The sequence below is a fragment of the Gymnoscopelus microlampas genome (genome assembly GCF_963454915.1).
Source record: "Gymnoscopelus microlampas genome assembly, chromosome: 4".
In the NCBI taxonomy this organism is placed as follows: domain Eukaryota; kingdom Metazoa; phylum Chordata; class Actinopteri; order Myctophiformes; family Myctophidae; genus Gymnoscopelus; species Gymnoscopelus microlampas.
This window is the reverse complement of record NC_139941.1, coordinates 45,282,299-45,415,321: the sequence shown is the minus strand read 5'-3', so window position 1 is coordinate 45,415,321 and position 133,023 is coordinate 45,282,299. Positions and strand designations below refer to the sequence as shown.

Genomic DNA, 133,023 nt, shown 5'->3' with positions numbered 1-133,023 from the left:
GGCAGGGCACAGGACCCAAAGATGTTCCACCGACCCTTGAAGGCTCGCTGAAAGAAGTAGCCTAGGCAGTGGTGGAAAGTAACAAGTATACATTTACTCAAGTACTGCACTTATAAGTACAATTTTGAGGTTTTTTTTTACTTTATATTTACCTTATAGAGTATTTCCAATTTGCAATACTTTTACTTGTACTTCACTACATCTCAGAGGCAAATATTATATTTTTACTCCACTACAATTATTTGAAAACTTTAGTTACTTTGAATTTTGATTATTATTACAAAACATACATTACCTACTTCAGCCCCATACATTTGAAAATAGCCGATCTCCAAGCTATTTTCAAAAGCTTTTTATACAGTTGAAAACTTGAAATTGGACATTCTGCATAATGAGTACTTTTACTTTTGGTAGGCCTACTTTAAGTACATTTTGATGCCAATACTTCTGTACTCTTACTCAAGTACATTTTGAATTCCAGACTTTTACTTGTAACAGGGTATTTCTATATTGCAGTATTGATACTTTTACTTAAGTAAAACATTTTAATGCTTTTTCCACCACTGAAAGTTAAAGTAGGCCTAGGCTATTGAATAACACGTTCCTAATTGATGTGTGCATAGAAGTGATTAGCCTATTTCTAAATCTAAAGTCTTCCCTGAATTAAAAAATAATAATAATCCAAAGAGAATATATGGCATTGTTTTTAGTTTGAACACACCTTCCTCTTGTTTTCTCCCCCTTTATAACCCCCCCTCCCCCCACCCCTTACCCCCGCTCCTCTCTGTTTCATCTCTCTCTTGCCCCCCCCCCCCCCCCCCCCCCCCCTCTCTGTGTGGCTAATAGGTCGTTCTTGTAGACATTGTATTTAAAACGTGTATACTTACGATGCCATTGACTCCTTTCCTTTGAGGGTTAATTGGTCTATCACTTCCACTTCATGTAATGGATTCCAAAACAATTCAGGTGAACAAAAGTCCCAGTCAGTGTCATCAATAGATACTAATATGCAATCAACATCAGAAGTGACCAGTCCAGGCAGGACACTCTTAATTCCTCTGCAGCTTTCAAGCCATTCATTCCCATGCTTATAAGTCAGGTTTTGGGATCCAAATAGGCTGTATTCAGTGATCATGTTTATACAATATAATAGAATAGAATAGAACATAAAGATTAGAAGGAGGGACAATTTAACATAAGTACATTTACTCAAGTATTGTACTTAAGTCCAATTTTGAGGTATTTTTTACTTTCTTCAGTATGTACAATTTTCTAAACTTTTACTTCTACTCCACTATACCTCAGAGGCAATTATTGTACTTTTTACTCCATTACAATTATTTGACAGCTTTAGTTACTGGTTATTGCAGATTTAGATTATTATCACAAAACATACATTAACCACTTGAGCCCTATATTTCGGCCAGTTGAAAATAGCCGATCTACAAGCTCACAATGCGTCGCGATGCAGCTTGTAGATCTGCTATTTTCAAAAGATTTGTATACATTTTGAACTTGTGAAATGGGACATTCTGCACAATGACTTTTGGTACTTATATATATTTTGATGCCAATACCTTTGTACTTTTACTCAAGTACATTTTGAATACTGGAATTTTACTTGGGACAGAGCATTTCTACATTGCAGTATTGATACTTTTACTTAAGTAAAACATGTGAGTACTTCTTCCATCACTGGAAACTCTTAATTTCTTATAACCATGTTCTTATTAGGGGACATGGTTTGGGCCCATGCAAAACAATGTAACATGAGCCCCACTCACATTCTCTTGCCCCACCACCACCCCCGTACCCCAATGTGCCCCCACCCTCCACCCCCCCCCCCACGTCAAAGGCAGTAAAAGTTGTAAAATACAGCAGTTAAGCATCCCTGACATGTTGACCTGCTTCTGCCTGGGGGTGACAAGAGCTTGTAGCAACTGACACAGACACAGTAGCAATTGATTCCACTTGTTAATGTCACTTCTTAAACGCTGTCAATCACACTGCTGTCCATCAATCAAGTTGCCACTTTAGCCACGCCAAAGTCTTTCTGACATGAAAATGTTACGTTGGTAAAAAAAAGAAGAAACTAATTATGAAGCTATTATACGTGTATGGAGAGAACTAACTCATGATTGCACAGTATGTATGCATGGCCAAGTGCCTTGTGTGTGTGTGTGTGTGTGTGTGTGTGTGTGTGTGTGTGTGTGTGTGTGTGTGCGCGTGCATGCGTGTGCATTTGTGTGTGTGTGTGTGCGTGCGTGCGTGCATGCGTGCGTGCGTGCGTGCGTGTGTGTGTGTGCGTGTGCGTGCGTGCATGTGTGCGCGCGTGCGTGTGTGTGTGTGTTTATTTGCATAAGCCTGTGAGATGTCCACATAGCAGAACGAAAATAACCCCTTCTCAGTATATGTGCCACAGCGATGGACACCCACCCCATCACCTGGAAAACCTATTTGCTGCCCGAAGAATGTGCGACAAGCCGGTTGATATATGATCCAATGTAGTCTGCTTGTACAATTAAAAATAAAATCTGAAGGAATTTCCCGTCGGTACACAGAGGTTTATATGTCTCATCTCCCATAGGGTCGAATTCACGGCATGCTTACATCGTGGTCAGCGTATGATCCACTGGGCGAATAAATAAATGGCAATGAGTAGCTGCTGCATGGTGGGGCAACGAGAACATGAGATTTACATCCTTTGAGAAAGATTTGACAGCTCCTATACAGAATTATTTGTGTAATAAACCGACATTTTCAGTGGGGAATACATATATATATATATATATATGTATATACTGTACATATATATAAATATGACTGACCTTTTCAGTGATACATTTCTTTTAGTTTCCTCCTAAAAGATATGATACTTTGGAATGAAGCCCCTCATTTCTTGCTTTGATGAGCCGTGTGTTTCACAGGGGGCCCGCCAGTCATAAGTTACATACTGCTAAACGTAGAAACATGGCAATGGATGATGTTTAGCTCTTATGACTAGACTCCAATTATAGGAGCTAACTAGAAGAAATGTTCTGGGTGGGGAGGTCCAGGGAGGGTGTACTGCCTGAGTCTGAAGGGACAGTGGACTTTTGCAGTAGCTGCTCTCATCGCTGTGGAATTCACACAGATCTCTGGCACGCCGCGTTTCCATGTCAGCAATATGTATTTGGAAATGGGGGTACACAAAGAAAAAACAAACAAGCACGAGATCTGGAGATGTGAAAATGCTGTGAAAAAGCCGATCTACAAGCTCACAACTCGTCGCAAAGTGACACGTTGTGAGCTTGTAGATCTGCTATTTTCAAAGGATTGTAAAACATTTTATGTATTTGAAAACTTGTGCAATGGGACCTACTGCATAATGATGAGTACTTTTACTTTTGGTACTGTAAGTACATTTTGATGCCAATACTTTGTAGTAAATTAGTATATTTTGAATACTAAGTAAGTACATTTTGAATACCGAACTTGTACTTGTAGATTTCTACAATAGGATATTGGCACTTTTACTTAAGTACAAAATGTGAGTACTTTCTTCCATCACTGGTGTCATGTGCATGCATGCATGCATTCACTCTCACACACACGCACGCACGCACGCACGCACGCACGCACGCACGCACGCACGCACGCACGCACGCACGCACGCACGCACGCACGCACGCACGCACGCACGCACGCACACACACACACACACACACACACACACACACACACACACACACACACACGCACACACACACTGCAGTTTACAAAGTGACGGTGAGATCTAAGGCCTTGCAACCCGATCCTATTTATTCATGTCTCCGCGGGCTTTACTGCATGGTTCTAACGCTGTGATGGAAATAACCAGACGTTCATAGATAAAACAGACACCTCTGACCATTACGGAAAAGGTGAAGATTTTACACAGAAAAAACATAAACGCCTTCTGTCAAAGGCAACAGGGAAGCAGTAATTATGATGGTAAAGTAACAAGAGAAACCGGGGACCCTGGCCAAGAGTAAAGTCTTCCTTTTCTAGGTGGTCATGAGACCAGAGTGGAAAAGCAAGTCAATGGTGTACAGTGGTTTTGAAACCTTTTAATTTCAAGGATCCTAATATCTCTGAGAATGGACACAATAATGGTTCCTTTTGTACTGTTACAGACCTATAAGGGTCAATTAGAGGGTCCTTTGACTCCGCTTTGAGAACCACTGTTGTAGTAGATCTGTTAACAACAGATGAGCCCATAGCGTCCCTTTTCTGGTTGTGAGCCTGTAAATCTGCTATTTTCGTCAAAGAGATTTGGTGTGAAAAGGAAAAAAGGAGGGGACCAAGTATAGAACCCTGGGGGATCCCGGGTCAAGGGTTTAAGTGAAAACGTAGTGTACATTATTGTAACTAAACACACTCCTTGTTTAACGAGACAGTTCAAGTTTATTTCAAACCTGCTGACATTCACTGGACAATATTCTCTATTGTTGGCCAGCAGGTTTGATAATATATAAAAATGACAGTGGGTCTACAAATAAACAAAGATATGTCTAACAGGAATGAACACGTTCTTCTTACACCACAAAATATGATTACTGTTACTGTTAATTTCACTCAGAGAGTGCAAAGATTGACCCCTGGGTCCGATTTGTAGTTTTGTTTTTCTATTTGTAGATGTCCAAACGTAAAATGCTCAAATACATTTTCAACACCTTTTCAAGCTTATATGAGAACCTCCAAGGCTACTGTACCTCCAGCAACAAGTGAAAGCAGGGCTGGTGGTCTCCAAACAGCTCCCACCACATCGTAAACATCTCCACCGTAAAGAGCAACTGGTCACTCTTTTCTGACCCTGCAAAAATAGAGGTAAGGGTTCAGAAAGTGGGTGGTCCCCCTATATGAATGTAAAAAAAAAAGTAGAAAAAAAGGCTGGCATGGTTTTCAAGAGGATGAGCTCAGACAATTTGCCCATTCCTCGCCATCAGTGTGCCTGCCCGGCAGTAGTGGGGCATCCTCCGTGAGCCTCTCATGCCACCCATCCCACGATTAGGTCAGTCTGTGTTCATTTAACTCGGGAGCGCAAATGGAACCAAATGGACCCGTAAGGGTCTCCCTCAGAGGTAAATTGACGCCCACGATTTTACAGAGTAGGCCGTAAGCTCAAAAACTATGTTCATAGCATGAGTGCTGCTGCGTACAATTGTTTGGCGAACAGTGTCCCTGTATGAAGACGACACTCACTTGTTGTTTATGAATAGCTTGGTGCCAAAATAGATTGGTAGATAGGAGAATCTACCATTTAGAAAAAAGAGACTCTGAATGGTGAATCTGAGGGGATACATTTTCCTTTTTAGGTGTCTGGGAACTGAGCTCGTCATATAATCAGTTCTAAAAATGTACAATTCTATACTTATTACAAAGGCTAGTGACCCTTAGGTGTACCCTAGCCATTTGCAAGCTGACCATTTGAGCTGGCCAAATTTGACACAGCTGACACAGGCAACAGAGGCAATAAATTTGAACTAGTTCCCCCCCTTTATCCTTGATGAGTTTTGACCTACAACCCTTCAAACACACATGCACGCACGCACGTACGCGCGCACGCGCACACACACACACACACACACACACACACACACACGCGCACGCACGCACACACGCACGCACGCACACACCCACCCACACACACACACACACACACACACACACACACACACACACACATACGCACGCACGCACGCAAACATACACATACACATACACATATACATACTGTATGTGTGTATGTGTGTGTGTGTGTTTGTGTAAACAATAGCAAATATCTGAGTCAAATAAGACATGCAAGGACGCATGCACATGCAAGGACGTGTGTGTGTGTGTGTGTGTGTGTGTGTGTGTGTGTGTGTGTGTGTGTGTGTGTGTGTGTGTGTGTGTGGGGGGGGGGGGGGGGTCATCAAAATAGAGTGAAAGAAAGAGAAAGGCAAGAATCAAATGATATGTGATTATGGTCGGATAGAGAAGTAACACGGTCAATGATAACAATAGGCCAAATCTGTAAAGTGTGCAAAACTTTGCTCAAGCGTATCCCCTTCAAAAGGTGACATGTAAAAAAAAGAAACCCAGCTGAACATGTAAACTTACAATGAGTGAATTAAGGTGAATAAACTCAGAGGTGTCAAGGGGCTGGAAAGATGACAGACAGACAGACATTGTCAGAGAGACTAGACTGTGTAAATCCCCGCGTCCCGGGACTCTGGTGATGTTGGACAGGTGAAACCCGAGTTGTTGATCCACCATTAACACCCGGCAGTTGCAGACAGGCTCTGACTGCTTCATTGGACGAGGCCGAGAAGCTGGTAACATGTCAGACTTCAAAACTAATAAAGTGAGTCACACAACAGCCACTCACATAAAGAGGGAGGAGGGGCACATGAGGGGGGACAGACTGGGCGAAAGCGACAGGGGAACAGAGAGGGAGAGAGGCATACAGACAGAAAAGAAACGAAACAAACAAACACACAAACAAGCAAGAAAAGACAGCAACAAAGAAATGAACAAACAAACAAATAAGGAAACGTCATGGAACTAGCCGGGGGCGCTGACCAGCTAGCTCTATACCAGCCAGAGGGGCAGACAGTGTCTGCCCAAGGCAGCACAGCATCTGTGTTATTTTTAAGGAGCAAAATGTCACCGAGCAATGAACATGCTCAAGGAACATATGTAACAGGGTTAGAGACAAGGTCACGCTGGAGCCCATATCACTTTCTGGGGGAAGCCACCGTTGGTAAATGTGTTTGACACAGATGTAACATGCTTTCAAGGTCCAAAGTTGAGGACGAAGCCATGCTCATGCAGGCTTAAAGGACAACTTTAGTTTTTTACAACCAAGGTTTATATTTTAGCTTGTAATTAAAGTAAATAAAATATGAGTGTAATTTTAATTTACTGCTTTCTATAGTTTTAGCAATTTTCGTGATATTTTTTTACAGTGGGCGGGGGCATTCTGTCCGGTGGCTAAATATGTATTTTTTTTACACAATAACCCGGTCTTTTCTTTATTATTACTTACAGTAGCTCTTCTAGCCCCCAATAACTCACATCTGGCCATCAAAGACCACAGGACCTTTTTTATTGTGTAAAAAAGGCATATTTAGCCACCGGACAGAATGCCCCCGCCCACTGTAAAAAATATCACGAAAATTGCCAAAACTATAGAAAGCAGTAAATGAAAAAAAAATGACACTCATCTTTTATGTACTTTAATTACAAGCTAAAATATAAACCTTGGTTGTAAAAAAACAAAGTTGTCCTTTAAGCTTAAATTATACTCCATCGCCACGACGGTGTCAGTTCTTGTCAGCAAGCACCACCGTTGTACTACACAGACAGTTAGGTTTTAATTGTGTGCTGCTCACAAGAATGTTATGAATGAATGCTAATGTGTGTTTCTAAAGCTGCTAATTCAGACTGAAGACTGGTCTTTGAACATTTTGAAACGTGACAAAATTACTTCAGTGACACATCCATCAACACCTGGCGTGTGCCTAGGTATTGTTGAATGTTTACTGCACAACACTGAAAGACCAGTGGTATCTATAGAGAACACCTAATACCATTCAACATCTTCACAGAAACCCTCAGGGGGAACATCTTAAACATCGACTTGGGAGAGCCTGGAGCAAAACAAAGGGGGAAAAAAGCATGCAAACAATGTGACCTCTGGACACCAGCATCAGGAAAAATAGCCATTTATTAGAAATTAGTTGTGGATCCAGAAACATGTGACCTTGTGCTCCCTGAGGACACATTAGGCCATTATATTTGACTGGTTTGCGATTTCAAGGACTCATTGATGTCCATTTTCAAGATTTATTCTGTCATCAGTTGACGGTAAGTCTACAGACATATGTTACTGATGTCACCGGGCCTTGTAGTCAAAACATGCAAGGACCCCGAGGAATTCCTCAGCGGGTATCCTTGCAAAAGTAAAATTGACTTTTGTAGCTGAAGAAAATTAATTATCTTTGGAGGAGATAAGTCTTGTCGAGATAATTGTGAGAGTGGTCAACAGTGAGAATTAATCTGCCACAATCTATACATCTAACAGTTACCACAGCTGTGATGAAGCATGCAAACCATATTAGTATTGGGCTTATATTCACATCCCTGTATGTAAACTTGCCGATACTTTCAGAGCAGCCGGTTGCCACTGAGCATGGGGCCATGCGCTGTTCTAACATGTGCTATCATGGATCCCTGTGGATACAGCTTTAACCACTTTAAAGGCCTTTTCACACAGGGAGTGACACTGCGCCTGCGTTCTCGCTTAGATCTTAAGGGACCAAGTACTGCGCTCCTCATCATGTGTAATAGAGTGATTCTATAATAGAGTGATTCTACGTGTCACGTATAAAAAAAAGTGACACTTATAAGAAAAAACATTTCACAATTCAACTTGACACAAGCGGTCGTGTGCATGAGATGAGCACAAATGTGTTTTTTTCACGGGATCGTGCCTGCTTGTCACTACGCCTCCCAGATCAGGTCAGATTGACCACGCCTCCCTACCTGAATGTTCGCCTCTCATTGAAAATTATAGGTGTATCAGTGGCACAACCCATGAAACCTTGAATTCATGGAGTGTTTTTTGTTTTTGGGTCCTGTTGACTGGGTCATTGGTTAATAGGACACTCGTTAGGAGACTCTGCCGGTCATCAAATTATTGGCAGGAATGCGACAAAAACAAAACAAATCTCTACGAATTTAAGGCTTCATGGGGTGTGTAATTGATAGAAAATAAGAAATGTTTTGGGTGAACTATTCCTTTAACCCTAGCATCCTAATTTAAATGTTAAAAAACAAAATGTTGCAACAATAAATAAGACAAGGGCCTTTTACGTCTCGCCCCCCAATAGCAGTGTTGCCAGATTTTGTGAGAGACCGAAAAAGCCATGTGTCAATTATGACTAATTACTGAAATGATTGATTATGATTGCTCTATGAAAAAGAAGAGGTGCATTGAATATAATCTGAAGCAATAAAGTAGGCCCGCCTATTCTTCCCCTCGTTATCCAATTTTGATTACTTATTTTTCTACATCCGTTGTCACACTTTAGGGCAGGGTTCTTCAACAGGGGGTCCGGGACCCCTAGGGGGTTACCAAAGGGGGGCCGCCAAATCTTTGTGTGACAGAATTTCTTTTTTTTACATTAACCACTTAAACCCTAGCAAACCCTTAAATCCCTAACGTTAGCCAAAAATAGCAGATCTTGTGCTGCGAGGCGTTGTGATCTTGTAGATCGGCTATTTTTGGCAAAGAGGTTTGGTGTAGGGGGGAAAAGAGCACACCAAGTACAAGTATTCGAGGGTTTAAGTGGAAAAGTGGAAAACGCATTAACATGAATCCAACACAACGCCACACATTGACAGTGCTGTCAAACAAATCTATGAAGCTATCTATGAAATCTACGAAAAGGTCTAATCTGCAACACAATTTTATACAATATGTAGTGGGGGTCCCTGCTCCATCTTTCGCTTAGCTAAGGGGTCATTGGCCTGACCCCTGCTTTAGGGCATCGATCCGTGCATTCCTTACAGTTTCAATTTCTACTGTTCACTGTTCAACACTCTTCAGCTCAGCTCAAAAATATCTATGAGCGCTTGCAAGTGTAGGTGAATTTGCTGAGGTTCTCTGCTTTGCATTTTGTGTTATGTTGCTCATTCCCTACATCTCCTGGTCGCCTTGGATGTTCTGGCATGAGCGGTGGGGTGGCCCCCAGTAAGCGAATGGTATGGTGGGCCCCCCAAGCCCCAGCTGGTGTGTGTGGAGGAGTGGTGTGGAGGGCTTGATCTAGGGGGCTGGAGCAGCTGTCTGCTCTCTCTCCACCCCTTTCCTGTTCTGATCTCTGCTCTGCAGTTCACACCTGATCACCAACGACTGCACTTCACACAGGAATTTTCCATTTTCTATTTTCTGTCACCCGGGGCCCACACCCCCACCAGCGGGAAGAAGACAAGTGGTGCCCTGCAACGCGGTGGCTAGCGAATGCAGACACCCAAACCAGGCCCTGTAACACAACAACACTCGCCTGGTATTTTCAGTCTCACTTCCATGACTCAGTTGGCAGTGGAGGGTTATTCTTTCGTTGTTGTGACTAACACCCCGGGGGGAGACATAAGCAATGCCGTCGCTCTCTGACGACAGACTTATCCCTGTTATTTCAAACCCATATTGATAACAACTATAATTTCAGGCTGAGGGGATTTCAGGTGAAAGCTGCCAGTTATGATTATTGACACCAAATCTATGGGTCACTTCTTGAGCTTACCCGGATTATGATGCAAAAATTGTTGGATGAACTGGGTCAGTTAGGCATGCCCTCTTACCTGGCGGTAACCTTCGAGAGGTCTGTGGTTGACCCATGCCAATCTCTCTTCACATCTGGCCTCTCCTTTACCCCTCGTCCCCCCTCTCCAAAGGCAATCTTGGACCACATCTCTCTGAGATCAGGCTCATGATGCCTTTCTGCCTGCTGTTATACCACAAGGTGCTGTGAACGACTGCCTGCCTATAACCTCTCACAATACCATCAGTCACGTATTTCACAGACATAATGACACAGTCAAACAAGCCCTGGTGACACTTTGGCCTTTAAGAGAGGCAGCGGCGGCTATCAAACAGCGGTGGGGGTGGTAGCGGTAACTCGTGGCAGAAAGGCAATCAGGTCAAACATAGCTGCTGCTGAGAGACTTTTTAACAAACAGGTTCACTGCAAAGCACAGAGCAAAACATAGGGCAGGGTTTCCCAAGCAAGAGGTTGCGAGTACGAATAAATATTCATTCAAAAAGTAAAATCTGAAATTGATAAAGGTTTTTTTAAGACATTTTCAAACATGTAAATAAAAATAGCGGCTCTACAAGCTCACAATGCGTCACATTTAACACATTATTTTCAAGTGGTTAATTCCTAAAGTATTTTTCTATGTTTGGGTCACGGGAAGATTAAAAAAATTCTCCTTTGGGTCTCGAGCTGAAAAGGTTTGGGAACCCCTGACATAGTGCAAAAATACAGATGGAAAAATGAGGAAAACATCCATACACTTAACACTGCATGCACACACAGAATGTATGTGTGCATGCTTGTGTGCGTGCGTGCATGCGTGCGTGCGTGTATGCACATGTGCCCATGCAGGTGACTGTGCACACATTACTGTATATGTGATGCATGTTTCAACTGTGGGTGAGGGTCGGGAGCGGGTGTTTCCTGTTGTTCTGTTGTGAAAGTTATAGGCTATACATTTTGCCACCAGAAACAGCAGCAGTTTCAAATATTTCCTTGGAAACTAGCTTTAACTCATCATCTTTATTAACAAATTAAAAAAAACAGCCACATGGAAAAGTAAAGGAAATTAGATTACACTTGATTAGACAACAGGAACCCAGGAGAGCAAAAAAAAGGGGGGGGTCAACAGCGTACCGTGCCACTGACAATGGCACACAAAGTAATGGAAGTAATTGGGCTTACCTTCTTCTTCTGATGCAGGAGTATAGGAACAGTGTTGCCAGGTCTGCTTAATATAAGCGACTTTGGGCCTGTTTTTCTGCAAAGTTGCTTGTAAATATTGGTAGTTGCGGGTTGTGTTTTTTTGGGCTAGTTTCTAAAGTGGAGTTGCTTATTTTGGGCTTGTTGTGTAATGTTGTTTAAACTAGTGGTTCTCAAACATTTTCATGTTAAAGAACCCCAAATGAATATGTATTTGTCAGCATGACCCCGATCAGATATATATGATATTTTGTGCCAGGGACCCCCATACAAGATCTGTGTGTTTCAATAATATTCCACATTTGTAACTTTTGTAGATCTGCTATTTTCTAATAACCTATGTATACATGGGTTTAAAGTTCCCATGTGGCCTATTCTTTTGGGCTTGTTTTCATAGACCAGGTTGCTTATTTCTCTCGTAAAATCTGGCAACACTGTGCAGGAGTAGGGGGGGGGGGGGGTAGATGGAGGAGGAGGAGGAGGTGGCATGGTGGTGAGGTGGGTCACAGGGTCACAGAGGGAGCAGCGTAACAGGACACTTTCAAAGACAGCACTTAAACTCTTAAAAGAAAAAAAACAAGTGCGGCTCCTCTTTCTGCTCACCTGCACGGCCCTAGTGCTGAGCCTCGTCTCTCTCTCCCACCCAGCAAGTCACTACAGGACCTGTTGCAGGAGCCAGCAACTACACAGAGGAGAGGAGATTTTACCCAACGCCAAAAAAAGACTATAGTTTCAGCAGTGGTTCTCAACCTTTTCAGGGCACGACCCCCCAAATATCATATTTGAACTGCATGGGGACCCCCCACCCTGACAGTCTTGGAATTGTAGGAGTTGAGGCATTACATTTACATAGTTTGACTCAGTTCCCAGTCCCACAGATAAATATTGTGAAAATAGCCGATCTACAAGCTCACAAGGCCTCACTTTGCGAGGCGTTGTGAGCTTTCAAAAATGTTGCCTCTTTCTTATATAATTTGACAATTTGGCTAATGTTTGACCAGTTTTTATAGTATAGTTGTTGACTACTTTTGATGCAGTAATCTTTTTTTTATTTCATTTATTTTCTTTTTCTTTCTTTTTTTAGGTATTAAAAAGGTTCTTACATTGTCACTTTACTGTCCTCTGGGGACCCCCCACAAATCACTTGGGGACCCACAGGTTGAGAACCACTGCAATATCCTATACTTTATATTGATCTGAAACTAGTCAACACATATAATCTATTTCTGTTCGACAAATATCTAGAATCTATAATATATTTGTTGAACAGAAAAGTAATTGCCCTGGCTTCAATGATAACTGATCAGCATTTAGAAAATGGATTATACCTTTTGAATTGTGGCTTTTAAGTACTAAACCCTATATACTTCGTCATACGACAAATAGCTATTTTTGAAAACGTTTTTTTAATTGGAAATGTTTGAGAAATTATGGATGCCAGGTACAAGGTTCAATGTTCAATCTTTATTGTTACATCTTGTGACAGGTTCATAAGAGTAAATACTTTTTTTGTTCGATATTAATTCATTGTTATACAATGTCTGTCTACAAACAAAATAGCAACAACAGTACACCAGTGTTCTTTGCTACATACAGTATACCAAAGTTGTCAGTAGGGAAATGTGACACATAATAACTGTTAGCTCAAGCTCACTGAGAGGACACATTTTCTATACACTTACTATTACTATTGATAGGTACAGTAGTGTACTAACTATGTTAATGTGGTTAACAGTTAATACCATCAAGACAGCAACAGGAGGATGTTTCATTTTGGAATGAAGCAATTCAAATATAGATGGAGGCTAATAGGCTATGTCATCAATGAAGGAGGGGTGCTACTCTGCAAGTCTGCATCACAAACACAGGACCATGCAAACGTCTATCTAATGCCATCAATGAAAAATCCATCAAAGGGATGCAAACAAAATAGATATGGTGCTTGGAAGGCTGTAACTCCCCAGCTAAACTCGCATCACCAGGCTTTTCCACACAGTAATCAAGTAGCTTTTATCTTAAGGGTGCCAGGATAGAAGTGTTTGATCTTGTTTGGATAAGAGGAAAACAAACAGAGATAGAGCTAATAATACACATATACTGCAGGTAGTAAATGGGGTGGTAACAATGGAGCTCCATGTGTGCATTAGCATGCTACTAAGTAGCAATTTGGTTATCTCTTTTTAAATTACACACTAATTGGGTTCCGTTGTTTTTGTGTGTGAAAGTGTCACCTACAGGGGTGCTTGATTATCACTTAGCAAGATACAGTATCATGTGTGATGAGGCTCGAGTAGAGCTAACAGTAATGACAATCAAGGCAAAATGTTGGGGATGTGTTGGAGTCACCCTTAAATTAAAACAAATATATCAATAATGCTAGAAGGTATAGCCATATATCGATATTGATAATACAAATGAAAGCAATGCATATCCATATTTTTATATACAGTATGAGAGGTGTTTAATAAATATCTGAGTATACACGTGGCTACTGAATTTGAATAGTATGCAGAATGAATAAGTGATGTTATGTTTATCAATAATAAAGTGAATCTGAACAAACTATTTACATAAAGAAACACAGTTAATTTTATTCATCTGTTAAGATGACTGTCTTACCTCACTTTTATTCATGCAAAAGTCACCGTGACATTTTGTTCTTTAGTTGTTTAAGTTGCCTAATAGCGTTTGTGCAGGGAGGAGGGCAGGAGTGGCAGCTTCCAGCAAGGTGCTTAAGTTCAGATGGGACATATCAACAGATGGAGCGCTAGTCAACAGAGGAGAGGAGATAAAGCCTGAGATTTGAGAATGGATACGGTTACATGTGACTTCTGATAGCTCGCAACATTCCAGAGAAAATGTCTTTCTCTCTCACTTCACCACTTCACCCCCCCCTACCCGTCGCCCCGTCACCCCCCCCCCCCCCCCCCCCCCCCCATTCCCTCTCTCTGTTTTGCTCCTACTCTCTATACTTTTCTCCCTCTGTTTCCCTCAATCTCGCTTTCTTTCTTTTCTATTCCTCCCTGCCTTCTACGCTCCTTGTGTCGTTTTTTCTCCCTTCATGCCTTTCTCTCTCTCTCTCAAGCTGTCAGGGTGAGTCCATGGTGGGTGGGTGGGGGGGTGGGGGTTGTGGAGGGATCCCTGCCTGTCCATCACAGCCCCCCCATAGCTCCCAGTGTACGCATGCAGTCACACTCCAATTAAAACAGAAGCTTCTCAGAGAGAGGCACCCTCCCTGGGCTGACTGCCTGCTTCAAGGCTGCATGGGCGGCTGCTTGTTCGCCTGATTGACTGGCTGGGCTGACTAGCTGACTGGTCGGGTCGGGTGGCTGGTTGGTTGATTAAAGGAGCTGTTTGACTGACTGGCTAGCAATCTTTTGATCTGGCGCAGTGGTTTTCAACCCTTTTCATGCCAAGGACCCCTAAAATGATACACATTTGGCCGCGGACCCCCATCTGAAAATGTTTGGTGCCAGGGACCCCCAGAAGAGAAGATTTGAGTAAAAATGTTCTCTTTAGAAACATATATATTTAAAGACATGCGCACATTTTCAAGATGTTTCAAAAAATAGCAGATCTACAAGCTCATAGCGCGGCACCGAGTGCCGCGCTATGAGCTTGTATATCTGCTATTTTTCTATAGCCAAAGCTAAGTGGTTACAATGATTGTGACGCTATTTTAACTAATTTCACTGGGGACCTCCTGGTACCCCCACAAGGACCACTGGTGGTCCCCGGACCACTGGTTGAAAACCACTGGTCTGGCGTACTGGCTTTCTGGTTGGCTGGCTTGTTGGCTGGCCTGCGGACTGACTGACCCCATGGCTAGTTCAGTGGTTCTCAACCTTTTCAGGCTGTGACCCCCCCAAAATGATCATAATCGAATTGGGGATCCCCCACCCTGACAAGCACTTGGAATGTAGTAGTTTAGGCATTACATTTAGTTTGACTCGGTTCCACAGATAAATATTGTGAAAATAGTGGATCTACAAGCTCACAACCCTTCATGAGAGTATGTAGATCGGCCGTTTTATTATTTTTTAATCTCTTTACAATTTGGCCAAAGTTTGACATGTTTTTATTTGTATACTTTTGATGCAGTAATTGTCTTTTTTTTAAGGTCTTAAAATTCCTTAAATTGTCACTTCACTGTCATCTGGGGACCGCCCCCAAAATCATGTGAACCCACAGGTTGAGAACCACTGGGCTAGTTGACTGACATTTTGGATACCTGGCTCGGTGGCAGGTTTAGATGGCTGGCCGACTGACGAGCTGGTTGCTTGGCTGAAAGGTGTACTAATAGCAGCACTAGCATGGTAATGTTTATCTGCACACTATAGCTATCACTCTGACAAATTCTCACCCCAAAGAAAATTTATGAGAGGTGTGATCAATCCATCATAGCTGTTTGTTCAAAACAGAGCAATGACTTTTATCTGGGTGCTAATCAGTGGGCATGAGGACTGTCAGAAACAGTGTTTTCCAGTTACATAATGACTGTGATAGATGAGCGCCAACATCAAGTGCACATTCACGTCAATGCTGTGAATCTCAGAGAGCATATCACACACTGCCAAAACATGCACATGTCTGTATTAACAGGGGGTGTTTACACAGGCCTGCTATACAGCCATGAGAGGTGAGTAATGTGGTTGTAACTCATGGATCCCTCTGCTGCTTCCAGGCAGCACAGTAGCTGGGATTGTGCCACACAGTCAAAAGCTCAGGGATCATTTATCCATTTGTGTGTACAAATTGTTGCTATCGGGCAGGGGTCATCGTCATGTTGGCTTGTGGTGGACATTTTTGTCAAAATTCCATTTTTGCCACGGACATACAAAAGGAGCGGACAATAATATTACCAGAAACACATAAAGAGATAGCCCTGAATGATCATAACAGGTCTGTAACTCTGAGAGTGTACAAATGGAACCAAATGGACCCTTTTTTATTGTATAGGAGATGGGGAGATCCCTGTTCCAAACGCTCTATAATTAGTATTGTAATGTACTGTAGAACTTAATCGAGTAGTTCACCCAAGAAATTACGTATATTCTATCAATTACACACCCCATGAAGCCTTGAATTCATTAGTTAGTTTTTGTTGCATTCCTAAGCCAATAATTTGATGACCGGTGGAGTCTCCGGTAGGAGACTCAATTGAGTCTCCTTGAGTCATCAAATTATTGGCTCAGGAATGCGACAAAAACAAAAACACCTCCAAGAATTCAAGGCTCCATGGGGTGTGTAATTGATAGAAAATAAGTATTTTTTTGGGGTGAGCTACTCCTTTAAATTCATAATAATCTTTTAATACAAAAACATATCATTTTTGCGCACAAACCCTTTAACACTGAGGATTTTATTGTGCACCTGTAGACCAGCAGCAAGTCTGAGTCAGAGTGCCAGCTGCGCCAGTGTGGGAAGATTAGGCATCTTTAAATGATTTAAGACGCTTGTCTTTTCTGTTCCAAAATGCTCTCAATTGAGAGCATTCGGGAACACAAGAACATTATACTTGACAGAAACACACCTTGAACGTTGCTGGTCTGTCATTAACACACTTGATACACACTCTCTTTTGGAAAAGTCACGTATGTCTTGTCAAGTCGTTTGATCTGGAGTCTGAGAAAAATACAGGACTGTGCTGGAATACACGTGTGTATTCGTGCGTGCACACACACACGCACGCACGCACACACACACACACACACACACACACACACACACACACACACACACACACACACACACACACACACACACACACACACACACACACACACACACACCTACCCTTTTAAACGCATTCCAACAAAGGAGGAAGCTGCCGATGAATGACATCCTGTGAGGTACTGTATCCGTCGGGGCCGACCCACCCACCGCAGATTCTGACTGCCTCAATACACAAGTGCACCTGAACCGTGAAAGGAAGGTGAAAATTAAGTCTACTTTAGGGGTGGTGGTGGTGGTGGCGGGGGTGGGGGGACGACATAAAAAAAAAGCCTTATCCCCCCGGCTGGAACGATCTCAGCCCCCCTCCCCTAGCTGACCTGAATGGGCATGGCCTTGCTTTTATATGACAAAGACTTGTTAGAAACAATTATAGTCCGGAGCACTCAGTGTTTGATTTGCTCGGTCTAATTGACAGTTCAGACTGTGTGAGGGAGGGGAAGGCCAGCTATGGGAGTCCAACACTGCAAAAATCCTGAGCACCTATTTTAACTCTGCAGAGTGTTATTACCACAGGTCCGTTTTTTTTACACCCTCAGAGTTAAATCAGCACTTGAAATTTGACGGTGTGCAAAAGGGCCCTGGGGGTGAACGCTGTGGCCAGACAGACAATAGCCGCCTTTATTTCACATTCAGCTTCTACAAAGTAGGTGTGTTCAAAAGATTTAATCCCGTATTCAGACCTGACAAGAAAAGTCATTCACATTGAAAGGTGGGCAACAACAGTGGTTCAGGTATGCCCACCCTTTCCCTCTCTCCACTCCGTCTTCCCATCTCGCCGCGTCTTCCCTTCGTGTCACAAGAAAAGAAAGAAGGGGGAAAAAAAACAATTACCTAAATTATAGTGGGGTGTTTTTTTTCCATCTTATTCCATTTCCAGAACAAGGTAAAGGTGTGTGTGTGTGTGTGTGTGTGTGTGTGTGTGTGTGTGTGTGTGTGTGTGTGTGTGTGTGTGTGTGTGTGTGCGTGCGTGCGTGCGTGCGTGCGTGCGTGCGTGCGTGCGTGCGTGCGTGCGTGCGTGTGTGTGTGTGGTGGTGGTGGGGGGTTTTAGCAGGGGGAACCTGATCCTTGTCGGGATCACCTCAGAATCCTTCTGTGGCGCTCCTCTCAAAGGCCTGCCTTTTCACCGGGCCCAAATTGACCTGAAGGATATATTAACCACGCCTGACTCTAGTTATGTGTGAGTGACGAGCGGCTGACACAAATAACAGTAGGCTATGTAAAAAAAAAGGATGGCACTGTGCAACCGGATTAAAGGTGCCTTCTACACGCCTGCTTCGAGCTTCATACTTTCACCTCCTAAACATGGCTGGGATTTCACCCTTTTTTCTGATCCCCACCATGCACCACCACCACCACCACCACCACCACCTCCTCTCCTCGTCTCCATTTCAAGAAGTCCGTCTTCACATACCAAGTGCCCCCCCACCACCCCAACCCCACAGTCTAAAGTATCACCTGCTTTCTGCTCCTTTAATCACTTCAATAGGCATTCCTTCATGCAATTTACAACGGTCTCTCCTGTACAGGTAAAAAGGGTGAAAGAATTTCTTAACAAAAGTGGAGAGCAATCCGTGCAAGCCGCGGCTGACATCACGTCCAACATAGAGGGAGCACTGAGAGAGAACGTGCATAAGAGACAAAACCCTCACTATAAATTCCATCCTGAAATAGATGGATTAGCAGACTTTAGTCGTGAACCATGGAAGTCAAAGTGATTCACATGGTTTCGACGTCGCTGGAGGCTTGACATTTGATGGCTGTGTTTTGCACCGCCGACTGCATCTCAGAGTCTTTCAGGAGACTTCAGAGGCGCGTAGCGGGGGCTTGCTGTACTTAACGTGCATAAAATAAGCATTCCTGCACACGCCAGCATTACTAAATCCTAATTTGGCTGATGCGTCGGACGGCTGTCGTGGAATGTTTGACAATGTTAGGGATTTGGTGAACTGCTTCAGACTCCAAAAGCTAGATATTGTAGCAAAAAAAAATCTTCAGCAGACATTGTAGAACAGTGGTTCTCAAACTTTTTCATGTCAAGGACCCCCAAATTGACACTTATTAGCCCGCGGGACCCCCATTTCAAAAGATATGCCAGGGACCCCCATAAGAGAAGATTTTTTACGGCTCTAGCAGTGCTTCTCAACCATTTTAATTTCAAGGACCCCCAGTTTGACAGGCATTAGGGCTACAGACCCCCATTTAATGGCATTTCTATCACTTGGACCGCAATTTCTATTGGAAAATCTCTGTTAATTTAACTCTGAGAGTGTAGAAGCAATGGTGTTGAAGGTTCCAAATAGCAAACGGGACACAATGCTCAATGAAAAAGTGCCCTTTCTACACCTTCTGTTTCTTGTGGTGGCCATAATACGAATCACTCATCCAAATCCTATTAAAATTGCGCTGCAATTGAATTAATGTGATGTGAATCGTGGCCTTTTAAATCAGTATAGTGGTGGTCTAATTTTTCCTCATCTCCTGTTTTCCGGCAGGGCCACCACATGTAGTACCCCCGCCGGAGCCGGTGCCACTTTCACATTCATAAGGGAAAATCTTCACCCTGACATTCTCCATCACCCCCACTGGATGGAGAAGGTCACTTCAAAGCAGGGACTGATGAGTCGCAGGGGCAATGGAGGCCTGGGGCCCGACAAATGCACAAGTTGTAAAAGTTAACAAGGTGTGAATGCCCTCTGGGTGCCCTGAGCCACCAGTGTGCACAAGTAGCAGCCCGGGGGTTGTCTTTAGGGTCTGTGCTTCTGTGCAATAACACTTACTAAAACTCATTTAATCTAATCATGTAATCTATCTATAAAAAAAAAACAGCAACACACACGTCTGCTAATGGAGTGTTTTCATTTGATTATCATGCAGTTACAATTCTTATTTCAATCTTTTAAACAGGTATTTGTATTTATAGATCTGCCACCTTTCTAGATCATTGGTTCTCAAAGTGGGGTACGGGGACCCCCAGGGGTACTTGAGGCGGTTCCAGGGGGTCCCCAGCTAAATGATGGATAGGAACCAAATGGACCCTTATGGTTCTGTAACTCTGAGAGTGTACAAATGGACCCTAACGGGTCCATTTGGTTCCATTTGTACCCTCTCAGAGTTAAATTAACATTGATTTTATAATATAAATTCGGGTCCCAGAGGTATAAATGCCATTAAATGGGGGTCCGTAGCCTAAAACATGTCAAACTGGGGGTCCTTGACATTAAAATGGTTGAGAATCACTGCTAGAAAGCCGTATAAACCTTCTCTTATGGGGGTCCCTGGCTTATCTTTTCAAATGGGGGTCCGCGGGCTAATAAGTGTCAATTTGGGGGTCCTTGACATGAAAAAGTTTGAGAACCACTGTTCTAGATAATGTCACCTGTTTCCTAGAGATTCTTACCGGAAGCATTCAAAAACAAATCAAATGTTTAACCCAAGAGATATATTTTTCAACAATTAAACAAAAAGTAAGACTAAACGTAAGATCAAATGACTTGTTAGTATGGACCTTTTAGGAGAGGGAGAGGGAGCTTTTGATCAGAGAGGAAACATCAGGTGGTTAGTTGGTCGGTCCGCAAGGATTGGACAGTCCTGATTTATCTGTGCATTTCAGAATTATGTTGCTGACCTCTTCACCTCTCTGCCATTTGTGTTGCCCCCCCCCCCCCCCCCCCCCCCCAGATGCTCTGTTCGGGCAATCAAAGACCCTGTGCATCTCTCACCCCTCACCCAGCAAACCAACTCCAGTGTACCCCCCCAAGTTGTTGTAGTGTCATCCACAGTTCAGCACAAACTGTGGGTCTATCTATGCCTCACACATACACACACACACACATGCACACACGCACGCACGCACACACACACACACATATGTGCGCACGTGCACGCGCGCGCACACACACACACACACACACACACACACACACACACACACACACACACACACACACACACACACACACACACACACACACACAATTGATGTCGTACCCAACCCAATTTATGGTGATATGATTTATTGAATAGATGAATTATTTTAAGATGTTCAGATGTATATATTACACTGCAGTGCATATATTGCATTGTAGTGTGTACAGCATTTGTGATTCTGTAGCTAAAATTAAGTCCCTATTCAATCGTATTGAGACGCAAAAAGTGAGTGAAATGTCAATTGTCAATAAAAAAACAACACAAAGCATTCATTATTAAAATTGCACAGCACCCCGGTAATTAGCTGCCATGTTTCTATTGAAGTCTATTTAGAGTCTCTATTCAAATGTTGAACAGTAACTTTTCTAAACAACACTTACACAAAGAAAAAGTGTCGCTTCCTTTTGCTTTGCTTTGAAGAATCGTCCGTACGTCAGGCCTCGCCCACTATGACACTTTTCATCCCACGGAATGTGGGTTCTCCAGCACTCATAACCCATAAACTCATTACTTCCTGCATGTCATTCTATTCAGTATAACTTCCTTGTGGTACACTGGACAAATGAATTGTGGGTCACCCCATTACACTTCCCTGTACAGCTGCTACACTATTGTATGTCACGCTATACTCAAATGAACATGGCTATGGAACGTGTTACCTCTATGTAATATGCAGGGTTTACAAAGTTAGCCAAATGGACCGTTACAGGTCCATTTGGTTATGGTGGTTGCACACTCCCGGAGTTACAAAGGAATACATTCATTTAGTTTACGTCCACTGTTGCTGGTATGTGAGTGAGGCCCTGTTGGCTTTGTACCATGTATAAAATTAGTCTATATTAACATTTATTATATATATATTTATTATATCTCTGCAACAAAGTCATCTAGACACATTCCTGTGCATTAACTGTCACTGAAAGTGATTCTGTGTTTGAGTGAAGCTATTCCGATCATTTTGTAATCACAAACGTCCTTGAATGTTCTTGGAAATAAACCAACGAGGAATTCAGCCAACCTCGGTTTACAGGTACCTGTTTGATGAAAGAGGAGCTGTCACGATGAGTGTAATTGAAGCATAACGTGGACCAGTGGAACATGCCGTGTGAGTTGACATTGTGTAGCAGAGTGAGTCGCCCTGCCTGAAGACCAGAAGCTCTGTCTCCATCAGCCTGGGATGCAGGGACACCAGTTACAGGGTTCGAAATCCTGTTTTTTACGACTGGAATCTGAAATGGAAAACAGAATAAACCTCAGGTCAAGGAGGCTGGCAGTGGGCTAATTCAAATACCCTGACTGCCTGGTGAGGTGCACTCAACTGTGTCCCCGACTATACCAGGAAGCTGTTTAAGTCAGAAATTGGTTACCCCCAATTTATTGAGATTGAACTCGATTTACTATAGTAAATCGCAAAATAATTCACTGTCTTTTTAAACCTGTGATAAATGGTAAATGGTGCATTTATATAGCGCTTCTATCCGAAGCGCTTTACATTGATTGTGCCATTAACCCATTCAGACACACATTCATACACCGATGGCGGAGGAAACCATGCAAGGCACCAACCTGCTCATCGGGAGCAATTAGGGGTTCAGCGTCTTGCTCAAGGACACTTCGACACTAACTCTAGGGGAGCGCCCCAGCCCGGGATCGAACTGGGAACCCTGCGGTTTTCCAGTTCACTCTACCCGGCCACTCTACCCATGAGCCACTGCCGCCCCATAAATGTTACTGTGATCATATTGAAAGCTAAATAAACATAAACATGTGAAAAACGGGCCACTCCCACACATTTTGGAAGCCAATCGTAGCCAATCAGGATGGAATATGAAACATCGGACAGATACGTCTTGATCACATGACTGGAGTTAATGTGTACCGATTTACATGAAGTTTGGACAAAATCTGTAGGAGTAATAGAAAAAAAAGGTTTTGCAAAACTCTGCCTCCTGGTGGCGCTATAACAGGCCAATGTGAAACATTTGGGGAAGAGGTCTTCCTTGGCCTCCAGGGAGTGTGGGTGAAAATGTTCATGCCGATCGGTCCAATGATGCCGGAGATAGTTGTTCACAGACACACACACACACACACACACACACACAGACGGACCGACCGACCGACACATGGACAGATCATGGACTGGGGCGAAGACATCTCCGCTCTGGCCTTCAGCCTGGCGGAGACAATGAAGTGCAAAATAAATATTAAATAGGAAGATAGGCTAAATTGAATAAAGAAGAATGCCACAATTACAGTATGTTATTGGCATCAAAATGCTATTTTAGCATCATGATAAAACACAGAAGTTGTTCTAGCACCCTCTATTGTTGAAAGGGTATGAAAACTCTAAAGGATAAAGAGCAGATGGTACTCAACCCACATTGTCTTTTCTGTGCATGAATTTAGCACAAAAAAGGGCCATATATAAATAACAGATTGTGTTGTATATTACATTATTTGTAAGAGTATCAGACTAGTATACTGTGTTACTCAGCAATATCTTACAACAAATGCACAAAATCTCTGTACATATTGCATTAATATGTACCCCATAAGCACCGGGTAGTCTGCATGTGGGATTCTATGTAACACTTCACTCACTTCCAACTACACTCCAGGTTGCAACCTGCAGCTGCTGCTGCAAATAAGAGTGTGTTCTCGCTCAGTGAATCAGTGTGGTTAAACTAGGGTTACTTCAGTTTGCACTCAGCTGACATTCAGAACGTGGAGTATAGCGCCCTCAGCTGGTTCAAAGATGTTAAATATAGTAAGTTTCAGACACTTTAAATCAGTGGTTCCCAAACGTTTTAGCTCGACACCCAAAAGAGTTTTGAGCTTGTAGATCAGCTATTTTCACTACGTATTAAAGGTTTTTAGCCTATAACCCTTTTCTAATTCATGGTATTTCTTAGATTTCATTCATTCTTTCATTCATTTATGAAATTCTATTGAAAAATGTTTGAATTTGCATTTCATTTGTGAAGTATTGAGAATTTTGGGGGGGAATCTTTTTGTAAATGTTTTGAAATAGTAATAATTAAAAACAAAATGTGGGAAACCAAAAAAATAAAGGCATATTTTACTGTAGGCTACTAGCGACCCATACAAATGCATCCGCGACTCACAAATGGGTCCTGACCCACTGTTTATGAAACAGTGCTTTAAATGGCCTCACAGTGACAGTGATGCAACTTGTTGCAGTTGATCCCCACAAAACTGCATCCAAGAGGTAGAGCTGTCCTTGTCTCATGTATGTTGGAACATGATATGAGTCACTGTATGACCGAGTAGACTAATAATCCAGTCACCCAAAATTTGAGAGAACCTGACATGGCATGCTATGCTTTTTATTTGTGTTTTTTCTAATAATTTGGTCATTAAGGTCCACTGAATGAGGAGGCCTAGCCATTCATTTTTGTAATTCAATTCAACAGTAAAATATATTCAAAATCTGACCAATCAAGACTACTACGCAATGCTGTGTGACCACATTATGATACATTCAGTCATGCTTTATCTACACTACGATCTACGCTACTAGATGCTCTGTCAGAAAAGGATGTGGAGAAGGCATCTTTTGCATGTGCTGATGCAACCGAACAACTGAAAAAGCTGTTACGTTTGATGGCTGAGTTTGATGAAGTATGTACTTAATTTACCACAACGATCTGGCTACTGCACATGGTCATTATGTCTGAAGCAGTTCATCCACGCTGGGCATGCAGGTCTGTGGGAGGAACACAGCTGAGGTAGAGAATATGTTACCATAACTTGTAATGCTACAACCTGTCTGCCCTACTAGCTGGAATCAATGAGAAGCCTACCTACACTGGCTCCAAACATTCATGGAGAATTCAAGGGTGAGAAGTTGACTGTACATCAAACTGAAGGTCGTTGCAATGGTATCTGGACAGACATACACATGAGAAAATCTACAACATCTGATGCCAAGAGCCAAAACTCTTCACTGGCATCAGTCAGCAACAGGCCTGGAATTTCATCTTTTTAGGGGCAAGGCCACTTGGCCTTTGCCCTTGTAAATTTAAGGGCACCAAGGCCAAATGCAAGAACACCATCAAATAAAACAGTGATATTAAGTCCACTGACACAATACATTCAATTTAAGGGTTAAGAAAGAATTTGTATTAAATATGAAGTATACCTATCAGTGAAATATTTTTTTTTTGTACAAACTCCTGAAAAGGAGTTCAGAAGTTCGTACTCAGAGTCACTGGACTGGTTTGAAGATGGGGATGAGAACTGAGGAGGAGTTAAGAATTCAGAATCTTGACAGTGAAATAGATAACTGTAATTCTGTACTCTGTCCGGTGACCTTATGTCCTGTAACTGTTGGCCCAACAGCTAGTGTATGATTAGTGCATGTGAGTTTATGTTCTCTTTGTCACATACTCTGTCTGAGTTGTCTTTACACCTGGCAGAGGACCTTGATGTAGCTATTTTTGGTCATCCTTTTTGTCAATCTACGCTCTTGCAAGGGCCTAGTTCAGTTGCATATGTCCTTCTCTGACCACAAACGGTTCATGTCCTGAACGGTTCATGTCTGTGAAGACTACAGCAAAGAGACAACAAGAGACAACTGTTAAATCAGCTGGGGGGCAGTGTGGATGGGGCACCAAGGCCGCTGTGGCAGATAATGTTTTGAAGGGCAGAAGGCCAAACTGTGGGGCAACGGCGTCTATGGCCTTCATGGCCTCCCTGCCCTGGTCAGCAGCCAGCAGCCATGGAGAAATACTTGCGAGCTCTTCCAGTTCTGACAGCAGCAAGAAAATGACAGTTAGACTATAGAGCACCGAAGTTTGACGTCACTGCCACTAGAAGGTGCTGTTTCACGGGTTTGTGGCTTTATTTTTTGTGTTGAAATCCCCATTTGGGAATCTTAGATCACGTCATATAAGAACTGTGTTCCAAACATAAGCACACCACCCTGGCGTTTTTGTCAGGGGGGGTGGCTCTGCATCGTTTATGATATTCATTCATATTTGATACAGCCTGTTTCTGGCGAAAATTGAATTAATTCTGCCTTAAAAGTCTTAAGAACTACTACTTCCGGGTCTGATATCACTGTCCCTACAGCAGCCGCATTCATGGGAAATGTAGTCTTTGGGTTGTTTGACTTGTTTCTAGTGTTTATATTGTGTTACTCTTTGGGTAAATGTGTACATTTACACCTTCAGTCGATGCTTCATATCCATATGAGTAAAATCGCCAGGATGGTGTGTTTATTTTTGGAACACACTTCTTATATGAAGCGATCTAAGATTCCACAATGAGGATATCAACACAAAAAGTAAAGCCACGAACCTGCGGAAAAGCGCCCTCTACTGGCAGTGATATCAGGACTTCGGCGCTCTATAGCCCCAATAAAACTGCCACATTTGAAGCAAAGCCAAAAAAAGTCACTTTCCATGGCACTCAATTCTAAGAGGGTCTATGAGGAAGAGAAGGCGGAGGTCTTCAGTCATGAATGGACAAGTTTCCCATGCAGCCTCCCTGTTTGAGCCAGATCCATCCCTGACCCTTGACCAAGGTTATGCCATGCGTAAGGGAATAAGAGAAGAATCCTGACTATTCGGCTGCAATCAAAACATCCCTTAACAGCTGCATCGAGGGATGTGTGGACTGCCACCACTCGACAAGCCTGTTGCAATGGTAATAGATGCCATGGTATTCATCCAGCATCACCAATATCTTGCTAGCAGCACCTTCCATGAACTGCAAGTAAAGTACCTAAAGCAACTCCTTCGTAGTAAGTAGCAGCGAGATGCAGTACAATCCACATGACAGGAATGCCGAATGGTGGCAGTCTGTCCAATTCCTTCCATGAGCTGGGATGTCTTGAGCTAAATACTGTTGTCAGCCTTCATGCCTTATTCCCCTACGCATGCATGCCATAGCCTTGGTCAAGGGATGGATCTGGCTCAAAGAGAGAGAGGCTGGGCAACTTGTCCACTCATGACTGAAGACCTCCACCCTCTCTATGGATGTTGGTAGCCACTGTAGGCTTCTACCTTGTTATGGTAACATCGTTTCTACTTCAGCTGTGTTCCTCGCACAGGCCTGCACAGGCCTGCACGCCCAGCGTGGATTAACTGCTTCAGAATTAATCACTATGTCACTATGTTCAGCCAAAACATTGTGGTAAATGAAGTACATACTTCATCAAACTTAGCCATTAAACAAAATGGCTCTTTCAGTTGGTCAGTTGCATCAACACATGCAAAAGATGCTTTTCTGACAGAGCATCTAGTTGCTGGACATTAATGGTAAGCACAGATATGCACTCCAGGTCCTTCTCTTCAGTGATCAACCATCTGGCAAATGATTCCAAGTGTAGGGCAAACCTGACTGAATGTATCATCATGTAGTCACACAGCATTGCGTTTGCTGAAAAGGATGACACATTGGCTGATGTCATAACCCATGGCAAAGATAATCTTACTATTGAAGTAAAGATTAAAATAATAATAGAGTTTATGGTACAAAGAATAACTATAAATAATTTGGAAAGGTGTATTTCTTAACTTGGTGTTGTTCACACATGTGTTCTGTGTATCTGGGATGCATTGCATTTATTGACAGCCTACATAACTCACTGAGGATTCTAAGAAAAAAAACCTTGTTCACATCACACAGTCAAAAACAACATTGAACAAAAATTGCCATCATTTTTCATTCAGTGGGCCTTAATGACTGAATTAATAGAAAAAACACAAATAAAAAGGATAGCATGTCAAATTTTTGTTATTGTTTCTCATAATATATGTATTTTATATGTTATCAGGGCGTCCTTGAAAAAGAGAGCTTGCTCTCAAAGGGCTTCCCTGAATAAATAAAGGAAAAAGAAAGAAAGAATGCCAGGTTAAACCCATTTTCTTGAGCTTTTGGGCCTGTCACACTCTTGTCTCTGTGTTGATGTATTTGGGGCAAATTGTCCTTGACTGTCAGATTCATGTTGGTGTGTCCACTGCAACAACAGCAATAAAGGCTTGACGGCAGGGATTATGTTTTTGCTCCGTTGCTCCGTCCGTCCGTCTGTGAGCAGTTAATCTCGGCCACCACTGGACCGATGTGCGTGAAACTTTGCAAGCACCAGTAAGCAAAGGAAGAAACTCTACAGCAATATTTTCTAATCGGCCTCATGGTGGCGCTATAACGGGCCAAGTTGTACCATCTGATGTACAAACTATATTTAACCCTGCAGCTTCCTCGTGTCATGGTGGCTGCACCTCAGGACTGACACAGTTGGGCCACTCCTGCAAACTTTGGAAGGCAATCTTAGCCAATCAGGATGGAATAAAAAAATTCTGACATATCCGTCTTGGTCACATGACTATAAAGATAATGTGTACCGATTGGCATGATGTTTGGACAAAATCTGTAGGAGTAATTTAAAAAACTGTTTTGCAAAATTCGGCCTCCTGGTGGTGCTATAACAGGCCAATGGGAAAGATTTGGGGCAGAGGTTCTGCTCTGTTTGTGCACAGTTTCACCCTGCTCGGTCCAGCGGTGCCGGAGATTAGCTGCTCACAGATGGACGGACACACACACAAGGACCGACGGACAGGGGCGAAAACGTAGTCTCGGCCACGCCTTTGGACTGTTTATAAACGTGTATCAACATATAACAATAAGTACAACGTACATGCACAACAACAAGAGAAGAGAAATAGTTAGGAATCTAACAAACATGTTAGGAGCATGCAAAAGCATTCAGAATGTGTAACATGATTCCTTTAAGCTTCCTTTAAGCTGTAGGCCTATTCCTTTAAATCCCACCATGCCCTTCAATGTCAAAGCAATCATCTTTAATCTGTTTGGACTTTCCAGTTTCTTTTGCCACAACTGGCAAACTTTAAAAATACACCTATGGGAAGCACAGTAATGTTCCAAGACTATATCAATATATATCTGTTTAGTGTTTACCTTAATGGACTTAGTTTAGTTGGTATAATTTGATCTCCTCTTGTCCTCAAGTAACTGTCCTCTCCAAAGCCAACCATAATAATAAGTACATCACCTTGTATGCAAAAAGAAATGCTACAAATCATAAACGCAGCATCTGTTGTGAAGCTTTGCACACACATTCCCACTAGACCAAGGAAGAACTATAACGGGCTATAATAACAGGCCAAATGGACCGGGTCCATTTGAAACCATTTGTACTCTCAGAGTTATGGGGATCTGTGTGGCCCTAATGCACACCAAACTGGGGGTCCTTGAAATTAAGAAATATTGAGAACCACTGCTGTATTATGTCCTCTGAACATTTGATAGTGTGTTCTGACAGGCTGTATCAGGGTGTGGTTTGGCAACCTGACTGCTCAAGACTGCAGACTGCTACAAAGGCCTGTGAAGACAGCACCAAAACTAATTGGCAAATAATTACCATAACTTCATAACATTTACACCACTCACTGCAAAAGGAAAGTCCAAATCATCATTAAGGACACCACATAATGTGCTATTCTCCTTCCTTCCATCAAAATGTTACCGGAGCATCAAATCGCACACCCTCAACAATCAAGTTGGATTTAATTGTCACTCATACAGGAACAGGCAGCAAAATGTTGGGGGAACATGTTCCTGCAGAGACTGTGCTAACTAATACAATACGGTATGATAATAATAATAATAATAATAATAATAATAATAATAATAATAATAACAATAATAATAATAATAATAAGGGTAATAATAATAAATAACAATAATAAATAAAAAACATCCGTCTCAGAAACTGATTCCTTCCACAGGCAGCCAAATTTCTGAACAGATGATGCACCCATATGCACCGCACATTGTTATTGTATAGCTATTATGTAATGGTATATCCTGTAGCTTGTACATCTGCTATTTTTTAAATTAGCAATCCTCTAGGGGTCCCTGGCACAAAACCTTTTCAGATGGGGGTCCGTGGCCAAATATATATATCAATTCGGGGGTCCTTGGCACAAAGAAGTTTGAGAACTACTGGTATAGGCTGCTAAGCAGACAGAGGCTTATGGCTTAAGTTAGAAATGACAAGAATGAAAGTGAATGAGAATTGTGCTGCCTCTTTGACAGCTGCAATGGAGGAGCTGCCCTGAGCAAGTCATGACCGGGCACGGGCAGCTCCTATATGTAAATGTAAAGGTGTATTACTGGTTCAAAACATGCTCAGTGTGGCAAAACAACCGATTACAGTGGATTACCAACTAGCATCCTTATTGTGGGGCTTTTGCAGAAAATAGCTGATCGACAAGCTTACAACACACTGCGTTGTAAGCTTGTTGATCTGCTATTTTCAATGAAAGCTTTCCCCACAATAACAGAAAACAGAAAACAGAAAATACACTAGCATAAAGCCCTGAGGGACTCCGGTCAGTCAACCAAATAAGGTTTAACTTAAGTGGTTATGCTTGGTTTATGCTTTGTCATACACAGTGTCACAACTCACGAGGTGAAAATAGCTGATCTACACTCACAAGCTTAAAGATCTGCTATTTTCTGAGCAAAAGATCTGAGCAATGAGCATAACTTGCGCATAACTCTTGGATTTCCAGTGTGTAACATATCTTACTTATCTTACTGTTTCACAACAGCAAGATAAGAAATGACTCTGAGAAACCCATTAATTCCAAGAAACAGATCAACACATTCTTGTTGAACAGATCCATAGGAGTATAGTAGTAGGAGTAGGCTATAGCCTTTCATAATATGATATACTCCTACTAGGCCTACTACTATACTCCTCTATGGATCTGTTCAACTAGGCTATATTATAGTCTACTCTTCACGATTCACAATTTCACTAAATAATTTCCATGTGCCATGATCATCTCCTATTGGTAAACAGCCTTTTATTTAATAGATAAGTCAAGTTCAGACTAATCTCACCCATGCACTTGGAAAAAGAAGCCTAATCCTGTCATGATAGGACAAAAGCCATGACCAAACCCACATCTGCGCACACCCAACCACACACACACACACACACACACGCACACGCACACGCACACACACACACACGCCTTTGATAGCTGTGCACGCTCTCATGCTTGCTGGCACCAGGCAGCAAAGAGACGCGCCAGAGGCAGACAGCTCTCTGTGCAGCAGAGCTTACAGATCAGCTCTCTGTGTCAGTGTGCAGAGCTTACAGATCAGCAGCAACATGACCATCCAGTCCTGTCACCTGGTGCCTCCTGCTGTGTTGCTGCTCCTGGGAATAGTGGGCATACTGCTGGTCGTTCTTTCTACTGAAGAGATAAAGGAGCCTCCTGAAAACATGGTAAACAAACTAATTATCCTTACCTGCTATTTGAAACAGCGGTAATTAGTCTGCGATGCTGCGGTGCGGTCTTACATGAGACTGTGGTGCGTGTCGTCGTGTGTTAACATTAATGAGTCGTTTTGGTGGCGGTTCTGGTCTGGAGCGAATAATATATGAGTTGCTGGCGCGCCGCAGGTCGCAGGTGTTTGTTGGTCAGACAGGGAGCGGAGCACCTGCTGCTTCACTGACCTTTGCCCGATCAAAGAACGCTTTAACACCGGAAATAATGCTGTTACCGGCAAGTGTTTATATCCGCTGTTCTCACGAGAATATCTCTGAGTTATAATGCTGCGTGTTTAACAGGTGGTCAATCATTAGGCTACAGTCACTGTCACACCATCAGTTGACCACTTGACTCCACAGCCACAACTCAAACAATATATGAATTATTTCAGGTTAATGTAGCCAGCCTACCGCTACTGTAACTGTAAGTTATTATGGAAAATATGCCATTTGTGTAGAATTTGGAGGCTATATTGATAGGTAACAGGAGGATAGGTGGGCACTATAGGGATATCTGGGCACCTCGATGTAAAATTAGCCAATGTTTCCAAAATGTAAAAAAAAGAAAATTAGAATATTTGAAAAATGGTCTTGAGTAAAGTATACATGATTAGAACATGCTTAAACATTGGACAATTAGGTCTAATATTTCTACAGTTGCTACACATTGCTACAAAACCTGTAGGCCTATATCCAGTCATTTGGGGGCATAAACAAGAAGTTAGGATAAAATTAAGTCTGATAATGATGTACCATGCATGTTCACATCATGTATAGCCTACTTTACAGTACTTAATACCATTTTTCGAATGTTTTATAATAGTATAGGTAAATTCTGTAATATAGGTCTATCATACAATTAAACTAGGCTCATTAATGACATGCACTGTCTATGGATGTCTAAGTTCTAAGAACTTTAGGTGGTAAAGTGGGATACTTTGCACTGAAACTGGGTGGCCAGAAGAGAGCAAACCACTGTTGTGTGTTTAGTACCAGCATGCATCCTTTTGAAGTGTGCTGGACAACACTGCATCTCAATCACAACCCACTCATTCATTGTCAACCAGATAAAACCAACACACACACACACACACACACACACACACACACACACACACACACACACACACACACACACACACACACACACACACACACACACACACACACACACACACACACACACACACACACAATGGTGTGCATTTTAAAGGTGTTCTGTAATTCCCAGGTGCTTTGGGCTCCCTTCTCAGAAATTATTGACAAACAATGGGTATTGGGGGTATTAAAAACCCTTGCATCCCTCGCCCCACCCTCCGGCAGTTCTGTGCTTTGGTGTGCTTTGCACTTTGCATTGACTTTGCATTGACTTTAAACAAACTACAGAAGCCAAAAGGAAATTCAGCGCAGAAGATGGAGACAGAACAGAGAAAGACAGAAAGAAAATGAGGGGCAAACAATGAGAGATGCAAGCATGCACGTGTGCCATTCAGTAGTATAGTGTCTTGTGTTAACTTCAATCAAGGGTTCCTCTTTTGTGAACTGCACTTTGAAATCATTTTCAATGGATCTATGAATAGAGGTTATTCCACAATGGACCATGTTGGGCCATCACTGAAATTGTCATTGTCAAGCTACTTTGTCAAACTGTATACTTCAAAAGAAGAAAAGATGAATAAGTCAATAACAGCACAGAAAGCAATGAAATGAATAATGTAAAACCTTTGCCTGGCTGCCAATTTCTGTTTGTAGCATTCAATAAAGATAGCTTTCACAGTTTTTAAAATGAAAAGCATTCCCTTCACAACAAATGCATATGCCCACATCCTGGCAATATTAATAATACCTCAGAATGATATAGCGCTTTTCTACATTATTTGTTAGTGCTGCAACAATTGATTATTTTCTTATATCAAATAATCAAGAAGCACGTTCTTTTTTTTTACTTTTTTTTTTTTTACATATCAACGAATCAACGTAAAAAATAACATATTATATAATAGACTAAATCGATCTGTGTGATTAATCACTCAAGTCAAGATCTATTTTATACTTTGCCGTACAACTGTGTCACACGGAAATAGCGAAAATAGCAGATCTACAAGCTCACAATGTGTTGCTTGTAGATGGTAGAACAATGTACCGTGAGCTTGTAGACCTGCTATTTTCCCTAGTTAAAACATTTTAATAAAACATTTTTTTATTTTTGTTAAAATCGTTGCATTGATATTTTTGTTATAATTGAGAAATCAATTAGTTCGAATAACTGTTATAACCCCTATTATTTGTACATGGAGTTGTGTTGACATTGGTGCATGCAGGGAGTCAGGGCCATATTGACTTGTAGGCTATCTGATCACATCGTCAAATTGTCATTAAGAAAATATTAAGGCAGTTAAAAGCCAGAGGAATAAATGAGTTTGTGGATCTGTTTGAAACAATCTAAGCTGATTCTCTCTGAGAATCCTCATGCTTAATCTATCTTTGCCTTAACTCATGATGCACTTAACATCAGCTCCCTAACATCATCCTTGATCAGACTGCAGTATGTGCAGAACTCAGCTGCCATGAGGGTTCTCACTCGTACCAAGCCTTGGCAGTACTCTTAGTCTTGAACACCTACTCCGCCTTCGGTTAAGTTCGGCATCACCTACAAAGCTTTCCGTGCCCTCCCAGGGGTATTCGACTAGTTTAGGCTGGAGGCCATGATTGTAAAAGTACTTGGAAGTCAGGGGGCCACAAGACTGTGACAACAAAAATGAAAACAATTTTCATGGTTAACCGTTTACCGTCTAGTTTACATTTCCAAGTAGCTTGTGGCTAGATTCACTACTTTTAGAATGACGTAGCTTTCAAGTAGCTATTTTTCTTTTCACCATGTATCTGGGTAGCTTGACAAAAGATTCATCGCTATACTGTACATTTTCAGCTGCACAACATAAGAGAGCATAACAGATGTGTTTTGAGTGCGGTTTGTCCACCTCATGCCATCCATTTGTAGCTATTTCTGAGAAATACATCAAAGACAGAATTCTCCATCTGTATCCATGTTTTAGTTTTGAGTGGATTTTTTCCATCACACCAAAGAAATAATTCTCATTCTTCATCTACTCTCTCAACTAATGGTTCATGAAATATATCCTAAAAGCTCATGCCCTTATCAGCGAATGTGAAAATGGAAACACTTTCACAGTGTCTGCTCTGCCTGTCTCCATTACTCTTCTCACAGAGACGCTTCATTGCCTGGAATGCACAGAACACACACTGGAATACCTACTTCCTGTTTTCTCAAATTGAAAATCGAAATGTGCACTTTATGCATAGCCTGGTAAACCCTCACGGTCACGGAATTCAATTTCATTTTCATCAGATTGAATTCCGCGACTGGGAAGGTTTACCAGGTTACTATAAGGGCTGTCACACAATTATCCTATCAAATATCAAAATGTATAGTACGCCATAATGGACATACAGTATATCCATTGTTATGTCTTATAGCAGATAACAATGGACAGCAGGCAAGTTGTCTTGATGAGAGTGCCAGTTGTTCTTGAGTGAATATGAACAGTCTGGATACGGCAATCCAATATGGTGATGAGAGTCTTAATTCATTTCTTTTACAAATGGTGTCCATTTGTAAAAGAAATTCACATATCAACGAATGAACGTAAATATGGAAATACAATGGAAATACAGTCAGGATGGCACTCTCCGACACCGTCTCTTTGCAGGATGATACCATGTTTTGCAATAGAATTATGATTTGAATCAATATTTCTAGCTTTGCATGAAATATAAATCACACAATTACAAATTATGCACTACTATGTACTACAGTATATAGCATTTTCCCCACAGGCTGGTGGATGGTGTCCATGATGTCCATGGTTTTTGATTTTGGATACTGGTGGGTGTTAATTTGGGACGCTCAGCGAGTTACAGACATTACTCCATTCTAAATAGTAGCCTACATTTTATTCGTATCGGTTAAATGCTTAATTAACCATTAACATGTTTTGGTTAACGGTCGGTTATGAAATACAAACATCAAAATGGTCCTCCTGTACAACCAAACCAACCATCCAACAATAAATCCCTACTTTATTTATCTTTACATATGGAATGGAATATGGAAACACTAGCCCCATGGTACCTATTGGATCTCCTAGCAGATGAACATAACCCATTGCGGAACCTGCAGTCTTCTGACTTGGATCTCGTCTCCGTCCCTCGTACCAGTATAGGCGAACCTTTGGGGATAGAGCCTCAGTGTGGCAGCCCCGCCCCCTACCCTCTGGAACTCTCTCTCCATGGAGATTCGCCAGGCGCTAACACTGGACTCTTTTAAGTCTGCACTGAAGAGACACTTGTTCACACAGGCTTTTTGGCAGCTAGTATGCTTATTTGTTGATGTAAAGTGTCCTTGGGTCTCTTGAAAGGCCACAAAAAAGTTATTATTATTATTATTATTATTAACATGATATTTAAATGACTCTCCCTGTTTCAGTATGGACTCGTCTTGGATGCAGGCTCATCCCACACAGCAATGTATGTCTATAAATGGCCGGCTGACAAGCAGAATGGCACTGGCATCGTTACCGAGCACAGCGAGTGCCACGTTAAAGGTGAGTAAAACGTGATGTAAAACATACAGATCTTATAGAACACAGAATATGAAATGAACAGAAACAGCTCTGATTGGGAAACATGATAGTCACTGTTGCTTTCCTCTTTCCTCCCTTGTACCATAGTATTGTCATTTCCTAGTCTAGTCATTCGTTCCTGTAATGATTAAGTTAAGACTGTTTTAGCAACATGCCAGCGTTATGTCTTGTGCAAGTTTCTGTTCCAGGGCATATGGTCCATTTCCTCACCATATGGTGCCTAACCTTTGAGTGCCCCACTCAACTGTTCCTCTTATCACTTACTTTAGCTTTTAGTTTGACTCTGTTTCCATAGAAACACATAACAGTTGACATGTTTCTGTGTGCCACTCATCAAATCAGAAAAGGAAGTGTTTTTGGGGAAGGTCAGGTCAGGGGCTTGTTACGCGTAACTACTTTCTCTCTCTCTCTCTCTCTCTCTCTCTCTCTCTCTCTCTCTCTCTCTCTCTCTCTCTCTCTCTCTCTCTCTCTCTCTCTCTCTCTCTCTCTCTCTGTCAAGGTGGAGGGATATCAAGCTATGCAGGCAACCGTGGAGGCGCAGCCCGCAGTCTTGAGCTCTGTCTTGAACAAGCAATGAAGGATATCCCACGATCTCGACACCACTTAACCCCTGTCTATCTGGGAGCCACCGCTGGCATGAGACTGTTGAAGTGAGCGGAAAGGGTCCTATATGTTAATGTTCAAAACACAGACATTAAGTTATCCTGGGACTGTATTTCTTCAGTTATGCTGTACATGCCTTGAATCAGTGGTGGAAGAAGTACTCCGATTTTGGACTCAAGTAAAAGTACCAATACCACAGTGTAAATACCTTCTTATGAGTCAAAGTACAAAAGTATTAGCAGCAGAATATACTTAAAATAGCAAAAGTAAAAGTACTCATTATGCAGAATGCCCATTTCAGAGTTATATATTTCATAATTATTTATCATTAATTACCAAAAATAGCCGATATAGCTCACAATGCATCGCAACGCGTTGCGAACTTGTAGCTCGGCTATTTTTGAAAGATTTAGAAGATTTTTGATTAATAATTTTCTTAATGATACTATTAGAGTAGAAAGTATCAAGAAACGGAAATACACAAGTAAAGTAAAAGTGCATTGAAATTGTACTGAAGAACACCATTGTCTTGAGATTGACGTTGTTGTCGGTGGGTTATACTGTCACTATCATCTGGTTATAGCATAACCAATCCCACAGAATCACAGAAGATACTGGAGGAAGTGAGAGGCAAACTGCACTCTTATCCTTTCAAATTCCGAGGGGCAAACATCCTGAGTGGTCAAGAGGAGGGGGCTTATGGCTGGGTTACAGTCAACTACCTGCTGGAAAACTTTGTCAAGGTGGGCTTTTACTGTCTTATATATTATATTTATTAACATATTCAAATCCCCAAACTGAAGTTTTACAACAGGTTTCACTTAAGTTATATAGATCAGCGATTCCCAACCATTTGGCCCACTGGTGGGCCGTGAGGATATTGCAAGTGGGCCCCCAAATAATTGGAAAAACACTAAGATCAAACAAAACATGTCATGGTATTTCTTTCTTTAAAATATGTTTTCATTGTTAATACCAATAAATAGGAGCGTAAAGTATACTATGTTTGGTTCTATTGATTCAAGCCGGAACACAATTGATTGATTAATAATATTAATTGCTTTTGAGATATTCAAGTGGGCCCCGGCCCCCGATCCAGAAAAGGTTGGGAACTGCTGATCTAGATATGTGTATATATCTAGATATAGGTCATGATAGTTCTTTTCTCTTGACACTACAGTATGGCTTTGTTGGCCGCTGGCTGAGGCCCGGCAGAGATACGGTTGGAGCTCTAGATTTTGGCGGCGCCTCCACTCAGATTACCTTTGAGACCGCGGCAGAGGTTGAAGACAAGAACAATGTGATGGAGCTGAGGCTTTATGGACGGAACCATCGCCTATACACTCACAGTTTCCTGTGCTACGGCCGAGACCAGGTCCTTCGGAGACTGATGGCTCATTTAATCAAGGTACATTTCCCTGGACCTACTGACTGATACACAGGGATATTATCCACTTGAACCCCAGCATCCACCCATTAAGACAATCTTTAAGTGGATATTTTGACTAAATAGGCATGTTTATTTTTTAATGCAAGTCTTATTTTGTGTGCAGTTTGATTCGCCTCATTCATTTAGCTTGGTTTATGATAGTCTGGGAGGGTTAGCGTCGGAGCTTGGACAGCAGGGGCGCGGCCACTGCGTTGTGATTCAAATCAACAGCCAATGAAGAAAAGGGGGCGGGATCCACATGCAGTGGGTGATGCATCTAAATAGGATCGACGGGAAGCAATTTCCCCTTGAGAAATTTCGGCCGCCATTGTTGTGTACTGCTGTTTGCCTCTCGTCGGACTTTTTAGACGAGTTGCACAGCTCTCAGACCGGTAAGAGGCGTGTCCGCTCAGATTCAGAGCGTGACGTACATCCCGCCCACAAATACCAGGGCTGTGGCCCAGAAGTTCCTCGCCAGAGCTGGCGAAAACTTCTGGGAACTCAGATTAGGTTTATGATGAATTAAAAGGGCATTCATGCACTCTGCTGTCTGCTCCCTCTATGTTGAATGTCCTGTAAAATTAAGTTACAATTCCGTAACTTGGGCCCGGACTGCTGGCGTAGCAGTCCGGGCACCTAGGGTGCTATGCCTGACAGCGTGTCGCGGGTTCGAATCCCGATCCTGACAACCTTTGCTGCGTGTCACTCCTCATCTCTCACTCCCCATTTCCTGTCAGTCTACTCTACCGTATCTATCAATAAAGGCAGAAAAGGCAACAAAAAAACAACCTGAGGTCGATTCTACAAATGCCTTCTAAATCTGTTGTTCTCAAACGTTTTCGTGTCAAGGACCCCCAAAATGATTATGTATTTGGCTGCAGACCCCCTCCCATCTGAAAATGTTTTGAGCCAGGGACCCCCAGAAGAGGGATCTTTTTTTCTTCTAAAATAGCAGATCTACAAGCTCGCAGCACGGCACAAAGCGATGCGCTGTGAGCTTGTATATCTGCTATTTTTGATCACTGCTATTTTTGATCTGCTGCTATCACTGTTCTAAATCCTAAGAGTTTCCTGAAGAACTTGTTGGTATAGTATATAGCTTGACAGTGAGGAAATAGCCAGCACACAAGGACAATGAATGTCCTTTTGACATGGTATCATTTACCTCTCACTGACAGAAACAACGGACGCGTTCAGACCAAACAGGTTGTCAACAAATACATTGTGTGCTGGCTATTTCCTCACTTTCATGACATTATTGAGCCATGAACCTTAAGACTTTTTGAATTTAATCTGGGGTGTTGAGGGCCTTCTGCTTTGCGGTCATTTCTCCCACAATATATATATAGCTAAAATCTAAAATAACACAGATGCTTGCTTCCCCGGTTTTAATGGGTTAAGGGGGAACATTTGCCAAAAATATCAGATCTACATGCTCACTGTGTATCTCGAGAACCGTCAAAACCAATAAACTTCACATTTGGCTCCAGAACGGGCATTCTGTCACGATCACATGCAAAGTCAAGGCAAATACACACGAATGATGGGCGTCGCCCGCGAATGTGGGTCATTGCCTGTAGTACTGAGGTCATATTACATAATAGCACCTGCTGACAATGGGTACTGCACTAGTTCAGTTGGATTGAAGCATATATGTTGAAACATATGTTAATTTATCTGGATGATTTTATGAACTTTGGTGTAAACATGTAGCTTTTTCGAGACTCAAACTTGCATTGCACTGGCCACTGGTGCATTGCAAACATGCTTCATAGAGAATATTTGAATGGCTCCTCATCACGATCATTATTTTCTTGACATTTTGTCCTCAGACTCAAGGGCCAGGCCCCATGCTGTCCAACCCCTGCTATCCAGCTAATTTCAACGTCTCCGTCAACTTTGGGAAAGAGGTGTTCGACTCCCCATGTACTACAAAGTACAGGCCCACGCCCTTTGACCCGCAGGTGACAATGACAGTGCAGGGCACTGGACACTATGAGCACTGCCTGGGCAATATGTCGCAGATCTTCAACTTCGACGCTTGCTCTTACTCCAAGTGTTCCTTCGACGGAGTCTTCCAACCCAATGTGACAGGAAGCTTCATGGTGAGGACTCTTCGTTACAATCTTTTAGTGCCTTTTTTTTTTACTAAATAGCCATGTTTATTTTTTTAATGTAAGTCTTATTTTGTGTGCAGTTTGATTCATCAAAGTTCATTTTACCTCATTTATTTAGCTTGGTTTAGGATGAATTAAAAGGGCATTCATGCACTCTGCTTCCTCTATGTTGAATGTCCTGTAAAATTAAGTAAAAATTGCATAACTTTACATTTTTGATGAAAGATTTAAGATTTTTCTGTCTATTGGCTCTTATTATTATGCTGTGTAAATAATTGCTTGTCTGTCAGAAAGTATATGTAGCCTATTGACTGCTGCTGTTTTACCTATTGGTTAAATCCTGGAGTATTGTTCACTTGTCATTTGTGATCTTTATTTCTCAGGAGTGATAATGGAGATGAATGACAAAATGCATATGGTGGAGATCTCATCTTGGATTTAGCTTCGCTACGGGTTATCAATCACTGGTTTCAAGGCTGTTTGAATTGCTCTTGTTCTCTAGGTCTGATGACCATCTAATCCTCATGGTTACTGAACCCAAGACATGGGTTTGGCTGATCACTCACTATGTCCGTTTACTGTCCACAGGCATTCTCTGCCTTCTTCTACGCACACTCCTTTCTTCAGCGGACAACAGGCATCACTGTGACATCCCCCTCACTTATGGAGCAAGCAACGCGTTCTGTCTGCACCATGAGCTTCTCTGAGGTACCCCATAGCAGAGGTTCCAAACCTTTTTCATTTCAAGGACGCCAAGTTTGATATGCATTAGGCCACGCACCACCATTTGATATGATATTGATCTCTGGAACCCCAATCTACACTAACCATAGTTTAGCTGGGGACCTCCTGGAATGCCCTCAAGGACCCCTGGCCTGGGGGTCCCTGGACCCCAGGTTGAGAACCAGTGCCCTGGCCTATATCACACATCTCTAATAGACCCAGTGGATTAGTTCAGAGTGTTATTGGAACATTCATCTAATATACAAGTATTAAAGAATTATTATTTATTATTTACTCTTCAATTTATGTAAACAGTGTGAGGTAAACGAGTGGACTCAGTATGATCATAGTGTTAATTTATATCTGCCCACATTTTCCTGATTTTAATAAATATCTTCAGATTGAAGAAGCCTATCAGTAGAACCTAGAAAGTTCACACTTTTGGGCGTGACATGCATGATAGACGTGCTAGCCTAAACCGGACTTCACACCCACCTTATGTCTCAGAGTAAGGCCTGTTTCTTTCCACTGCTGTGAGTTGGTAAGGGTGTTATTATACATATTATTGTGAGAGTGCTGACAAATTAGTTTGGTATTATAATACTTATAGTTTGGCACCCATCATACTCCGAAGACGTTTGAGTTGGGCACACCAGTTCCCTTGTTTCTTGCTAAAACCAAACTAAACAGGAGGGGGAAACAAAATGATCCATTTTATTTTTGCAAGAGACATATAAATGAGAGAAATTATTTAGGCATTCAAAGGGCACTTTCTCCTATGAAAGCAATTGGGCAGGTGCTTGGGCACTGGTTCTTGGGCACCAGCTCAGAGTCCTTGTGGTTGGGAGGTTCAATCCCTGCCTGGGTCATACCAAACTAAAACAATTCCTCCCTGCTTAGCACTCAGCATCAAGGGTTGGATTTGGGGTAAGTCCCTGCGACATACTAGCGTCAAGTCCAGGGGGTGTACTTGTACATCATGCTGCCTCAAGCTACAGAAACAGGAGATAGGCTCCTGCCCTATGGGCGTCATGGCTCAGGGCTTAATTATTTACTTGGGCACTAGTTGGTTCCATGTGTGCACGTGCCTGGTGGACGTGTCATGTTAAATCTTAACTCTCGTCTATCCACACAGATGCACGCAAAAGCACCAGAGCAGGGAGCGCGCTTGAAGGATTACTGTGCTACCTCAGTGTTCATGCAGGTCCTCATGGTGCGTGGATACGGCTTTGATGAGCTGTCCTTCAATCAGGTCTCTTTTCAGAAAAAGGTGAGTGGTCATGTGTTTTTATTGTTGGGTACATTTTAGACAATAGGACAGTGATACAAATGACTGTAATACTGCTTTGTGCAGGCTGGAGACACCTCTATCGGGTGGGCACTGGGATACATGCTTACCCTAAGCAGCCTGCTGCCAGGAGAGAGTATTGGACTGATGAAGGCTCTACCTCCAGGACCCTGGGCCAGCATCATCTTCATCTTCACCCTCCTCCTCCTCGCAGTCTTGTGTTACCTCCTAGTGATCACCTGTCAAAAGAAAAAGGGCAATGGAGACATTATCTGAGGCAATTTGGCAAATGTCTTTGTCCCGTGTTACTTTTTGATTATTGCACTGTTCTGTAATAGACTTTCATTCATTCCTCCATTCAAAAAACAAACACAAAAAATGTCCTTTGTATTTGTTTGTGTACATGCATCTGATTTTGTCAGAATCAGAACCCAGCTTTATTGTCACTTCACCAGTTTACAGAAGTAAAAAAGTGGGTGAAATTTGTTTTTGTGCAAGTTTTTGTGTGAATTTACTTAAATAATGTTAGCTTAGCCAACACATGCACTTATTTAGTAGATATATATTTACAACATATTCACTTTCTATGTGGAGAGGGAAATTTCTGTGATTACTGCTGGATTACAGTACCATATTATTAATGTGTCAACCCAAAATTTCTGTTGCAATGACGATCCAAGACAATGTCAACAATGTCAAACAATACCATGACAAAACAAGGAATGCAGAAAAATAAAGGAATAAAAATTAAAACCACATATTTTAATATGCCCTCTTGTGTCCTTATGTAACGGCTGTGGTCACAGTAAATAATGAGGTACAGAGACATAGGCCTAATCTTTTTTTATTTTCCTCAATGGGACATTTTCATCACCCGTTATTGGAATGCATAAATATTTCACATTCAATCAAACCTGTTATTGTGGTCACAGATATAACACACAGATCAATGCTGATTTGTATATGACTGATAGATAGATTGATTGATTGATTGACGTTATATTGACAAAAATGTGTATATCTGTCAAAAGGATATCATTGATTGATTGATTGAATATTTTATTAACAGTTTCCAAAAAGGTATAGTGGTACGATTATACAAATGGTGCTAAAAGGATAACACAAAAAGCCCTGAGGGCTTATATCCATTGTGGTCCTCTGTATTCAATTCATCAATACATTTAAATTAGAAAAAATAATATGCAATAATTTGCAAAACATCATCTATACTTGTAGTAATACAAAAGAATTGAAAAATAGGTACAGTTAACAGTTGTGTTCATTATTTTATTTGGTTTATTTCCATGCAACCTAAGCCTTGCACAGTGGTGGAAAGCAACCAAGTACTTGTACTTTAAGTACAATTTTCAGTACTTTTACTACTCCACTATATCTCGGAGGAAAAGATTGTACTTATACTCCACTACACTTATTTGAAAGCTTTACTAGTTACTTTGTAGATTTTGATTATTATTACAAAACATACATAAACCACTTCAGCCCTATATACATTTTAGCCTTTCGAAAATAGCCGATCTACAAGCTCACAGGTGCGACGCATTATGAGGTTGTAGATCAGCTATTTTCAAAAAGATTTTTATACATGTTACACATTTGAAAACTTGTGAAATGGGACATTCTGCTCAATGAGTACTTTCTACTTTTGGTACTTTAAGTACTTTAAGTTTGATGCCAATACTTTTGTACTTTTACTCAAGTACATTTCCGGACTTTTACTTATAACAGTATTTCTACATTGCAGTACATTGAAACGTAACATTTGAGTACTTTTTTCCACCACTACACTGGCCTTGCAGCCCCTCCAGTTCAGAGAGTGCGGAACCTTTGTTAGTTTAGCCTCTGTTTTTTACGAACTGTTGATAGAGGTGCACCACGCACTTCCTGCCCATACCGGAAGTGTGCAACACTGACAGCGAAAAGAAAAACGAGCGCTGACTGTTGTGTTGTTTTATTATATTTTACATGTACTTCTGTTGTTATAAATAAATCTTTGGACACAAACACATTGATGATATTATTATCGAAGCATTGAAGCCATGTTTGCCGGACTGCCTGAGCTGGGGATCTCCCATGGAGAGGATCTGAAAGAAACTCTGACCAACTGCACTGAGCCTCTGAAAGCCATTGATCAGTTCCAGGTAATGTTTGATGGAGCTTATTGGTAACGAATGTTTTATTACAGTGGTTTTCAATCTTTTTAATGCCAAGGACCCCTAACTTGATATAAATTTGACCCCCAACTGAAAATGTATTGTGATTTGAGTTAAAAATGAGCAAAGATTTGAGTTAAAAATGTTCGCTTTGAAAAATATATATTCAAAGATATGCACATATTTTCAAGATTTTTCAAAAATAGCAGATCTACAAGCTCATAGCGCGGCACCGAGTGCCGCGCTATGAGCTTGTATCTGCTTGTATATCTGCTATTTTTAAGGTGTCATAGTATATTACTTGACACTGTATAAACAAACAAAAAACATGCAAGACTATATTAATTAAGTCTAATATGAGATGTTTTCGTCACTTTTCGAACAAATACTACTGCAGTTGATTGTGAACAATTTATAGTATTTATTTAACAAAGACAGTCAGTGCAAATACAAGCATTGAAAAACGTTTGCATTTATTTATTTTGGACATACACAACACATATGATTATTCTGTGCCTAATTTTACATCTAATTTTTAGTCTGCGATCAAACAATCAGTGTTTACTATGGGGAGTAGACCCATGTAGGTATAGTAAGTAAATATAGTAGGCCTCTCTCTCTCTCTCTCTTTGTCCAGACCACTACTGCCTGCATTGCCCTGCAATTGATGAATAGCTAAGTCATCTAATCCCCACTCTTGTTTTGGTGCCTTGTCTGGCCGCAGACAGAAAATGGCATCCTGTTGCCAACTCTCCAGTCTGCTCTGCCCTTCCTGGACCTCCATGGCACCCCTCGCTTGGAGTTTCATCAGTCGGTCTTTGATGAGCTACGAGATAAGCTGATGGAGAGAGTTGCCACCATTGCAGATGGCAAAGATGAGGACAGGTATGTGGTACATTCGTTTGAATAGTCGGTGTTCTCTTTACAGATCGTCGCTGTCCGGTGGAAAGCGTGTATCTCCAAAACCGTTACTTTTCAGGAAATGGAATTAAAATGTTCAGAGATAGTGAAAATAGCTGATCTACAATACCATGCGTGTTGTGAGATTGGCATGTAGATGGCCTTGTAGATCGGCTATTTTCACTGCTTTTGCTTGAAACCCCTTGTACGACGAAGTAGGGCATTAACTGATTAAAAAACATAGTTGAAATGTGGAGATACAAGGTTTCTGCCCGTTACCAATAATTTCTGTTTACATTGTTTTGTTGTATTGCACTGTGACCTCAAGTAAAAAGGTTTTAAATCTTCTTGACATCTATCAATCAACAGATATGGAAAGCTTGAGGAGCTGCTGGAGAAGAGCTTTCCGTTGGTCAAGATGCCTTCTATCCAACCGGTGGTCATGCAGGTGCTGAAGCATTTACCAAAGGCAAGTATCCTCCACTGTACTGTAGGTTCATTCATTTCCTGTGTGTCCACATATGCCTTCATATTGCATGTAGAAATTAGCATTCTGTTGATTCTCTGCCCTTGTTCAAAGACATATATTGACGTTATGGATCTTGCTAACATGTACATGTGGAGTGCTCCGTGGTTAAACAGTTATTTGACTTGTTGGCTTTAAACTATTCTCTGCTAGCATGTCACCCTATATTTAACCCATTAAGGCCTGAGGCCAATTCTACAAGTGTCTTCTAAATCCTAACAGTTTTTTTTTTTTAGATATTTTTTGGGGCTTTTCTGCCTTTATTTTCTGAGAGGAAAGTAGGCTGACAGGAAATTGGGAGAGAGATGGGGGGGATGACACACAGCAAAGGTCGTCGGGAACGGGAGTCGAACCCGCGACACGCTGTAAGACTGGATCACCAGACATGTGGTATGCGCCTGGACCGCTAGGCCAGCGGACGCCCAATCCTAACAGTTTTTGAGTGGTGCCAACCACTCCTACATTTGACTTTGTCTGTCCGTCCGTCCGTCCGTCCGTCCGTCCGTATGTTTGAGCACGGCTGATTGGTCAAGCTTCACGTGACACGTGACAATATGTTGTCACGTGTCACGTGACAACATATTGTTGCTGATTGCAACACAAGGATGCAACCAGTTACACTTTCAAAGGCACCACTCTCTTCACACTGGGTGTGATTTTTTTTTAAACACTTATGTTGCTATATCAGTGGTGCTCAAACTTTTTCATATCAAGGACCCCCAAAATGTGTTTGGCCGCGCACCCCCATCTCAAAATATTTTGTTCCAGGGACCCCCAGAAGCAAAGATTTGAGTTATGAGATTGTATATCTGCTATTTTTGAATAGCCAAAATGTAAAATAATGCTTTTTAGCTCGAATCTGAAAATGACACAGATGCGTTCCCCGTCTTAACGGGTTAAAAGCTTCAAGATACAGTATATTTCCGGCAATGATATTTTATTTTGAATCTTACCCAAATGAGTTTCAGCAACAGACAACTGATTTACATAGGGCAGCTCACATGTGTCTTCCCATTTACTAGCTAACTAAAGCTTGGCCCTTGGTTTTAACAGGTGCCAGAGAAGAAGCTAAAGATGGTGATGGCCGACAAGGAGCTGTACAAGGTCTGTGCCGTGGAGGTCAAACGTCAGATCTGGCAGGACAACCAGGCTCTGTTTGGAGATGAAGTCTCGCCCCTGCTCAAGCAGTACATTGTGGAGAAGGAAGCAGCGTTGTTCAGCAGTGAGGTCTCCATTCTGCACAACTTCTTCAGCCCTTCCCCAAAAGCGAGGCGCCAAGGAGAGGTGAGTTACTGTCCGTGGATGACTGATGGAAGTAAGATGGAATAGACAGTTCCGTAAAAGTTTTGAGATGAATGTGAATGATTGAAATTTTGCATTTGTGGTGTTTGCTTTTAAGAAGATCGCCTCACTGCAGTTTTTATGCTTCATATGAACCAGTGACCCAAATCCCTATAAAAAATTTGGGGCCGGGCGACTGTTATAAACAAAGTTTTACCCACAATAACTTCCCCTGCTCATCTCCTGTGTCTCTCATTAAAAAAAAAACTGAGTGAACTACCCACGACTCTTTAAAGAACTGTCTGTGTAGGAGCCCTGTGTGCTCTGCTGCTGTTAACCGTTCCTGTTGCCTGTGTATAGGTGGTCCTGAAGCTGACCCAGATGATCGGGAAGAACGTGAAGCTGTACGACATGGTGCTGCAGTTCTTACGGACGCTCTTCCTGCGCACGCGTAACGTCCACTACTGCACGCTGAGAGCCGAGCTGCTCATGTCCCTCCATGAGTTGGACATCAGCGAGATCTGCACCGTAGATCCCTGTCACAAGGTACCGGGTTTGAACAGAGAGACGAACAGTTCTGATAGTTGTGTCCAGTAGCATCACTGCTTCAGGGTTTCGTTTGTTTCTACATTCTTTATCTATTTATGTAGGGGATTCAGTCCTTTAGTTCAGGGATCTTCAACAGGGGGTCCGGGACTCCTAGGGGGTCCTCAGAGCTACTATAGGGGGTCAGCCAAATCTTTGTGTGATAGGATTTAGTTTTTTTACAACCGCTTGAACCCTAGAATTCATTTTCTGAGGGGAACATTAGCCGAAAATAGCAGATCTACAAGCTCTCAACGCCTCGCAGCGCTTGTAGATCGGCTATTTTTGGCAAAGAGGCTATAGGTGTAGAGGGAAAAAAGAGCAGACTAAGCAAAAAAAAACTTTAATCTGAAACACAATTTTATACAATATAGAGTAGGGGGTCCCTGCTTCATCTCTCTCTCAGCTAGGGAGTCCTTGGCCTGAAAACGTTGAAGACCCCTGCTTTAGTTTAGTCAACCAAATTTTTAAGCTCCTTATAAAAAGTAATGTGTTGTCATTTTATGTATTGTTTGTTTTTCAAATAATGAATTGTTTGTGTAAGGGATAATGAACGCTGAACAGTGAGCCGTCATTATTGAGAAATAAATTACTCAATCTGAATTGAGTGATACAAACATCAACATATGAACAGTCTAGCCAACGTTTTGCTAGGATATTGGAATGTAGCTAAGGAACTGCATTACTTTACAAGTCAAGCTCACCAGTTTTCAGTCAATTTTGTTTTTAAAAAAATGATCAGAATATAACCATCAAGGCTGTCCTTTACTCTGTTATAATTGCAACTGAAGTGATGCTATCGGAAAGTGCCTTTTTTCTAACTGCATCGCCGTCATGGCAATAATAGCAGTGAACAGTAAAGATAGAAATGGTCAATAACACTTGAGGCGAGTGTCATAATGCGTAAATTAAACCCATCAAGAAATGATCATGGCATTAATTCATATTGACATAACAAATAAACCTTCTCTTTCACTTGCATGTTCTCTTTCACTTTTATGTTGACAGTTCACCTGGTGCCTGGATGCTTGCATTCGTGAGAAGTTTGTGGACGCCAAGCGAGCCAGAGAGTTGCAGGGCTTCCTTGACGGAGTGAAAAAAGGACAAGAGCAGGTCCTCGGGTAAGGGAGGAGATGCAATGCTAATCTGTATTATTAGGAATTCATAATGATTCCCCACTAATGGAAGTAATCTCCTGTCCTTGCTTTCTCAGGGACCTGTCTATGATCCTGTGTGACCCATTTGCTTGTAACACACTGGTGCTGAGTACAGTCAGGAACTTACAGGAGCTGCTCGGTCAAGATGCTCTACCCAGGGTAACGATGCACTCCAAGTACATTTGGCTAATATTCAGCGACGCGTTGTGAGCTTGTAGATCGGCTATTTTCAAATAGCCGAAGTATATATAGGGCTAAAGTGGTCAATGTATGTTATGTAATAACAATCAAAATCTATTAACTAAAGTTTTCAAATAAATGTAGTGGAGTAAAAAGTACAATATTTGCCTCTGATATGTTGTGGAGTAGAAGTAAAGGTATAGAAATGTTTAAATAGTCTCATTAAAGTAAAAGTAAGTACAGTATTACAATTAAGTACAGTACTTGAGTAAATGCACTTTGTTACTTTACATCACTGTATATGTGGGGCCGCTGGAATCAATGTACAGCTACAGGTTGGCACCACAGAACATGACACCAAACTAATACAAATAATAATTATTGGAGGTTTTAATGAATTAATTTGTATGTATTTATGCTGAACAGGACAGCCCAGACCTCATGCTGCTGCTCAGAATGCTCTCACTGGGTCAAGGTGCTTGGGACATGATTGACAGTCAGGTCTTCAGGGAGCCTCGTTTGGTAAGCATTTCTCTGCGGCTTCTTATGTTTCTGAGAGCTTTTAAAGGACGATCTGCGAAGCGCACATCGTCAGTACTGCTCTGCTTCAGCATTATTCAGTCGTAGGAATTAAGAATCTGAATCGTTAGCTCCTTTTATCAATGCTGCCATGTTTTCAATTGAAAGACTCTTTGAAAAACAATGATGTCATGTATCCTGTATCTATGCTGTTGAAAAGGAAAATGTAGGATTATCGTAATTTGTTTTAACAAGTTGAAACAATTTCAAATGACATGCATTAATTATTTTCCCTACTGTTTCTATACTGTGTTCAAACTGAGAGATAACAGCTGAAAACCTGCGTAGGCCATGAATCAATAAAGGAATTAATTACGAATCAGACCGATAAGCAGAATTACTTCTGCATCTTGTCAATTCCCATTCAGACTAGACTTGCACATTGGAGCGGCAACAGTACAACTCAAGTCCTCTCTCGCCAGTCATGGAACATACATTTAATGTAGGATACTAATTGCCTCTGTGCATAACCGTGGTCCCCAGGTTTCCAGAAGGTGGCATAACCCATTAACTGTCACGGTTCATTTTCCCATAGCTTCTCTCATAGCATAGTTTGATTGGCTCGGCAGCAGATTTGAACTGGAGTGGAAGCGCATTATGAAGGTGTTATATGTTTCCGGTTCTTGATTCATATTTGATCAACACTTCCTACTGGAGTTTTGCGACCGTGTTAAACGACCGTGTTAAACGTGTTAAACATAGGGCAGTGAAAGGAACAGCTCCCTCTTACCTCCGGGCTATGGTCAATGCCTACACCCCTGACCGACCACTTCGGTCTGCCACCTCGGGGCGACTGATTGCCTCGTCACTCAAGGGTCCTTCTGGTCGATCGACATGGTCACAACTTTTTTTCTGTTCTGGCCCCACAGTGGTGGAATGAACTTCCCACTGATGTCAGGACAGCAGAGTCACTGCCCATCTTTCGCCGCAGGCTGAAAACCCACCTCTTCAGGAAACACTACCCTTCCTCTTTGCCTGGCCTATTTGTTGTTAACTAGTTGTACGAACTATTGTTGTACTGTTTTATTGGATCTTGTTTAGTCGATACACTTTTTTTATTAGCTTGTGCTCACTTGATTTTGCTATTGTGTCTCATCTGTTTAAGAAACTAGGTAGCAGATATATTGCACTTTCACCTTAGCGCTAGGTATACTCTTGGTTGCTTGTTTTTACGGGAAATGCACTTAAGACTTCTGGTGATTAGTAGTTTCGTTCCCTACCTATGTTGAATGCACTTATTGTAAGTCGCTTTGGATAAAAGCGTCTGCTAAATGACTGTAATGTAATGTAAAATGAACTGGAGGAAATGGGTATGCCACCTTCTGGAAACCCATGGGACTACAGTCTATTGAGGAACCTCTGGTCTCATTTACTGCTCATATTGTTTGTTGCTTCATTGTTTATGAAGCATTGACATGTCACATGATCCCTTGCATTAGTACATTGGATTATTTGGATTGTTTTATTTCCTTTTGTCTCTTACTTTTTTTTAGGATTTAGAGGTGGTGACCCGTTTCCTGCCAGCGATGATGTCTGTGGTTGTGGACGACTACACCTTCTCCATGGACCAGAAACTGCCCAGTGAGGAGAAGAGCTCTCTGTCTTACCCTACCACTCTACCTGATGCCTTCACCAGGTAACCACCGCCACTATCTGCCAAGTACTGTTACAATTGTTTTTTTTAATTAAGAATTATATTCATACTAGTAAATACTAATAGTGGGTAGTGGTTAGTTACTTGACATTGTTACCATTTATTGATATGCAAGGACAGGCTTTTTGGAATCTGCAGTGATACTCTGTTTTAACCGATTAAGACCTGAGTCCGATTCTTAAAAATGTTTTCTAAATCCTAACAGTTTTTTGAAAAAAATATAAAAAACATTTTTTCACGATTTTTCGAATACGGCGCTTTAGGAACAGCTTTGATCGATTTGAGTGTCCCTCCTCCAACCCCAGGTTTCTGCAGGAGAACAGGGTTGCCTGTGAGATGGGCCTCTACTACATCCTCCACATCGCCAAGCTGAGGAACAAGAACGCCTTACAGAGGCTACTCCCTGCATTAGGTGAGCATTGCGTTAGGGCTGTCACCATCATGCCATTTTACATGACAATTAATTGTTAGGCTTTGAAGTTGCACAGGGCAGATATGACAAATAACCTAAATATACAAAGGCATATTTAATTTAACTATACTTTCAAATAAACATTAATGGTGGAAATAGTCGATATATCGCGTTGTGAGCTTATAGATTTTCACTATTTTAAAAAATATTTGAAAATATATGAAAGTTTTTCAACATGGAAACGATTAGGCGATTACAGTATGTAGTAATTGTGACAGGCCTACTTTGCATTAGATGTTCCATTCCCCCCCCACACTTCCGTTTCATCTCAGCAGTCCAGTAAATTTGTCCTGCTGTAAATCAAATGAGTCAAAGCATATGCTTGCTGGTTATCAGAAATGGGAATTAAAAAATATGTTTTAAATATATATATATATATTTTTTTTTGTGAACAGAAATGACGAACATTATGACAGCTTCCTTTCTCAGCTTTTGGGAGGTGTAGTCCCAGACTCTATTTAGCATTCGTAAGATTGCGGAAGTTTAAGTAGTCTGGCTACGCAAGACTAGCCCAACTAGTAGAGCATTAGTGATTCCTTTTCCGTTAACTAAATTTGTAAAGCACCTCCGACCATGTCCAGTGAAAGGGATCATTTAAATACATGCGAGTCCCAAGACGAGACCTGTGATGCCAACGTTTGTGTGTCATTGACCTACAGTGGAGACTCACAATGACATGGCCTTTGGGGACATCTTCCTGCATCTGTTGACGGGACACCTCACTCTGCTCTCTGACGAGTTTGGATCAGAAGAGTTCTGCTCCGTTGTCTTTGACGGCTTCCTTCTCACGTCTTTCTCCAGGTCTGTTGCTTGTCAAGGGAAAATAAATGTTTTTGCATGCATTTACTGCTGGGCAATATATAAATAATGATATTTATATACAGTATGATATATGAGAGTAGATATCATCCAGGACTTTGGATATCGTAATATCGAAATAGCCGATCTAGAAGCTCACAACACGTCACATAGCGACGCGCTGTGAGCTTTTAGATCTGCTATTTTTTCAACATTTTTGAAAAGAAAATAATTATATTAGTGTCACAGCACAATATCGATAGCGAGGTATTTGATAAGAAATATGATATTTCATTTTGTCCATATCATCCAGCCCTACATGCATGGAAACATAACATTCTTTGACACTGTTGTTTTTGTTTTGTGATTTGTTTCTGTATGCGGTCCAGTAAAGAGAATGTCCACAGACATACTCTACGTATGTTACTTCATCTTCACCACAAAGTGCTGCCTTCAACCGTGGAGACTTTGATGAAAACCCTTGAGCCTCCCAAACAGGTTGGTAATGTCTCATGTCTTCACAGGCTGGGTAATAATTAAAGTACTGTATTCATTAAATAAATTCACTTGCTTGACAGTCAAAGACATTTGAAACCATTGGCACAAAATGCAAGTGCCTCAATGTCCCATATTAGATGCCAGATGTTTAAGCCTTTAAGCTTTCTCCCTGGTTGCTGCTGCTGGCAGTGCCGCTGGCCATAAAGTGATGTGTATGTATTTATTGTAAATAATAATAAATCCATGTTTTTTTTTTTTTTAGATGTGTGTAATCCTTCTGCTTAGCCATTGCTAACGCTAATACACCGGTAATTTTCTGTCACAGACCATCATTTTCTTGTTGAACCATTAGCCAAAACGTTACGTTAATATCAACAGTCTTTGATATAACTGCCCCGACCTCTGGTGATCCAATCATTTAGTGCCATCTTGTGGTGAGAGTTTTGTTTGCACTTTGCAGTGCTTTCACCTTGCAATCGCTGGGTCCACGCGGGTCTTCTTGTGAATGGACCCGAGACAGAGCCGGGTCCGCGTCGGACCCTTGGGTATTCAGGGGGCTTACCCAAAGTCCTCTACTCTGAGCATTTCCATAGGAATAAAATAATATAGTTTTCATAGATACTGGACCATACCTGCACTGCCCTCCACCAGACTTTGGGACTGCGACTATAAAAAAATCTAATAATAGCTTAGATTCTGGAAAAGTGAAAAACTGGACATCCTCACTCCCTGCATGCTATATGCCAATGGACAGTGTGCAAGTGCATTTAGATTATTCAACCCACTGAGGAGACAAATGGATGAGGACGGAAGAACTGACTTTTTTAAAATTAATTTCTTTATAGTAACATGTTTGCATAAAGATATAGCTCATTACTAGTGCTGTTTAACACCCTTTTTTGCTAATGATTACCAAGTGTGCCACCAATTCTGGAGGGCATTGTAAGCCAAGATGAGATTTATGTTTATTGTCTGTTTTTCAAAAACAGATTTGTCTTGCATATCAATCTCCCTTCAATCATCAACGTAAGACATAAAAGGATCATCTAACATAAATCTGACGACAGGAAAGATCTGTTGCCATGCTCACACATCCACTGTGCGTGCGGTTGCATAGTGTGAAATCTGACCTGCATGTACTGTACTGACACATGTATTATGCTGTGCTTTGGCCGGCGACCACAGAGCAGCGAGCCAGTGAAGGAACTGTACAGCCAGCTGACCGAGAAGCTGGAGGCCCAGAAGAAGAGCCCTCCTCAACCAGATGAAGCTCCGTCCCTGGACCTGGGGCTCCACCCTGTCACGGTCCCCACTACCGCCACCACCACCACCTCCTCCTCCTCCACCTCCTCCTCCGCTCCCCCAACACCTCTGTGAGACGGGCGGGGGCTCATCCATTATCATCAGCAGCAATGGACAGAAGATCAAATGGTCTTATAGATGACTCAGATTGTATAGCCTTGAGTTGAGATGAGATTGGCTTGTGGAAGAAAAAAAAAGACTGAAAATTCTACATGTCTTGTAAGATTTTTTTTGTCAAGGGTTGGTCTTTTTTTTGTTGTTTGTTATGGAAAGGGTCTTCCAGCTATGAAGGTGTAATCATGTGGCCAACTTTTCTTTTTCTCTCCACGGGGGAAATGTTACTTTTATAATGAACGCTGTCTTGCATTATTGTCCAAATATGTAGTTGGGCTGATACTGTGTGTTAAGTGCAAGTGTAGTGCAAGAATCCTGTAAATAAATAATTATATAGAAGTAAAAACTGGGTGTTATTCTGTTATTGTTGTACAGAATGACTGTTTAAAAAAAGAATTCAAACAGGAAACAGCCGTTACTAACTCTTGACAGAGAATTGGAAGCACACAATTGTCTAGAATGTTATTGTAGCTGCAACATTAAGATCTCCATTCACTGGAACCAATTGGAAAGGGTGTCCACATTTGGTCATATACAGGGTAACCGAAAGGCTTGCTCCAAAACACAATCGCCCCCATTTTTTCTTGTATTCGTTTTACTGAGGTTAAGGTTAGGCATAAGGTTAGGTTTAGGCATAGTTTTACTGAGGTTACGTTAAGGTTTAGGCATAGTTTTATTGAGGTTACGTTAAGGTTTTGGCATAGTTTTATTGAGGTTACGTTTAGGAATACCTGGTGGCGACCGTTCTGAGCCAACAGGTATTCGTAAATGTAACCTCAGTGAAACTGTGCCTAAAACTAATCTTATTCCTAATCTACCTCCAGTAAAACTATGCCTAACATTATTCCTAACCTTAACCTCAATAAAACGACGAATAAAAGAATACAAGAACCTTTGGGGGTGAGCGGTCCGCAAAAAAATGGGGGCCTTCCGGTTACCAAGTAATGTGCTTGCTGGTGATGTTTTAGCGCAAACTGTTGTCTGAACTATATAGATATAGAAGCCTATTAAAAGCTTATGGTTTGCATGAAGTAGAACCTGCCAGTTATAATCGTAACCAGCACTTCCCTAACACTGCTAATTCTTCATTCTGTCCACCATCAATGGGCACAACGCACATTATGTAGCATAGTATTATGGAAAAAAATAACCTGTGTTACAAGGATCCAATGAGTTATTTAGTCACAAGCTCTTGTTATATATACTTTTCAACGGTTAAATCCGTATTTCAACCTGGCGTCCTTTTTTTGGGCATGTCATACATATGTAGAATTTATTTTCTTTTGAATCCTTCAAAAACTGCAGAAATTGCCATGCCAACAACGCAATACTAATTTTGCTACTTTTTCATGACACTGTCAATTACAATAAACTATAAAATGGCCCTTTAATTTATTAAAAAACTTAAAAGATGAAATGTGGAGATGCCAGGTTTCTGCTTAGCTCATACAATATCTGCTTCTGTTTCTCATAGCCCATCTGTCTTCTGTCTGGTGATCATTGTAACTTGAAGGCTGAACCTGAAAAAAATAACCTCAAGGCATCTTGCCTTCAGTATCTCTCCACCCCTTACAGTAACCAGAGGTGTTCTAACGAAGCAGCCGCAACACCACCTACTGAGGACACATCAAGTTCATTCTGGTAAGAGTGCTTAGAGTGTACCACTGAATGGCATCTACACATTGGAATATAGTAAAACGATATGAAGATAAATCTGTACTCTGTTTAAAGATGTATGTATTTAACAGTTTTTTATTTGAAGTATTTGTACACACATTTTGGAGTGTGCCCACATCCTGTGTGAAGGATCATTATGACTACCTATATAGGCTTATAGAATAAGTGTTATAAGAAAGATTAATTACATTAGATAAAATGTTTGTTAACAGAATTGATAATCTTACTTCTGGGATATTTGAAAACGTCCTAAACTGTTGGGCGGTGGCAAGTGCAAGTTTTTGCAGAAAATGCACTTAAGACTTCTGGTGATTAGTAGTTTCGTTCCCTCCCTTGAATGCACTTATTGTAAGTCGCTTTGGATAAAAGCGTCTGCTAAATGACTGTAATGTAATGTAATGTTTTCTCTTGCACAGGAAAGGCAAGGGTTTCATTTCCTTAACAAACGTACAGCAAAAATGTATTGTGGCCGAGACTGTTTGTCCCCCTGTCCGTACGTCCATCTGTGTGTCCATGTGTGTGTGTGTCTGTCCGTCTGTGTACAGCTATTCACCGAAACTGTGTGTGTGTGCGTGTGTGTGCATGAAACTATGCACACACACTCCCTGGAGGCCAGAGCAGAACCTCTGCTCCACATTTTTCACATCAGCCTTATAGCGCCACTTTTTGCCGATTTTTGCTAAACACATTTCTTATAGTACTCCTACAGATTTTTGTTCAAACATCACGCAAATCTGTATAGTCATGTGATCAAGACAGATCTGTCCGATTTTTCATATTCCATTCTGATCATCTAAGATTGGCATCTAGACTTTGCAGGAGTGGCTCGTTTTGAACAAAATGCCACAAATCATGAATGCAGCATCCAATTGCTGTGAAACTTCATAATGTCATGTTATAGCACCACCAGAAGGCCGATTTCAGCAAATCCCTTTTTTATCAGCTCACAGGGCTGATCATTGAATAGACGCGCAACTAGTCGTCACTTTTGCATCACTTTCTCATCACATGAGGGCTCAATGCCCTCTCAGAATATGGCATCTAAATGGGACAAGACTGCAGCGCAGCAGATGTTCACACCTTCATGTAGGTGTGAACATCTGTGGTAGACAAAATAATGATGCTTGGAACGCATTGTATCCATTATGCTTTTGAGATTGTTTGAGAGTGATATTGGATGCCATATTTCCATGGTATCCTAGTATCTTTGAAGCTTTAGCCTACATTGTTCTCTTTGCACTCTACTTTTGTGACTACTAAGCGTTGTTTGTTGACTAGGGCAGTGGTTCTCAATCTGAGGGCCGGGACCCCCAGGGGGGTCCCCAGATGACAGTGAAGTGATTTTTTGTGACTTTTAAGACCTTTTTAATTCCTAAAAAAGGAAAGAAAAGAAAAAGGGCATTACTGCATCAGAAGTAATCAACAAACTATACTATAAAAACATTGGCCAAATTGTCAAATAATATAAGAAAGAGGCGATCAAATTGAGAATAGCCGATCTACAAGCGAGGTGTTCTGAGCTTGTAGATATGTTATTTTTTTCACAATATCTATCTGTGGAACCGAGGGTTGTAATGAACTAGGCCAAAGTTCATGCATTTACTCATTTCACTCTTGTAACTCGCTCTGCATAAGAGCTTCTGCTAAATACCTAAATTATACATGAACATACGAGCTGATTGTTTCTTTTTCATGTAGGTGTGAAACCGCAATCTTCCTTCCGCGACCCATTCTGAAACCGGCTGTGAGAAATGAACACCACAATGGTTCCCACCATCCTGCCTCTGAAGAGCAGCGGCAACATGTCATCATACACCAGCACAGCACCGCTGGTGCAGCAACACATATGTCTCACCGTTCTCCTTTGCCTGGTCTTCATCCTGGGCTTCTTTCTCAACAGCTTCAGCCTCTGGGTCTTCTGCTGCCGCATGTCGCGGTGGAACTCTGGCACCGTGCTGCAGTTCCACCTGGCCCTCAGCGACGCCATAGCCCTGCCCGTCTCCCCCATGGTGGCCGTGTACTTCTCCATCGGTAGTAACAAGGTTCTGTGCTATTTTCAGATTGCGCTGTTCGCTTCGCACGTTCACAGCAGCATCATATTCCTCACACTCATCAGCATCCATCGATATGTGGCCGTGGTACACTTCAACGAGGACGCTCGCATGAAACAAAAAGGATTCGTCCAAAAACTGTGTGCCTCAGTGTGGGCTCTGGTTTTGATCCTGTCCGTGGTCTGTGCTTCCCTTCTTCCGTCCAGTAAGGAGGGGGGACATGAGCATTGTCTCAGCATCCACCAGAATCATCTGATAGATACATATTTTGTCATTAACATCTTCTTGTGGATCGTATTCCTGCTACCTTTCACTGTGTCTGCCGTTTTCTACTGCCGTCTGGCAAGCACAGTAGCTCGCCTTAATATTGACACAGCCAAGGGCCTGGCGGTCAAGGTGAAATCTCAGAAGATGATAGGCGTCTGCTTGGTGATATTTGGTCTGAGCTTTCTGCCATGTAATTTGGTAAGGACAGTGGCTGTTGTGTTGAAAAAGTACTATCCAGAACAGGAGGAAATCCTTCCACGGATAGACACTGCTTACTATGCCTCCTGGATCTGGAGTGAACTGTTGAACAGCTGTCTGAATCCATTGTTGTACTGCTTTGCTTCACAGAAGTTCAGAGATGCATTCCAGTCTCTCAGGAAACCAATGAGGAAATCAATCAGGAAATCAAAGAGAGACTCAGAATAAGAGCGCTTTACAGCTCCGAAATGTCTGCAAATAATTATTACAATTAATAATGATTTATTTACTAGACTGTAGTTGCATACCATGTTTCATCCAATTGTCTTTGCACTGAAGCTGTGTCCTCTTTCTTTTGCATTCAATTTATTTTCTTGGGTATACATTGAAATTTCAATAGGCAGTTAGAATTAAATAAATAAACATTTAAAATACAATTGAGATTAAAACAGGGAGGAGATGGTCACGACATGCAATCGTGCCTGGAATTTGTTGTTAAACTCAAGTTTCAAGAATTTGCCTGAAATATTCCTGAGGCTCTGTGAGGGACTGTATCCTGATTTTTTTATTTGTATGTATTTCTTCTGTAGTCTGCCATGGGTTGTGTAATGTTAGCAAACTTGCAATGTTAACTTATTCAACAGTTACACTCATTGGAAATCACTTCGCGTAGCCTATAAGCATTGCCAAAAGGCTACAGCACTGATATGTCAAATTCCTGATTTTCTGTAAATGAACATACCTGTAAACTAAGGATTAGGTCAAAGTCTGTGAAAAAGTCACCGTGATAATTAGGCTTGTGTGTATGTTGTGTCCTTTGTTTTGTTTTGTCTCCTGCCTTGTGCACAGGTAAATAACAGATCTAGACGCTAACTTGTAGATCTGTTCTTTTTGGCATGTGACATCATCCTACTGTAGTATAATGAGGCTTACATAAATAGATATAGACTTTTATTGATCCCACAAGGTAAATGTGGTTGTCATGGCAGTAGTGCAGTGTGAAATACAGGCTAGATGTAGGAAGAAAAGGTCAAACTAGGAATTTAAAAAAAGGTAAAAAATAGTGAATACATTTGTATTTTGTCCAAACTGTATGGTAGAGTATGGTAATACAATATAACTTACAATAAAATACAATAAAACGTTTTGTTGTGTTGTTGGCTGACTACTTTATAGGGTTTAGACTTTTAACATCAAGTAGTAGTTAGAAAAAATGCTGACAACAGGTGCTGATGTCATACTGGCATCATAGATGACTGATGTCAACTAGCTATAAGTAGACAGAAGTGAACATAAGATTTCTGATCCTAGCCCCAAAGTGACACCCTCCTCCGGTGAGCCGAACGTACCCTGTCCATAAACGTCATGATCCTCGTGGGTGTCGTCTTGTACTTGCTCGCAATGAGCAGCTTTGGCCTTGCTGTTAAGGCTCAAGACTGTCCCCGACCTACAGCAGGGCCGAACACCATTTTGAGTAGTGAAGACATTGTTAAAGTGACCTTTCCAGACGGAGATAAAGTCACCTTTGACTGTGAGATTGGCTATGTGATTGCAGGGGGCACTCGGAGATACACATGCACCGCTGGAACCTGGCAGCCTGCTTTGAACATGATATGCGAGAGGAAATCTTGTGGCTCCCTCGGTGATCCGGATAATGGAATAATAGATTATCCTGATGGGAATCAGTTTGGTGACAAGGCAGTGTTATCTTGCAACACCGGTTACTATTTGGTAGGTCAGAAAGAAGTAACTTGTGGAGCTGATGGGTGGATAGGCAGACTCGGGAGATGTGAAGTGGTTATCTGTTATCCGCCACCACAGGTTGCAAATGCCAGGTACAGTCCAGTGCAAGAAGAGTATGAATATGGACATGTTGTGACATACACGTGTAAAAAGGATTTCACACTCGATGGATCGAAGTCGTTAAACTGTGAAACTGATGGGAAATTCCATCCGGAACCTCCAACATGTATAAAGGTCCTTTGTCCGACGCCAAATGTTCCAAATCTGAATCGATACGAGGGTCCTCCACCCCCTTATGGATATAAGGCTCATGTGACATTTAAATGCGATGATGGATTTGTGATGGTTGGCTCACCCAGTGTGACATGTGAAATTAATAGTAAGTGGTCACCTCCGCTTCCACAATGCAAAGAGCTTACGACCACCACCACTCCCACTACCCCCACTACTACCATCACTACCACCACCACTCCAAATAGAGCCCCAGTGCTAGACAGTAATGCAACTAAATGGTGGCTCTTGGCTGCATTCTGCTTCTTCATGTCGTAAACTCGGTGGGCAAGACCCTCTGAAATGGGAATATTTAAAAAGGTTGTTTGGAGGCCCCTCAATGTGTGATTCACATTTGACACGCATTCATGTTTTGTGGCTTTTTTTGCAAAACAGGCCCTTCCTGCAAACTGTTAAAACAGAAAAAAGTTGAATCTCAGGTAGGCCTACTTAACATGTTGACGTGTGGCCCTGGCCCAGTGGCCAATGAGGTGTCCATCTATTTATGTCTATGTATTTCATACTGTTTTCCTGTAATTGCCTCCAAAAATGTATGTCTTACAAACAACAACAAAAACCCACCAAAGATCAACGAACACAAGCAACGCCAATCAATGGGGCCATGGGTGTAATGCGCTGCTAAAGCCACCAGATGGCACACATTTAGTCCGTCTATTCCACATATTGCAGCTGTTGAAGGAAGTTGGTGTTTAGAGCATGCAGGCAGCAGCTGTATTATAATAACCAGTGGTGAGCTGTGGATTTTTGAACTAAGGGTACTGTATTTTATGACGTCACGTGCGCGCGCACAGGCATGTGCACATAGCCACTTACTAATACTGTATTCAACATGTGATTATTAATGTATTTATATTTCTTATCATTTTGTTGCATTGTTAATTTGTTGTTTTTATTTTTGTTTCAATTAATCAATTATTTTATTTTCCTTTTAGTTTTATATAAAAGCCCTTTACATAGACTCACCCACACATAAGCAGTTAAAATAATCAGACAACTTGTCTTTGTCTTGTCTCAGAGAACTGGGTCCTCTGCTAAGCGATCCCCTTCACACTCTGCAGTGCAGAGACTGTTGTCTCTCATTGTGAGAGGAATGTAAACACATTCAATTCAAGTCCGTGGCTTTTCTCCAGTAGCCCAATGTTATGCAAAGCAGCCAGGTAGACGCTATTGAGAATGTCTCGCCACTGACGGCGCGAACCTTCAGAGGCTATTGTTTAAACTTTAAGGTGTTAACGACCGCCGCTGACGGTGAGTGCATGTGGAGCACGCGCGAGCCCCCAGACCCCACAGTCTCAGAACTAAGGGTACGCCGTACCCGCCCGTACCCCCTAGAGCTCAACCCTGATAATAACTCTGCATGTACACTGCACAACCGTTTTCTTAACCCGTGCTGATCACTAATAAGTTACAATATTTCCATGGTCTTTTATCCAAAAGCTCATTAGTAACCCAGTGAGCCATAGTCGAATATTAGACGTCCGTTTTTTTTTAGACCTAAATTAGCTGGTCTAGAATCGGTCTATAATGTAGACCGAATTTAGCCGACTGAATTTAAAGCATTATTCCATAAATATCGAGTAAAAAACAACTGTAAGTTGCATAACTGATCTCCAATTATTGGACAAAAACAATTTGAATAGCCATTGATCATTATACAGTATAGTTTAAATTTAGCCAAGATTTAGACGTTTAAATCAAAACCATATATAAACGTCTACATTTAGACCAGTTTTAAACCATGACATGTTTTTGGGGGTTTTATTAGGACGCTAACAGTATGTTTAGAAGTGATAATATCTCACTATTATCGCTTAAATAAATTTAAGGCAGTTTGCATTAATGGTGATAGGCCAGTAATGCAAATAGTCCTTTAAAATATATTTATATAACGGCAGTTCGCACTATTTGCGGTCGAGGACAGCCTAAATCAAAATAAACTCGACGTGACTGCACACTGCATACAATTAAACGTTATTTTAAAAACACTGATTTGTGTATCAATGGTGATTGTGCAGAATGAACAGTCAACCTGTGAATATAAGCACAATGATAGTCTGTGTGAGACAGTCTGTGAATAAAAGATGCATTCCATTTTATTTTATTTTAGGAAGCTATCTCCTCTGTGCCTTAATTGTCTGAAATTGCACACTTCTACCATAATGGTATTAATTTAATTATTCTACCATATGAAAAATATGTAGGTATTTTTTTTACTTTACTGGAGTATTTGCAATTTTCAGTACTTTTACTTCTACTCCATTACATCTCAGAGGCCAATATCATAATTTTACTCCACCACAATTATTTGAAAACTTTATTGTAGTTAGGCCTACTTTGTAGATTTTGATTATTATCACTAAAGATACATTAACCACTTCAGCCCTATACACATTTCCGCCATTTGAAAATAGCAGATCTACAAGCTCACAATGCGTCGCGTGGCAACGCATTGTGAGCTTGTAGATCTGCTCAGTGTCCACTCTTCGTGACGTCACCGCCCACGCCCATTGCAGGCGGCTTTGCGGGTGAGATCAAAGCGAGAGTGCGAGCAGGGTTCAGCCCCGCCTCACCCGCACACACACCGAGCGGCAAATACGAACGAGCGTTTGTGACGCAGCTCTGTTTAAATGTTTAGAAGTAAAAAAGAGTGTTAAAAAGTGAACTAAACCACTCATAATGTAACATTATTCCACATGGACGTCGAGTAGAGTTAACAATGTTGGTGGAACAAGCTGTTAAAACGCTAAAACAAGACAATTATCTCCGAGCAGGTGAGTTTTTTTTTATGGAATTGCGAGTAATTTCACAATTGCAACTAGTAGGATGTGTAAAGTGAATATATAATATGTGTTTTATTGAGCTGTGTTTTATTAGGCAAAACAATGTAAAACATCACAATTACATTTATAATACTTTGTCTAAAAGGCCTTGTTTCCATTGAGGTCCTTGGTATTCATTTCATGACAGGCCTAGTCAGTGCTGGAAAGTAACAGAGTACATGTACTCAAGTACTGTAGGCTACTTTGAGTACAATTTTGAGATATATATATATAGATTTTTTACTTTACTCGAGTATTTCCAATTTGCAGTACGTTTACTTCTACTCCACTACATCCCAGAAATAAATATTGTACTTTTACTCCACTACAATTGTTTGAAAACTTTAGTTACTAGTTACTTTGTATATTTTGATTATTATTACAAAACCTACAGTAACCACTTAAGCCCTATATATATATTTCGGCCATTTGAAAATAGCAGATCTACAAGCTCACAATGCGTTGCGGTGCAAGGCATTGTGAGCTTGTAGATGCTCATACAGTAGCAGCCCGCTTTGCGGTGAGAGATCAGAGCGACAGCAGGTGTTTGCCGCCTCGCTCGCTCGCTCGCGCTCTCTCAAAGCAGCAAACACGACGTTTAATTGTTTGGCAGTAAAAAAGACAGTTTAAAAGTGAACTTTAACAACTGCTAAAGTAACATTAGTCCACATGGACATGGTTATGGGTAAAGATATCAGTGTTTATTAGGCTGGTGAAGAGCAGGCTGTTTAAAACACAAGTGAATGAATTCTCCATCCAGACAAACAGGTGAGCAGTGATTCTCAACCATTTTAATCTCAAGGACCCCCAGTTTGACATGCATTAGGCTACGGACCCCCATTTAATGGCATTTCTATCTCTGGGACCCCACAACTGTAAAATCTATGTTAATGTAACTCTGAGAGTGTACAAATGTAACCAAATGGACCCGTTAGGGTCCATTTGGTTCCATTTGGTTCCATTTGTACACTGTCAGAGTTACAGACCCATAAGGGTCCATTTGTTCCTAATCTATCATTTAGCGGGGGACCCCCTGGAACTCCCTCAAGGACCCCTGGGGGTCCCCGGACCCCACTTTGAGAACCAATACACTAGGCTGTGTATGTTGTGACTGGCTCTCGCTCACTTGAATTAATTCTTTCTTTCTTTCGTTGTTTCTCAGAGTGGAGACACAGACTCCAGACACAGACTGTGCTGAGGGTGCTCTTGTGCCCTAAATGCCCAGAAGACTGAGGTTCTCACAGTATGACATCCTACCAGAACATCCAGCTCTAATGACTACTCAGAGGTTATCTGGTGAAGCTACCTGAGAATTCTCTGTGAGTTTTTCTTTTTTTCTTTACTTATACATATATATATATATTTCCAATTTGCAGTACTTTTACTTTACTCCACTACATCTAAGATACAACTATTGTACTTTTACTCCACTACTATTTGCAAACTTAAGTTACTAGTTACTTTGTAGATTTTGATTATTACTAAACATATATTAAACACTTCAGCCATTTCGGCCTTTTGAAAATGGCAGATCTACAAGCTCACAATGCGTCGTGATGCGACACATTGTGAGCTTGTAGATCTGCTATTTTCAAAAGATTTGTATCCATTTGAAAACTTGTGAAACAGGACATTCTGCATAATGAGTACTTCTACTTTTGGGACCCATTAAGACCTGAAGCCGATTCTACATGTCTCCTAAATCCCTATTCTATAATATTCTGAAAAATGTATGCTTCTATATCAGTGGTGCTCATTCTGTTTCATGTCAAGGACCCCCAAAATTATATGTATTTGGCCACGGACCCCCATCTCAAAATATTTTGTTCCAGGGGGTCCCAGAAGCAAAGATTTTAGTTAAAAATGTTCGCTTTAAAAAATATATATATTCAAAGATTTGCACACATTTTCACGAGTTTTCAAAAATAGCAGATCTACAAGCTCATAGCGCGGCACTCGGTGCCGCGCTATGAGCTTGTAGATCTGCTATTTTTGAATAGCCAAAGTGTAAAATAAAGCTTTTTAGCTCAAATCTAAAAATGGTACAGATGCGTTCTAGGGTGGTGGTCTTAAAGGGTTTTAAAGTACATTTTGATGCCCACACACACACACACACACACACACACACACACACACACACACACACACACACACACACACACACACACACACACACAGCTGAGTCAAATGACTGATTGACATCACCAGCTGGTTTGGAAGTGACAGATAAATTGTGTTGCAATGTTTCCTCTGTGTGCATAATTACATTTTTAAAGCAACACACAAGGACTAAAAGGGTTTTAAATATGTTTATTGAGGCTGTTGACCCTGTGAGGAAGTTAAATGATGTGTGGGTCACGTGTCTCTCCTCTGCAGAGCTGGTAGGGTAATCCTGTTGATTGGGAAAGGGCTGTAGAGCGTTGGTTCTCAAAGTGGGGTCCTTGGGGGGGTTCCAGGGGGTCCCCAGCAAAATGTGTTAATATAGAATCACAATCATTTTATTTGTAACCACTTTAACCTTTTATACTTTGGCTATTTTAGAAAAATCGTGAATATTTGTGCAAATCTTTGAATATAATATTTTTTAAAGCAAACATTTGTAACTCAAATCTTTGCTTCTGGGGGTCCCTGGAACAAAATATTTTGAGATGGGGGTCAGCGGCCAAATACATATCATTTTGGGGGTCCTTGACATGAAAAAGTTTGAGAACCACTGCTGTAGAGGAGGAGGAGGAGGGATGTTCATATTTGTATCATGTTTTGTCTTTTTATAATGTGTGAATGAACTGGGCCTGTGTGTGACATATAGTGGGATCTGTTTGGAAATTCCTTTATGATTAAGAGTCATTGTGTTGATAACATAATAGTTGAGTTAACCCATTCAATCCGGGAACACATCTGTGTCATTTTGAGATTTCTTTGGCTATTCAAAAACAGCAGATCTACAAGCTCATAGCGCGGCACCGATTTCCGCGGTTAAAATTATCAAAATTACAAGTTCTGTCTGGCCCTGAGGGTGGACTAGATCTTATAAAGTGGTATCAGGCAGCTGCACAATAGGCTCTATGCACAGCAGCCATATTGGGAATGAATTCGGCCCTTTCCTTACTTCCTTCACAGGTGTTGCCAATAATACTAATTACCCTTACGGGTCCATTTGGTTACATTTTTACACTCTCAGAGTTACACACAAGGGGCCATTTGGGAACCAAAATGGAGTGTTTCTAGTGAGCCAACATGCACAATATCAGCACCCTGACCAGAATGGAACAGAGCCTTCATTAGTATCATTGGTAACACCTGTGAAGGAAGTACGGAAGGGGCCCAATTCATTCCCAATATGGCTGCTGTGCATAGAGCCTATTACGGTTTGTAGCGGCCTGGTTAAAGGGTGACCAGCCTTCAATTTGGCTAGATATTGAAGCTGCACAGTGTGATTGTCCTCTCCGGAATCTCTTGTTTCTTACAGACCCTAAAACAGTGAAGAAACTTTGTAAAAACCCAATTGTTTCCAACACGCTTAGGGCGTGGAGGGTGGCGAGGCTCCTGGAGGGCCGAGCCAAAATAACATCACCTCTCACCTCAATTCAGGGGAACCCAGACTTCCCTCCTGGCCTTAATGACCCTGGGTTTAATTCTTGTAAAGATGGTGGTATAACAACATTAGGAAATTTGTCTGAGGGTCCTATACTCATGTTGTTTGATCAAATACTAGAAAAATATGGTCAATTCTTTCATATTTTTTTCACAGTTGAGGGATTTCATTCTCAGGCGCACACGACACTATCAACTAACATAGGTACCGACTGTTAACACCCTGGATACTAAGAGGAACTCAGAGTTACAGACCCATAAGGGTCCATTTTGTTACATTTGTACACTTTCAGAGTTACAGACCCATAAGGGTCCATTTGGTTACATTTGTACACTTTCAGAGTTACAGACCCATAAGGGTCCATTTGGTTACATTTGTACATGCACTGTCAGAGTTACAGACCCATAAGGGTCTGTATTTGGCCGGTATATGTATTTGGCCACGGACCCCCATCTCAAAATATCTTGTTCCCGGGGGTCCCAGAAGCAAAGATTTTAGTTGAAAATGTTCGCTTTAAAAAAATATATATATTCAAAGATTTGCACACATTTTCACGATTTTTCAAAAATAGCAGATATACAAGCTCATAGCGCGGCACTCAGTGCCGCGCTATGAGCTTGTAGATCTGCTATTTTTGAATAGCCAAAGTGTAAAATAAAGCTTTTTAGCTCAAATCTAAAAATGGTACAGATGCGTTCTAGGGCTTAAAGGGTTTTAAAGTACATTTTGATACCAACACCTTGTGGTGTGTGTCACACAGACACAGCTGAGTCAAATGACTAATTGACATCACCAGCTGGTTTGGAAGTGACAGATCAATTGTGTTGCAATGTTTCCTCTGTGTGCATAATGACATTTTTGCCAGACCCAGGGGGTCCCAGGCCTACATGAGGCTTTGTCGGTCGGTCGCTCGGTCTGTCCCTCTTTTCCTCTGCACACACGTCATGCGAAGCCATCCAGATCTCAACCACTAGGGGTCTGGCAGTACCAGGTATCCTGGTTCCCTTGTTAAAGCAACACACAAGGACTAAAAGGTTAAATGTGTTTATTGAGGCTGTTGACCCTGTGAGGAAGTTAAATGATGTGTGGGTCACGTGTCTCTCCTCTGCAGAGCTGGTAGGGTAATCCTGTTGATTGGGAAAGGGCTGTAGAGCGTTGGTTCTCAAAGTGGGGTCCGGGGACGCCCAGGGGTCCTTGGGGGGGTTCCAGGGGGTCCCCAGCAAAATGTGTTAATATAGAATCACAATAATTTTATTTGTAACCACTTTAACCTTTTATACTTTGGCTATTCAAAAATAGCAGATATACAAGCTCATAGCGCGGCACCGAGTGCCGCACTATGAGCTTGTAGATCTGCTATTTTAGAAAAATCATGAATATTTGTGAAAATCTTTGAATATAATATTTTTTAAAGCAAACTTCTTTCTTTCTTTCTCTCTCTCTCAGAGTGCCCAGAAGACTGAGGTTCTCAAGGAGATGGCGGGAGACGCGAGGATCTTAGAGATGGAGATCTCTCTATCCATGGATTTGTCTGCCTGGGGGGGGATTCCTCCGTGCGGTTGACCCTGGTCTTAGGTGGACCTCCACTGTGGCTCGATTGCTGCTCGATCAGATTTCTGTCGACTACGGTGGTCTCCACTGGTGGTCTCCACCAAAGATATCGGCCCGGCGGGGGTTTCCTCTGAAGACACCTCATAGTAGGACCTCATTTTAGGAACTAATGTTTCCTTTTCCTTTGCTGGATGCTGCAGTTGCTTCATGCTGCAGTCTGTTGGATGGTGCTTGTGGCGTATGCATGTTGGATGCTGATTGAGTCGTATGTGTGCTGATGTGGTTAAAGATGTTGCTCTGCTGGTTGTGGTCTTCCAGGTTGTGGAATCAACAATTGTATATGTATAGTACGACTATGTTGGTTGTGTAACCCTAACACGTTTCTTTCAGGTTGTAGTACGACTATGTTGGTAGTGTTGTGGCTGTTATTTTGTGTGTGTGTGAGAGAGAGAATTTGCATTCAATATATTTTTAGACATAAGCCTCTGTAAATCCAGGCCTGGACCTGGTCATTTCACACTAATCACATGACGCTGCTACATTTTAATCAAGACAATCTACGTTTTTCATTTAAAAGTTTAATTTCTTGCCCGAAGAAGAACAAGATCACCATGTTGATGTATTTCATCAACATGGTGATCTTGATCAACAACGAGATGCACATTTGAATGAAAAATTTCTACCCAATGGATCAACTATTTTTGATTGCTCGCCCACATTTGGAGTTACATCATGGCAAGGTAACTATACAATCCAAAATCAGAATGTGGTACTTATGATCATATTATTTTATGAACAATCTAATGAGCATTTTTCTTTCTTTCTTGACCCAGATTGGACCAGGTGCTGAAGACGATGAGAGATTATCGCCTCGACATACTAGGCCATGGGCATTCAACTAGATTAGACAGGGGCCCAAAATTGTTAAATGAATTGAGGTCGGGGGCCACAGGCCTATGAAAACAAAAGAAAATAACCAAATGTTCATGGTTAACCGTTTAACCGGTAACTGTTAAGACATTTGTAACCAGATAATACCAACGGTTAAATGGTTCATATTTATTTTTCATTTAATTGTTAGTGCAAATTCGCCCCCCCTCCCCGACATAAAGTGGTGCCTGGAGGCAGATGCACAGCAACCACATAAGACTGCAATTCTGCCTTAAGTTAAACACAGGGAAATAAAGTACCATGCGCACTTCAAGAAGCTGACAAGCTGACATAGACCTGAAGGCTGTGGGATTTCCTTTTCAAAACATTTCACAGAATAACACCATGTTTTGCAGTAAAACTATGATCTGAATTCAAATGTTTTCTTCAATCAAAAATCTTGCAGTTTGATAACTGAGGCAATTATGTACTATGCATGATAATGCAGCATGGCAGATCTACAGCAGTAGGAATACATTTCCTGACACAGAGTGGAGGATCGTCCCCAAATATTCTGGAATACAACTGCTTCCAATAATGAATTAGTCAAATCAATTAAGCATGTGTCACTCCTCCAGCGCAGTGGGGACTGGGAAATTAATTAATAGTTGATAACAACACAATATACTATTGTAATTTCCCCCAAATTATCATCAACATTGACCATCATCTTCAGTTTAAAAGTACATAAACAAGTTCTCACTATAAACCACATTGTTTCAGAGGACATAAGACACTGATAACAAATACAATATAAATACTGACCCATAAAGATGAATGCCACTAATGCCATAGTCATAATCTTATCATCTGTACCAACCAAGTGTAGCCAGTGTTGGGAAAGTTCACTTTCTACATGAACTAGTTCAGTTCATAATTACACATTTTGAACTAAAGTTCATGGTTCCAAAAATGAACTATTTAGTTCATTTATTGTCCTTTTTTTTCCAATACGTTGCTGCGAGCTATTTGTAAAAAATATTGCCACAGCCATATTAAACCACAGACAGCAATTATTTTTCCTGTTTTAACACCTACTAGTACTAATAGTAATACTAGACACACACACCTCCCCTCTGCAGTGCTCTAAAGCGAATGCAGTCTGTCTCATTCCTCTCCAAAAGCCCTTGATGGAATATGAATAAGGATTACTGTGATTATGGTAAACTCACATTTCCTATCGAACACACCATACCTGTAACTTTAACTAACCCCCCCAAAAAAACATGTTTGAATTTTTTTTAGTTTTTTTTGAAAAAACATCCTGTCTATATAAGTGTCCTATCCGTTCTGTCTATGTAAGTGTCCTATCCATCTGTCTTGTCTGTAAGTGACCTATCCGTCCTGTAAGTGTCCTATCCGTCCTGTAAGTGTCCTATCCGTCCTGTAAGTGTCCTATCCGTCCTGTAATTGTCCTATCCGTCCTGTCTATGTAAGTGTCTTATCCATCTGTCCTGTCTGTGTAAGTGTCCTATCCATCTGTCCTGTCTGTGTAAGTGTCGTATCCATCCGTCTGTGTAAGTGTCCTATCCGTCCTGTCTGTCTAAGTGTCCTATCCATCCATCCATCCCGTCGGTCGAAGTGCCCTATCCATCCCGTCTGTTGAAGTGTCCTATCCATCCATCCATCCCGTCTGTCGAAGTGTCCTATCCATCCATCCATCCCGTCTGTCGAAGTGTCCTATCCATCCATCCCGTCTGTCGAACTGTCCTATCCATCCATCCACCCCGTCTGTCGAAGTGTCCTATCCATCCATCCACCCCGTCTGTCGAAGTGTCCTATCCATCCATCCATCCCGTCTGTCGAAGTGTCCTATCCATCCATCCACCCCGTCTGTCGAAGTGTCCTATCATCCATCCACCCCGTCTGTCGAAGTGTCCTATCCATCCATCCACCCCGTCTGTCGAAGTGTCCTATCAATCCATCCACCCCGTCTGTCGAAGTGTCCTATCCATCCATCCATCCCGTCTGTCGAAGTGTCCTATACATCCATCCACCCCGTCTGTCGAAGTGTCCTATCCATCCATCCACCCCGTCTGTCGAAGTGTCCTATCCATCCATCCCGTCTGTCGAAGTGTCCTATCCATCCATCCACCCCGTCGGTCGAAGTGTCCTATCCATCCATCCCGTCTGTCGAAGTGTCCTATCCATCCATCCACCCCGTCTGTCGAAGTGTCCTATCCATCCATCAATCCCGTCTGTCGAAGTGTCCTATCCATCCATCCATCCCGTCTGTCGAGGTGTCCTATCCATCCATCCATCCTGTCTGTCGAAGTGTCCTATCCATCCATCCATCCCGTCTGTCGAAGTGTCCTATCCATCCATCCATCCCGTCGGTCGAAGTGTCCTATCCATCCATCCACCCCGTCGGTCGAAGTGTCCTATCCATCCATCCACCCCGTCTGTCGAAGTGTCCTATCCATCCATCCATCCCGTCTATGTAAGTGTCCTATCAATCCATCCATCCCGTCGGTTGAAGTGTCCTATCCATCCATCCACCCCGTCTGTCGAAGTGTCCTATCCATCCATCCCGTCTGTCGAAGTGTCCTATCCATCCATCCACCCCGTCGGTCGAAGTGTCCTATCCATCCATCCATCCCGTCGGTCGAATTGTCCTATCCATGTCGAAGTGTCCTATCCATCCATCCCGTCTGTCGAAGTGTCCTATCCATCCCGTCTGTCGAAGTGTCCTATCCATCCATCCCGTCTGTCGAAGTGTCCTATCCATCCATCCCGTCGGTCGAAGTGTCCTATCCATGTCGAAGTGTCCTATCCATCCATCCCGTCTGTCGAAGTGTCCTATCCATCCATCCCGTCTGTCGAAGTGTCCTATCCATCCATCCTGTCTGTCGAAGTGTCCTATCCATCCATCCACCCCGCCTGTCAAAGTGTCCTATCCATCCATCCATCCCGTCTGTCGAAGTGTCCTATCCATCCATCCACCCCGTCTGTCGAAGTGTCCTATCCATCCATCCATCCCGCCTGTCGAAGTGTCCTATCCATCCATCCACCCCGCCTGTCGAAGTGTCCTATCCATCCATCCATCCCGTCGGTCGAAGTGTCCTATCCATCCATCCACCCCGTCTGTCGAAGTGTCCTATCCATCCATCCTGTCTGTCGAAGTGTCCTATCCATCCATCCATCCTGTTTGTCGAAGTGTCCTATCCATCCATCCATCCCATCTATGTAAGTGTCCTATCCATCCATCCATCCCGTCGGTCGAAGTGTCCTATCCATCCATCCCGTCGGTCGAAGTGTCCTATCCATCCATCCACCCCGTCTGTCGAAGTGTCCTATCCATCCATCCATCCCGTCTGTCGAAGTGTCCTATACATCCATCCACCCCGTCTGTCGAAGTGTCCTATCCATCCATCCACCCCGTCTGTCAAAGTGTCCTATCCATCCATCCCGTCTGTCGAAGTGTCCTATCCATCCATCCACCCCGTCGGTCGAAGTGTCCTATCCATCCATCCCGTCTGTCGAAGTGTCCTATCCATCCATCCACCCCGCCTGTCGAAGTGTCCTATCCATCCATCAATCCCGTCTGTCGAAGTGTCCTATCCATCCATCCCGTCTGTCGAAGTGTCCTATCCATCCATCCATCCTGTCTGTCGAAGTGTCCTATCCATCCATCCATCCCGTCTGTCGAAGTGTCCTATCCATCCATCCATCCCGTCGGTCGAAGTGTCCTATCCATCCATCCACCCCGTCGGTTGAAGTGTCCTATCCATCCATCCACCCCGTCTGTCGAAGTGTCCTATCCATCCATCCATCCCGTCTATGTAAGTGTCCTATCCATCCATCCATCCCGTCGGTTGAAGTGTCCTATCCATCCATCCACCCCGTCTGTTGAAGTGTCCTATCCATCCATCCCGTCTGTCGAAGTGTCCTATCCATCCATCCACCCCGTCGGTCGAAGTGTCCTATCCATCCATCCATCCCGTCGGTCGAATTGTCCTATCCATGTCGAAGTGTCCTATCCATCCATCCCGTCTGTCGAAGTGTCCTATCCATCCCGTCTGTCGAAGTGTCCTATCCATCCATCCCGTCTGTCGAAGTGTCCTATCCATCCATCCATCCCGTCGGTCGAAGTGTCCTATCCATGTCGAAGTGTCCTATCCATCCATCCCGTCTGTCGAAGTGTCCTATCCATCCATCCCGTCTGTCGAAGTGTCCTATCCATCCATCCTGTCTGTCGAAGTGTCCTATCCATCCATCCACCCCGCCTGTCGAAGTGTCCTATCCATCCATCCATCCCGTCTGTCGAAGTGTCCTATCCATCCATCCACCCCGTCTGTCGAAGTGTCCTATCCATCCATCCATCCCGCCTGTCGAAGTGTCCTATCCATCCATCCACCCCGCCTGTCGAAGTGTCCTATCCATCCATCCATCCCGTCGGTCGAAGTGTCCTATCCATCCATCCACCCCGTCTGTCGAAGTGTCCTATCCATCCATCCTGTCTGTCGAAGTGTCCTATCCATCCATCCATCCTGTTTGTCGAAGTGTCCTATCCATCCATCCATCACATCTATGTAAGTGTCCTATCCATCCATCCATCCCGTCGGTCGAAGTGTCCTATCCATCCATCCCGTCGGTCGAAGTGTCCTATCCATCCATCCACCCCGTTGGTCGAAGTGTCCTATCCATCCATCCACCCCGTCGGTCGAAGTGTCCTATCCATCCATCCACCCCGTCTGTCGAAGTGTCCTATCCATCCATCCACCCCGTCTGTCGAAGTGTCCTATCCATCCATCCATCCCGTCGGTCGAAGTGTCCTATCCATCCATCCACCCCGTCGGTCGAAGTGTCCTATCCATCCACCCCGTCTGTCGGAGTGTCCTATCTATCCATCCATCCATCCCGTTTGTCGGAGTGTCCTATCCATCCATCCATCCCGTCGGTCGAAGTGTCCTATCCATCCATCCATCCCGTCTGTCGGAGTGTCCTATCTATCCATCCATCCATCCCGTCGGTCGAAGTGTCCTATCCATCCATCCACCCCGTGTGTCGAAGTGTCCTATCCATCCATCCATCCCGTCGGTCGAAGTGTCCTATCCATCCATCCACCACGTCTGTCGAAGTGTCCTATCATCCATCCACCCCGTATGTCGAAGTGTCCTATCCAGCCATCCCGTCGGTCGAAGTGTCCTATCCATCCATCCATCCCGTCTGTCGAAGTGTCCTATCCATCCATCCACCCCGTCGGTCGAAGTGTCCTATCCATCCATCCACCCCGTCTGTCGAAGTGTCCTATCCATCCATCCATCCCGTCTTGTCGAAGTGTCCTATCCATCCATCCACCACGTCTGTCGAAGTGTCCTATCCATCCATCCATCCCTCCCGTCTGTCGAAGTGTCCTATCCATCCATCCCGTCTGTCGAAGTGTCCTATCCATCCATCCCGTTGGTCGAAGTGTCCTATCGGTCCATCCACCCCGTCGGTCGAAGTGTCCTATCCATCCATCCACCCCGTCGGTCGAAGTGTCCTATCCATCCATCCACCCCGTCTGTCGAAGTGTCCTATCCATCCATCCACCCCGTCGGTCGAAGTGTCCTATCCATCCATCCCGCCTGTCGAAGTGTCCTATCCATCCATCCATCCCGTCCGTCGAAGTGTCCTATCCATCGATCCATCCCGCCTGTCGAAGTGTCCTATCCATCCATCCATCCCGTCGGTCGAAGTGTCCTATCCATCCATCCATCCCGTCTGTCGAAGTGTCCTATCCATCCCATCCCGTTGGTCGAAGTGTCCTATCCATCCATCCATCCCGTCGGTTGAAGTGTCCTATCCGTCCATCCATCCCGTCGGTCGAAGTGTCCTATCCATCCATCCATCCATCCCGTCGGTCGAAGTGTCCTATCCATCCATCCACCCCGTCTGTCGAAGTGTCCTATCCATCCATCCACCCCGTTTGTCGAAGATGGATAGGACACTTCGGATAGGACACTATCCATCGATCCATCCCGCCTGTCAAAGTGTCCTATCCATCCATCCATCCCGTCGGTCGAAGTGTCCTATCCATCCATCCATCCCGTCTGTCGAAGTGTCCTATCCATCCCATCCCGTTGGTCGAAGTGTCCTATCCATCCATCCATCCCGTCGGTTGAAGTGTCCTATCCGTCCATCCATCCCGTCGGTCGAAGTGTCCTATCCATCCATCCATCCATCCCGTCGGTCGAAGTGTCCTATCCATCCATCCACCCCGTCTGTCGAAGTGTCCTATCCATCCATCCACCCCGTCTGTCGAAGTGTCCTATCCATCCATCCACCCCGTTTGTCGAAGTGTCCTATCCATCCATCCATCCCGTCGGTCGAAGTGTCCTATCCATCCATCCCGTCGGTCGAAGTGTCCTATCCATCCATCCATCCACCCCGTCGGTCGAAGTGTCCTATCCATCCATCCGTGGAACGTGAGAACCATGTATGAGACATTACAAGTGGCAGCAATGATGAGGAACTACCAGTTGGTGGGAATGATGACTGATTGGTCTCTGAAACGTCCTCTGCAGCCCCGTATCCAGAACCCTGTATCCATAACTTTGTATCCAGAGCCTGCAGCCCTGTATCCAGAACCCTGCCGATCTGCCGATCACATAATCACCTCTTAACCTCTTAGTCCGACCTTGAGCTGGACATCTAATGATGATAAACGAAAGAAGAAGCCTGAGTGTCACTTATGTTTGTAATATATTGTAATAAGTGTAATAATGATTTATTTTTGTTTGTTATATATTGTAATATATATAATATCTAATATCTATTTACTTCTGTTTGTAATATATTGTAATATCTGTTTACGTCTGTTTGCAATCTATGTGACATCCGTGTACGTCTCTTTGCAATGTATCCAGAGCCTGCAGCCCTGTATCCAGAACCCTGCCGATCACATAATCACCTTTGTGTCCTGTACAGACCACCATCGTAGGCCGGCCTCTTTGATGTGGGACCCGAGATGAGGGCGTGGCTGCACGTCATTGAGCTGGACATCTAATGATGATAAATGAAAGAAGAAGAAGCCTGAGTCTCACATATGTTTGTTATATATTGTAATATATGTAATATCTGCTTGTAATGTATGTGACGTCCGTGTACGTCTGTTTGCAATCTATGTGACGTCCGTGTACGTGTACGCGGCCGGAAATGTGATAGCCAAACTCAGATAAATTATGTTTTTGAATACATTTTAGTGTTCTATATGTGATACCGACAACATCCGTACGTGGAACGTGAGAACCATGTATGAGACAGGAAGACATTACAAGTGGCAGCAATGATGAGGAACTACCAGTTGGTGGGAATGAATGATGACTGATTGGTCTCTGCAACGTCCTCTGCAGCCCCGTATCCAGAACCCTGTATCCATAACTTTGTATCCAGAGCCTGCAGCCCTGTATCCATAACTTTGTATCCAGAGCCTGCAGCCCAGTATCCAGAACCCTGTATCCATAATTTTATATCCAGAGCCTGCAGCCCAGTATCCAGAACCTTGTATCCATAACTTTGTATCCAGAGCCTGCAGCCCCGTATCCAGAACCCTGTATCCATAACTTGTATCCAGAGCCTGCAGCCCCGTATCCAGAACCCTGTATCCATAACTTTGTATCCAGAGCCTGCAGCCCTGTATCCAGAACCCTGTACCCATAACTTTGTATCCAGAGCCTGCAGCCCTGTATCCAGAACCCTGCCGATCTGCCGATCACATAATCACCTCTTAGTCCTGTACAGACCACCATCGTAGGCCGGCCTCTTTGATGTGGGACCCGAGATGAGGGTGTGGCTGCACGACATTGAGCTGGACATCTAATGATGATAAACGAAAGAAGAAGCCTGAGTCTCACATATGTTTGTAATATATTGTAATAAGTGTAATAAATATTTATTTTTGTTTGTTATATATTGTAATATATGTAATATCTATTTACTTCTGTTTGTAATGTAATATATAATATCTATTTACTTCTGTTTGTAATATATTGTAATATATGTAATATCTGTTTACGTCTGTTTGTAATAAATGTGACGTCCGTGTAAGTCTGAAATGTATCCAGAGCCTGCAGCCCTGTATCCAGAACCCTGCCGATCTGCCGATCATATAATCACCTCTGTGTCCTGTACAGACCACCATCGTAGGCCGGCCGCTTTGATGTGGGACCCGAGATGAGGGCGTGGCTGCACGTTATTGAGCTGGACATCTAATGATGATAAACGAAAGAAGAAGAAGCCTGAGTCTCACTTATGTTTGTAATATATTGTAATATATGTAATATGTATTTACTTCTGTTTGTATTATATTGTAATATATGTAATATATATTTACTTCTGTTTGTATTATATTGTAATATATATTTACTTCTGTTTGTAATATATTGTAATATATGTAATACGTCTGTTTGTAATGTATGTGGCGTCCGTGTACGTCTGTTTGCAATCCCCCCACCACCCCCAACCCCCCAACCCCCAATCCCCACCCCCCCCCCCCCACAGAGGGGGGAGGTGGGGGTGTCCCCACTCTCGGCCTGCACCTTGTCGTGGTGAGTGGGCTTTAAACCAAGACAGGCCATTTAACCCATTAAAACCGGGAAAGGATCTGTGTCATTTTGATTTTAGATTTTGAAAAAACATTTTCAGATGGGGGGGGGGGGGGGGCGGGGGGTCAGTGGCCAAATATATATATATATATATGTATCAATTTGGGGATCCTTGGCACGAAAAAGTCCCAGAACCACTGATTTAAACTCGCTTCCAAAAGCTGAGTGCCGTACATCGGAAAAACGTTGTACAAATGACCTTTAGTATATTGTGATATAATTTATATGGACGTCGCGATGCGACGCATTGTGAGCTTGTAGATCTGCTATTTTCAAAAAAGATTTTTATGCATTTTATACATTCGAAAACTTTGTGAAATGGGACATTCTGCATAATGAGTACTTTCTACTTTTGGCACTTTAGTACATTTTGAATTCCGGACTTTTACTTTCAACAGAGTACTTCTACATTGCAGTATTGATACTTTTACTTAAGTAAAGAAATTGAGTAATGTTCCCGCCACTGCCTGTAAATGAGTCAGAGGTAAAAGACACTGGTATGGCACTCCTGGTTCACTAGGACGGGGTTCAAGTCCCTGAGGTGTCCTGATGGTTACATTTAGGTTAAAAGTGTATTTGTAAGTGTAGTCATTTACAGGTACCCCCCAAAATAATCACATCTGAACTGGGGACCCCCCACCCTGACCAGCACTTGGACTTGGAGATGTAGGCATTACATTTAGTTTGACTCGGTTCCATGGATAAACATTGTGGAAATAGCCGATCTACAAGCTCACAACACCTCTCAGTGTGAGGCGTTGTGAGCTTGTAGATCGACTATTTTCACAATGTTTGCCTCTTTCTTACGTAATATTTGACAATTTGGTTTTAAAAAGGTCTTTAAAGTCATTAAATTGTAACATTATAAATGTGCAGATACCCTGTATGCGCTTATACTGTATGTTGGTTTGTTTACTGAGTGAGTAAACAATGTTGCCCATTAAGCTAATCATCTGGGGACCCCCTGGGGGTCCCAAACCAGTAGTGTGTTCTACCGTTACACGCTGTATATGCCGTATACAGTCCAGATTTTTTGGGGGAAAAGCGCATACAGTCTAATAACCATTTCATTGAAAACGTGCGAGTGTATACCCACGACCACGCGCATCGTATCGTATACCCTCCGAAAAAACTTAGAACACACCACTGTCCCAAACCCCAGTTATGGAAACACTGCTTTAGAGGTACTAATGTTGTTCCCAAAACTAACAAACTGACAAACTTACTAACATATTGACTAACTAACTAATTTACTAACTAACAAACTGACAAACTTACTAACATATTGACTAACTAACTAATTTACTAATTAACAAACAGACTTACTAACTAACTAATAAACATACTGACTAACTCACTAACTAACTCACTAACTAACAAACATACTGACTAACTCACTAATTCATTAACTAACTAACAGACTCACTCACTTAGCCTGGCGTGGCCAGAACTATAGTTCTGGCCTTAAGGATTTTTGTCTGTAGTTACTAAACAACTAGAATGGATTATTGTGTATATGTGTAATGTTTAATATTAGTTTAGACTTGAGCAAATATGACCTGTTTGGGGTAATGTGACCAATTTCTATTTTTTAAGCCCTTGTCCACACCCAACCATCAAAACCCACAAAATCCACCGCCACAGGTAATTATCTATGTTAACATGTTTATCTATGTGTTTTTATTTTTTTATTTTGTCCAACTGTACCTTCAATGGTAAATACAAAAAAGGATATGCTTTAAATAATTTGAATTCAAAACGATTACATCAATGTTGATAATTTGTAATATCATACAGATTGTGTGTGTGTGTGTGTGTGTGTGTGTGTGTGTGTGTGTGTGTGTGTGTGTGTGTGTGTGTGTGTGTGTGTGTGTGTGTGTGTGTGTGTGTGTGTGTGTGTGTGTGTGTGTGTGTCATGCATGCATGTTCCTAGCCTTGTGTGTTTCTTTGTTGCTGCAAGCCATTTCATAATGTTGCTGTCACACTTTTATTCTCCTGGTCAATCATTTTCAAGATTTTTAAGCCAGGTCACTGCTTTGAAATGCAGTTTTTGCTTTGTTTCACAATCTCTGTGCTCTTTGGCCACTTTCAAGAATTGATCAACCTGTGAGGATTGATAGTGATAATATCACAAGGATTTTTTACAGGCTCTAAAAAATACCTCTTTCAGGACAAAGATATACTGTAGGCCTAACCTTTCAAAGTGGAATGTGGAGATATATTTGATGAGTATTGGTATGGTGAGAAGAAGAATGCCTTTGATTTGTCCCTGGAGGCAGTGTTCAAAGGCATTAACTTACAAGTTATGTTTGCTTTAGCTCCCAGAAGACGCACATACCGCCGTGTTTCTAAATCCTATCTAAAACTTAAGGCAGTTCTAATTCAATTTCAGAGCACAGCATGTTTTCACAGTTTTGGGCAAAGTGCATTTGGGAAGCTGGCTGCTGCTTGCCTGCTATTTACGCAGATGCAGAGTGTGTGTAATAAACTGAGTGTGTGGGGAGGGATCATGTGTATGATAGTTAAATATATATGTGTGTGTGCTTGTCTATAGCAAAGTATAGTAAAGTTCAACAAATTGTTATATTTGGTTTGGTTCTTGACTCTTACCTGCACCTCCATTGTTTCACTCAATATGAGTAGAAAAATAAGTTAAGGAATAAAAAAGTTCAATTTTGAAAAATTGTTGAAACATGTTGTGATTGAAATGTAGTTGAGGGATAGTCAAATCTTAACATAAATACATTTATTTATATCCTGTTGTACAGTACAAATGACATTAGTGTTACACTCAAAGCTGTTTAAAATATCCATAAAGAGAACAATGTAAATACATTGTCAGAACATCCTGGGACTACATTACCACATTTATCAAGGTAAGGATAACAGGTTAAATTTGTTCCCTTTAGTATTTTTTTTTTAAATAGAGAAGCTGGATCTGCATTAAATATTGAGGCTTTTAAATGAATATATGTCTTGTAAAGGTAGTCTATCTAATGCTAATAAGTTTAGATCTTATTTAAACGTCTGGATTTAATTATAAGTATTCATATCCTTATAATTAAATAGACGTTTAAATGACGTCTAAATAACGTCTATGGGGTATACATACATTTGAACTATTTCAAGTTTGAAGAAGACTATTATCTCCAGGTCAATGGTTGTTCAATGGGCAGTACGGTAGCTCCAAGCTATGCCAATTTATGTTGGTCTATTTGAAGAAAAGTTCGTGTATAATCCCACAGAGAACCCTTTCATTAACAAGGTTATTAAACGGTATCGTTACATTGATGACATCTACTGTCTGTTTGAAGGTACTGTAACTGAAGTAAGTGAGTTTGTTACTCTGCTCAATGAGAAAGACCCAAATCTGAAGTTTACAGCTGAATATGCTAGAGACAGAGTCCATTTCCTAGACATGTGGGTTGAGAAGAAGGCAGGTTCACTATGTACCACTTTGTATAGAAAAGATACAGATCGAAACACCTTACTAATGGCCAATAGTTATCATCCCATACCCCTCAAACGAGGCTTACCACGAAGCCAATTTTTCAGACACCACTGAAGATTTTATGGCTAAATCACTTGACATGAAACAGAGGTTTATAGAAAGAGGTTATCCTATTGAATGTGTTGAAGAAGCGTACCAAATGTCTCTGGATAAAACAAGAAATGAACTGTTAAAAAAGACTATTACAGAGAAAAAGAAACATTCAATCATGTTCAGTACAACCTACAGCCCTAACAGCTATACATTGGGGCCCATAAATAAAAAACATTGGCACATGCTATCCTCAGACCCTACCATATCAACAGACTTAAAAGATCCACCTCTAATAGTGTATAGAAGAGGACACAATCTGAGAGATAGCCTAGTTCATGCACATATAAAAACAAGGAAAAGGGAAACACAATCATTGCTAGCACCTCTTCCAAATGGTTGCTATAAATGTAGAGGTTGTGCCTAGTGCAACAATATGGTCAAAGGGAACTACTTTACTCACCCCCATACGGGGAAGAAATATTCTATCAATGATGTCATTACTTGTACCACTACACATGTTATTTATTTGATTAAATGTCCATGCGGACTGGTGTATGTGGGAAAAACATCACGCCAGCTCAAACAAAGAATGAGTGAGCATAAAAGCACAATAAGGAGAAATGACAGGAACTACCCAGTAGCAATACATTTTAATGACTTCAAACATGACATCTCATCGTTCAAATTCCAAGGGATTGAAAAAATTATTCTACCTGAGAGATGGGGAAACAGATGAAATACTAAACAAAAGAGAAGTTTATTGGATTTATACCCTACAAACATTATTCCCAAAAGGGTTGAACGATGAAATTCCATGGCATGTGATGTTGTAATTCATTGTGGGACTATGCATTCGAAAACTCTGAAATACTATATATATTAATTGTCTGGAAAAAACCAAGCTCTAATGCAAAGTTAAGAGTGACTTATGAAAGCCGCAAGGCCGATGTTTTCATTTCTTAAGATTGTTTTTGTAAAAATACTTTTAAAAATATTTGTGAATATGTGTAAATAATGGATGTATATATGTTGAGTCTGGGCAAGTCGACAAGCTCACACACTAGAGACAATCATTGAGTGACACTCCCATTGGGAGTGTGATTGTCTCACACCTGTGAACCAGATGGAGTGTTTGTATATGAGAGCACAAAGTGATCAGTATTGTAAGACACTATTGAGGAAGGTCCAGACGGATCGAAACATTTGTCATTAAATAAAAAAAGTGAGTTGCCACAGCAAGATACAGTGTGCGGGACTTCTTATTTGATTCAGATTATCTACTATCCAACGCACCTGAAATAAGTAACAGTGGATGTGCGATTATTCTCTCTACATTGTAATAATAATCTACAAAGTAACTAGTAACTAATGTTTTCAAATAATTGTAGTAGAATAAAAGTATAATATTTGCTTTTGAGTTGTAGTGGTAAAAAGTAGAAGTAAAAGTACAGAAAATTGGAAATTTCAAGGACCCCCATAATACTTGAGATGTACTAAATAATAGTACATCTCTACTGCCCATACAAATGAATGACCAGAAGGGGGATATCAAAAGCAGAGGCATGGATCCCCCCATCCCTCCCAGCAAATTGAACCCAAAGTAACTATTGATTATTTTCTTAGAGATTGTGCTATCAATTACTTTTTCGATTCATCGAATAATCGAGAAGCACGTTTAAAAAAACAAAAATCATATATATTTCTTTATATATCAACAACAACTCGAGCACTGTGAGTCAGTCAAATCCATATATGGAGCTCCGATGTTGGTCATGCCCAAAGATAGGGTCTATGATGTCAGGCTTGGATGTTTCGGTTGGCTCCATATATGGGCTCCAGGAGGGGGTCTATGATGTCAGACCTGGGTATGTCAGTTATCTCTATATATGGGTTTCCAGGCATACTGAACACAGTATAATGTGCTGTGGTATCCATTTATCACTAATGCTAGTAGCAAGTCTGCTCTGAAACGTTCTTTACAGTAACGTCAAGCAATAAATTATACAAATATTACAATATTATTATGTTATTTAGTTTACAGAATGAAAGACACTCCGTTATCGAACTGCGAGCGCGATTTCTTGCTTAAAGCACTTGAAGAGAAAAGGCGTCTAGATGGACGGCAGACCTATGACTACAGAAGCATAAAGATCTCATTTGGGACCGACTATGGATGCTGCTTTGTTGATCTGGGGAAAACCAAAGTCATGGCCCAGGTGTCTTGCGAGTTGGTTGTTCCCAAAGAGAATCGGCCAAATGAAGGAATCATGTTCTTCAACATAGAATTGTCACCCATGGCCTCACCAGCATTTGAAGTGGGAAGGCAGTCCGACCTGTCAGTGACGCTAAACAGACAACTGGAGAGATGCTTGAGGAACTCCAAGTGCATTGACACCGAGTCTCTGTGTGTGGTATCTGGGGAAAAGGTATGGCAAATCAGAGTGGACGTTCATGTGTTGAATTATGATGGTAACCTGATGGATGCTGCCAGTATAGCTGCTATCACTGCTCTTTGCCACTTCAAACGGCCCGACGTAGGAATCCAAGGACGCGAAGTTACTGTGTATGGTCCTGAGGAGAGAGACCCTATTCCTCTGAGCGTCTACCACATGCCAATCTGTGTCAGCGTCTCCTTCTTCCAACAGGGGACCTACCTGCTTGTAGACCCGTGTGAGCGCGAGGAGCGCGTGATGGACGGTCTGCTGATGATCGCCATGAACAAACACGGAGAGATCTGCTCCATCCAATCCAGCGGGGGCGTCATGTTGCTCAAAGAACAGGTTCTGAGATGTAGTAAGATTGCCAGCGTCAAAGTGTCTGAGATCACAGAGCTTATCGTCAAAGCCCTGGAGAACGATAAGAAAGCCAGGAAGGAGGGGCGAAGGTGCGGCTTTGCAGCGTCTATGCCCAGGGAACGAATCACAACGCTGAAAGCGGACGAGACTCCTCTGGAGATGGAAGAGGTCACGGAGAGAGCCAATGATGTCGTACAGAGAGCTGAGGCCCCACCTCAAACGTATACGCCGGTGCCATCTCCTGTACTTCCTGCTACGGGCGTGGGCCAGGTGGGCCGGGTTCTTAAGAGTAATTGGGGACTGGAAGAGGATGAGGAGGAGGAGGAAGAGGAGGAGCAGGAGGTTACGATGGAAGAGGACCAACATGAGAGGAAGGACACAGGGAGAGAAGACGTGGTACAGGTGGTGGAAAAAGTACTGACATCTTTTACTTCAGTAAAAGATCAATAGCACAATGTAGAGGTACTCCGTTACAAGAAAAAAGCATGTGTTCAAAATGTTACTTGAGTAAAAGTACAAAAGTACAAGTATAAAATATACTTAAAGTACCAAAAGTACAGTTGTGATCAGCTTGTAGATCTGCTATTTTCAAATAGCCTATGTATAAAATAGGGCTAAAGTGGTTAATGTGTGTTTTATAATATAATAATTTATATCTGCAAAGTAACTAATAACTAAAGTTTTCAAATAATTGTAGTGGAGTAAAAGTACAATATTTGCCTCTGAGATGTAGTGGAGTAGAAGTAGAAGTATTGAAATTTGGAAATACTCCAGTAAAGTAAATGTGCCTCAAAATTGTACTGAAGTACACTACTTGAGTAAATGTACTTAGTTACTTTACACCACTGACGTGGTAGTTATATTGGACAGTGAGGAGGAGGAAGTGATCATACTCAACCCAGAGACTCCGAAGACATCTACCAAGAAGGATCAAAATCTTGCCACCAAGGGGCAGCAAAGTCCAAGAAGATGGAGTAGTGCAGCGATAAAGCAGTCACAGCCCTCTGTGAGCCATAGCTGTTGGTAGAATTCATGTAAAGATAGTAGATAGATGTTCCTAATAGTTAGGATGGGTAAATGCAAAGGACAAATTACACATACGTGCCATATGTACTGTAGCAAATAACCCAGCAACAACTAAAGGGGACACAATTATATTATTTATTATAAAACATGATTGTAAAAAGCTCTTGCAAAGCTGTACATGTGTGTTAATGTGTTGTCTAAATAGAATCTAACCATGTGAAACTCAGGATTCACATGGGAATGGAATGGAGTTGCTACAATGTGGTCTCAGACTTCATGTGGCCAGCCTGTGACATCAGTCATCTATGACATTGGTTCTCAAGTGGGGTCCTTGGGGGGATACCAGGGGGTCCCAAGCAAAATTAGTTAATAAAGCATCGCAATCATTTTAACCCCTTTATCCATATTTTATACTTTGGCTATTCAAAAATAGCAGATCTACAAGCTTAAATCTAAAAAAAAATGTTTTTAAGGCGAACACAAATCTCTGCTTCTGGGGGTTCCCTAGAACAACATATTATCAGGTGGGGGTCCGCGGCCACGTGCATATAATTTTTTTTTTAATTTTTACTTTCATCTTGTAATTATGTCATGTATCTCCTATCCAACAACTAGTGTTATTATTTTAGTATGCAATAAAAAATGACAATGATTTTATAATGGGGGTGTTTGGGGGGGGGGGGCACCAAAAAAAATCTTGCTTAGGGCCACGAAAATCCTAGGGCCGGCCCTGGGGCTGGCTAGGAGAGACAACTGAATGCTGGTGCCAGTCAGCTTTATATTTGAGCCCATCGTCACAGGAGCCAATCACCAGCCTGGTTCCACCTATTAGTTAGCCACTCACACTCAGCCACCACTCAGACACCATTCACACCATCTGGTAGTCAATCAATCACTCCTCACAACACACCAATGAGGGGGGAAACACCACACAGGAAAATAGATACAGGGTCATAACATTGACCATATACATGTATGGGCATGCCAATATATAGGGTATGGGCATAATGACCAGGGATCTCCATATATGGGCACAAAAGGGACACAGACAAACGGGTACAACGGGTAAACTCTGACAAAGCCCCTGACACTATGGTGGGATCAGCGGTGCGACGTTATCTTTCATAATCAATTACATTAGTTAATTAGTTAATATTCACTGTTGTGCTCCTACATAAAACGTCTGCTTCTTCTTCCCACATGAGCAGCCGATGACTTTCCAACCCTCAGTGTCGTCGATGCATCAGAGTGGCCTGAAAATGGGGGTTCTCTCAATGTCAAGCTGCTCCTCCAGACTGCTATTAGAGATGATGAGTTCACTGTCCTCACCAGCCCTCCACAGCAACAACAGCTCCAGCAGAGCCAGGCCCGCTGGGCCTTACCAAGGTGGCTGAGGACACTGCACTCTGAAGATTGTTATTATATGGTTGAGACATATCAACAGCTGAAATGACTTATGTGCTTCCATGCAGCATACATGCCCACTATCCTGACAACAACAGCTTAGTTACCTCATCCTGTCTTGAAAAAGCAGAGATCTCAAGGTAGGTTCTGTATACGTATGTTTTTTTTGCATTGATAAAAAAAGATAGACACATTTCTACACAGGCCTGGAGAAGTACGTAGGCTATGATAAATTAATATGACAATTTCCAGGTCTTAAAAAGTTCATTAGCCCACTTTTTTTTTTATCAGACTGTAAAGCCATTATTACTATTTCATACTGTGATATCGATTGTGAAGAATTATCTTCAGCAATGGCATAAGGGCCTATACTTGTAGATAACAGTTATATTGCTGACCCTGTAAATTTAAAGGAAATTTATGAGAAAGTTCGGATTTTTGAAATGGGATGTACAGTAGAATATTTAGGAAAACCTTCAAAAAAGGTTGTTTTCAATGTGACTTGGAGTATATGAAAAACTGTTTGCTCTTCATAATTTCTGATTTGACTCGCAGCTCAGTACCATCCAGATTAACCCATTGCCCAGGACTGCATTGCAGTCCTCAAGACCGCTAATGACGTGGGTTACTAATCCTCATTACACCCCACGGTGCCAATCCCAAACCAGGTTGGTGCACAGAGTGTTATTACCGTACTACTTTCGGTTTAGAGCTTGGCAGTCTTATCCAGAGCGATTTATAATCAGTGCAACGGAGTCAACTGAAACTCCTTGACAAGGAGCCCCAGAGCCACCCAGAGCATTGGCAATAGATATACACGTATAGATGTACTCCTTTCTATCCCTAGAATGATAGTGAACTGTTGTTTTTTCACTTCTGTTTGTACCCTTTTAGTAATGTTTATATGTGCTCTTTTTTCTAATTTTGAGTGTTTTCTGTATGGGGACTACGGATGGAAATTAGCATTCTTGCTAAATCCGGTGTATTTACACGGCATTGTATGTGTGGTGTTCATTAATATGCGCTGTCCCGTCCAAATAAAAGTATTAAATAAATGAATGAAGTCCGACTGAAAGAAATATGAGGTTAAAACTATAGAGGGGGGGATACTGTTCTTAAAGATAACCTTTTGGTTTATTGTCTTAATTGCACAATTGTTTTATTATTTAGTGTTGTTTGGTTGCAATGTTTAGTCCTTGGTTTTAGATGTTTGAACCAAGCGGTGTGTATTTCTCTATTCTGATTACAGCTCCAATTCTCGCCAAGTCGCCGTCAAAGAGCTCATTTTCCTCCCTCCTACAGAGTTGGACAACCCTGTAGAGAAGGTGATCATCAGCATGTATTTCTTCCTCCATTACTTTAAAAGTGAATTCCCACAATTGCATGAGCTCCTATTCTGTATGTCACAGAAAAAATGGGAAGATGGGACGTTGAGGAAGAGAGTTCAGCTCAAGTTGACCCCATCATTGTCCCAAGGAAGCAAAGAAAGGAGCGGCCTCCTATGGTCATCACCCCGAGACACTGCCCTGGCGTGTCCTGATGATGCGTCCCAACGTAGCCGGCCAAATTATGAGGTCTGGCCCAACACTCCTTGGGCCTTGGAGGTGTTTGCCGTGGATCAAAGTCTCGCCGCTGCCCCCGGGACCCGGGACAACCCAGGGCAGCAGACACCCAGAGCAGCCAGTGCCTTCGTTTTGAAGAACAAGCCCATAGTCTTCCACGCGGTCAGGGAGAGGATACGAAAGAGGCCCACCCACGAGGACCGCCCTGCCTACAAGTACAAACTGGACGAAAAGGTCAGTCAGCTCTGGTGGCCTCTGGCTGGTCTTTTATTATACAACAACACGGCTACACAAGAGGCCAAGAGGTTCTCAACTCTAAAAATAGAAAGAACAAAAGAGTGGTTTAAACATTTAAAGGGTCATTTCACTTTAAAGCACTTGTCGCCAGGCTTTTCACAGGTTTCTATTCTGAATTAACCAGCCCTATCTGGTCTAGAGGCCGCCTTTGTGTTGTGTGTAATGTGTGCACACACACACACAGACAGATACATGTACCATTTCCGTGTCCGCTCTAGATCTACAGTACTTCCTGCATTTGTAAAGGAAACCAACAACGCAGCATAAATATTAACATAATGAAATAACTAATTGAAAAATGAAGGTCTCCCCATATTACATATTATTTCATTAGAGGGACAATATCAGTATCCAGGAGTGTGTGTTATTCAATGAGTCTAACCTGGAGTTTGATTGAGCTTACATAGGAGCTGAGTGTGTTTGATTAAATTAATGTCTATTATTTAATTAAGAAACTTGAAACTGTCTAGAGTGCACACAAAAGTCAGAGTAGACATGAAAATGCACCCAGGAGTGTTTTAAAGTGAAAATGACCCTTTAAGACCTATATGCCCTTCATCATAAAACAAATGGCGAACATATTGTCAGCTATTTCTGTTATTTTTGAACGAAAGAAAAAAAAAGAAACGTTGGAAAATGAAAATGCGTCCCAAAAAAAAAAGCAAACCAGAAAGAATAGGCAGAACTCTAGAAAAATGAATGAGACATGTCCTCGATCAACATTCATATTGAACATGTTTCAGCTCGCCTATACCCTATTAGCGGCATGATTGTGGCTGTTTTATGTCACTCCAGTGCATACTAGTTGACCTCTGTAGTAACTGCCAAAACCTCAACTCTCCCCGGTTCCATTCTCAGTGATGTTGACACGTTGGAATGTAATAAATCTCAAAAAAATGATAATTTCGTTAGTCTCGAGTGTGCTAGAGTGCATAGGAAAATGCTTTGGCAAACGGCACATGCCTAAGAATGGGGAAGAGTCACGGGAGAGTGAGACTTGGGCATGGTTTCCATAGATGCTGGCCACGATAGCTGTTATTAACCCGTTCAAACCGGGAAAGCATCTGTGTAGCCACTTTATCCATGTTTTATACTTTGGCTATTCAAAAATAGCAGATCTACAAGCTCGTAGCGCGGCACCGAGTGCCGCGCTACGAGCTTGTAGATCTGCTATTTTTGAAAAATCTTGAACAAAATCCCTGGAACAAAATACTTTCAGATGGGGGTCCACGGCCAAATACATATAATTTTGGGGGTCCTTGACATGAAAAAAGTTTGAGCAAAAAAAAAGGTATGTAGCAACATAGGTTTAAAAAAAAAAACTGTTAGGATTTAGAAGACATTTGTAGAATCCCCAGAAGCAAAGATTTGAGTTACAAATGAGATTTGCAAGATCTACAAGCTCATAGCGCGACAATGAGCTTGTATATCTGCTATTTTTGAATAGCCAAAGAAATCTAAAAATGACACAGATGCGTTCCCGGTCTTAATAGGTTAAACACAAGTTTTCCACTGGGTTCATAGCGCCATGTTTATTTAGTGTTTTCAACATTTCACGCAGAGACCGGTCAGTTGTCACGTACGTCCTTCCCTGATTGGCTGATGTGCTTTCAGCGCAGGAAGAAAGTGAATGGTTTCCCTTCTCCAGCCGCTGATAAACAGATGAATTAAAGAATGTAAACTGGTGATGATTTCACGCTAAATGCATGCCGATGATGATGAGGAGGATGTGTGGTGCCGTTTGTAGTAAGAAGGCCGCGGGGTTGTCGTTGCCCCGTAATGTTCCGTGGGCGATGAGTGAAATGAGAGAAATGCATCGCATTCTCTCACTCACTGACTGGATGGCTGCGTTGCAGGTTCCTGGTCCACGACCACAATAGAGGCTTGTCATGGAGGGTTTGGAGAGAGATTACGGGCAACATGCTGCAGGAGGTTCGGTAAAAGGAGAGTTTGGAGTGATATATCACCTCTTCTTACCTGACAAAACATGCAAATGTCTCTCCAGTTAAAATGACACTATAAAACTTGAGAAAACAGGAAAGCAGTGCAGGCTTTCCAACATGGTACAGTTTCCCTTGAAACCTCACTCTATAGACCATATTCACACGGCGGCCATGTTTCTATGAAGTCAATGAAAGTAGCCACCCCGGGTGGCGGCACTTTCAATGTTAAATTCCAATATGGCCGCCGTGTGAATATGGTCTATAGCAGTGGTTCTCAAATGTTTTCATGACAAGGATTGCCAAATTGATGTATTGAATTGATTGATTGATTGATTGATTGAATACAGTACTTTGATTGATTGAACAGCACGTGGTACAGTAAGACATTAAGGCTAAAAGGATCTTTTTAATATATATTTTTAAAGACATTTTTAACTCAAATCTTTGCTTCTGGGGTCCCTGGAACAATTAAAAAAAAAATACATATCATTTTGGGGGTCCTTGACATGTAAAAGATTTTGAGCACCACTGATATAGAAACTTAAGTTTTTTCAGAAAACTGTCAAAGGATCTAGACGACATTTGTAGAATAGGTCTTAATGGGCCGTTCACTCTCTTGCCTATACTGTGATAAACGTGTGAATTCAGGCTGGAGTTGACAGCGTTGACAGGAAGAGTCTGAACAGACAGACGTACCTGCGGAGGAACCAGAGCCAGCCAGCTCCACATGAGAGGGAGGAGAGGTCCACAACATCTCAGGGGGAGGAAGGGGCTGCTGGGGGACGTCTGCCCTGCTGCTGCACCAGACTCCAGCCTGCTCCCAGGACAAACCACCACCACCCCAAGAATGCTTTGTCCATAGGTAACAACTGTGCTAAACACACCGGAAGGCTAATAAAACAGGAGGCCTAAAAAAAATCCTTGTATAAACAAGTATGCTGTACAAGTGTAATACAACCAGAGACTGTGTAATGTCTGTCCTGACAGGGTGTGAATGCGATAAAATACAATTAAACACAATACAAATCCGATGGCTTAATTTCCATTGTGGTCCCTTGGTGCAAATGTGCGAGTAGTGTACTGCAGGTTGAAAGTGATTAACCACTTTGAACCCTAGTGTTATTATTCTGGTGCGAACATTCGTTGAAAATTGCAGATATACCTTTCTTTTTTCCTTTTTTTCCCTCCCAGCAGATATTTAGCATAGGGCGAAAACAGGAGGGAACCTAGTATAGTCCTGGGGGGGGGGGGGGGATTCCGGGAATAAGTTGAGTACATAGGGTTTAAGTGGTTCAAGAGACTTTGGCTGTGTCCGAAATCTTTGACTCATTCACTTCTCGCTTCTCCCTATATAGGGAGTTCTATGTAGACGACTATATAGTGAACTCATTGGCCAAAGAAAAAATAAAAACACACACACACACACACACACACACACACACACACACACACACACACACACACACACACACTTCAGACACTGCTTAAATGATGTCATCGCTGTCGTGTGCCAGATTAGTGTGTAAAACTGTCTTTGAATTTTGCAGTAACATTAATGTTTCTGTGGTCCTTCAGGGAGGAACAGGGAGAAAGCCTCGACCTCAGCCACACCTGGGAAACCAAACAGTAGCAGCGCGGCAGACAAAACCTCATCAAGGTTTATGCTTCCACCCCCACCGCCCTCCAGCCTCACCTCTGACATCAGTGGAGATCACAGACCGAGAGGAGGTGGAGCCAACACTGTCAGCATAGTGGAAAGTAACTAAGTAAATTCACAAGTACAGTACAGTACACTTTTTTTTTTCTATCGATTAGTCACCCCATGGAGACTTGAATTCATGGGAAAAAAATGTTTTTCTTGCATTCCTATATGCCAATAATTTGATGACTCTTTGTGTCTCCTACCGGAACCGCTGCCGGTCATGAAATGATTGGCTTAGGAATGCGACAAAAACAAAGAAATATCCATGAATTCAAGTCTCAATCATGGAGTGACTAATCGATAGGAAAAAAAACATTTTGGGGGTTAACTATCCCTGTACAATTCTGAGGTACATTTGCTTTAGTATTTCCATTCTTCTACTCCACTACATCTCAGAGACACTACAATTATTTGGTAGTTGTGTAGTAGTGACTTTTCAGACTTAGATTATTATTACGAAACATGCATTAATCACACACGCGAAATGGCACATGCATGCATAAGTATTTAAACTTTTGGTATTTACTTGTATTTTGATCAAAATGCTTTTGTGCTTTTACTCAAGTAAGAGGATGAATACAGGCCTTTTTACTTGTAACAGAGTATTATTATATTGCCGTATTGCTACTTTTACTTACTAAAAATAGCAGATATACACACTCATGACACGTGGCTTCAATTTTCTGTGCAGGTCGCTTTACAACTATAAATCATGCAAAATGGCGTCAATGTTACCTTTCACTTCATTCATATGCTGTGATAGAACAGACGCATTAAAAAGGAAATGATCTGATAAAGTATTGCTATAATTCAACATTGTTACTAGAGATTGGGCATTGGTTCCTTTTACATATAATGATGTTTTTCTTTATTTCTTTATGACAGCAGATGTCACCTTATCAGAATATAGAGCTTTAACTTTATCTTTATTTTTGAATTTCAAAATGTTGTAAGACATACAGACATAATACAAGAAATAAAAAAAGACAAGAAATAAAAAACTGAAGTAAAAAACAAACAGACAATCAAATAAAAGAGGCCATGGGACATTCAGTATTAATAACAGAAACATATGTTTACAGGATTTGAGATACAATAGAGAGGATGCAACCCAACATTCACAAGGGATCTGGCTCGTTACCTAAATAATCTAAAGAGCTTTAACTTTTAATCAAAAGTCTCTTAAAGTCTTTATTTTACAAAAGAATATCACTTATACCACCCTTTAAACACTGGATCATCAGGACTGAATAACAATAGTTTTTGTTTCTTGCAATTACCAAAATTTCCAAAGAATTCCCAAAGTTTTCCTGGAAACCATAACACTCATTTGCAAAATGTTTCCACTCTGTCCAGTTCTGTAGTGAATCCTGATGATACATTGTGGGCTGCTGATGCACATGTACAGGGACATTTTGTTTGTAACTCTGAGAGTGTACAAAATGTGACCAAATTTGGTCATATTTTGCACACTCTCAAGAGTCCAATAAACACTGAGGAGTTTCCAGTGTGGCCCCCTGCAGGTGTGACTGCCCTACACCCGCATACAAAAGAGACTCATTTAACCTGGCGTCTTGCCCAAGCAGGAGAGCAGAGAGGCAACCTGTGGCCTGTTGCATTCCACCAACCCACCTAATAGCAGCGATGACAGAAGGGGGCACGGACCAGACCCCCACGGCACACAGCTCGCCACAGCGCTAGCAATAACCTGGGCCATTGTGTGGCTGGCATGAGCAGGTGTGCTGCAGGTATACGGAGGGAGGGACACACCCCCACCCCCACCCCCCCCCGTCCCATGAGAGGCAGTGGTATGTACAGGCCGAGATAACTACCGCAAGCTGCATACCCCCAACATGTAACTCAAAACTACTGCTGAATCACCATGGCAGGCTAACGCACACCCACGCATGTCTGGAGGAATCTGGATTCCTTTGCCATTGGAAGGCCTTTTACAGTCAGTCAAGTCGGAAGGAGTCACGGACCAGCGCGGCTCTACAAGACCATGGCAAAACACAGGGTTTGGCAGTGAATATGTTCATAAGACCACCAGGGTTAGATTTGTATGTATAAAAAATGAGAAAAAAACAGGGAGGGAGGGATTTTCTTAACCACTTAAGCCCTATATATATATATACTTTGTTGTGGGAGAAATTGTAATTGAAAAGAGTCGATGCAAGCGCACGTGTCATATCACAACGTGTTGTGAGCTTGTAGATCTGCAAATTCTTTTAGATCTGATTTTATTATAGATATGCTATTTTTGACTTTTTGCCCAAAATAGGGGACCATATGGGGTTAATGTTGTTAACATTGGTTAACTATAATTCTGTTTTAGGTAAATTGTTAAACTTTGATATTATTAAATATAAAACAACAGATAGTCTATACATTTCCCAAAGGGAAATGCATGTGTTTCATTCAGTCTGACCAGAAGCAGGGATATAAAACACATCCTCACCGGTGATAGAAATTAATGACCAGAGGATATCAAAAGAGGAAGCTTGAACCCCCCCCCCCCCCCATGCAAATCAAACCTTGCATACGACCAACAAAGCAGCCCTACTTGGAAACCACTCAAAGCGATGGTACATGTCGAGCACAATATTTGAAAAATACATCACCCTTTTCAGCGGTAGACCTTTTAGTAGCAATTGGCTAAATATGATGGGCCAGGACCGTCACATAAGATGTTGCCTTTCCTTCCCGTGAATCTGAGGTTTCTTAAGCTGTACACTGCATATTAAGTACACCAGAATAAACAAACTGGCATTTCAAAGGGACTTTAGTGTGGGAGCTGCCTGCATAGGCCCTACTGACAGAGAGTGTCCTGTTTGTGGGCAGGGGAGAGGGGGCTGAGCCGGGTGGCACCGTTACACAGCTTCTCCTGTGATTCAGAGGGGAAAATGTTATCGCAGTGGGCCATAAACAGAAAAACGTTCCAGGGCTAGCCAACAGGGAACGGGGACACAAACAACATAAAGCTCAACTTTACCTGGAGGCCATGAGTAAATCAGAACTGTAAATGTAAATTATGTTACTTAAGTCTTGATTGATAAATTGCAGCACAGTGGGTATGATATGAACTGCATGGGTCATTAAAGTGCCCCGAATAGTTGCAAACGTTCACACAAGTTCATTGCAGCATTCATTTCCTTCGGCAAACTAGCGAGATCATTTGCTTGTTTAGCAGCTCATAGCGAAGCGGTAATACCCTATGACAAATATTCAGTGTTGTGCCATCTAAAATTAGGCGAGGTTGTTTGCTCTGATATTCAACTTGGAGTCCACTCATTCAAAGGACTCTTTGAAACCTTGGAAAGTTCTGGGGGTGTGAAGTCTTGGAGGGTCTTTAAGGTTCTTAAAGTTAATGAAATGGTCCATTTTGGCTAAACAATGCCCTTCAGGATGCATCGGTTGGTCAAATCTGGCCATTTGCCAAAGAAGTCGTTTTGAAAATATTTTTTTAAATGTAACCATATTTTCAAATGATACTGTATGCCGCATTTTATGGTTTGAAAATGATTTAGTTATGTCAGGTGACAAAGTATAAATTAGGCTGTCTAATGTGGAACTATGCCCTAGCTAGCACAGTGGTTCTCAAAGTGGGGTCCTCAAAATGTGTTAATACAGCATCACAATCATTTAACCACTTTTAAAACATTGCAGATATGCAAGCTCACAAGCGGGTCACTTTGTGCCGTGCTGCAAGCTTGTACATCTGGGGGTCCCTGAAACAAAACATTTTCAGATAGGGGTCCATGCACCCAACACATGCTTTGACACTCCTTGCCTTAACCACAATTCTAAATTATTTCAGAAATCGATCTGCAAGCTCACAACACCCTGACACACTGTGAGCTTGTTTTGTATTGGGTTTTTTGCCTATGACATGCCCAATATTGGGAAGCCAGGGTTAAAATGGTTAACATAGCTGTCAGAAGTAGGCCAAGGCCAGGGTGGGGAAGGGATGCTTACAGCTGGACAGATTGAGTCTTTTGGGTGCCATTAAATATTCCATAAACATGCAGTGTTGGCGGCAGCATTCCATCTGTGTCTCTCTTCTTTGCTGGTTCAAAGGTTAGTTGAGCTACACTATGAGATGGATGGGAATTCAATATTATGGGAAATGTCAACTATGATCAGTGCATCCATACTGGATCTGATCACTGCACGATTTATTATTATCATTATTATAGCTATTACTACTACATTGGTAAGAATGCTTGCAAGAAATGTACGGTCATTTGAAAGGGTTTCATTCTAAAATGCAAAACATCCAATTTGGATGAAAGACAAATGTGTAAACTGAAACTCAGTCAATATTTGATACACACATATGATTCTGCCCTCAAAAACACAACTCTCCTTGTAAGTGAAGTTCTTCAGATGAGTCTTGGAAGAGCACTTTGATAGTAGCTTCATGCGTGTGGGTACTTTAATGTGTTCTTTTAACAGTAGCCCATAATGTGCTCTACTTTCATGTCACCACAAGCCACCAACCACCATTCGAATGCTGGTAATTGTGGCTAGTTAGCTGGTCTGCTCTCCAGTCACTTTGACAGCTAACCAAACATCATCTGGAGAGTCATTTTTGTTCTAAAAACATAGTTGGCCTTATAAAATGCTTAAAGTGGCTGTTGTGAACTCACTGATTCCGCTTGGAATAGAACAGTGGCAGACTGTGGCTGATAGAAGAACAGGAATTCACATTCTGCCCCGGAGCCAACGCTGTTTTGTACAATATGTGTCCATTTATTTTCACATAGTGGGGTATCTCATTTTGGAATATAACTGCTCCTTCCTTTTCATATGTGACCCTAAATGACTCTATTACTTAAGTAAACCTCTGCTTTTCACCAAACCCAATCGCCAGAGGTTTCTTGCAAGCCACAGATACGTTGGATCTTGACATTTGAAGGCCCACACGCCGTCAGCAGCAGGTTTGAGTCCCGCGAGGCGCGCCCGAGTGAGGCACCAGCTGAGCGAGTGCCCGCACAAATTGCGGGTACTCCAAATTGCGAATTGTTCTGCACTTCTAGAATCTAGAATAGAGTCAACATGGTCCGCATCTTGTGGTTTCCAGAAACGTACAATGGCAACGTTTCATCTGGTGACCAGGCTGTTCGACCACGCACGTGGTTAAAGCATATAATTTATACATTGTTGTGCGATCGCGCCGCTCAGCGAAAACTGAAGTGCACATTTTCACGTTAAAACCATGGCATACGCCGTCGCTTTTCCCAAAGTATAAATTAGGTTTTACAGTATGGAGGTCAATGGAGGCATTCAGAGTACCTTTGGCAAGAGTGATGACTGAAGTGTACTAGGAAGGAGGTTTTTAAGGACACTGGTATGAGGAATGCAGTCAAATCTTAACCTATGGAGGTGGTGTCACGACTGGGGTTAGAGTGCAGTCTAGACAGACAGACGGACACACACAGCTGATTCCACACAGAGCAGATGTTTGCCTAAATGTATGCGTGGGATTGCTCCATCAGTCACTATCAGTGGTGTTTTGATCGCTACACGAGACACCACCGCGTTTCACTGGACATTTTTCAAGCGCACGTGCAAGGTACAGCCAAGTACCCACATGGTTACTGTGCATAACAGGTTTACTGGTGTGCGCATGTGCATGTGATGTCATTAAAATACCATTACCCTGAAAAATGAAACCACCATTACACCACTGGTCACTATATAACCACTCCACAGGTTTGATTAGCGTTGCTGTAGCCCGTATTGTTCAGCTATTTGATCTGAATGCTCATCAAGTAAAATAATTAGCCGGCCAGCGTTCTCTTCTATTAGCCTTTATTCATGTCCACCCTAAACATATCACATCACTGAACTCAAGCCAAAAATGCTTTCACTGCCGTCTGGGCCTTTTTATGTCTTCTCACTGCCTAATCTTTATGCTTAATTCATACTTTTGTTGTACAACGGCGTCGTGTGCCAAAAACACGGCGATCTTCAAGCTCACAACGCGTGGCGACGCAGTCGTACGACAAAGTGTAAGTCAGGCTTTTTAGTTGTGGCTGACAAGTGTTGCAAAACACCTCTTCCTGCGTGTTGCACACACTTCCTGTTTACCCTCTGGAGCAGTATGAGTGTCTGATCTCTGCACATCAAACAGCACTGCCCCCTTTCTAACCTCCAATGTGCTGTGAGGAGCCTCACACTTGAGAGGGCTCATTTCTCCTGCAGCCTCAATATGTTCCTGATTCATGGTGTAAGCTGCAGATATATATAGAGTATTAATATATCGTTGCTGTCGAGCAGAAACCTCCATGTTTTAACTTTTTGTGTTTTATCGTAAATTAATACCCTACTTGATCATCATTCTACAGCATAACACAAACGTAGCAAAAGTAGCAGATCCACAAGCTCGAGTTTTTACTGGTTAAACCCTATAATATACTATTGACGGGAGTCCCAGGCGACTATCTATGGCCCACTCCTTTTTTCCCCTCTATACACCAGAGCTAGGTGATCTAGAAGCTCACAACATGTAACGTTTGTGAGCTTGTAGATCAACTATTCTTTGCCAAAATGTTTGCCTCGAATGCCCCGAATAGGGACACTAGGGTTAAAGGGATTAAACGCCATTTAAAAAATTGTGAAAAAATAAATAAATAGCCGATCTATGCGACACGTTGTGAGCTTGTAGATTAGCCATTTTCAAACAACAACAAAGAAACGTTTTTCTTTTTTTTGTGAAAATTGTAAAACAATTTTCTAATTCTTTGAAACCGTTTTGATCGTTTTTGAATTGTATTACTATTATATATATTTTTTTTAACTTTTATTTAATTACATCATGCCCAAAATAGGGACGCAAGGTTGGACGTTTTTAAGCTCCAGGGTGCTGCTGCGTATCTATAAGAAGTGACGTCCCACGGTGTGTGTTGTGTGTATCAGATGTAGTTATATTATGTCCCTGAGCAGAGTGCAGGCATCGATGGCAGAAGCCCTGCAGTGACGAATCACTGCAGGGCTCCTCTGACCTCCGTGTGTTTTGAAAATGTTTGTCTGGCTGACAAACAATGGCTGGCACGGGGCCAAGCAGGGAGGCTGCCAACCGGGCACCCACCCCTCCTTATCCCTCTCTCAGCCCCCCCCCTCCCCACCCACCCTCCAGTTCATCAGTGTCCGATGCACCATAGCCAGCGCACACATCCTGCCTTTGTGGGCCAGGAATGCATGGAATTCAGACTGCTTCTGCCCCCCTCCTGTTCCAACAAGGTGCTCTCAAACCCCCCCCCCCCCAACACACGCATGCATGCACGCACGCACACATACATACATACGCAAACACCAAGCGTCTTGGTTGTTGGTTGTTTTTCGCAGGGTTTCTGGGTGGGTGCTTGCGCAAGTCTCTGTGCTACTCGTGGTTTGGGGGTTTACTCTCCCTTCCTTCCTCTCTTCTCTCTGTCAGTCTGTTCTCTCTCTCTCTCTCTCTCTCTCTCTCTCTCTCTCTCTCTCTCTCTCTCTCTCTCTCTCTCTCTCTCTCTCTCTGTGTCTCTCTCTCTCTCCCCCCTACTCCCTCTCTCATCATACAGTAGACCTAATGCCCAGTGCCTGTCCTTCCCACATGACTAGCCTGTGGTTGGTCAACATCACCTGCATGGCATCGAGGACCGAGTCATTATAGACACCATCCCATAAGCAACGTGTTGTGTTTGAACCCAGCAATAGCACATGTACTGCCCTCAACAGCCATCAGCCCTATCAAAGGTGCCCTAGAGCAAGGCACACAGAGTCAATGCATGTTGCTCTGGAGAGGAAGGTAAAGTCAAATTTACAGTCCTACAATCTAACTTGTTTTTATGTAGTTATTTCAGTCATATAACAAAGTAGAAATTAGACTTTAGTTCATACTGTATAAATACCCTAAAGTTGGGTTATAAAAATGATTCTCCTCCACAGATATCAGTTGCACTTGCAACTCTCATTGCTTTCTAATTGAGTGGTTCATTCTTTCAGCGTTTTCTTCATGCAAGACAGTGCTTGAGAAATCAGTTTTGACAAGAAAAGACTCATCCATTGGAAATACCACCACACAGAATGTCGCACCATCATCAGACTTTGAGCATGGCCTTATCGAATGCACCAAATTACATTTCCTATGTTTCATTAACAGTGTGAGCCAGCGCTTAATGCGAGGACTTTCCTGCTCTCCAGCAAAACAGTTTTTACGTGCCCTTGGGATGACAATGGGAATGCTGAGTTTTTTCCTATACTGGACATGGGAACCTGTAGAAAGGCCTTTGTTTCCTGGAATGCCGCCCACTAGGAAAGAGATGGATGGAACACAGGATGTGTGTGTCCCGAGCACAGTGTCCTGGAAGCCATTGGAGTGGAGTAGAGCTAGGTCGACTGTATGTGCCTCGGTTGTGGAAAGGTGGAGGTGTTGTTCACAGGGGTTTTCTCCGCATCACCACTTCCCTTGTTGCAGCTGCATGCTGTGCCAGAGCGGGATTCCCCCACTCAGGCTTTCCATTACACCTGCCATCTCTGCCATGTTTTTCCTTTTTTGTTTCATTATTATTATTACTATTATTTCAACCACAGTAAGCCTGGTAACCCTATTTTGGGCATGCAATTCCAGGTGACATTAAAAAATGAAATATATTTACATATATATCTATATATCAAAGCATGCATTTATTTATTTATTTGTTAGGGGGTGGGGGGGACAAAGTGTATAAAATAGGGCTTCAGTGCTTAAAACAATGTTTCAAGTATGCCTTTCACTGTGACAGTTAAATAATATTCCTAGTTTAGCTGAGACTCACATGAGCACCTATACTGTAGATGTTTTTATATCTTCATCTACAAATGTACATCAGGACTGGGATGTGGAGATAACCGCCCTCATCAGGTTATAACTACTGTATATTCACTATTAATTGCCATTGCTTTGTTCCAAGATGTTTGGATTGGCACTACTAAACGTGCGTTTTCGATATTCGCAGAAATTCAGCGCCTTGTTGCAATCACATTCCAGGATCGCACAGGATCTGGTGGTGTTGTGATTTGAATGTTTTTCTCACAGTGGTGAGTTTTTCACACTAACAAACCCACCCCGTGCGCACCCTCCCCTCCATCCCTCCATCCCTCCGGACACTTCTCAGCCCTCTTGAGAGAGAGAGAGTGGAGAGCGGATGATGTCACAAGGGGGTGGGGCCCCCTGCGTCTATAAGTACAGGCCCCCGTCGGGGAACCTCTCTGTGAAGTGGAGCCGAGTTGTGCTGACCCTGTGGCTGTGACCAAGAAACTGTAGGAGAGCAAAAGTACTTGTTAGACTGGTGTACCTCTTAGTGCACGGACCAAACGACTGTGGATACGTTTTCACGGACAAGACTTCACTCCTTTTTGGACTGGGACTCTCTCAACAAATACTGTTTCCTATTAATACCTCTCCAGTTACTGAAGATTTCTATCTTCTTTTCACTTTCCAAGGTTTTTCTGTTTTACATCCAGGATGTTTTTCATCCAATTTTTGCAGCAGATCCTTTCAACCCTGTTTATCTTCTCCAGTGCTACTGCAGTGGTGGTGAGTTGCTCAGCTATTTGCATTGTTTCTGTTACTCTCTCTCTCTCTCTCTCTCTCTCTCTCTCTCTCTCTCTCTCTCTCTCTCTCTCTCTCTCTCACTCTCTCTCTCTCTCTCTGTTCTGTTGTATACCCACTTGCTTGTTGCAAATCAGTTGATTGTATTTGAAAGTGAATTGTTGTGCCACACAAGCTTTGTTATTTTATGTCAAGATATTGTATTCGCTGCATCATTCCACTTAGAATCACATAATCTGCCAGTATATCTCATGACTGGTCTCTGATCTGTCCTATAACCTCTCCTCTAACCCTACTGGTTCTCAAATTGGGGTCCGGGGACCCCCAGGAGTTCTCGAGGCAGTTCCAGGGGGTCCCCAGCTAAAGTATTGATAGGTAGTAACAAAAAGGACCCTTAGAGAGATCTGTAACTCAGAGAGTGCACAAGTGGAATCAAAACAAACCTTTACGTCGTTTTTTTTTTTGCTTCCATTATGTTATGGGGGGGGGGGGGGGGGTCTGTGGCCTTAATGGACACCAAAGCGTGGGGGTCCTTCAAATGAAAACAGTTGTGAGAACCACCGCTGTGACCTTCTTTCTCAGGCAGAGAGCCGCTGTCCGGCTGAGTGCTCCTGTGCGGAGCAGCCCTCGTGCCCACCTGGAGTCAGCTGGGTGACAGATGAGTGCGGGTGCTGCAAGGTGTGCGCCAAGCAGTTCAATGAGGACTGCAGTGCCACTGAGCCCTGTGACCACATCAAAGGGCTACACTGCCATCTGGGGGCTGGAGGAGACCCTCAAAGAGGCCTGTGTCGAGGTAAGAAGCCAACCAGGCTGTCTGTGCCCAGTATATTATTATTAGCCAGAAAAATAAAAATCTGAAAATATCAGCCGCCTCCTTGGCCTGCATTCAGAGTTAGAATTAGTCGTCACTTCAGTGGCGTGCACAGACATTTTGAGGGGCAGGTGCTCAAGTAAATTATCATTTTTTTTGTTTACTTGGTCTGCTCTTTTTTCCCTCTACACCTATACCTCTTTGCCAAAAATAGCCGATCTGCGAGGCGTTGTGGGCTTGTAGATCTGCTATTTTTGGCTAAAGTTCTCCTCAGAAAAGGGATGCTAGGTTTCGAGTGGTTATGGTAAAAAGAAAAATCATATCACATAAAGATTTGGCGGACCCCCTGTAGTAACTCTGAGGACCCCCTAGGGGTCCCGGACCCCCTGTTGAAGACCCCTGCTGTAAAACTTTTTTTCATTTTTTTTTCCAAAAGGGCACTTCTGGTCAAGAGGGCAAAGGGCAGGGGCTCTAGCACCACCTGAGTCTATCTGTGCACGTCCCTGCGTCACTTGTGCATAAAAAAATACTTTTTCTAAATGACAATGGTCAATTGGCATGTTACAGGGTTTTACAATACACTTTGACAGCACAGGGACAGCAGCTATCTTCATACAATATGTATTATAGCTATGAAGTCCACAGTTTTCATGCCGTTTCCTGCTCCTTTTCAGCGGAGGCCCAGGGCCTGCCCTGCGAGTTCAACGGGCGCATGTACCAGCACGGCGAGGACTTCCAGCCCAGCTGCCAGCACCAGTGCAGCTGCATGGACGGGGTGGTGGGCTGCATGCCCCTGTGCCCTCACCAAGTGCCGCTGCCCGACTGGCGCTGCGCCCGGCCCCGGCTGGCCAGGCCTCATGGAGGGAGCTCATGCTGCAAGGAGTGGGTGTGCGACGATGACAACCACATAAGCGAGGAACCAGAGGAGCCTGCGCACGCGTCCTTCATGCCAGACCACCCTCCTCCGCCACTCCCCAACCACATCAGTACCCAGCTCCAGGCCCAGCCACAGTCGCACTACCAGGCCAGCACTGGGGTCACCTTCAGAGGTAAGGATGGAACATGTGTCAACTGCTGCGATTCTTTGCTGATACCAATCCATCCCCTAATCCAGTGGTTCTCAACCTGTGGGTCGGGGACCCCCAGGGGGGTCCCCTGATGACAGTGAACTGATAATTTAAGGACTTTTAAGACCCTTTTAATACATTAAAAAAATTATTAAAAAAAGAGCATTACTGCATCAAAAGTGACTATACAATAAAAACTGGTAAAAAATTGGCCAAATTGTTAAATGATGTAAGAAAGAGGCAAAAAAAATAAATAGCTGATCTACAAGCTCACAACGCCTCGCGTTTCGAGACGTTGTGAGCTTGTAGATCAGCTATTTTCACAATATTTGTCTGTGGAACCAAGTCAAACTAAATTGAATGCCTCAACTCCTACATTTCAAGTGCTTATCAGGATGGGGGGTGGGGGGGTCCCCAGTTCAAATATGATTATTCTGTGGGGTTGTGGTCTGAAAAGGTTGAGAACCACTGATATAGAGGGACAGATATATTATACATATGGGTCCAACTGATACAATCTCTGAAACGTTTGTCCTCTCTCTTCACAGAAGTGGTGTCCCTCCCCAGGTCGGAGGTGTTGCTGGGCTCCAGCTGTTACCCACAGACCACTGAATGGACAGAGTGCTCCACTAGCTGTGGAATGGGCATTTCAAGCCGGGTTACCAACAACAATGCAGACTGCCGGTTGGTGAGGGAAACCAGACTGTGTCAGATCCGGCAGTGTGACCTGCTGCAACTCCCAATAGCTGGCAAGGTACACTAAAAAATAAGACATTAGACAGATTCTCTTAATGTTTTTATGTCACACTGCACAATTTAAACACTTTATAGTGTTTATTATCATTATTATTTGATATTATTCATTATAATATTACTTTAACAATGGTGTACAGTGCAATGAAAAATCACCATGAGTTCTTAATAATGTGACAATAATAATTCATTAATTTTATTCCCAAACTACTTGACAAAGAAACACTTAATACAATGATTACACTTTTCAAAGAACATTAGGTGTAACTTATTAGAAACAATATACTGCAACCTGTACAGACTTTTGCAGAGATATTGGATAATGAACTTCAGATAACAGGCTTCAAAGTGGCATTTTAGAATGATTATTCGTTTTTTTTACATTATCTCTCTCTCTCTCTTGTTCAGAAGGGGAAAAAGTGTCAACGAACCGTCCGTCCCCAGGAAGCGGTCAGCATCACGTTTGCCGGATGTTCCACGGCACATCGGTATCGCCCTCGCACCTGCGGCGCCTGCACCGACGGCCGCTGCTGCACCCCGTCCCTCTCCCGCACCGTCCGCCTGCGCTTCCACTGCCCCGACGGCGAGGGCTTCTTCCGGAACGTCATGTGGATCCAGCGCTGCAGTTGCAAAAAGAGCTGCCCCGGTCACCACAGTGGCCCCTCCAGTCCCTCCGTCAGCCTCCACAATGACATCCACATCTTCAGGCACTGAAAGCTGACTCATCATCATGCCCATCCCTGAGGCTTGGCACACTGTGGGCATTAGACCCCGCCGAGCATCTCAACACCCCTCCTTCCGCCCTCCGCCCACACTCCACCCGGATGTGCCAGGGACAGCCCTGTCTGTCAGGAGGGTGGGAACCTCTCCCTCTTCTCACGCCAGACTATGGCATAGAGAAGCCTCTGGCAGCCGGACCTCCGCCCCACCCCACCCCACCCCACACCACCCCTCTCCTCTCCCTCCAGCCCAAGCAGTACACTCGCTTGCACTTTAAGCTTCCTGCCGTAACGTCACCGGTTTGCCCACACTAGAGGTGTGTCGCTATTTTCAATAAGGGACTGCTATCTTTCCATGGGAAGGGGCAGCACAGAGGACAGTGCACTTTAGTGTGTTGGCGCCTTGAACTGTTGGCAGAAATACTTTATTGAAACTTTATATTTTTATTTATTTGTGTGTTGTTGTTTGTTCTGTTTTTTTGTTTTGTTTGTTTCTTAGTCCCTCTAAATACAGAGGAATGAATGAATGATATTTGACATGTGACACTTTGCCATAACAGAATGTTGTATAGGCAAATGAGTGAGGATGTGAGAATGATGGGAAAAATGTACAAGCATCTTTGTGAGAGATGCATTTATGGAAGAAAAGGGACAATATATGAAGGGTTTGATTTCAAAATCCTTAAAAAAAATCACATTTTCCAAAACAAAGATGATTCCATGATTTCATAACAAAATGTCATGTCTAATGATGACACATCATTTTAATTGTAAGTAAATTAAACTCCCATAATATACTTTACCTGTATATTTTGCAAGTAGGTGTATCTTATTTTGAAATGAAACCCTTCATATAGTATATACTGTAGTCACAAGTGATTGTATTTAGGGTTGTCCGATATTGGCTTTTTTACCGATAACCGATATACCGATATTGTCCAACTCTTAATTACCGATATCAACCGATACCGATATATGCGGGGATTATTGTGATTAGGGTAAGCTCAAATTTCATATCACACACACCATATACAGTAAAAACTCCTGTAACTTATTTATAAAGCAAAAAAAAAAAAAAAAAAATAAATTTTTTTTTTTTTTTTCAAAAACCGATACCGATATTTTCCCGATATCAATTTTTATGCTAATATCGGCCGATAATATCGGGAGGCCGATAAAATCGGACATCCCTAATTGTATTAACTTGTAATTGTTTCTGTGTGTGTGTGGGTGTGTGTGCGTGCGTGCGTGCGCGTATGTATGTGTGTGTGCATGTGTGGCTAGATGTGTTCTGAGTTACTTTCCGTCTGTGTATTTGGTAAAGCATGAGAAACTGAGCGTTTACAGGTGAATGTGTACTTTATACCTAAATGAAAGAGTATAGTATGTAGAGACTTCACTCACCATTGTGGAGTGGTAATATTTGGAGGTCGCCTCATTTTTCGGGGTGTGTTGTTTTATGTATCCCTCACAATGTAGATACTTCACTTGGAGGGAATGTGTGTGTGTGTGTGTGTGTGTGTGTGTGTGTGTGTGTGTGTGTGTGTGTGTGTGTGTGTGTGTGTGTGTGTGTGTGTGTGTGTGTGTGTGTGTGTTGTACTGTATGTTACATTTATTCTGTGGATTATTTTGTCTGTAGACCTTGATCATTCTCGTCCAATAAAAACATAAAAATGTAACCTTTCTTTGTCTGAGTTTTGATGGAGGGAAAAGTGTCAACTACTGTATCTGGCAGATAGATGAGCGAGTGGGAGAGAGGAGTGTGTGCGTGCGTGCGTGCGTGCGTGCGTGCGTGCGTGCGTGCGTGCGTGCGTGCGTGCGCGCTTCACCGTCCCCTGCCAGGTTTTCCCTGATAGCCTCAGAATGCCAGTAGATAACTTTTAGGGTTTTTAGATAAAAGTAAACCGTTGGACTATAAATTTGGTTAATGTTCCCATGATGAATAGGTTTGGCTATCACCGGTGGAAATTGAACCGATACTCTGTGCAGTGTCAGTGTCATGTTCTACCCATTAACTTACTGTACACTGGGAATGGAATCCTAAATCCTGGTGCTACAGAAGGAAACTTTACTCATAGAACCACATCGCTCACTGAAAGTAACTGGTTTTTGGTGAGCGATGCAGTTGAATGATGAAGTATAAATTAGGCTTAACTCCAGCTGTGTTAGCGCCATGCTCTACCAATTGATTTATACAGGATTTGGAACCCATAAACCACGTTTCAACCAGTGGCCCCAGGTTCATGTTCCTTCATGGCCTTATACAACATACAGGCTGGCTCTGGAGCACAAACATTACGGCAGACTCCTAAATTCCACACCCTTCTCTCTCTCTCTCTCTCTCTCTCTCTCTCTCTCTCTCTCTCTCTCTCTCTCTCTCCCTCGCACCCGTCTCCTGTCGCTGATGAGTTGAGATAGGAACACTCTGACCTATATTTCTGGATGACATATTGAGAACCTCTGGCATATTCATTTCAAAGAGCACTCCAATTGGTCAGATAGTGGCAATGCAAAAACACTATGTTCAGAGTGGCTGCCCAAATCAGATTTTTGGACTATGAAGATTGGAATCAGATTTTCGGTTGTATTGGGTGTGTCCCGGTGGCTCACCTGCTGGAGCGCATAACATTAATAACTAATTGAGACCTGGAAAGCCTACCTTTAAAATCTGGAAAGCATCTGTGTTATTTTAGAAGTTGCTATGTAATACCATTTATTTTATTTTTAAATAAAAAATATACGTTTTTCAGAAAACTCAGGTTAGGATTTAGAAGGTGTTTTTTTTTAAATCGGCCTCAGATCTAAATTGGTTGAGGCTCAGTCCTTGTGCAGCTGGCCAAGTTTCGAATCTGACCCAAGGCCCTTTGCTGCATGTCCTTCCCCATCTCTCTCTCCTGTCACTATCAAATAAAGGTTTGATAATAATAAGTTAGATAAAAAGATTGGTTTTATCAATTCTGAAAAGCAGAAACCACATGGGAACAGATTTGAACCACATTCCTGGGTGGTCTAAAGACGTCTCAGTCTGGTCACTTGAAAACTGAAGCCTGATTTATACTTCGCCATACAACAGTGTTGCTCACCAAAAATAACCAATCTACATGGTCACAACATTGTGAGCTTGTAGATTGGCTATTTTTGATCTGAATACACAAATCTGATCTGATCACTTGCAAATAAGAGTGTGGACAGGCACTCTTAAAGATAGAAAAGATAGGTCAACAATCCAAAAAACATAAATTTACACAACACTGATGATACTGCCGTCAAACAAGCTATACCTGGAATCTATGAACAGGTTTAATCTGCAACATCATTTTATACAATATGTAGTGGGGGTCCCTGCTTCATCTCTCTCCTAGCTAAGGGGTCCTTGGCCTGAAAAATGTTGAAGACCCCTGCTTTAAATTACTTAAAATTCCAGATTGTTGGGAGCAATGGACAATACAGTGGGTGTCAACCCACTGTATTTATATGTGTATACTGTATGTGTAGGTGTATTTTGGTTTGGTAGTCCCCTCACACTTATTAGTACTGAAAGATAAAATCAACACCAAAAACATACTTGCAAACTCTATTTCAACCAGGTCTGGAAGAGATATGGCTAAAGCTCAATTTATACTTTGTCGCCGATTTCAGTTGAAATCACATGAAATCTGAAACTCTGTATTGTGGTGTGCCCCAAGGTTCAGTCCTTGGTCCTAGTTTGTTTTGCTTCCCTTGGACAGATAATAAGGCACTTTAAAGGTATCTCTATCACTGTTACGCAAGACATTCAATTATATGTCTCATTGAAACCGTTTTAATAACAGCCTAAATGTTATTAAAACAGCCAAGACTTGGGGAAGGACATCAAAATAAGTTGAGCTGCAGGGGGTGTCAGGGAGACGTCCCTGTTCACTGCCCCGCCACCAGGAGATGTTCTGGGTAAGGGGCGAAACATCAATGAAAGGTGGTCCCCAGCTGAAGACCCTGCAGCTCAACTGTTTTGGTATGCGGTCAGGTTTAGGCCTGGCTCAGGGAAGCGGACGCCCCTGCCATGCATAGTCCTCCATCGGCACCGTTGGAGGTGCGACAGGCCAAGGCCTAGCAGGTACACCATCATCCTGTATGAAATAATAAAGTATTAAAAACAGGACGGCAGATAATTTCTTGCAGCTAAATTCAGACAAAACATCGGTTACAATAAATCTATCGGTGTCACTAAGGACCAGGTACTGACCAATATGTCAATGTCTGATTCGCTGTTCCCCGATCTAGACTTAAACTAAAAGAGACTGTGTTTTTGAGCTTATGGCTCCTAAATAGGGGTGTGCCGATATATCGTCCCGCGATATATCGCGATACGTTTTCGCGACGATATGTATCGTTTTGGGAAAAAAAAATATCGTTTTTGGAATTTTTTTTTTTTTTTTTTTTTTTTTTTTTTTTTTTTTTACAATCATAATAATCAGGCATGCAAACGGCCCCGAAGTGAAAAGAGTGACAACATGTTTTTTTTTCGGGTCAGGTGTCATACTATTTGGATTCAAAACGGCTATTGTAGCTGAAAAGCTACAAGTTTGCATGTCTGAATAATGCAAAAACAGAATTATTTGTTTGCATTTTCTTTTTTTCTCCTCCATATATTTTCATAATAAAAAAAGTGCGTATCGTATCGTATCGAAATCGTATCGAAGTTGTGAGCCAAATATCGTATCGTATCGTTTAGTGAAATTAGTGTATCGGCACACCCCTACTCCTAAACTTTGGAAATCTCTACCTTTGGTCTTAAGATCGGTGCATGGTCACCTTTAAAAAGCAGCTCAAGACCCCATTTGTTTAGACATGCCTTTTTCTCATTTTTAAATTCTGTTTTTTTTGTGTGTGTGTTTTATGTTTGTATTATGTTTTATTGCCTCTCTGTGACGCACTTTGTGACATCACTTCTCTCAAAAGGTGCTATACAAATAAACGTGCTTGTTTACTAAATACAACAGGCAATAGGTCAAATAACAGGCATCCCTTTCTGCATCCTCCTTTCACTGTGGCAGAATTCTTTCCCTGGCCTACCGACAGACAGGAACCTAAAGCACACATTGTATTCCATCATCACCATGGAGATATTTCTGCCATTTGCCATCTTTGTCACTGAAGGCGCCATTGGCTCCCATTTCCCTCAGACTGTACGTCTTTGCACTGATGACAAATGTGTGTCTGTTTGTCTTGACTGTTTGGTATGGTAAATTCAAGTCCCACTGCCGGAGGATTGCACACTGATATTGGTGTCTGGGACAACATTTGACCAGTCATATTCCAGGAAAGCTTGTTCTGGTATTTCACTGAAATCCATGGAAGTTATGAGAATCATGGGCTGGGAGATATTTGGAGGTTCATAGAATGATTTGTTATGTCCAACATACCTGGATGCCTAGTTTGCTGCCTTGGAACAACACATGATTTGTTTAATTCTTCAAGACAAGACAAATAAAATAATGAATAAAGTGTGTCAATGTGTTGGCATTGCAAATCAACACATACTATATACATGCACAACACAAAGTGAACAAGCACAATGACTGAATCTCTTGATTTGAAACAACTGGCTCCAGCAAAAGGATCCCTGGCTAATACGCCTCATATGCCCAAACAGTGGGTCGGGAGTCTTGGGGACCCAATTGTGGGTCATGGGCAGATTTTTGTGGGTCGCAAGTAAATTATTATTAGGCCTATTTTTATTTCAAAAGAATTTCATAAATTAAAACAAAAATACATTTCACAAATGTAACTTTTAAGCGGCAGTGACAATTGCCGATCTACAAGCTTGTACAGTAGATCTGCGATTTTCACTACTTGTTTGGGTCCCGTGGAGACATCAAATTTCTCTTTTGGGTCACAGGCTAAAAGGTTTGGGAACCACTGCTCAAGATGAGTTAATATGGTGCAGCTTTTAGTGAACATGGAACCTGAAAGACACAGGAGAAGGTGAGATAATGATCAGATAAAGTAAAGGCTTTTAGATCGGTCCTTCATACAGTATAGTTAGTAGGTCCTGGATAACACCAACCCGCTTCAGGCCCAAGAAGGAGAAAGTAGAGCAGTGGTTCTCAAACTGTTTGGCTCGGGACCCAAACTTTTGAAAATAGATGATCTACAAGCTCACAATGCGAGATGCGTTGTGAGCTTGTAGATCGGCTATTTTCACTATACTTCTTATTTTTTAGAATCTTTCTAATTCATGAAATTTCTTTAATTTGTGTATTTATTTATGAAATTATTTTTGAAAAATGTTTGAATTTGTTTTTAATTTACAAGAGGTCCGGCCGCCGCCCCGTGCACGGGGTACCAAAATCGTGGGATAAAAATTTCCAAAAGTAAAAAAAAAAAAAAAAGAATGTAAAAAATATATATATATTTAATATATAAATATATTAAATATTGATATATAAATTATATACCCCCGCGGACCCCTGTGGAACATGGCGGACCCCTTCGGCTGATTTCTTTTTTTTCATGAAGGTGGTTGCTTGTTTCTGCCGCAAATGTGGCAACACTGATGTTTTCTTGTGTTTTGTGCTTATCTTCTGGCAACGTGGCAACGCAGATGGCTCAGTTGTTGTTGTGGGAAGTGGGGAGATGACAAAGTTGGCTGCGTGTTTTTTTTTGTGTTTGGGATGTACATGGCACGTGAATGACGGACATATTGTGATACAGACATGACTGAAGTGAAAGCAACGGCCTGGGTCATCAAAAAGGTAAGCTAGAGGAGGGGGGGGGGGTGGGTTGAAGCGAAGGACGCGCTTCTGTTGTTCTGGCGATGCAACACGCTTCGTGTTGTTTCGGCTATTTGGTGGTACGCACGGTAAACGGTGCGAAGCTGTTTCCCCTTCCGTTATGGTCGAAATGTGGTGAGTGGAATTAATTATGTTGCGAGGTGGAAAATATGTAGTGAGCAATGATAGGTGCCCTACGCCACCCGTAAATTCAGCGTGCACGTTGTGGCTGGTTTTGTGTAGAGATGTCCGATGTAGTTGTTGTGTTTAGTCGAAATCAATGCTGTGGGTATGGCGTCAGCGGCGGGGCGGAAGTCAATCCTCGATTATATAAGTAGATGAAAAACTGAAGGACAAAATGTAGGACATTTTTTGAAAATCTTCTGAAATAATAATAATAATTAAAAACAAAATGTAGGAAACAAAAAAGGGATATTTACTCGCAACCCACAAAAACTTTGTCCGAGACCCACAAATGGCTCCCTACCCAGCGTGGGTAACAGTGAAGGAAACAGTGAAGTAGAGCACCAAGCGGAAGGGCCCCTGTGCATGACAGAGAAGCTTGCAGTACTCAACTCCAGTACTTGAGTTAAAGTATAGATACTCCTGGTCAAATATGAATCCACTACAATTTAAACAAGTTAAAGTACAAGAGTGATTGGTTTAAAAAATATTTTGAGCTGCGAGCTTATAGATCTTTGATGTTCTCTATATTTGAAATAGGGCTTACAGGTATAAGTGGTTAATTCATAATGTACTTTTTCCCTTCTTAGAAATGTATAGTGGAGTCAAAAGTACAATATTTGTCTTTGAAATGTAGTGGAATGTAGTGTCAAAGTTAAAGTCAAAGTATCCCAAAATACTCAAGTACTTAATTACAGCACTCAAGTAAATGTACTTTGTTACTGTCCACCACTGCTACAGTAGATGTGACTCATGTGTACAGTACATCACAGTGGAGCCAGTATCTAGTGTTTGGCTGCCTTCAATGCTGCGATGCTACAGAGGAGTTTATTTTGGCTCAGCGGCCAGACTGGAAGTTACAGGTGTCGTCCGGCCTCACAGAGAACTGTGACTTTCGGCACAGACTCGTCAGAGGAACAGGAAATATGTCGGAAATCAACGGGATCTCTGAGATTTGATGGACGGTGGCATAGAGCAGTGATTCTCTTGACCTGATTAATTTCAAGTTCCCCAGGTTTGATAAGCGTTAGGTTTCCGGAACCCAATTTGATTCTACCACAACATACACATTAACATTATCAGTGTTAATTGAGTGGTCCAAACCAAATGAACCCTTACGTATTTGGTTTCCTGACTATCAAATATGTACATGTATCCCCTGGACCCCACTTAAAAGGACCCCTGGGAGTGTGAAGTAGGCCAGAGTAAGGAAAACTAGCACCCTTCCCCCATATGTATCTTATTCTTCTTTTTCTTTCAACTAATTCCCATCGGGGTCGCCACAGTGGATCATCATTCTGTTTCCATCTGGTTCTTTTTTTCATGCGTCTTCCTCTGTGATTACTGCTACCTGCATGTCCACTCTCACCACATACATAAACCTCCTATTTGGCCTTCCTCTTCAGCATCCTTCTCCCAAAGTAGGCTACCCCTCATCCCTCCTTTGCACATGGCCAAACCTTCTCAACCTTGCCTCTCTTGCTTTATCCCTGAACCTTCTAACCTGGGCTGATCCTCTAATGCATTTGGTTTTCAACCCTTTTCAGATCAAGGTCCGTTATGTATTCGGCATTTGAGCCACAGACCACCGTTTGATGAGATGAAGACTCTCAGACCCAAGACATAGAATATTTTGTTATCGTTGGATAAGATTGTGTCCACAATTCCATGCTGTGTTGATGTTGGTACCATAGGAGAGATGACAGGCAAACGTTGATCAAAATAACAATTCTTCAATTAAGTAATGCAGATGTTTAACAATAATTTTACTCTTGAGAGAGTAAAATTAAAATTAAGGGTCCATTTGGTTTTATTTTACACTCTCAAGAGTTAAAGATCTAATAAAGGTCCATTTGGTTACCAACTCTCCATCATTTAGCTGGGGACCACCTGGAACCCTCTCAAGGACCACTGGTAGTCCCAGGACTACTGGTTGAGAACCACTGTTCTAATGTAGTCATTTCTGATCTTGTCCTGCATCCTCAATTTTGCCTCGTCTTTTTCATCAGTGCCACCGTTTACAAGCTATACAGGCTGGTCTCATCACTACCGTCTTATAATGTACATCTTCCCTATCACTCTTGTTGGTCCCATTCTGTCAAAAATCACTCCTGAAATTCAGGCATCAATTCAACATATAACTGATGATGACAGGTGCCCATAAAAGCAATGACAGGTTCGTTCTCTCCCATGCTTTTGACAATGAACTTCATCCTAAAAAGCACAAGGAATATTCACATCGGTTCCTTTGTACTGGTTAAAGACTTAGATGTTATGCCGGTGTAAATACAGCATCTGGTTTTATTTGTGTCCAATCATGAATCAGGGGAGGAAAATGACACACTAAGAGCCCAATATGAATTGTGCCAAAAGAAGTCCTCACTGACCTGCACTGAAACACACGTCATCATGGTTCTGTAAGGGACAGAAAATGACTCGGGTCACAAGAAAAATATATATTTTATATAGCAGATCTACAAGCTCATAAGTTATTTTCATTATAGGGCTTAATTCCGTTTGGGTCTTGGGGAGACATCATATCTCTTTTGGGCCCAGAGCTTAAAGGTTTGGGAAGCACTGCTGTAAGGCATCTGGGATAATAGAAAAGCTATTAATAGCCTAGTTACTGGCACCATAACCAACAGTGCTCTCACTCAGTAGTGGAAAAAGTACTCCATTTGTTTTACTAAAGTAAAAGTATCAATACTGCAATGTATAAACACTCTGTTGTAAGTAAAAGCCCAGAATTCTAAATTTACTTGAGTAAAAGTTCAAACCTATTGGTATCGAAATGTACTTAAAGTACCAAAAGTAGAAAGTACTCATTATGCAGAATGTCCCATTTCACAAGTTTTTAAATGTAGGCCTATAAAATGTATAAAAATCTTTTGAAAATAGCAGCTCTACAAGCTCACAATGCATTGCATAGCTATGCATTGTGAGCTTGTATAGGCTATTTTCAAATGGCCGAAATGTATATATGGCTGAAGTGGGTAAAGTATGTTTTTGCAATAATAATAAAAATCTATACAAAGTTGTAACTAAAGCTTTCAAATAATTGTAGTGGAGTAAAAGTTAAATATTTGCCTCTGAGATGTAGTGGAGTAGAAGTAGCCTAAAAGTACTGACATTTGGAAATACTCCAGTAAAGTCAAAAGAAACCCCTCAAAATTGTACTCAAGTACAGTAATTGAGTAAATGTACTTACTTGTACTACGCGACTGCTCTCACTCATGACATCAGAATTGAACCAGACAACAATGGATTACAGTGGCAGCAACAGTAGCCAGTGAGTGACCACTCAACTACAACATAATGGGATGCTGTCCTCTACTGGCATTCTGTAAGCAGTACAGCACAGGTGGACATTTTGTTTTCACTGGCTCTGGAAATACATATTATAATGTTAATGTGAATCTATACGCAGAATAATAGAGTTATCTTGATACCAAAGGAGATGAATAATTATGATTAATTCCATGGGATTCAGTTCCTTGGGACACATTGCGAGCCTGGAGGCAATTAATGGCAATTAACACAGCCTCCCCCACCACAGCTCGTGCGCCCAATCTCACACACGCACACGCACGTATGCATGCACGCACGCACGCACGCAGGCACGCGCACACACACACACACACACACACCACACACACACACACACACACACACACACACACACACACACACTTATTTATTTTTTTATTATGGTAATGCGATATTTTAACAGAGTTTAATGCCATATTTGCGTTGTATTTGTTTTAATTACGTAGGACTATTAGGCTAGTTTTATAAATTGGACAGACGCATCTGAATTTAATTCTCCTCATTTAATTCTAGCCATGGATCCAATACGGTCATCTGTCATGACAGTCATGGATGAACTTCAATCTGTTTTTTGCACTTTCTCCATTTACAACTTGTACATCTATAGAAACGTTCAAATCTCAAATTAAAAGTGCTGAACCTATGGCCATGGATGTTACAATTATGTACGGGTCCCCAAAAGTACCCGTATCTTCCGTATTGTTCAATAAAAAGCATTTTAATCCGATTGTCGGCCATAGAGTTATGATGTATCAGAGTGCAATACACCTCCTAATCGATAGGGTCACGAGATTGAAAGACTATGGAGAAAATACGGAGAAATAGCCATCAATCGGATTAAAATGCTTTTTATTGAACAATACGGAGAATACGGTACTTCTGATGGCCCATACATAATTGTAACATCCGTGGCCATGGGGTAAGCACTTTCTATTTGAAATTTGAACGTTTATGTAGATGAACGGGCCGTAAATGGAGAAAGTGCAAACACCAGGTTGAAGTTCATCCATGACTGTCATGATATCATATGACAGTCATGTTTCAGGGCTAATTTAATTCAAACTCGGAGCCCGAGGTGACTGACGACGACGGGGGGGGGGGGGGGGGGAAGAGAAACGGACATTTTGGGGAAACAGCAGGACTCGAACAGCCAGCAGCCAAGCCATGGTCTCGCTCAAAAGAATCTGAATAATAAGCAACAAAAAAATTATAAAGTCATAAATCATCTTGACTGCCACCACGCCCCCCCGGCTCCTCATTGGCTGGCCGTGGTACTTCATGTTCACAACGTCATCCCAGCAGTGTTGCCACGTCCGCTTATTATAAGCGACTTTGGGTTTGTTTTTCTGTAAAGTTGCTTGTAAATATTGGTAGTTTTGTAGGTTGCGTTTTTTTTGGCTTGTTTCTGAAGTGTTTTTGCTTATTTGGGCTTGTTTGCTAAATGTTGTTTAAACCAGTGATTCTCAGACATTTTCATGTCAAGGACCGCCAAATTGTATTTGTCTGCGGACTGAATTTTTCTTTGTGCACCCGATTTGTGTTAATAAAATATCCCACATTTTGGCAAATATTTTCAAAGATTATTTTGAAAATAGCAGATCTACAAGTTCAGAACTCGTCGCACCTGACACATTGTGAGCTTGTAGATCTGCTATTTTCAAATAGCCAACGTATACAGGTTTAAAGTGCTCATGTGAGTGACCATGAGTGGCCCTGGTTGCCCCAGGTTTGATTCCAGGCCAGGCCAGCATATGTGTCAATGAAATGAAATTTGTCCCTGAGCAAGAAAGACTCTTAACCCCTAATTGCTCACAGGTTCTCATTGGAAACAAGACCGCAAGGACTTTCATGAACGACCTGTTAAAAGGAATTATCCTTATCCTTACCACCACAGGTTGTGGGTTCGAATCCACTGACCGAGGCACATCCAGCTTTGTCGGGCGTCTAAGCGAACACAATTGGCTCGAAAGGGTGATATTGGTCATTGCACCTACTCCTACAGGCTGGGGCGGCACCTGTCAGCAGGGAGTGTTGGGCGGGAGGAGTAGTCCTCCCGGTGGAGGCTCCTCACTGGTAGATGAGTCAGTAGGATAGGATACAAGTACAACAGCAGTGACAACACAGAAATGTATGTGGGGAGGAATTAATTGGCATAACAACTAAATTGGGGAGGAAAAGGGGGTAAAAATAATTGGCTGCTCTAAATAAAAAAGTTGAAAAAGAAAAAAAGTGCTCATGTGGCCTATAGACCGTTGCTTCTTTTGGGCTTGTTTTCACGTACCTGGTGGTTGCTTATTTCTCTCACACAATCTGGCAACGCCGCATCCCAGAGTGATTTAAATACTCCGCTTGTGCACATTTTGATGAATCGTGTAGCTGTCAAAAGCGCTGAGGAGAGACAGTTGGACGCACGTTGATCCATGGATTCTCAGAGGATCTGACTGCCGCAAAAACCCACCTCGTGTCACCAATCTATAACATAGATATTAGGCAGTATTGTTATTATGGGATATATATTTGTTGTTCCTTGGAGTTTTCCAAACTAGTGCTCCTCCTGCTCCACCTCCTCCTCGGACCCTGGTCTAAATACTTTGCTGTTCATTGCCCTGTTTGTTTTGTCGCCGCTGCTGAAGGCGATGGATATCATCATCATCAGCGCTGTTCAACTGTAACTATAGTTATATAATCATCACCACGAAGCGGTGCTTTGATCTTCTACACATTTTTTTGGTCTTAAATCCGACACTTCTTCAACAAACAAAAAAAAAAAGAAGAAGAAAAAGATCCCTGTACTGTAAAGGTAAGCATTTCTTCGTTCTCACTTCGGCATAAATTCAAGGTTAAAGTGCTATTTAAAGTCTTCTGGGACGCATTTACACTACAGCATGCTTCTATAGCCCCCTGGGGTAAACTTGATTTTTAATCGTGTTATGTAAATGCACCTTTTATTGCTTTTAGATTGCTTTCATTGAGATAACGTTAATTTGATTGAACTGGCACTTTTCCAACGTGCCACATTTAAGCGACTTTACCCGATTGTGTAGTGTGTGTGTAGTGACTTCCGTTGTGTTTTTTTCTTTTCGGCATTTGCATTAAGATACAGTGTTGATTGATTGCCATACACCTCATTAATCATGTGTCTATAGCCTTGTTTACTTACAGACGTTGTTAATGTTATATTGGGGGCAGATGTTCAGGTATACCAAATTGAGCCATTTAGTTCCTGATCACAAATAATACTTGTGATACTTTATCTCTGGAAATGTAAGGCAAATCTATGGCTACTGGATACACAATTCATATAACTAGCCATTTATACTTGAGCCAATATTTTTTTAATTCTTGTTTCAATTCAACATGTTTAGGGTCCTGGGTTGACCTATTACTGGGAAGAAATTATTTTTTTTAAATAGCAGATCTACAAGCTCACAACGCGTCCCATTGTGAGCTTGTAGATCTGCTATTTTCAAAAAAATCTTGGACAAAAATATGAAAAATGTGGAATATTCTTGAAACATTTTAACAACATAAGAGCCAACTGATGCTGGGTATAGGGCTTGTATTGTCCGTAACTACATTATCACACCGTTGTAATGAATACATCCATTGTAATATTGATACCAGGAGCTCTTCTCCAGAGCCCATCATCATCATGGTGAACAGCCAGGTGTCGGGCGTGCAGTCGGCCCCCAGGTCATGTGCAGGATGCGGGGGGAAGATCGCAGACCGCTTCCTGCTCTTCTCCATGGATCGCTACTGGCACACGCGCTGCCTCAAGTGCTCCTGCTGCCAAGCACAGCTGGGGGACATTGGCACCACCTGCTACAGCAAAGGGGGCATGATCCTATGTCGCTCCGACTACATCAGGTGAGGTTCTTCTTCTGGGGGTGGTGAGGGTCTGTCTGAGCAGAGGAAGGAGAGAAGGAGGTGGAGTAGTAGGGGGTGGAGGAGATGAAGCCGGTGGTTTTAGTTCCGAGGCCTGGAGACTGAACAATCTGTGTTTTGAATATTGATTGAATATTTTATTAGACAGAAGTACAGTTCAAACACTTTGTCTAAAAGGTCCGTCCCAAAAAGTTCTTGCGGTCTTGTTTCCATTGAGGTCCTTGGTATTCAATTCATATACATATGAAGTAGTACCAACAGTTCAATATCATCACAAAAAAAAACAGAAAAAACAGGTGTACAGGGTCGGAAAAAAATAAAATGGGAGGGGGGGGGGGGGGGGGGTGAGAGTCAAAGGAAGGGTCGTCTGTCTAAGGGAGAAGTGGTACTACCTCCCCCTGTCTTGTGTTTGCAGACTGTTTGGGCACAGCGGGGCATGCAGCGCCTGTGGCCAGTCGATCCCGGCCAATGAGATGGTGATGCGGACACAGGGGAATGTTTACCACCTCAAGGTAAGATCAAGATGTCGCCTCCTCCTCGCATCAATATGCGTCACTGCTGCTGCTCTTTGACAGAAACATCTGGCCACATTTCAAATATCCACTGACCCTGCAAGTGCACTTAACTTTTCTGATGAACATGGTTTGCCTTAGAGCTATGTTTGATGGGCTTGTGACCTACACTTGATGATCTACAATCTGTGTCAAGAAACCCCCAAATCTATATGCATTTGGCCGTGGATCCCCATCAGAAAATATATATTTTTTTTGTTTTCAAAATATTCACAATTTCTCAAGATTTCTATTTTTTTTAAGACAGTAGCCGATCTACAAGCTCTCAACGCATTGCGGCACGCTGTGAGCTTGGATATGGGCTATTTTCAAATAGCCGAAGTGCAAAATAGGGTTAACTTGGTTGAACTGATTTTGATGCTATATTAACCCATTAATACCTGGAACGCATCTGTGTCACTTTAGATTTCTTTGGCTATTCAAAAATAGCAGATATACAACGCGCTATGAGCTTGTAGATCTGCTATTTTTGAAAAATCTTTTTTTTTTTTTTTTTTAAACTGTGGGTTAACACATTTTGCTGGGGTCCCCCTGGAACCCCCTCAAGAACCCCTGGGGGTCCCCTCCCGGACCCCACTTTGAGAGCCACTGATCTAGACTAACCTTTGCTTTTTTTCCTGCATGCTGCCACCAGTGTTTCAGCTGTGCCACCTGTAGAAACAGACTCATGCCTGGAGATCGCTTCCACTATGTCAACGGCACAATCTTCTGCGAGCATGACAGACCCGGTGCAAGCCTGCTCACCAGCCACCTGCCCCCACTTCAGAGCAACTCTGTGCTGACAGACCAGAAGGTGAGAGAGAGAGAGCAACAATGGCTGTAGCCATAATATTACTGCACCATCTGTACTGAGTTCAGCGGTGGTTCTCAAACTTTTTCATGTCAAGGACCCCAAAAATTGTACCTATTTGGCTGCGGAACCCCCATCTCAAAAATATTTTGTGCCAAGGGATTTTTCAAAAATAGAAGATCTACAAGCTCATCGCGCAGCACTATAATAGCCAAAGTACAAAATATGATTAAAGTGGTTAAACTGATTGTGACGCTATATTAACAAATGTTGCTGGGGGCCCCCTGGTACACCCCCAATGACCCCACGTTTAGAACTAATAGAGTACAGACTCTACTTTAGTCTACTTTAGTGCTATTTGTGACTAAAGTAGAGTTAAGCTCTATTTTACATTTAGTGGAACGATTATGTTGCATAAGAGAACCCCCCCCCCCCCCCCCCAAGCCCCAAACCAGGCAGGAATGGTATAAAGATTCCTATGGACAAACAATATAAAACCAGCAGATACATCAAATTAAAATATGGGAACACTCCACAATAGTTGAGATGCTAATGTCCTCCTACCTTGACGGGATCGATTAAAAGGATTTAGTGAAAGGAAATAATCCATAAAGGTTCATGATATGTTGCAGGTTTGCTTCTAACATTTGGCTATATACAGTAGGATCTTCTCAGGAATAAAATGCAGTGTAAGCAAATGTTTTTGAGTACAGTTTTAACTCACGTTAAGCATATCAACATCTCCCAGCATTCAAATTCTGGGGTCCCCTGTTATCTCTGAAAAGTGAGCTTCTTTCTCTTCTGAGAAAGGACAACTCCAGAGTAGGGCTAGACAGTATATTATTTATCGTTTATTTATTGTATTATTATTATTGTAATAATACTGTGGGATTTGTTTGTGTATAGTTTATTGTGAATGATGCATAATATGTCTGTTGTCTAAATCAACACAAGAAAGCAATTACTGACCAAAAAAATGATATCTGAACCACTTGAAAATTAACATTAGTTTGACTTCTCATTACTCTGCAGTCCAAGTGTTTTCCCATACCTAGATATTTATCGATATCAGAAGAGGGACTCCTGGCTAGCGTGATATCACATTGTTCATCCATATCGCTCAGAGCAATACTCCAGAGCACATGGAGCAGATTACATTCAGCCACTTTTCACCTTTGACACATGGCAGAGGATTTCCTGTCAAATGTGTGTAGTCTGTGAGAGAGGTAAAATAGGTTACAGTTTGGGATCTTTCCAGGATATGTCGCCACGTCACTAATATTGTTCTGCAGCATTTGCATTAAGATGCGTTATAAATTATTTTATTTATTTATTACTTGACGTTTATGGTACCTCAGCAGCATTGTTCCTCCCCCTTTCTCTTGAACTTTAGGTTTGCTGAGTGCAGAGCAGAGCAGTCCTTCACTTCCTCATCTGCCCGTCCATACTTCCCGTCTCTTGACCTGCTCCCGATGCTATTGTTGTGGAACCGTCGTCCAGTCTCCCTCTCACACAGGAGGAGGACAATGTCTCTCACCCTGTGTTATCCTAAGATATACCCCTTCTCTATCACCCTCTCCGCCAGAGACAGTGTCCCTGCATAAAAAAAAAACATTACAATTCATGTTGTGTTCAATGTTAAGGTGGTCGGTCTGTCCTTCGTGCAAAGACTCATGTTGGGATCACAAGGGCAAGGGTCCTTCAGGAGGACTAAGGGAATACGGGAACGTGCTAAAGAATAAACCCCCTTGCCTTTCAACAGGAAGAGGAACAAAGACGATCATGTGAATACGGGACCACCCTTAAGAGACTATTGTTGCCAACAATCCATTTGTGCCAGGTGGCATTTTTACTCCCCAGAGAGTCTGTATGTATGTCTTCTTTGGTGATCTTGGCCCTTTTCTGTTGTGTGTGTGTGTTAATCTCAGATCTTATACACAAGGTTTGACCTTGTACAATGATGGGTGTCTGATTAAGCCGGAGATGAGAAAATACAAAATTTGTTTTTTTTTATAATGAAGGTATTGTTTTTTTTTCTCTGTAAAAGTTATATTTCTTATCTCGTCGGAAGAAACGTTCAGTGTGTGGAAATAATTGATGTAGATTTAAAAAAAGAAAAAATACCTATTAAAAGATGTTATTGTAACATATCGTGGTGTAAAGTGAGATGTTTTGGAAGTCCCTTTTAGCTGCGTCAGGGTGCCGTTGTGGTATTACGTGGCGGGACCTAGCGCTTGTGGCGTTCTCTCTCTCTCTCTCTCTCTGTAGCCCTGTATGGTGAATACATGGTTGATTACCCTGAGGAATGGAATTAGGGGGCTTGAGCTCTGACCATTTACAGAAGCAATTAAACATGAGCCGTGTATCTGTGCTGCTGGAGCCCCTGGGAGGCTGAACTTTGGGCATATCCCGTGGTTGACTGGCTGGCTGGCTGTCTGACTGTCTGATTGGCTGACTAGCTGGCTGACTGTCTGTAATAAAGCCTAATCTGAGAGCAGGCTAATTAAAGGGGAGTTACCCCCCCTATGCATCCAGGGCATTTGGAACAATCTGATGTATTTACTGTTTACCATGTTGCAATTAAAGCACACAAGCACACGCATAGCCTAGTTTGTTTGGCCTCTCACCTCTTTGTTCTTTGCCACTTCTTGTCTATGAAATCTGAATATTTCTTAAATGGTTCAGCATATCCGTTTCCAATTTGCTCCAACTTTGTATGCGTATCTATTTATATTTAATGCACTGTAAACCAAAGTCTCGTCGTACCTTCAGAGGTTGAGAGTTAATCTCGGTGCGATAGCTGCGGTAGAATACACAGAGTGGAGGAAACATAAGATAGCATCTGCTCTATTTTCACACCTTGCCTGGGAGCGTGGCAGCCATCAAACTTGCACCTTAATACGCTTAGCTATTTCAAAAGTCCCACTTGTCACGGTAGGTGCTGATACGGCATCAATTATTTATTCCACGTCTGATCGGGAAGCGTCACGCAAATTCATTAACGTATGCAAATGATTACAATTACAATTATCTTTGTATCGCGATGGCAGAGAAATAAAACCTCGGCACATTCCGAGTCCCTCTGCACCACAACTTACACTTTGCATTCAAACCAATCAAGCCTCATCTGCCTTTTCCTAATTAGCCGGAACGTTTTCAGATGCCAATTAGCAGGTCTCATGAAAAGACTCTTTGGCAGGAGGCGTTGTCTTTTATCAGAGCTTCTGCAGGTGTGTGGCTCACCATGTAGCCTGTGTCATAGGAAAGTGTTTATTCCCGCTAATTAATCATATTAACACATGCAGATGAGTGTAATTGCCTGAGCTCCTCCGCCTCATGCTGCGTGAAGACACGAGATGAGCTGGGGATATTTTTACGCTTTTTTACACTCCGTGATGGAAGATGGGGAAGAGGAGACCAGTCGCAGAGAGAGGCCTCCTTCCACCCCGGCAACTCCTGTGATACAGTTCCAAGGATGGCCGCCATCTTTGTCGGGCCCAGCTCTCTTGTGATGCTTGCTGATCCACTGGTCTCAATGCCAACAGTACCTCCAGTGAGATCAGCTGCGCTTTATGACCATGCCTCTCGCTGTTTCTGTGTGGAGACGCCACACTGTAAATTCCTGAGTGTTAATTGAACTCTTGAGAGTGGAGTTACGGGTCCATTTTTATACATTTGTACGCTCTCAATAGTTACAACTGTGCAGACTTGAGGGGTGTGGTTGGAGTGTTCCGACCATGTGCTGGAATGAGCTGCCAGTGGTGTCCTCCCTTCTCAGTGTGGTCATATGTAGACCATTATGTCATTATGTATTGTAAGAAAACACAGATGAGCAATTTCCGCTAGGGTTTTTTTGTTTTTGTACCTCAAATGTGTTTTTCAGGCTGTGTTGAAGTTGTATTCAACAGTTTCAGGGGAAGCTTACATTGTGGGAGAATCATGTTGGCCCCATAATTACACAATTACAACTACTTAAGAAGAATGGAACTTTGTTTTTGGAAAGAACTGCAGAACAAACATTCATTTGACCTCAATGTGAACTAGGCTAGAGAGGTATGTGCAGTGGAATCCATTGCCAAGTCCAAAGCTCTGTGTGTGTGTGTGTGTGTGTGTGTGTGTGTGTGTGTGTGTGTGTGTGTGTGTGTGTGTGTGTGTGTGTGTGTGTGTGTGTGTGTGTGTGTGTGTGTGTGTGTGTGTGTGTGTGTGTGTGTGTGTGTGTGTGTGTGTGTGCGTGCGTGCGTGCGTGCGTGCGTGCGTTTGTGTGGGCGGTGTTGAATGCTGATGGACAGGTATGACCGCACCGCACTATATTTTTCAGGCCCACCTTCCTTCAGACGCACACAGTTTGAAGATTGATGTTGTTGTTGCTCGGCTACAATCTGGTTTTGGCAGTTTTCAATTTCCAGGAATGTAAATGGTGTGGTAGCGTATTAAAAGGAATTTAGCTAGGGCTATGCTAAGAATCCTTCTGAAAACCGCGCAGTCTGCCAAAGCTATTCTTGGTATCTTCCAGCCAATCCCAGATGGCTCGTGACAAGCGGCTGAAAACAACTTCCACAATGTACACCCAATTTGTCATTACCATATTGTATTGTAAATGTTCAGACGACCCACTATATGTATGATCCCCTGTGCTATGGCGGTTGCATAATCCACAGTCAATCAGTGAAACATCAGACATGACTGGAGCATGTGGTCGGGAGGCTGTAGACACAGGCATGTTCCAGCCGTAATTCACCACTGTCTTAGGCAATGGGAGAGTAAAAGAGCATGTCTTTAATGACAAAGAGAGACGACTTTACAACTCGGTACCTCACACGGGAATGTCAGCGAAGAGGGAGAGAAAGAAAAGTTCTCCTGGCCAATCGGAACGCTTTGAATAATTAAAGTGATCGGCTTAATTAGCTCAATTACGTTAATTTGACCACGGAACACGGCCATATGGTGAAAGGAAACAAAAGAGGGGGGAACTAATTAAAAGTAAAATAATGAGGATTTTAATTAACTGGCTCCCCAGACAGCAGAGCGCGGGGATCAGGAGCCTGCTACCATAATTAAAGTGCTGTAACGCTGGCAACATCTCTCCTCTCTTTCTTATATCTGTGAGGGCTCTATCCATCTAATTAAATCTGTAAATAAATTAGCAACATTGGAGGGTTCCTGCTTGACTTAACACCGCCTGCAATCCACCCCCCACCTTCCCAATAACACGCTCACCTTACTTTCAGCACTCAGCACTGCCAATGTGTAGGCATAAGGTTGAGCGAAGGTCTGTCATTAACAGCAGGTTGTGGGTAGAGGATATGTGTTTTTGGTGTCACTCGGATGTGCTTGAGCAGGTTTGTCTTGGGCTTCCTCCTGTTTGAACCCGGAATCTCTTCAAAAATACGTGTTCGAAGACATAAGTATAGACTGTCAGATCGGGGCGCAAATGGAGGTGACGCAGCAGGCCTCTGAGCTTCACTTTTCACAACATTAACCACTTAAATCCCATATGGTTAAGTGGAGTGCCTCAGAGCTCTATACTATAGTGTCTTTTCTGTTCTCTGTTATTGTGGGGAAAGCTTTCGCTGAAAATAGCCAATCGACAAGCTCACACATCTGTTATTTTCTGCGAAAGCCTTCCTCACAATAAGGTTGCTGGGGTTTAAGTGGTTAAGCGTCCTCATTCGTGGATGGATTTTTCATACTTAAATGGTGCGGCATGCTCTCTCTCACTGTTCACTGTCTCCAGAAAAAAAAAGAAAAAGAAATCCCACTGAAATGCCGCATCCACATATCTTTGCCCTTGTTCAGCAGCATCCCTATTCAGACTGCCGCTAAACCCTTTCTCCTCTGTGCAGTGCACGCCACAGTCCACGTGCAGGACCCCCCCCGCCCCCCCCCCCCCCCCCCCCCGGAAGCGCAGGGGGTTTTCATTAAAATGCATTCAGATTGACAAGAGACTTATTTGCATATTAAATTAACAACCACTTAAGAGTTCTGAGCGAACTGTTACACTGCCAGCTCCAAGTAAATGAGGAGCGAGCGTGCGTTCCACTGTCATTACCCACGCTTGTCACTGTAGGACACGGTTGAGGAACGGTGTTCTTGTGAGTGAGTGAAGGAGAGAGAGAGGGCGTAGAGACAGAGGGAGAGAGGAGAGAGAGAGAGAGAGAGAGAGAGATCAGTGGTTCCCAACATTTTCTGGATCAGGGCCCACTTGAAAATCTTGAAAGTGTTCACGGCCCACCCATCTGACCACTTAACACATGGGTGGGCCGCGTGCATGTTCAGAGCATTTTTATTTAAGTGACGTTGTATACTTTCAAGGAGTAGTTCACCCAAATAATTACTTATTTTCTATCAATTGCACACCCCATGAAGCCTTGAATTCATCGAGATTTTTTTGTTTTTGTCGCATTCCTGAGCCAATAATTTGATGACCGGCAGAGTCTCTGGTAGGAGACTCAAAGAGTCTCTTACTGAGCAGCCTCCCGGTCATCGAATTAATGGCTTAGGAATGTGACAAAAACAAAAACATCTCCATGAATTCAAGGTTTCATGGCGTGTCTAATTGAGAGAAAATGAGTCATGTTTTGGGTGAACTACTCTTTGAAGTTCCTATTTATCAGCATCACAAAGCAAACAAACAAAACTCAAGGTTTTAAAGAAAGAAATACCATTACGTTTTGTTATATAAATTATCATTAAAGTGTTTTGTGCTTTGCCAATTATTTGGGGGCCCACTTTGCAATATCCTCATGCTGGCTGAGTTCGTTAGTTAGTTAGTTAGCCCGGCTGCCCCTGCTCCACCCAACACAACACAACACATAACAGTTGAACCAACCAACCAGTCGAGCTGGTTGTGATGTGGGATTTCCCCAGGTGTGGCTCGCCAACAGGGGTGTTGTATCGATACAAAACATGGCAGGCCGTGGGAGACCCCCGAGGTGAGTGTTCTCACAGGAGAGACGGGAGACAGCTGCCGAGAGAGTTCTGTACGGCTGTTTGTAATGTGTGCTCCGAACACCAATTTACCAACCCTTTTCCCCAAAGTGTTGCCCATTACCTGAAGAAGAAAAAAAACATGAGCAAGCTCAACAGCCATTACTTGCAGACTAACTATTCTGCTACTCAGTGAATCCCGGGAAAACAACCCCAACAGAACACACAGACTGTGTGAGGGGGGAAGTTGAAGCTGTACTGGGTGTTTCTGTTCACAACGATGACTTCATTAGTCAGAACACAGACCACTGAAACACATGGGGGGGGGGTCCTCTTATTAAGCTGCACCTCGGTGGACAGACAGACAGGCAGGCAGGCAGACACACACACAGACACACAGACAGACAGACACACACACACACACACACACACACACACATGAATACAATCCATCAATCCCAGTCATTCTACGTCTCTCCAAATGAGTGATCATGTAATTTTGACCTTGACCTCGATTGTGACCCTTGACCTTTTCAACTGAAAAGTGAATCATTCATTCTTGAGTTGTATTGTTCACACACACACACACACACACACACACACACACACACACACACACACACACACACACACACACACACACACACACACACACACACACACACACCGACAGACGGACAGGCCTACAGTATGTGTCTATATACAGTGTAGGCTACACTGACAGGAGTGATCACAATATCCTGCCAGCATGGCTGCAGGCAGGGTAATAACGCCTGTGTGCACATTCCAACAAGTAGTGTAGAGGCCACAGTCTGTTGTGCTGTGATTGGCTAGTTTCGTACAACTGACAACAGGCCGAACCAATGAGAAGCGTATAACAGACCAGTTCGATCACTTCATGGCGATACTAGATAGACGTTTTCCAAGGAAACAACATTGTGCTAATTTGTAATGTATGCGCTTTAACCACTTAGGCTTCCCTATTTTCGACATTTACATTTTCTACGAGCTAACAGTTGTACGAACGCTCGTTTTATTGTTGTATTGTTTTATTGGATCTTGTTTAGTCGATACACTTATTTGTTTTAGCTCCTGCTCATTTGATTTTGCTATTTTGTCTCATCTGTTTAAGGAAATAGGTAGCTGATATATTGCACTTTTACCTTAGCGCTAGGTATACTCTTGGTTGCTTGTTTTTGCAGAAAATGCACTTAAGACTTCTGGTGATTAGTAGTTTTCGTTCCCTACCTATGTTGAATGCACTTATTGTAAGTCGCTTTGGATAAAAGCGTCTGCTAAATGACTGTAATGTAATGTAATGTAACAAGCTTGCCAGCTTGTAGATCGTCTATCTACGCTGTGTGACTGTTTTAAAACTCTCTAACTCAGTGGTTCTCAAACATGTTCATGTCAACGACACCCACATTTATGGGTATTTGGCTCCAGACCCCCTTTTGAAAATAATTTGTGTCTGGGACCACCATAAAATAATATTTATTTTGTCAAAAGAATTCCAAACTATTCCAAATTTGTTTGAAAGAATTTCACTTTACAAGCTTTTTTTCTAAATAAAATAATTGACGCTCATAACGCGTTGCTTCATGACACGTTGTGAGCTTGTAGATTGGATATTCGAAAGCCAAAGTATAAAGTGGTTAAATTGCTCCTCATTTTGCTGTGGACCCCCTGGAACTCCCTCAAAAGACCCCCTGGTGGTCCCTGCATGGCCCTCACTTTGAGAACCACTGCTCTAACTATACCTCCAACTGGCCAACCACAGCACGCATTTTGGACCGTCCCTCCAGGATATGGGATAGCCCCTCTCCCACCCATCCCCTCTGTGGGATCATCAGCTTGTTTTCTTTCAAGGTAAAGAGAGAGGCCTCCAGTGAACAGCACCTTCATCATTAGAGGTGAAACCGTCAAACTGTTGTCAGATGAGCGTCTGGGGAGACCTTCCCCTCCTGTTTGTCTGCAGACATTTTTTTACGATAACTCAGGAGTGCTGGGGAAAAGGCCAGGCCCTCGTCACTCTGCGCACCAACCCCTAACTAACACACACACACACACACACACACACACACACACACACACACACACACACACACACACACACACACACACTGCACGAAGCCAGGTGGAACACACGTGCGTTCATTAGCGCCTTTTAATGAGGAGCAGATGCAACGTTCCCCCCCTCCGCTCTGCACCCCCTCAGCACACACACACACGTGCACGCAGTCCTGCACGATCACACATGCACCAGGTCCCTTCATACACAGTCACACATGCATACAGGCACGTGCACGTGAACATAAACACATGCACGCACAGATTTTATGTGCACACACACACACACACACACACACACACACACACACACACACACACACACACACACACACACACACCTCTCATTCATACAGACCTATTGTGCTGGTCTTTCACAGCTCAGAAGTGTGGGCCTCATTTGTCCAATTTAGATGAATGACCGAGATCATATATCATTCACCCATGTCAGTCTATTTTTAACTTTGAAGAAGTGAATGCAAGCGAGCACTGTCAGGGCTTGGAGAAAATGCCCTGTGAATGTGTGTATTGAGCTGTTAGCAGCACTGTCTGTGACATGCTAATGCTTTACTTTAAACTTTGTCGTACCACGGTGTACCATGTTGAAAATAGACAATCTACAGGCTCTCAACGTGTCATGATGCGACCCGTTGTGAGCTTGTAGATCGTCGATGTTTGGCATGCTAGTCCATCGTACGACAAAGTATGAATCGAGCTCAAAGAGGGATAAAACCATAGGCTTATTTTTGTTGATTTTTGTTTTCCGGTTCAGTTTAAAAAGTACAGAAGTGTAAAAATAAATGGCAGACTGCATAAGACTGACCTTATATTACGCAGTGACGTAAGTTACACAGCTGCAGCTAATTAAATTAATAATGGGTGTGTTCGATTATTTAAGAGTGCCATTGTCCATTGACAAAACTGGTAAATACTGTCTATGCTTGCACATTGGCACAGCCATGGCGGTGGGCACACCTAAATCTAACACACCCATTCATTTTATTAGCTGCAGCTGTGTTGCTTAATTGCCTGCCATGTTTTTAATCCACTGTAGTTTTTAACCGGAATTTGAAAGCAAACTACAAAATCAGCCTAGTGTTTCATGCCCCTTTAAGGGTGCGTTCGGAATCTGCTCCGATTTCAGAGCGCTCTGGTTTTGACTTGGGTAACCATATATTCAACCCTTCAAACCGGGACCCTTAAATCAACGCACACGTTCGTCGTGGACGTGCACGTCCATTCATGCACATTCGTGCACGCACACATGTGTATGCACCATAAGTGTTAACGGCTGATTGCTAAACATCAGCCTCAGCATTGAATTCAGACACTGTCTAGAGCAGGGGTTCCCAAAGTTGGGGTTGCGGGACACTGACGGTGGGGTCGCGAAATTATTTTGGGTCATTAAAAAAACTAATAAAATTAAATTCAACAGAATGGATGAAATATAAATAAAAATGATTACAAATTAGAGTAAGACAGATTACCATTTTAATACACTAGAGTTTCGGGGGGCTACGCCCCCCTCAACCCCAGCCGCGCACGGGGCCCAGCGTGGCCGTGTGTATATTGGGGGACCCAAATCGCCGGAGTGAAAGTGTGGAAAAAATTTTTTGAAAAAGGAAAAAATTTGAAGAAATAATATTTGTTATGTTTCAGGGGGTCCACAGGGGGTCCGCGGACCCCCTGATGGTCCACTGACCCCCTGTGGAGTGTTGGGACGCGCGGGGACACCCCTGGAACATTGCGGACCATTTCGGTGTTTTTTTTTTTTTCATGAAGGTGGTTGCTTGTTTCTGGCGCAGGCTGTGCAAACCTGGCAACCCAGCGCATGCTGCCGCACGTTTAAGTGGCGTCGCGTCATGAGGGTCAGTGGGGCCGTGGCTCGGTCAGTGAAGACCCTGTAGTGCGGATGATATGTGGCATAGAGGGGCAGATTGTAAATCCACAGAGGAAACAGCCGTGGGCTACCATTGGTTCAGCGATGTGTGCGGTGGCCCTGCGGCCCCTCCTCCTCCACCAATGTGCAGTAGTGAGAGCCCTGACGTCACAACAATTGGAGCGATGGGCACTGCACTGTGGTTGGTTAGGGTACACCTAGGGCCCAGGTAGAACCCAGTTAAAGCCTGCATGGGCAAACCCAGTTAGGAGCCGCCTTGGTCCCACATAAACATGGCTAGTTGGGGCCCACCTAAGGGCCAGGTAGAAGCTACTTATAGCCTGCATGGGCATCGCAGTTGGGACTGAAGTGGATGCCGCTGACATTGCTGACATGGGGTCCATATGGTTTAGCCCACCTTGAAACCATATGGGAACTACGCTGGCATGCTGGCTGTAATGCAAACGCTGCATCATACCTGCAGTGTGTAGTTTGATGTTGTGTGTGTAGCAGATATACCTGCAGTGTGTAGATCAATGTCCATAGGAAAGTCAATGCCCAGCAGTGTTTTTTTTCCCCAGCAGAGTTTCTAGTGTCTCTGTGTCTCTCTGGAAGAGGTTGCACATGAACTCTGCAGCCGCACTGAGGCGCTCCAACACAAACACTCTGACATTAAGCTGCTTCACACAACAAACATCAGCACCACGCTGCTGTTTGTCCAAAAGACACAACATGTCCTCTCCCACCGACGTCATGTGTTCATTTATCGACAGCCGTACAGACTCCTTTTGACACATTGTACGTCGTTTATGCAGCTCTCACTGACTCTCCACATCGGGCTGTTATTTTGCTGCGATGAAGTCAACGATGTGAGAGATTAGCTATCACAGACGGACGGAGAGGGGGTGAAACATAGTCTTGCGCCATGCCTTTCGGCCTGGCGGAGACAATAAAAAACCGAAAGTAAAGGAAATGGCCATTTCTGCAACAGAAGTAGTCAATAAACTATGCTATGAAAACATGGGCGACATTGGCAAAGAATGTAAGAAAGAGGCAATCATGTAGAAAATAGCCGATCTCCAAGCTTACAAAGCCTGTCAACGTGAGGCGTTTCGAGCTTGTAGAGCGGCTATTTTCACAATATTTACTTGTGGAACGGAGTCAAACAG

At 42.4% G+C, this 133,023-nt stretch overlaps 7 protein-coding genes across 9 annotated transcripts; all 7 read left to right on the top strand.

Annotated features, from left to right (window-relative positions):
• Positions 1-31,248: 31,248 nt before the first annotated feature.
• On the top strand, positions 31,249-43,091 carry LOC311043412 (ectonucleoside triphosphate diphosphohydrolase 2-like). Its single transcript, XM_084054648.1, has 9 exons — positions 31,249-31,476; positions 36,029-36,146; positions 36,685-36,835; positions 37,372-37,531; positions 37,969-38,196; positions 40,050-40,322; positions 40,923-41,042; positions 42,193-42,327; positions 42,412-43,091. The coding sequence occupies exons 1-9, from the start codon at positions 31,360-31,362 to the stop codon at positions 42,619-42,621; spliced, it is 1,512 nt and encodes a 503-aa protein (XP_083910774.1). The 5' UTR covers positions 31,249-31,359; the 3' UTR covers positions 42,622-43,091.
• Positions 43,092-44,262: 1,171 nt separating this feature from the next.
• nelfb (negative elongation factor complex member B) lies at positions 44,263-54,908 on the top strand. The gene is made up of 13 exons (XM_084056023.1): positions 44,263-44,504; positions 45,241-45,401; positions 45,786-45,885; positions 46,996-47,226; positions 47,584-47,769; positions 48,817-48,929; positions 49,022-49,124; positions 49,572-49,667; positions 51,218-51,360; positions 51,684-51,790; positions 52,510-52,651; positions 53,038-53,146; positions 54,332-54,908. Exons 1-13 carry the CDS (start codon positions 44,403-44,405, stop codon positions 54,521-54,523), a joined length of 1,785 nt encoding a protein of 594 aa, XP_083912149.1. The 5' UTR covers positions 44,263-44,402; the 3' UTR covers positions 54,524-54,908.
• A 1,222-nt stretch (positions 54,909-56,130) lies between these two features.
• LOC311044334 (P2Y purinoceptor 2) lies at positions 56,131-59,141 on the top strand. Its single transcript, XM_084055834.1, has 2 exons — positions 56,131-56,203; positions 57,938-59,141. Exon 2 carries the CDS (start codon positions 57,991-57,993, stop codon positions 58,981-58,983), a length of 993 nt encoding a protein of 330 aa, XP_083911960.1. The 5' UTR covers positions 56,131-56,203; positions 57,938-57,990; the 3' UTR covers positions 58,984-59,141.
• Positions 59,142-83,858: 24,717 nt separating this feature from the next.
• LOC311044095 (exosome complex component RRP45-like) lies at positions 83,859-87,090 on the top strand (the record flags this gene model as incomplete). The annotated part of the gene is made up of 2 exons (XM_084055516.1): positions 83,859-85,025; positions 86,932-87,090. The coding sequence occupies 2 exons, from the start codon at positions 83,859-83,861 to the stop codon at positions 87,088-87,090; spliced, it is 1,326 nt and encodes a 441-aa protein (XP_083911642.1).
• On the top strand, positions 86,895-90,571 carry LOC311044093 (uncharacterized protein; the record flags this gene model as incomplete). Its single annotated transcript, XM_084055514.1, has 6 exons — positions 86,895-87,023; positions 87,110-87,181; positions 87,597-87,709; positions 88,291-88,366; positions 88,451-88,837; positions 90,515-90,571. The coding sequence occupies exons 3-6, from the start codon at positions 87,657-87,659 to the stop codon at positions 90,569-90,571; spliced, it is 573 nt and encodes a 190-aa protein (XP_083911640.1). The 5' UTR covers positions 86,895-87,023; positions 87,110-87,181; positions 87,597-87,656.
• Positions 90,572-101,796: 11,225 nt separating this feature from the next.
• ccn1l2 (cellular communication network factor 1, like 2) lies at positions 101,797-107,118 on the top strand. The gene is made up of 5 exons (XM_084054834.1): positions 101,797-102,104; positions 102,702-102,912; positions 103,605-103,979; positions 104,546-104,751; positions 105,159-107,118. Exons 1-5 carry the CDS (start codon positions 102,033-102,035, stop codon positions 105,462-105,464), a joined length of 1,170 nt encoding a protein of 389 aa, XP_083910960.1. The 5' UTR covers positions 101,797-102,032; the 3' UTR covers positions 105,465-107,118.
• A 10,992-nt stretch (positions 107,119-118,110) lies between these two features.
• LOC311044445 (LIM domain transcription factor LMO4-B) lies at positions 118,111-123,128 on the top strand. Of its 3 annotated transcripts, none has more exons than XM_084056026.1 (5): positions 118,111-118,531; positions 119,370-119,598; positions 120,032-120,128; positions 120,823-120,981; positions 122,372-123,128. In XM_084056026.1, exons 2-5 carry the CDS (start codon positions 119,384-119,386, stop codon positions 122,378-122,380), a joined length of 480 nt encoding a protein of 159 aa, XP_083912152.1. In that variant the 5' UTR covers positions 118,111-118,531; positions 119,370-119,383; the 3' UTR covers positions 122,381-123,128. The 3 variants fall into 3 exon arrangements, with proteins under 3 accessions (XP_083912152.1, XP_083912151.1, XP_083912150.1); XM_084056025.1 differs by having other exon boundaries at positions 119,359-119,598; XM_084056024.1 differs by having other exon boundaries at positions 119,356-119,598.
• Positions 123,129-133,023: the final 9,895 nt, after the last annotated feature.

What these genes read in the sequence shown, in the direction of transcription:
- ccn1l2 (XM_084054834.1), top strand. Translation starts at nt 102,033, where the DNA reads ATGTTTTTCATCCAATTTTTGCAGCAGATCCTTTCAACCCTGTTTATC. An exon ending in CACTGGGGTCACCTTCAGAG is followed by an intron (nt 103,980 to 104,545) that starts GTAAGGATGGAA and finishes CTCTCTTCACAG; the next exon opens with AAGTGGTGTCCCTCCCCAGG. An exon ending in AACTCCCAATAGCTGGCAAG is followed by an intron (nt 104,752 to 105,158) that starts GTACACTAAAAA and finishes TCTCTTGTTCAG; the next exon opens with AAGGGGAAAAAGTGTCAACG.
- LOC311044445 (XM_084056026.1), top strand. Translation starts at nt 119,384, where the DNA reads ATGGTGAACAGCCAGGTGTCGGGCGTGCAGTCGGCCCCCAGGTCATGT. An exon ending in TGTCGCTCCGACTACATCAG is followed by an intron (nt 119,599 to 120,031) that starts GTGAGGTTCTTC and finishes TTGTGTTTGCAG; the next exon opens with ACTGTTTGGGCACAGCGGGG. An exon ending in GGAATGTTTACCACCTCAAG is followed by an intron (nt 120,129 to 120,822) that starts GTAAGATCAAGA and finishes TGCTGCCACCAG; the next exon opens with TGTTTCAGCTGTGCCACCTG.
- nelfb (XM_084056023.1), top strand. Translation starts at nt 44,403, where the DNA reads ATGTTTGCCGGACTGCCTGAGCTGGGGATCTCCCATGGAGAGGATCTG. An exon ending in CCGTAGATCCCTGTCACAAG is followed by an intron (nt 47,770 to 48,816) that starts GTACCGGGTTTG and finishes TTATGTTGACAG; the next exon opens with TTCACCTGGTGCCTGGATGC. An exon ending in GTCAAGATGCTCTACCCAGG is followed by an intron (nt 49,125 to 49,571) that starts GTAACGATGCAC and finishes TATGCTGAACAG; the next exon opens with GACAGCCCAGACCTCATGCT.
- LOC311043412 (XM_084054648.1), top strand. Translation starts at nt 31,360, where the DNA reads ATGACCATCCAGTCCTGTCACCTGGTGCCTCCTGCTGTGTTGCTGCTC. An exon ending in CAGCGAGTGCCACGTTAAAG is followed by an intron (nt 36,147 to 36,684) that starts GTGAGTAAAACG and finishes CTCTCTGTCAAG; the next exon opens with GTGGAGGGATATCAAGCTAT. An exon ending in GCTGGCATGAGACTGTTGAA is followed by an intron (nt 36,836 to 37,371) that starts GTGAGCGGAAAG and finishes ATCTGGTTATAG; the next exon opens with CATAACCAATCCCACAGAAT.
- LOC311044334 (XM_084055834.1), top strand. Translation starts at nt 57,991, where the DNA reads ATGAACACCACAATGGTTCCCACCATCCTGCCTCTGAAGAGCAGCGGC.